Source organism: Dermacentor silvarum, chromosome 11, assembly GCF_013339745.2.
Source record: "Dermacentor silvarum isolate Dsil-2018 chromosome 11, BIME_Dsil_1.4, whole genome shotgun sequence".
NCBI classification, from domain to species: domain Eukaryota; kingdom Metazoa; phylum Arthropoda; class Arachnida; order Ixodida; family Ixodidae; genus Dermacentor; species Dermacentor silvarum.
In genome coordinates, this window is record NC_051164.1 from 96372261 (window position 1) to 96487013 (window position 114753).

General features: G+C 44.2%; 1 protein-coding gene across 1 annotated transcript; it reads left to right on the top strand.

The window, feature by feature from the left end:
* The first annotated feature begins 14278 nt into the window (after positions 1–14278).
* On the top strand, positions 14279–108320 carry LOC119432499 (neprilysin-1-like). Its single transcript, XM_049658846.1, has 21 exons — positions 14279–14296; positions 14547–14645; positions 19470–19511; positions 21003–21164; positions 23590–23670; positions 81461–81669; positions 83944–84138; positions 85552–85638; positions 85757–85887; positions 86575–86800; positions 88712–88810; positions 89712–89789; positions 91894–92006; positions 93623–93681; positions 95387–95438; positions 96316–96383; positions 100756–100886; positions 101424–101489; positions 102340–102444; positions 102548–102624; positions 108117–108320. The coding sequence occupies exons 2-21, from the start codon at positions 14555–14557 to the stop codon at positions 108214–108216; spliced, it is 2172 nt and encodes a 723-aa protein (XP_049514803.1). The 5' UTR covers positions 14279–14296; positions 14547–14554; the 3' UTR covers positions 108217–108320.
* The last annotated feature ends 6433 nt before the right edge of the window (positions 108321–114753 follow it).

Below are 114753 nucleotides of genomic sequence, written 5' to 3' on the forward strand. Positions count from 1 at the left end.
GTTGCCGCAGATATATATGCTTCATTCTTGTATTTTGCAAATGCCCATGTGTCCCATCACGCTGGTGTTAGGTCTCTGCGCTGAATATATGGAGCCTGCTGTATCATCTGCCATCGTCTATCTGCCTTTGGTAGCCACAAAAATGGTGTCCCAATATCTGTCCCATATTTCACTCCTGTGCGATTGTGATGGAAGAAATGTGACGAACGCACCCTGCGTACAACACAGACTTGTCGGCATTTTATGAGAATAACCTACGATACCATGCCATGTCGTTGAGGTGCACATACCACATGGAGATATTTTACTTCCAAAAGCTGTTGGTTTGCTCCATGCCTTGCGCCCTTTCTTTAGGACCAATTTCTTTTTATTTAGACTTCAGTACAGCTAGCTCAAACTACATCTGTGATGAGAGAAGCCATAGTAGAAAACTCTGCACTAATTGTGATCCCAGGATGCGCACCAAAATATTTGACATGAGACTGAGAACCATAGGTAATAAACGTTATTTTTTTCATGTATTTTCGTATCTTTTGGGGCAGCTACCATGTTTAAGATGAAAATTTCATTCATCGCTTTACCGACAATTGTATCGTACCCCTTAAGGGTAAAAGGTATCCACTGGAAAAACTAGTACCCTATTGGTACAAACATTTGCGCAGTAGAATAATAAATTGTGACTACAGCCGAAAAAGAAATGTCGCAGTTTCGCCCGGAAGGCGAAGCATCGATTAAGATCGCAAATTAATAGACAGCTATACAAATTAAGGATAGTACTTTCATCGGCAGTACAGACTTGCAAACATTCGCTTACTAACTAGACTAACAAGCATGGTGTATCGAGTGCACAGGTAAACATGAACATATCTCGCTTAATGACCCCGGAAACTCGCTGACAAATCACTGGAGTTAGGAGGCGCTGCGGCAGCAGCAAGCGAATTGACTTAAGTGGCGTATCTCGCTTTGACTCGGTCACTGACGCTTTGACGCGGTCAATTGTTTACAGCAACTCAAAAAACACGCAACGAGCGACACATTGTTGCAATAAAGAACCGGAAGTACTCGTACTTGTATCTAATAAAACTGCTCGCACAAGTAGGACCGACAAAAAATAATCATGGCCTTTTAAAATAAATCTTTAGAGCAGAATTAAGGAAAAATTATAATTTCAAGTCAAATATTTGGCCACAGCTTCAACAGTCCTAAACATGGCACTTTGCGCGCAAGAACAGGCGTTCAGTGAGCGAGAAAGTGTCCAATGCGGGAAAAGGGTGTGGCATCACTGAAAATAGGGTGCGATATCACGGTGTATATATAATGACACTGAGGTACAATGTCACGTTTAAAATTTATAATTTTGTGGAAACAAAGAAAATAAATAGTCACTTGCATAGAATGAAAATGCTGTTTTCACTTTGTTGTATCGGAATTTTTCATGAAAGAACCTATAGAAAATATCTATAGCATGAGTGTGGTAACTTGTTTGCAGACACCAACGATGCAAAGTACGCAAAAGCGTCAGGCTTGCCATGACTTTCAAAATCGACATGAAGAATAAGATTCCCACGTCAATTAACTCTTCTTCCCAGGCCACTTGAATAACACATGTATCTTGCAAAGCCTTGAAATGGGATTTGCTCTACAAACTTAAGCTACCTACCTCTTCACAGAAAACAAATATTTCAAATAATTAAGGCTTGCGTTGGGACTTCTTGGAATATCATACTTGTATTTATACACTTGTACTGTGTTTCACTGGCGCAACTTTAGAAATCTACTCCAGCAGAAGCTCGCTAAGCTCCATGTGCAACACAACCATGCAACTAGAATCCTTATAGGTGATGGCTCACGAAGATATTGATACGGAACAGCCGCCACAATGTGGCTGCACTGAGGAGAAGGAAGACGACGTGTTCCCGCTTGATATAGCGTAGCCATCTTGCCCTCCGTTAGCTTCCCTATAAATAAATTGTGAATAGTCTTGGGCATCAACTACGCGCAACAATGTGTTTAGTAAGCGTGCCACTCGTGATATGCACACTGACCGTCTTCCCTACAGTTGCAAAGGGAGTGCAGTAGATAAAAGATTCCAGGAGGGGACAAACCTCTTTCTGGGGTTTTACGTGCCAAAACCAGTTCTGATTATGAGGCACGCCGTAGTGGAGGGCTCCGGAATAATTTCGACCACCTGGGGTTCTTTAACGTGCACTACAACGCAAGCACACGGGCGTTTTTGCATTTCGCCTCCATCGAAATGCGGCCGCCGGGGCCGGGATTCGATCCCGCGACCTCGGGCTCAGCAGCGCAACGCCTTAGCTGACTGAGCCACCCCGGCGGGTCAACAAACCTCTTTGCTGATAGAGTTGAACAAATGGTAATGTAAAAAAGCGAACGTGCCTCAATGTGAACAAGATACATACCCCCTCCCAAGTAGCAACGCGCGGAAAGAGGCAAGCGTAATCTTGTTGACTGTTCTGGCTCCTAATGTATCAACAGTCCCCACTTATTGTGCCTACCTTTCTAGAGCCTATATTCACGTCTTTCTTTACGGTGGTTTCGCTTTCAATCACCAACACACGTACTAAACAGGACGCTGGGTGATCTTCCCGGACCCGAGATATATGCACACGCAATCTGCGCCACCTAAGGGTTAAGTAGTCGCACCCTTTTAAGGAGCCGGAGCCGAAACGTCAATTACATGTTGATTTCTCTCGAACGTTAGAGCCGCGCTGGTTTTATTTTGATCATGCATGCATGACCCTTGGCTGATAAATTGTCTTAGAACATTAGACTGCACTTTACTAAATAAATGCCCTAGACAAGGAGCTGTCCTGCGCATTATTTATCAGAAATCTGTGCACTAAAGCCATCCTCAGCATGACGTAGAGCATCAAGAGGTAGACCAAGTGTGAAGGAAATTGTATTGAAAGCGAAGGCAGCGATAATGTCAAGATACATCTCAGCACTACAATGAAGACAAGGACCGAGAAGGAGAAGGCGAGCAACCGATAACTCAATAGCGTTAGTGATATGCACGACAGTGATGACAAGTGGGACGAGAGCTAATGCGTAGATGAAGGTTCTTTCACTTAAACAATTCAACTTGGCCACGTTTTATCGTTTTGCTGTTGGCGGTGCATACAATTTTAAACTTGGTTGTGGTCCTTGCCTTCCCGTTGGTTTCTACTGAAACACGTCACCGTATTTTTGTGGAATTATGTGGTTTAACTTGACAGAACCATGATTTTGATTGTGAGGCATGCGGTAGTGGGAGGCTACGGACTAATTTTACCAAAAGGAGATCTTTAACATGCCCCCAATGCACGGGACATGGGCGTTCTGGCATTTCGCCCCCCTCGAAATGCGGCCGCCGCTGCCGGGATTTGATCCCGCGACCTCGCGCTTAGACAGCGCAGCACCACAGCCACTAAGCCACCGCGGCGGGTTGTATTTTTGTTCTTCAAGATATCGTGTTAGAAAGAAAAGTACGTAGATATATAGAATAAGGATGCGCATGAACTAGGGCCGTGACAATTGAGTTGATTCCCGGCTGTGCTGATGTCAAGCTCCGTGACAGAAACGTCCCAAGCAGTTGATTGTGGGGTTTTACGTGCCAAAACCAGTTCTGATTATGAGGCACGCCGTAGTGGAGGGCTCCGGATTAATTTTGACCACCTGGGGTTCTTTAACGTGCACTACAACGCAAGCACACGGGCGTTTTTGCATTTCGCCTCCATCGAAATGCGGCCGCCGCGGCCGGGACGTCCCAAGCAGCAAAAAACCACAAAGAATTGATGTTGAGGTGCTAACACTGATATATAAGAGCGGCGCGAAGTGCCAGCGCTGAACTAGCTCTACTGAATTAGAGTGCTGACATCTTTTATGTCCATGACATTGCTTAACTCTGCGAAGCGCAGGATCTCGTAGCTGAAGGATTCTCTTCAAGGTGAGGTTCCAATTCGTATAACATGATGCATTCAAATTTGCAGGTTTTCCCGAAATTGGTAACACATTACCATACATAATACTGCTCAATAGCCTACCGGCAGCATGCCTGTTGTCCTAAATCTCTGCAGTTTAGTCAAATGTGCACTTGCTTTTGAAGTTGTGCTACGGCAGTCAACAAACAAACAACGCCTTTGGCACCAGAGACGCAAATTAACTGTGTTGCGGCACTCATCAACAACTCCTTGATGATAGTTCGCGTAATGAGCCCGCGCCTGCTGAAGACGCAGCGCGTGAATCAATGGTTGCTGAATGTATACAAACGAACAGTTGGTAATAAAAACGTGCTCGGATATTGTTGTGCGAGTTTGTCGGTACTACACTAAAAGATTTCAAGATATCTGACATTCTGTTCATTACGTTTACATAACTATTGTTTCTCCGTGAACAACGAAGTTTCACCGATGTAGGTTTCAATGAAAATTCAGCATGACAAAGAGCCTAATTGAAACGGATTAAAAACTGACACGGATTTCATATTCTGTTTTAAAGCAGCTCTACTCACTTTTTATCGAAGTCGCTCTAGAAAATGCATTTTAATTTAAAATAGGCTAGTCAGCAAAACTTTGCCGAAAAAGTACTTTAATGCGAACACATTAAAGTACTTTTCGGCAATGTTTCGGCAAAGCAGAAGCGGCAAAGCAGGAGAGGAAGTTCGGCAAAGCAGAAGCGCAGTCATTGGCAATCTAACAAGCCCTAAGCGGTGCTTCCGGTCCTTCTTCAATGATTTGTACTGCGAAGGCAACAACAGAGCGGGCGTGCTTCACAACCCTCCGCGTACTGAACAACACCGTGGCGCGCCGTTCAAATTTGATCTTGGATCTTCACGTAGACGCCACTACTTCCCATTTTCGCAGCTACGACGCGCCAAACGCGGTTGTCTTCGGCGAGCCGCAGTGCGCTCAGCCAGCGGGCTCGTAGCGGAACTCCGCTGCGGCGGCCGCGATAGCTAGGCTACGTAGCAGACCTCAGCTTCATGCAACTGTAGTGTCTATGCGGAGCGTTTACTTTGGGCACGACAGGGCTTGAGAGCGCGCTCGCGCCCATATTCTCCCATCTGGCCGTGCTGCGTGGTGTGGAACGGCTTTGTCCTGCACCAGCTTGACCAACAGATAGCAGCTACAACCGACTTGCGCATTTTTAAGCGTTATCAAAAAGCTCAATACGAAGCGAAGTCTGCCAAGGCGTCTAACCAGGAGTGGCCAGGGGTGAGCGCGCGCTGGCAAGCGTGCTTGTAGTCTGACTTGAGTTTCACGTGGGTCTAGGCTACTTGAGTCTTCAAGACTAGTCGAAATTAACGACACCCTACGGCTACGATACCGATTACGCAAAGCGGACAAAGTTTAATTACTACATGGGCAACCATGGTCGAGCGTGAGCCGACGATAGTTGGCGTCTTCCGGAGTACGTAATTATAATCGAAATTAGAAAGCATGTTTTCGCTAACTTCAGCCTGTTTATTAAACTGCATCAATAAACATGCACAATAACCGTAGTAAGAATCACACTTATCCAAACACTCTCCTTGATTGATATGAGCTGTTGGGAAATAGCAGCCGCGTATGGGAATATGCTATATTCTTAAATAAAGTGCCCAGAAAAAAGTTAGGAGCAGGCTTCTGCTAAAAAGAGCGTTTTAGAAAAAAAAACACCGCATATCCACGAAGTGAATGATGATGAGTGGGCAAAGCACCGGGGGATCATTCGGGTAACCGTGAATCCCCCATATATATATATATATATATATATATATATATATATATATATATGCGGTACATGTGTACAGTATATACAGCGATTATATAGCCCTTGTGCACCGCAGCGCCCTTAGTGGACTCCATGCAAACCAGAGCTACGGACAACTACGAGGGCGGGACAAGGCCCGGCCCTAGTGGTGCTTCGCCCCTAAAACCTGATTTCATGCTCGGCTCCACCTGTCGCGCACGACTGAAAAATTCACAGCAACGTATGGCTATCCGCGGACTGTTTTTTCAGCAAGCACGACGGGTGGTTCAAGACCCGTTTATGCAAATTTTGACAAGCTGGCCCAATCAGTCGAGTGGTAATTGTGACGGTACCAATGTCTACCATGATTAAAAATACTAATTTGTAGCATCAGTTTCGATTAAGCCTAAGCACGGCGCCCTCAATATGGGGAGGCGATATATAACGCTGCTCTCGAGGAATTCACTATGTACAGCCCGTATCATGATACAACATTTTGGAACACAGTCACTCTATGAGTGAAAGGCTACGCATGACACACAGTTCTTGACATTGCAATTCCTTTATCATGTCGTCCTCTACGAAACCCGCACAAGATAACTTCCAATCTATACATGACCCCGAACATGAAAGCAAAAAAAAACACCCTTGGGTCTTGCTGTAAGACAGTGGTACACAGTAAACACCGCAAGACTCAGTGCCCTGCTGATTTTTTTCAAAATTTCTAGCTGTTTCGTTGGCAGTGGTTGGCCAAGGAGTCATCCCTTTTCAAATAGAGCGTTTATTCAATTCATCATTGCAGGGAAAAAGTGACTGGCATATAACGGCTGGGTTTCCTCCTTCACCTTTTCGAACGCTGAAAACAGATTTCCTAAGAGTTAGCAGCAAGTGCGTCATGACGATTGTGCACAAGCGTTTGACCTACACGACTGCTGTGCACGAAACACTTACACTGATCTCTTCAGCGCGTATTGCGGTGCCTTGACGCTTTCGCGCAGCAGAAGTCGCTTGAAGATGCACATTTTGGCTGAACTATCTATTAGGTTTGGTTAATTTTAAACCTAACGAAGTTTTACAAAAGGCTGAGGTTTATGCAACAGACGTTTTCTGGCCAACTCGCCTACTTTCCAAGAAAACCCCCCATGGTAACTGAGAGGCCATGATCTTGCGCTGCTGGGCTGAAGGTCCCTCATTCGGCCCCGGCAGCAGCCGCCACAGTTGACTGCGAACAAAATGCATGAGCCGTTGTGTAATTTAGGTTTAGGAGCGCTTACAGAGCCCCAAATGTTCAAACATTGTCTGGAGTACGGCAGTGCGACAGGCATCACAACAAGAGCGCGGTCCTGGCTCGTAATTTATTTAATTTCCTCAGGAGGTAAATGGCGGTCTACTATAAGGCTTGTTGCGACCAGGGGTACGAAGATGTCAGATCATCATTCATCGTTGAGGAATGAAGGAACGTGGGACTGGGCCTGACATCCAGGACGCATTAAAGTACACACGTTTATATTAATTTTTGTTCAAGAATGGTGCGGAAATATTGCAGATTACACGATCACATTCAAGTTCAAGCTGCCGATCTCTTTACCAAGCGTCCATCTCCTCTCGTTAACCCCTTCGTGGTACTGGTCCCGTCGCCTTCCCCCAATCCGGCGTCAGCAGATAGATGACATCAACTCCAACCAATTCGAAGGTTGGTAGCCATTTTCCTCGGAGGAGAGCCCTTTTACACCGAGGAAAATACACGTATATCACTGTGCACGAACAGGGAAAGAGGGAGGCAAAATGACCCCGTCTCCGAGGCGGACATGGTAGTTTTTTTTTTTTTTTTCGTTTCAAGTTTCAGGTTTATTTCTGCAAAGTTAACACAAAATGTGTTTTGGCTGATGTCAGGTGATTTGAAGGAATGTCCGCTTGCAAACTGCCCAAACCCTCACTGGCGGAGCCCGTCTGTTTGCCACGAATCATCGCAGATGGAGTTGGCACTGAAGAGGTCGTCGGTTCGTTCACCATTGTCGCGTCCTCTGCGCGACCGGTTCCGCGGGGTGAACGTCTGATCACAACAGGCTACACCCGCCGTGGTTGCTTAGTGGGTTTGACCTCATGCTGCTAAGCACGAGGTCACGTGATCGAACCCCGGCCGCGGCCGCCGTATTTCCATGGTGGTGAAATGCAATGACGTCCGTGCACAGTCCATTGGGTATGGTATGGTAAAACTTTATTATTGTCCCTCGCAACGCGCGTCAGCACGTAGCGGGCCGCTCCCACGTCGGCACAGAAAGGCCGAGCCTCTCTGCTGCGTCGCGATCCCGACGGACAGCCCATAGCTGTGCTTCAAGATCAGCCCAGTCCATTGGGTGCTGGTAAAAATTAAACCGGAGTCCCCCATCACGGCGTGCCTCATAATCAGATCGTGGTTTTAGCCCATAAAACCCAAGAATGTATTTTTTTCTATAGGCGGCTATTTCGCCGAAACATTTCGGGCTAAACGAGGTTTTATGAATGTGAGCGCCAGTTGACTTTCACTAAAAGATGGGAAACGAGGTGTGAGAGAAAAGCGTACCCAAAAATGGAGTGCTTTGTGCACAGCGGCGAGATATACATGTTCGTATGGCCGGGAATTCTTCCTTCATAAAAACGTTCAGAGAGTAATTTGGTTTTATTGCTATAGCAATTATATGTACACTCGAGGCGAATTTTTGCCGTCACCGTCGTTGTCGCCGTCAGGTTCCGTATAAAGCCCAAGGACTATAAAATTGTGGCCGCGCGCCGTATGCTGTATGGCGAGTGAAAGCATGCGAGAGGGAGCTGGCGACCGCGGCTTAATCTCGCGCACGCAAGGGAGGGAAGTGGGAAGGAAACGCGCCGCCTTCCAGTCTCGCGCAACGCTCCGGTCGGAGGGTATGGAGGGGAGGGGTGTTCTACTCCAAGCCCTAGCGGCCGCGCGCGCCAGCCGGAGCGGTAAGGCTCCGGGGGGAGGAGGGGAGGGGGAGGGGGAGCGTATTCCACGCCGCGCGCGCCTGCCCAGGCCGCTGTATCTTGAAAGAATCTGCGGCGGGGACAGAGTCCGCCCTCCGCTGTGTTTTCGCGGCTTAGTTCGCGTTTATGCGACCTCCAGCAAATAGGACAATTCACTCGCTGCTGCAGCCACGCTTACTTACTCCAGCGTTTTAAAATCGAGTTTCCACGGTCACAGAATGATATGTGTTCATGTTTGCTTGTGCGCGGGCGATACCATGCTTGATAATTTAGTTAGTATGCCTATGATTGCAAGTTCATACGACCGATAAACTACTTAGTTTGTATAGCTGTCCGCTAATTTGCTATCGCAATTGATGCTTCGCCTTTCGAGCGAAACTGCGACTTTTTTCTTCACGCGTAGTTAAAGATGACCAAGTTATAGCATTTTACCGCGACAGCAGATATGTGTATCGCAATAGGGTGAAGTAAAGTAAAACTACCCATCCCTGCCAACTCATGTCCTAGGAGCAATGAGCCCTTTGAATACGAACGCTCCTACCAGTGCGCAGCATTTTCTTTTTCCTTCGGTACATGGGCGTAAAAGAGACCAGACTAATAAGCAATACAAAAACGAACACACTTTTGTGTGAAGTTTACAACTTTTCTAGCTGCTGATGCCCCCTCATCCTATTATATAGTGAAGCTGTAGGCGCTAAGTAAGGACTCTGGCTTGTAGATGAACGTTTTCAAAATCACGCAATTGTCCTTACAACATTAAGGTGATTCCTTTATTACCTTATCCCACCATGTTTACAAGTTCAAGAGAAAAAGAAGGATCTTTCACATTGGCATATTCTCTATCTCTCTCTTTTGTAATAGTACTCTTTATTGCGTAGTCCTCAAGCCACCCCTACTCAGTTCGAAGAACGGCGAACTTTTGATTGATGTTTCTTGGAAGGGTGTTCGCCCATGAACTCTGTGCCTTAATGTCAAGACGCATACAATGCTTATATTGCTCTATTGCTTTTAAACCGAGAGTGAGAAGTTCAGTTTCTATTTAGGCCGAATGTAACATTGACAAGGCTCTGAAACCCGGCAGTTATCTGAAACTGCGATAGCATAGGGGGACACATCAGTACTGTGACAACAGACAACTGGCTTACTCCAGTCTGACAGACGCTTATGGAGACGTCTTAACATTGTACATTACTGAAGGTGCTACCATAAACTTCCAAGTAATTGCGAAGGACGGTCGAAAGCATCCCTTCTGCAGCAGAAGATAAACTGATGCTTCGCAGAGTAAGTTTTATGTGTTTTGTGTAACCTTACAAGCGACTCGATGTTGTTTCCACGATAGGGAGAGAATTTCAGCATTCTCAAAAGATTGCGTGCCAAAAATGAAGTTTGCTGACAACAGCTTAATGAAAGCTAATTGTTCAAGAAATGGTACAGTTTCACTAAAAGCCTTAACAAATATGGCCGTATAAAAAGCGGAGGACGAAACAACGCTGCTCGCGACTTCAGGGTAATTTCTAAGTAAGGCGACTTAGCACCTTTACCCTCAGACAGCAAACGCAACGACAGCAACGTAGTCGCGGCCATAAATTCCGACACAATGTCAAACATTAAATTAATTGTTAAGTATCTATTTACGCTAGCTCAAAACTTTAACAATATGTTCACTGTATCCTCGGGATACGTAGAGCTTTAGAATAACTATTGTTTGTCTTTTGGGCTATAGGTTCACCTAGACCAATAAGACGAGATAGACCCATGTTCCCATTCGGCTGTCGTTTTTTATACTTTCTGTCAATAGGTTCTCGTTGTAACTTTTATCCTCCTTTATGTAAGCGTTTCATTGGTCTTGTCGAAGATCCATTCACATTCTCCTTCACGTTGTTCGCGGGGGGATATAAGACAGTAGATCGGGTAGGACAGTCACCATGTGATGGCTCACATTTTTGTTGAGGTTAAAAACAGAATGGAGTTGAACCGATTATATGGCGCACAGAATAGATAACGGACGGTCTATTCGATAAACAGAGAGGGAGCCAAGGAAAGTGAATTGTAGTTGAACGCGGCCGCAGAACAGGGACTGATGACATTTCAGAATTTCTATAGATACCGCACAGTACGCGTTCGAAAGAAATGGTGGGATTTTACAGGCCAGAACTACAATATGATTATGAGCCACGCCATAGTGGAACACTTCGGATTAATTTTGACCAGGTGGGGTTCTTTAACGCACACCCAGTGCACAATACACGGGCTTTTCGTATTTCTCCCTTACACCAAAATAAGGCCGCAGCGGCCGGGGTTCGATCCCGCTCCTTCGGTCTTAGCAACGCAACGCCAAAGCGACTACGCCAGCACCACGAGTGGCCGAGTTCTGTTAAAGCACATCAGGAACAGCAGTTAATCTTGTAAAAGTCATAAGGTTTGTCCACGAAAATGTGATCGCGTGATGGTGATAATGACGATGATGATCGTCGTTATAGAATACTTAACACTTATCGCTTAAAGACGGCAATGGTATTGTGTTCTGCCTCCCCAAGACGGCTCCGCATCTTGTTTACGTGAAAAACTGTAAACAGTGTGTTATTAAATGCGAAGCATTTCTTGGAGAAGATTTGCCACTTTGAGAGTATCTATCTATGTGGCCACCTATGTCTTGGTGCTCTCATGGTCGTTTCGTTTACTTGGTATATACCAAAATTGGCATAGTATGACAACAGTGTATGACGAACATAAACGATAGGTCATGACATGAATGCCATGACATGCGTGTCATGTATAGGTCAGGAAACAGCCGCCTACATCTTGGTGCTCTCATGGTCGTTTCGTTAACTTGGTAGGCGGGGATCCCTGTACACCGCGTCGCATAACATCGATTCCCACAGGGCATGGGACCTGCCGGCTTTTAACCGAAGCCACGGCCGCTGGAGCCACGCCCCAGCGGCCGTGTGCGAAGCTTTATAGGTTCACTTGTGTCGGAGTTGGTGTACGCGTACGCGATATCATCATCAGCATTAGCTCAAGCGTCGTCGTCTTCTTCACAGCTGGCTCGTTGGCACCCCTCGGGTTGTGCTCATGCTCGTGCTCGGCACGCGCTCGTGCCACTGCTCCCACTTTCGTCGTCGTCTTCTGCCACAACTGGCATCGTGGCCTCTCATCATTCCAGCGTTCACTTCTGTCATCGTAATAGGGAGGCCGCGCATACGGGGGTATGAACCATTGCTTAAGGGCGTATGAGCCATTCATTGTCTTGCCGTGACGGACAGATTTAATTTTGACGCAATTTAATTTCGAAGGATCGCAAGTGGCAATGGCGGGCGAATGCTGCTAACCACGCCACCGAGCAAACTCAAAACATCGAACGCAAGCGACAGCAGCGACGAGCAGAGAATCGTACAACGCAACGGAAGGAAATGTTGCATGAAAGGGAAGGAAAAGTAGTAGGAATGGAAGGAAAAGTAGTAGGTCAGGTACACACATGACAAGCATTGCTTACCCCCATTTTCTCTACAAGGGTAGGGCTGGTGATTTTTATTTTTTGCTACTTCAGTTCGTATCTTTTTTTTTATTATGGAAAAAGATTGTCTCAACCTTTGTTAGTTTCCTCCTTTGTCTTCCACGTTGAGCAGGTTCAAAAATTTACCGACGATTACGATACTCCCTAAGGCAAAATTTGAGCGCAGCACTATACGTGTTTTCCTTTAGCAATATACAGGGTGTTTCAGCGAACACTTTCAAAATTTATTAAAGGTTGCCTGTGGCAGATAGCCCAATTCTAGTTAATGAGCTACTCTACTCGAAGAGGCGGATATTACTTGCAAAAAAATTAAAATGCATAATCGACTATTTAACAAAAATTCACTAAGTTGTTAACTAATTACATGATGGCTCATATTGCAATTTACAAATTGCAGCCGTGGAGTTCGCAAGGCGGATCCATTTAGAATTAATTCTCAGGATGACACCAGTTTCGAAATATTAATTGCAGAAATTTGCGGAAAAGTGCATTAGCGTTTCAGTTAATCTTGTGCATCAGTGCATAAAGCGATGTTTTGTTAAGAAACTAACTGGAACACCAATGCATTTCTCCGCAAACTTCGGAAATTAATATCTCGAAACTGGTGCCCTCTCGAGAATTTGTTCCAAGTGGATCCGCCTTGCAAACTCCACGGCTACAATTTGTGAATTGCAATATGGGCCATCAGGTAATTAGTTAGAAAACTTAATTAGTGATTTTTGTAATTATTTGATTATGCAGTTCAATTTCTTGTGGAAATAATGTCCGCCTCTTCGAGTAGACCAGCTCATGAACTAGAATTGTGCTATCTGCCACAGGCAACCTATAAGAATTTTTGGAAGTGTTCGCTGAAACAGCCTGTATTTGCTGGCGTGTACAATATGTCTCGTGCAGCACGCTGCAAAGGGAGCGAAGTGTGGCGCGACTGCCTCGCTAATCTGGAAATCACGAGAACCAACGCGGAGGTGATGGGTGGGTACGATTCACTGCAGCCACCACATACAGACCTCACTGACGACGCGCGCTACTCTGGCGCCATCTCGTAACCATCATTTCCGCACTACACTTTGCTTCTCACGCTTTCGCCATAACCTCCTCCTCCGCTTTCCTCCTCGCGTCTGTCATCACCCGCTGCGCTCCGCGTTCTTTCGCTGTGCTCGGGGCGCCGCAGGAACGGGTGCCTAAGAGCTGCCCTCTAAAACTGTGCACCCAGTGCCGTGGAGGTAGCGTGGGACTAGTGGTTTGTAGTTTAACCAGCATGGAGGGGATCAGGCACAGACGCTAGACGATCAACGTAACGAGTAACAAAGATGTTTAATTACATCGCTACGGAGCGGCAGGCTCTACAAACTTCCTGACGGAAGCTTTTGCTGCAGGCTGCTGAAGGCTAAAGTCCGTTGGCGGGGGCGTCGTTTATAGACTCTGCAACGCCCTCGCTCAGGAGAAGCAGAGAGCGAACGCTCTTTGCGCTTGCGGCCTCCGCTAGGTACACGGAAGCCAGCTCAACGGATGTTCTAGCTGTCACTGGCTCCGCAGAGGGAAAAGCACTGACGCGCACACACAAACACTGCCAGCGTCTCCCTCGCCGAGGAGCCGAAGAACGGGTATGCACGCACCAAGTTTAACCCGCTTAACCGTCCGGCTCGCTTAAGGGAGACATCGCAGTGGAGCCTACGCAGAGATCAGGGCTTCGCGCGCGCTGTGGCGAAGGAGGCGATAACGCGCGCACAACGGCTAACACCTTTTCGCCGTTGCAGTTTCCTCGGCGTTTTTCAACGGTTGCGGGTGGCACGGCGTACTTGAAACGTCTGGGCTTTCGCCGTGGCTTTGGCGGCGCGTGACGAATTGTTCACCACACAGGCCAGTCGTAATAAGCATTTAAGGATAGCCGCTGTTCAATGCTGCGTGCTTTCTCGGCGTCTTATATGCCCCTTTTAACATCCTTATTCGGGCTACTAGAGAGTTTCAACAGTGAAACGTAGAAAAGAATTCTAGTTGCGTACCGCATCCGCTGCAATCACAGTGTTTCGCGCACTTTTCATTAGAAACAGCTCTGCTTCGATCTTTCGACAGGTTTGTACAAGGCATGATAAGTAATACCACATGCGCCTATACTGCTAGATTCGTTGTTTTGAAGTTTATTTGTAAGGGAGCCACTTTCAAACTACTCAAGTGCATGTTCGTTGGCCCTATATATGATTCGTCCTCGAAACATTATTTTGCTCAAAGATAGCAACACTTTCTTTTAATATTTGTTGTGAGATTCTCAATTTTGAACGGTATGTAACATCGTATGATATTCTTTTGTTCGCATTACTTCTAGGAGAAGCTATGCAAGTCCAAAATTTTGCAGCACTGGGGTTTCTGTTAGCATGGGTATGCTTTGCTGTTTCATATCCAACGAAAAGCACAGAACAGAAAGGCAAGTTCGCAAACTTTTCCCCCGTATTTGCATGAAGTCACTAGCGACAATCCTGTAAGAATCTCATTTCACACGATATTCTGCAATAGGCTAGTTGACATTAAGAGGAAGAAATGAAGCTGGGCAGGCCATGTAATGCGTAAGATGGATAACCGGTGGACCATTAGTTACAGAATGGATACCATGAGAAGGGAAGCGCAATCGAGGATGGCAGAAAACTAGGTGGGGTGATGAAGTTAGGAAATTTATGGCGCAAGTTTGAATCAGCTAGCGCAAGACAGAGGTAATTGGAGATCACAGGATCCTTCGTCATGCAGTGGACATAAATATAGGCTGATGATGATGATGATGATGTGTGGTAAGTAATTGATGTCTATTGAAGAGAAACGCTTTCGAAGTGACAAAGGCAGAGGAAGAATGAGGATAATTTGCAAGCGTAAAATGGGTTGACCTGCGCATAACATGAATGGCTGAATATCGCCGAAAGAGGGTTTCGTTGTTCCGCGGACATTAGCTAGTTGGTGGTGATGCCGATATTTGCTGTCTGCTGTTATCCAGGCTCTTAATAGACTCAAAGAAGGAACTCAAACCTTGCAGTACGCACTCTCAGAAGCTAAATTTAGCATACCAAAGAATAGATAACACGTTAAAAATATTAATAGTCTAAATACACAGACGGGAATTCAAAGTTGTAGATGTCAAGTGTGGTTGGCGCTTGAGCATTCTAGACATAATTTTAGGATCCATGTAGTATCTGCAAGGTAACTTCGCTGTCGTTGCAGCCACACATTTGCTCCGCAGGACAAACATTGCGTCACAAATGTTTAAAAATATCCTGGGCAGTTGTTGCACTTACTTTAAAGGTCAAGCTCATTTTTATGCATTCAAGCTTGGGAGTAGTTGCGACAGCAATGTATTTCGTCCCATATTTTGCGAACGCAGATGTCGAAACTGGGGTAATCTTCAACATTCTTTCCAAGTGAACATGTTTGCCGAATTCGCTCACCAGAACTAGTAGATTGCTATATGTGCATCACACTAATTTAATTGTGTTCGCATAATATTGCTAATTAGTACAGTACGCGTTTTGATTTTTTCTGCAAATAATGTCTGCCTCTGAGAGTAGTCCAGTTCAAGGAGTAGAATTACACTACAATCCACAGCCAACTTTTTTTTAATTCTGTAAACTTTAAAAATCACTCTACACAATTGACAGACGTTGAAATTTAAACAAGGGATATTCGCCTAAACAAGAGCAAGAATATTCGTCTGCAGAAGAACTAACTGAAATACATTTTTCTTACTGAGCTCAGCTCCCTCGAGCCAAAATTTAATAAGAAGACACGGCAACCGACAACGTAACATCCGTAGAGACTTGCGGCTGTGTGCGTGAAATTCGTAGTGAATATTGTGGGGACGCTGGACTCTCTCGTGCCCACTGAGGTTGTTTTTCCCGCATGGCACCTTGGTGAAGAAACACGATCATTCAAACGCGTCACTCTTCGCGTGACTGAACACATGAATAATTAAGCGTTGGGGTCTGACAGGGGGTGAACATATTTGTTTGACCTCCTGTCGCGGTGAGTCGGACACCACAATATCTCACATGTCTGGCGTTTCTGCTGCCAGCCATGATGATCATGATGATTTATGACGGTGACAAATAGTCACCTGGTCTATATGAGTTAATAAGGTATCCTATACCTGCTTTTCATTATAGCATTTTTCTGCACATCTCCTTAATCATTTTATTATTGCTTAAATTTTCTCTAGAGAGAAAGAGAAAAAGAAGAAGGAAAGTCAGAGAGGTTAACCAGACTTCGTACAGTTTGCTACCCTACGCGTGGGGAGGGGGATGGGGGATTGAAAGAAAGAGAAAGAGATAAGCTAGGTGCAGCATATCTGCAGTCTGGCACATTAGTCTGTCGCCTTCAGGTACCGAAGAAGAGCTCGAATGGCTTTCTGGGCTGACGAGTTGCGAGGCCAGGCTCCTAAGACCTTTGCTTCCGTAAATGGCCTATTGTCCAGTCTGTTCAAGCCACACTGGAGAGTTTGGCGTTGTTTCTCGAAGCGAGAACAGTGGCACAGAAGATGATTGACGACCTTTTCACACTTGCACTTAGCGCATATGGGTGTGTCTGCCATTCCAATTCGATAGTTGTAGGCGTTAGTGAAGGCTACTCCTACCCACAGCCGACAAAGCAGTGTTGCATCACGTCGTGAAAGGCTTCTTCGTAACTTCAGTTTCAGTGATGGGTCGAGGCGGTATAATAGATGGTTAGATTTTCTGCGGAGTATGTTAGTAACTCAGCGTTATGGTATGCGCGAGATTACGAAGCTCTCTCGCAGCGTCTACTCTCGATAAAGGTATAAGAAGTGTCCGTGCACTAGCCTGCGAACGTCGGGCAGCGCTATCAGCGAGGTGACTGCCAACGATGCCGCGATGTCCCGGCAGCAACTGAAACATTATATCATGTCTTTGTTCAGAAACGCAATGGAAAACTTCGCTGAGTTGTCTCCAGATGTCTTTTGCGTATTTGAAATGCTGACCGGTTGATGCTTCCGTCCAGTATAAATACAAGTGCTTCTGGAAGGCATACGTTACCTATATACGGGTCGCACTGGGTGAATACATTCGCATGTCATTAGGATGTGCTGAGTAGCGTCTGGATTTTGCTGCAGTAGACAGATGCATCGTCTTGTTGTGAATATTTGCTCTGGTTTGTTTTACTCCTTAGGCATCCAGCTAGATTTCCTTTTTCATTTCCTTATTCGCATTCTTATAAAACTCCATGGTCTGTTCCCCTGTTTCTATTCTTTTCATCCAATTGGCTGTCTGTTTCACTTTCTGATGACTCCTGGTGTACACTTTCAATTACCCTTTAGTTGGATGCCAACTTTCTTGACCTCATCTTCACCTCATCTTGACCAATGATTGACGACCAGCGCTACCTGGTGGACTAAATCTAGAAATGCCTGAACGCGTTCAATAGCGGAGCTCTCGACTAATACCCATAACATGGGACACATTTAGAATGATGTTATGTTTCACTGTTTCATGTATTTATTGATTTTATTTTATTTTTATTATTATTTATACATACTGCAGCCTGATGGGCTATAGCAGGAGTGGGCAAAAAGTAAACACGTACACACACTGAGTAGCAAATACAAGCCGCACAGTGTAAAATTATAATGTAAAGAACATTTACAAAGTAAAACAAAAAACACTTTTGGTGTGAGCGCTTAAAGTTAACATGTCTAATTAAATAATTATGCTAGGGCTTTCGGAAATTCTGACATTTACAAAGACCGAACAGTGCCAGGAAACGAATTCCAATGAGCAAAAGTGCATGGGAAAAACTGTATTTGAATATGTCAGTGCGCGAGTAGAATGGTGCGAAGTTTAAAGCATGGTGACTGAGTAAAAGATTGGTTGGCTGTAGTTAGGAGGCTGTTACTGTAGACATAGCGGATGGCTCCTGACGCAGTAGTCACTCGCCAGACGTATTGTAGGCAGCCACTTTCGCGTTGCCTTAAATGAGTTTACGTGTGAATGGAGCCGTGAAATACATTGAAACATGCACCATGTCAAACGTCGCGAATTTTCCTCTTGCCGCGAAATGCGATGGGACCTATGGCGCTGACTTTAACCATGAGGCATAAATTTGGAGGAAGCTTAAGGTCCGCCTTTAAGTGTAGAATGCGACAGCATTCGTCAGCAGTCGACAGCAGTGCGACAGCAGTCGAGCGCCACCTGGATGGCGTTTTTGCAAGTGACATACCCGGGCGCGCCGCTGTTGGTATGGTAGAAATTCTGGTCAAGGGGTTTGCGTTTGCGTTACCTCGTAACAGAATTATGTTTTCTTGTGCCGTCAAATTACAATACGAACCTATAATGTATGTAGGTTGTGGTTAAGCCGTACTTTACAATTTTTCTGATAGATTTTACTTGAAGAAATTCAATTAGTTCAATAATGCCTCGGCGTCACGCGGAGGGCCTGCGTGGTCGGTATGGTTTGGGATTATTTTCTCAGACGCCGGCGCCGACGCCTACGCCGACACCGAATTTTCTGCGACACGGGGCCCTTAACGTTATCGCGTAAAAAAGAAGCTCATGAGTGACCCAGCCTTTAAATTTTATCACATGACCTCCAAACGAAGCTATATTCAAGTGAACATTCACCCAGACTCTCCCTCTGCCAAACGCGGAGTACTAATCCAAGAACTCGAGCTGGTCGGGAGTCGAACTATGATTGCCACTCTGCCACAAAACGTTGAATATGTTAGAGATGCGCCAAACGCGTGATTAACTTGAGTTCTTAGCGATCAATTGTCTCGGCAACAGCTTTTCGCAGGAACGATAATTCCTGCGCATCTTCTAGCCCCGATTCGATCATGTTATTGGCGCACCCCCCATGGCGGGGGGGGGGGGGGGTCACTCGAACACCCTGCATCACGTCATGCCTAATTAAACGCCTGCTTGGAGTCTGCTGCTTCACATGAAACATGCGATATTCCCCAGCGCTCGCTCGCTCTGGCCTTTCTACAATAACGTAATCTGCTCTACAAACCTTTGCTCCGAAGTTCTTATGGATTTAAACTCGGAATTCAGCACCAGCCTTTCGTAGCCTCTGCCAGTAATCGAACATTTTGTAGTGCAAATTTATCAGTAAATATATTTCTTAAGTTTCGCAGTTTACAGCATGACCATTTTTAGGACCGTCGCATAAACAATTTTCACCGCAGTCTTTCCTTTTCTGATCGACGACCTTCTCGCTACGGGAGGATGCCTTTGCAATGTTGCCTATTTTCTCTTTTTAGAAACCTACCAAGTTTGTGAGACACCTGCCTGTGTCCAGCGAGGTAATGTATTTTTCGCTATCATGGCATATTTTTGTGCTCAGTTAAGATCACGCAGACTATCTCAAGTACGTCACTTAAATCAATAGATTATTATCACGCATTCGCCACCAAGTCTCTCCGATTATCCACTGCTATTACGATTCATAATACAGGGTGCGGTAAAGTGCCCGAACTCCTGAGAAATCAGTTGTTTAAAAGTCAAATGACCAAAACCAAAGTATTTCCTGAACGTTCCGTCCGAAAAATTGTAACAGAGAAGCTGCACAAATACATGCCAGAATTCTCATAGGCTCATAGAGCACATAAAAGAGACTAGGGTCATAAGATGCAAGAAAATACTCGGCCGTTTTGGCAGCATGGCATGCCATCGCGGCATTACTTTGCCAGACGAGGCAATGTTCACTATCAAGCAATTTTTTAAACCGCTAAATAAGGCGTTGACAGAAAGCCTCAAGCAAAGCCAATCTTAGTGGAAGGATTGCATCAAGACCTTCTCCCCGTCAATCAGTGATGAATTTGGGGGCAATCTCTTCTGATGGAACGATGCCGCTGGGAAACAGCGAAAATTATCTGGCAGAAGTCCTCCAGAAGGCGTCGTGCCTTGGGCCGAATCACACTTCCCAAACCGTCAGTGGAAATGGAGTGATCAGCAGGATTCCTAACATGCACACATTCTGAGGCTTAAATGAATAATGAGAAGTTTTTCGTGCACCTAATTGTGTGCCAGAAAACTTCTCCGATTTCATCTCCGCTACAAGATGGCCTCCAATTATCCCGCTTGACTATTCGGTCTGCTGCGTTAAAAATCACATTCTGCTCTACTTCTCTCCGCAATTAGGCTGTTCTTCAGCAGGCGTTAGAAAAAGCGAGTGAAAATGGAGTGAATTAGACGTAGACTAGACTCGTGCAGCCATCAATGCATTTCCGAAGCGAGTCAGGGCCTGCATTCACGCAAACTGTGATCTTTACGTAAAACTGATCATGTGGCTATGCATCACAACTATATTTATAGGCTTTCATTTGAGTGCGAAAACGTTTGCCACACTCTGTAAAACACATGCGACATCAGTGGATTATCCATATTGTGATAAATCATGAAGTGACTCAATAGAAACTATGCAGCTACTAAGGTTAATGGACTAAAAAGTCCACGTGATCCTTATTCAGTAACTGTTGCGTATATGAGTTACATTTCAGTGAAATTCAGACTATTAGCGGTGCAGGGCTAAGGCAGTAATTCGGTAAATTATATAAGTTACTGCTTCGCATTCCCCATTGATACTATTAGCAATGGTTTTATATAAATGCATAATCCAAGTAAACATGACAATTGTACTCTAACCTGGTCAACAGCGCACATTTCGGCTAATACTCATATTTTACGTAAGTAACTTGTGCAAATTCTAAACCACCGTAATCTGCATTAGATAATGAAACGACAAATGTCGAGGTCCTTCACACATGACGCGCACTTGTTATCCTTCGACGCAGCCCGGCTTATCAATGAGTCCCTGAATAAGTCCGTTGACCCATGCACTGACTTCTACTCATACGCCTGCGGTGGATGGATGTCAAAACACGAGATACCAAAGAGCAAGCCAATGACAGGCAACCTCATCCTCCTCAACGACGAACTCAAGGAGACACTGCGAGGTACGACATCTAGTGATATATTTCCTGGAAAGCTAGAGTAGGTGTACACAGTGCTCCCATTTTTCGACGATGTAACTTTTACGCTATGAGGAACGCACACACATTATTGAAAACAGAAAGAGGACACATTGGATACAAGGCTTTCAAAACAATCGAGCTAAGTGTGTCCCGTCCCGTTTTTCCAACTTAAAATGTACGCCCTCTATGCCATGTTGCCAGATGTTCGCACTTCGTGCAGGTCTGCAATCACCAGCAACTGCTGGACGTACGCACGATCAAAGCAGCCAGCACTTATAACAGGTAGCACCTAAACAAGACCAACCGTAATCTTTTCCTTGTGCTCACTTGTGCTCGTGATCTTCGTGAAGCAGGACAGTTCAAAACATGGTGGGGCTACTAAACGATTAGTCTGTTAATACGCAAGAAAACACGGAACAATGGATGCCCTTTAGAATTACACTAGTGCATCACTAATTCATAATTCTAGATAACATTCTAGATTCTAGACAACATTCTAGATAACCGGCCATTCAACAGTGTTGACGTAACAAAAACTGCAAAAATAGATTACATCACTCTATGTCTTTGTATTTACCCTAATTTAGTTACCTACTCCACAATGCTTTCCACAAAACAAACAACGAGCACCCAAAGATGTACTCGAGACAAACCTGCAGGATTCGTCATTCTCTTGTTAGCGCGCGTGGGAGTTTCATTTTCGCCGCTGTAAAAATTGTTTGCCTTATGTAAGCAAGCTCTTCATTTGTATGTGCATGGAGGTGCGTGTCAATAACACTTATACACTTTGTAAAAGCCGTTGTTATAAATTCTATAGACAGTTCATGATGGCACTGCACAAAATTATGGAACTGCCTGTTAAGGGTTGAGGGAGCCAATGATTTTCGCGCCCCGATGAATAACAAATATAACTAATATGTTTGCTTTTCGACCACGGGACCAAAGATCACTCTGCGTGCTCGAAACAAAGCCAAAGACAGTATTTTCAGTAAGGACATTTTTTTCTGTCATAGAAATAATTCAAGCACTTTTAAATGGGGATGGGTGACGGCGAGTTTCTTGTTGCAGACGACTGATGGTGGGTCAGATCGATAAACATGGATACAAAGTGGTCCGGCAGTGCTGTAACAAGGCACACACAAAGAATTTACTTCTTTCTCATATCTTTATACCACTCTGCAGTGCTACTTCAAGTGCATTATCAAGTGCGAACTATAGCCTGTTGAAAGCAGGCAACTTTTCTTCCATGGGATTGTAATGAAAATTTTCAAAGCGAGATTCGCCAACAGCAGAACAACATAACGAATAGCAGTGAACGAGGATCAAATTTCTATGTTCGCCAAAATCTCTGCTGGAACACAGATGAAGTATTTCCATTAATATTTGCACAGCGCATAACCAAGTGCTTATTTGGTCAGTGCATGAAGTTATTTGAACGCATAGAGTGGAATGAACAAATCTGTGGCATCGTCGTCTGTGAAGATTTGTAGGCGAACCCTTCAACTGGTCATTATCAGGTCTGTAGCTGTCTGTAGCTTCGCCTACCTCCCGTTCCAGGCAAATGCCAAAGAAACACAACCAACGTTTAAAAGATTTACGCGGGTTATAAAGAGATCGTAGTCAGGGGCTGCAGATTAGACATCCTCAAGTCCTTTATCGTGCACAAAAGCCCTTATGTATTCCGCCATCAATGAATTGTGGCCTCTACCGTAAAATAATCCTTTGGAGCCACAGAACACCAAATCATTATGCCAGCATGAGGGGCGAACGGAATTTGAAAAGAATTGCACTGAATAGTCATTGAAAACAAGAATGCTCGGGGCGGTCGCTCTATTTGTAGACGTACCCTTCATTCATTCATTACCAGCTCGCACACAAAGGCGCCGTATGTGGCTTCGGCTACCTTCCATGAAAGACGAATACCGAAACACACAACGAACGTCTCAAAGTGGAACACGCGTTATGAGAGAGAGCCTAGTCTGAGATTGCAGAATAAACTAGGCTTCCTCAGCTCTTTGATCATGCCATCAAGAACGCTACACAACCCTTTATGCATTCCACCATTAGCGCGATGTGGCCACCGCGGTCATGAAAGTATCCCGCGGGCCTGTCTGAGCCACAGAGCGCCATATATATAATACTATTTGTGAAGGGGTCTTGAAACAGAAATGGTACGGAATATTGATTGAAACCAAGAAAGTTCGCATCAAATAATGCAAGTTCCCGCCTATCGTGCTCTACAGTGAATTATTTTAAAATGCCATCAGATATCAGAAACCCTTTGGCGGCTCCAGCAGTGAAGTGAACGGGATCAGCTTTCTATATGCGTTGACCAGATTCCGTGTGTGACACTTGGCTGCTATTCAAAATTCAAGTAATGGTGACTTTTACTTTCGTTTTCTCTTAGACCTTTTAGGAAACGTGACCCTCGTTGGCGAGAAACAGAATGTAACGGACAAAGCTGCTCTCGTCTACAATGCTTGCGTGGGTGAGTGAACGCTTCGGAGTGTTAGTGATAAACGTACGTAATATTTGATCAATTTCGTACGTAACTTTTGCTGGAACTGCTCACGCAATCACACCGAGCGTGCGCAGAGGAAACAAAATCATTTCGTAGCATCTCCTCTTCCAAAGCTTTAATTGAACTATTTAAGCGCTCTTTTGCAGCAATTGTGTAATACTTTGTTCTGATGCAAGTAACACGTCGTCTCATGGACTACGGAAAAAGCTGAACGTAGTTACCTGTAGCGCAAAAAATTAGAACAAGCTAATGAACAGAGACAGGTGCAAGCGCTACATGGTCAGCCTTAATCAGTTCAATATTTTATTCTTTCTTTGCTGAATGGAGGGAACAATAGTAAGCATACAGAAGACAGCAGTATGAGCCTAAATTCATATCGAAAGGTACGACGTGAAAAAGCTGATTTCAGCCTAGTGACGATAATCATACGAGGGCAAGAGCACGCTGCGCACAATGTTGGCAACCATACGATACAGCAAATATGTGATACACTGCGAGAAGCTGCACATTTTTTGCGACCGATAAGTTCGTAGAAATGTGCAGATCAAACGCACATATGTTCGAACCTATGGGAAGCGAAGTTTTTATAAAGTGCTCAATGAAATGCTATAAATTATTCCGATTCCATTCCTGCGTTCTTAGCATAAATAAAACTGGCGCGCGCATGTGGGCACCTTGGATGCGCAATGTGGGAAGTCTTATATCGGCTTGTATTCCTTCATTTCTTATTTTAAATGTGCCGGGCCGCTTCTTGGTAGGTCGCCCGTCGGAAACTTGCACCTTATAATCATCATCAACGCGCGACGTTCCTTTTAGAAAGCATGTTGGTAATGACACAATATGTACCGCCCTCTTCTTGATCAATCCCCCATTAGGGGTATGTGCCATTATATGAAAAACAACTTCAGCATCATCAGCACGCGCTTCGTGGCTGATCCCAAATCGTGAGTATCTGCCATAAAAATGAACAGAAATAACATTGGCATTGCCTAGGCGAATTCTTCGATACTGCAGGTTTTCTAATTACAGCTGTCCAGCTTATGAGACGACCTAAACTTCCTTCCATTTTCCTGTATTCCAGCTGTTCCGCATCTCGGAGATCGACACGACGTCATCCTTGCCATTATGAACGCTTCGGGACTTGCTCAGTGGCCGAAAACGCGCGAGGACAAATGCAAGAAAGGCAATGCTCCAAGCACCAAGGACGTCCTTATTCAGACGGGAATTACGACTATTCTTTCGCCTCATGTCTCAAGAGATTATAAGAATCTTAACGCCTACATCATTCAGGTAAAGCTAGGAACAGAAAACTAAATGTCAGTTTTGCCAAAAAGGCAAAGCATTGATAGTGGTAGCAATGTGTCAGAAATTTATAGTACGTAATCCTAATAGTTTTACAAGCTCTGCAAATTACATAAAAACATTCGCTTACTAACTAAAGAAACTTCATGTCACGCGCGCACGAACACATCTCCCACTATGACCACGAGGACTCGCTGTCACAACACCGGCGTGGTGGGCGCCGGAAGCGAGTAGCGCACGCGCTTGTCCCAAAGCGAACGGTTCGTGCGGCGGCTCGTTTTGCCATTTAAAGTTTGCCGGGTCTCCAAAACATCCCGCGAAGTGCAACACTATGCGTGTGAGAAGACAGCGCACATACTAAAATTGTTAAACAGAAGAAATAGTCTCTGAGTTACAAGCGTGAACCTAAGTTAGTTAATTCTAGAAAAGTAAGGAGAGCGCGATGAGCCGGATCGCGTCGAGACGCACAACCACTGGGGTACAAACATACGTCCAGTGTCGTACACCGCAGGCCAAAGAGATAATAGTCCCTCACTAGCGACATGCGCTGCGCACTGAAAGAGGGACACTCCAATATCAGGTGCTGAACTGTCTCCCAGCAACCGCAAGATGTACACGATGGACTGGCCACACGTCCTTGTCTGTATAAACGTTTACAAACGTTCACACAGCTAAACCTTAGCTTGAGTATAGTCACGCTCTAGCACGACGAGGAAAGCCTCGATCGCATACATGGGGCGCGAACGTTCCATTTGCGACACGCTGGTCTGGATTCTGCTCGAGTAGATGGCGACGAATCAGCAGACAAGGCTCATAAAGCTTGCACAACATTTCAGACCAGGCACAGTCATTATAGGCGCAAGTCGAAGCCAGCCAATCAGCCTCTTCATTTTCGGCGATCCCTATGTGTGAAGGTATCCAATGGGCCCCACGTGATGAAATTTTGTTTGCAGAGTCAGTAGGTGGCTGTGGGTACAGTACCCAGAGCAGCCACCCACACAGCGTTCATTGGAAGTAGTGTTGAAGGGGGTACAGAGGCTTCTTTTATAACTAGCGTAGAAGCTTCAATGGCCTTGCAAAACAGCGCCCCGGAAGAAGTTGCAGGAGACGATGGAATAACAGTCTATTTATTCCAAATGGAGGAGATATTATGCATGAAAAGCTTGCGGCCTTATACGCAATGCCACACGACTTCAAGTGTACCAAGAACTGCAAGAATTCCAACAATATCCTAATTCCATAATAAGGGAGACGTTAAAGAATTGGAGAGTTTTAGGACCATTAGCTTGCTTTCCGCATTGTATAAAATATTCACAAAGATGTTTTCCAATAAAATAAAACAACATTTGACTTCATTCAACAAACTGGCTGGCTTCAGAAAAAGATATTCTAGAATTAATCATAACCATGTCATTATAGAGGTAATTGGGAAATCTGTGGTGTACAGTCAGCCTCTGTAAATGGCTTTCATAGATTATGAAAAGGTGTTTGATTCTGTACAAATACCAGCAGTAATGGAGGTATTGCGAAATCAAGGAGTACACGAGGCGTACGTGAATATCTTGGGAAATATCCTCAAAGATTCAACAGCTGCCTTGGTTCTCCACAAGAACAGTAGAAAATTATCATGAAAGGGGTCAGGCAAGGAGATATACTCTCTCCAATGCTATTCATTGCATGCTTAGGAGAAGTATTCACGCTATTACATTGGGAAGGCTTTGGATTGAGAATCGATGGCTAAAATTTCATCGACCTTCGGTTTGCATGTGGCATTGTCCTGTTCTGCAACACCGATGAATTGCAACAAATTGTCCAGGAATTTAACCGAGAAGGTTTAGGTGTAGGGTTGAAGATTATTATGCAAAAGAACGCCCAATAACCTGACAACGGAACAAGAACACTGATGCCCAGTCAGCCTGTAGGGTCTGTGCCGGAGTACGTTTATCTAGGTCGATGAGTAACACGAGAACTAGGCGAAAGCAGGAGCCAACGTTTCGACAAATGCACTTATCTTATATAATATGTCGCCTTTAAAAAGACACGTCTACTTGTCAAAACAATGGCGCCTGCTTTCACCTTGTTCTCGTGGTGCTCATCGTCTTGAATTTCCATCACCCGCCATCTCCGTGTTTTCCCTTCATCTAGGTAAGTTAGCCACAGGAGACCCTGATGATGAGAAGGAAATTTACAGAAAAAAATTAAAATCCTAGGTAAGCTAGCCATTTCTTATGAGTTGTGAATGCGAAAGCATTAATGTACAATTTAACGCCGCGGAGCGGTCCTTTATGTTTTGCGCTGCGAGTTGTGTTTTCGAGTTCTGACCCGAGGTATGTTATCGACTTTTGCGATTGAATTGGTGCAAGTTATCTTTTTTTTCAGTTTCTACGTTCGCACCCAACTACGTGATCGAGTGCTTGAAGCTCATAGAATTGCAACATAGGGACAGCGCACACGCACACGTTCTGCTATAGCTGAATGCGGCACCTGATGAACAACTCGGCCCACACATAGAAACCTTGAAAGAGCAGAGCGCGCGTACAGAACACCTGCTGCCTCGTTAGCGATCCAGGTGTTGCGTGAGCGGAGAGGGCATCAACGCGACGTGCCTCTGCCTAAATTCGCTCGTTCTGCTTCGTTCTTCCGCTCCCTTCATCTGCGGTGCACTGCCGTGGACGACCACGTTTGTCTACTGCCGAAGTTGCGGGCGCTGACGACGCGGATGATTCCGACTCCATAGCGGTAGGTCCTCCCCGAGCCAGCAAGCAGCAACAGCCCGCGGTGACAATGACAAATGCCACCGACGTCCTGCGCGATGAGAGACCGAGGAAGCAGCAGCGGCCATCAAGAGCGCAGGCGTGCGCAGCAGCTGAGCCCAGGAGGGGGGGGGGGGGGGTGAGAGAGAGGCATGTTGCGGCGATGTCTTCTCCCCTCACGGGACACCTAGCGCGGTAGCGCTACGGCAGGTTTTCCGTTTCGCGTGCTCTGCTCCGTCCAGGCGCGCTCGTGACGTGGCGTCGCAGCCAATGGGAATATAGGCTCCGTTTCACTGCTACAGACGCCAGACTTTCGCTCAGTGGACCATTTGATCCTTTCGAATAAAAAAATGGGTTAAAATGCACACTGCCGACATTACCAAATCCTGACTGGTAGCTTACCGCTGTCATAGAAAAGTGTACAATGGTTGCATTCTACCGGTGCTAACATATGGGGCAGAAAATTTAAGGACCGCGCCAATTGCGATGGAACGAAAAATGTTACACGCAACACAAAGAGACAGGAAGAGAACGGTGTGGATCAGAGACCAAACGGGGATATCCGACATTCTAATTGACAATAAGGGAAAGATATTGGTGCTTCTGGGCAGGCCGTGTAATGCGTAGGATGGACCATTATAGTTTCACAATGGGGGCCAAGGGAAGGGAAGTGCGGTCGAGGACGGCAGATCATTAGGTGGGTTGATAAAATTAGGAAATTTGCAGGCGTAAATTGAAATCAGCTAGCGCAAGGCATTGCCACTTGGAGGTCACTGAGAGATCTTCGTCCTGCAGTGAGCATAAAAATAGGCTGATGGTGATGCGATGTGATGCGATGCACTTGTCAAAATCTCAAAGTACTTGCTCACACGAGCGAAGGAAAGGTAAGGTTGTGATTCCCTGGGAGCTAGGCACCTGACTTGAACATCATCGGTGGAGCATCGGGCGAATGCATTCGGAAACCTCGGTGAAAATCCCGCCATCGGACGCGTATTTGTTTGTTGGACTATTCACGTTTGCCGGCCGGACATCGGACATTAGAAGAAAACCACGGGGAATGATCCTCAAAATATTTCTTGTTATATTAAAGCCTTCTTTTAGGCTGTTGTGTAATGAAATATTTAGCAAGCGTTCTGAACTTCAACTGTACAAACTAGTTGTACATTTTCGGTCTAATGTTCTTACTTTCGCTTCTAAAATAATTTATCTATGCTAAACAATAAATATTGGACCCATGAGGGCATTTCGGAATCCCTGCACTGGCGCACCGATGACCTGGGTTCACCTTTTTCTTTACAGCTTCGTAAGTTGGAATTCTCGACGGTACGTAAAAACCAACTCCTATATCAAACCACCAAGTACAGCAAGCCAATTATCACTGCCTACAAGAGGGTTATTAAAGTGGCGATGAAGATCATGAAGCCCAACCTGTGTGACGACGAGCTCGAGGAACTTTCCGACGATCTTCTAGCATTTGAAGCAAAGCTGGCCAATGTGAGAATACCTTCTTGAATGCATTAACCTGCAAGGCATTTCTGAAAGGAACCGTATAGCTGGAAGTGCGGGCGCAGTTTACGTTACAACTTTCTGGTTGGATTGCATATGAAAAAAAAAACTCTTTTTTGCGGAGACCTTACACATTGACGTGAACGATGATGTCTGCATCTGCAAGCCATTGGCAATGCTGCAAAGCCCAGAAGGAATTGCAGCACTGACAGTCTTTTATACCGATATTACCAGGAAAACTTGCTGGTTGAAACGCATTGCGGAGACCTTACACATTGACGTGAACGATGATGTCTGCATCTGCAAGCCATTGGCAATGCTGCAAAGCCCAGAAGGAATTGCAGCACTGACAGTCTTTTATACCGATATTACCAGGAAAACTTGCTGGTTGAAACGCATCAGCCACCATGAAAACCAAACCTTTCTACGATTTGGTAGCTGCTTCGTCTCAGAAACACAATGCGCCGCCTTTGAAGCAAACGTTTTACTTTTAAATTTATTATATTTTCAGTAACCTGAACTGCTCTACGCTAATAGTCAAAGTATTTTGCCACGTACCTTGAGGCTTATAATGAATGGTGTTTCATTAAATATGTGTAGCTAATTGTATTCCACATGAGTCCTAGACACACACAGATGATCGTTCACCAATTGACAATCTTTTCCCGTGAATACTAAGAAAACGAATGACTGGCAGCGGTTATACGCTGTGGGTCATTATACAATGTACCTCTATGATTTTCCGCCAATATTAGATTTGACACGGTAAATATGAGAATCCAAAAAATAACATATCAAGCCAAAAGGGCGAAGCCTAAATAAATGCGCATAGTGCACATTAAGGCGGTGCTGCCTTACTCGTTTTACCGGCACTGAACGTAAGCACAACCAACTTTGCTACGTAAATCGACACAAGGGCGGACCGTTTACAGTGTATTCCAACTGAGACTACACGGAAAGGGCAGCCATACAAGCAAGGACAGAATTTAGAAACCGCCCAAACAAGGGCTAGGCATTCCCTTTCCGTAATAGAGTAATTGCGTTCAGATTTGGAAACAAAAACAAAAATGCGATGCGAACGGAGCCCGATAACGCTATCGCGTTCCACTGGTAAAGGCGAAGTTTAAGCGTCCTGTAATTTTTGATTTACTAAGGTTAAAGCGAAACTATGGTTACTGTTTGTAATTTGCAGTCATATAGGTAATTTCCTGCTGGATTTTGATTTTACTGTTAAAAACGTAGTGCTTTCTTTGTAGTATCTTATTTGTATCTATGTACGCTTGCTCGTAGTCACATGAAAGTAAAGCATGAACTGTTCGACGGTACTTATTAATTCTATGCAATAAATATACTTTTACTTTTTGTAGATGACAGTGCCTCTGGAAAAGAGGCGAGACATGTTGAACGCTTATTACAGAACCACCATTGAAGAATTGGAAAAAAAGTTTCTCTCACGTAAGCATGACACACGAATACTGCGCCCTCTGAAAGCTTTTAAGGTTAGTAATTTGAAACCGAGCTTACGCTACTATTTGCACTCTTTTCCAGATACCTATTCACGATTTACTTCAGAAGCAGTTTTCTCAAGTAAACATTACATTACCTCGCAACGAGACTGTGGAACTCTTCGCACTGGAGTACTACAAGAAACTTAATGAATTTCTGCGATGTGCTGACCCGTGAGTCAAGAAGCAACCTAAGTACCTAGAGCACTGCACGGGCCCGTTTTTACATTGGGCGGCCCACCCGAGCCCGATGAAAACATTTATGAGGAGACCCGGGCCCGGCCCGGGCCCGGAAATAATCTACGTTACCCGCCCGGCCTGGCCCGCCACCCCTTTACCTTAAGCCTGAGCCCGGCCCGAGCCCGACTCGAAACCGGCCCGAACCCGGCCCGAGACCGAAAAATACATGTTTTTCAAAGTTGAGAAGCCCGAGAATAACTCGCAGAAAGCCCGAGCCCGGCCCGGGCCCGCGTCAAAATACCCGAGCCCGGCCCGGGCCCGGGTCAAAAAGCACACGCCGTGCCCGAGCCCGGCCCGAGCCCGTGAAAAAACTCCTCTACCCGGCCCGGCCCGGCCCACGGGCCGGGCCGGGCCCGGGCTTTCGGGTAAGCCCGAGCCCGTGCAGTGCTCTATAAGTACCACACCGAATAATCTAAAGGCCGTGCATCCACATTGTCAGCTACCACAAATCTTCAAAATGTTAAAGAAATAGTTGTAAAGGTTTATCGGTATGTAAACAAGTGACAGTAAGACCATCGCGCCGAATAACAAACTTTCTGAAAGAGAAGTGCTTAACAGGCAGCAGTGCAGACATTCCTGTTACAGTAAAAAAAAAGTCTCCTGTGCTTTTCAGTCCAGAAAAAGTTAACTTTATCTTGAACCTCTTCTCGCCGGTGGTCGTGCTCGCGGCATGCAAGAATCAGAGCATGCCGCGAATTCACTACCGCGATCTTCAACCGAGTAATGACAATTAAAAGTCAACATTACCACGTATATATATGAATGAGGTGATCGATCGAGCTCACGGCGTATTTGTTGATAAACTTGAAAATGTGGTGCAGTAGAATGCCGCCACTACGGCATAACGAAAACGGCCATTTTACGACTTCTTTTGCAGTGACACCTTGTTCAACTACGCTGGTTTGCGTCGCATTCTGAACTGGGCTGCGACCGGGTCGCAAGAATTCCGCAATGCATCATTCGAGCTTCGCAAAGTCAAATCGGGAGTACGTGAACAAAAGCCGAGGTGGCAATTCTGTGTCACAGAGGTGAATGATGACATGGCCGAAAGTGTGAGCTACCTGTACGTGCAGCACAAGTTTAGCCACGAGGCCAAGAAAGAGGTAACGTCTGTTTCGCTGTCCCAGAAAAGTAATACTAGCACTAGCAGTAAAACATTTCAATTGAAAGAAGTATACTACAGTTTAAAATGTAGTTTAGAAGTCATAGCCTACAATTTCACAAATACATACTCTACCTACATTATATTCATGGCCCAAAGGAAACATGTACAAAATTGTGCATGAAATTTATTCTAGGAAGGGAACGCTTTCTTGCTGCTAGGACTTCCAGTATGTTGTGCGACCACGTGACAAGACCTATAGCATTAGTGTGCATGTCAATATGTCATTCGAATATTTCGAAGGTACGAGTTTCCTTACAGCTTTCTGCTCTGGGACCTCCTTCTATATAATTTATGTAATAAACTTACTAACTCAATAAAACGTGCTTCTCATTCCGACTTCTATAAGGTACATCGAGATTGAGACGTGCAATGTGATACTCAAATGTTATGTTTGACATTATCAAATCTCCTACAAGATTTAAACATACTTTTCATTTGCAAGACGGATACTGGTAAGTGTCTAGATGTATGAATAGCCCTATTCACTGCAGCTGAAAGCGAAGTTGCACATTTACTGTGTTAGGAGCCAATACTTTTACCAGTATTGCACGAAAGAATAACGGCAGCACATTTGCACATATTTTTTTCGTAATGAAAGTACAGCTGCACCATTGCAGTGCTGAAAAGCGTTTTCTTTACTTCTGTGTTAATGACAACGCCACTTTTCTCAAATTTCGCGCAGGCTATGATTTACAAAAACTTGATAGACATAAGCATATGTAGCACAACAGTCCATCCAGGGAGCAATGGATTGGAATAATAAGCAAGCCGATGCTGACGGATTTTCGCATAACTCTGTTAACCCTACGATAGCCTCTCCAAAAACGTGACTAAGAAATTAAATGTATCCACGTTGTAACAGGACTGTAAGAACAAAATTGCATTTTTGTAGGACTACTACAGCTCGCAGACACATGGGCAAATCCTATAGTGTAATTAGGAGAATTGAAATGCTCATTTCGGCTTTTATATTAGTACCCTTTAAACAGCGCAGAAAAAAATGAGTACGCTGCATCAAGGACGGAGCCACAGTAGGGCATGCGAAACGTCTCTTGCGTGCTACTCAGAGTGTATGGATAATGGAGTGCAGAAATAACTATAAAAATACGGAAGTTACATTTATTCAGGCAATTAAGCTGACAAGCTTCAGCTATGATACAGCTAGCGATGGTCCTGAGGTCCAATCTTTCAATCGTTCTCACTCCCTATTCGTTGTGGGCCCGCGTGATCAAACGTCATCATCATCATCATCATCAGCCTATATTTATGTCCACTGCTGGACCAAGGCCTCTCCCTGCGATCTCCAATTACCCCTGTCAAACCTGCTGGGCGCGAATTGGGATCCCTCTGTCTGGCTGCACGAGCCCCTTCACACATTTTCAGGGCCCTACGGCCCAACACGGGAGTGCCGTAGACGCGTTTCTGCAACAACTTGCACAGGTGTAAGCCTTATAACTCCTAATGAGCACAGGTCTGAGAAATGTCTCTGCTATGGCAAAGTGAGCTCTCTCATTGAGCTCCGATTGCGTCATGCGTGGGACGACAATGACGCCATCTGTGCGTGCGACGCATGCATATTAGAATGACGGCTTCTTTTTTTAACACGTCGGTACAAAAGTGGGTCATGAATTTGCAAAGGTGGAATCGATATTAGCATTACATGTTTTCGTTACATTTCGTTAGGTACGTGTAAGGTTACATACGGTTTTAGCAAGCGTCCTCTTATGCTGACCAATATGAAAGACGCTTTACGTCAAAAGTTGGTGAGGTCAACAACATTGCATGGAAGACAGCCACTGTGACAGTGTTGAACTAAACTGCATATTATTTTAACTAACCACGTGGTTCACTTCGGTTACAATAGATGACGCTCTATAACATACAATAAGGTGGGAAGAATTGGTTTAGTTAAAGGAGAATATGCTAACATAAAGCATTAGCAATTTGGAAACACCATAACTGCACGTAGTTCCACTTTTCACTTTTCCACAACTCCACTTTTCATTCAATTTGTCAAACCAACATTGTTCCAGGTTGAGGACCTTGCAAGAAGAATCATGGCTGCCTTCAGTGAATCTCTACAGACCCTTCAATGGGTGGACAAAATAACAAAAGCTGCAGCAGAGATGAAGGTGCGTAGTTTGTTTTATCACTGTTGACAAAACTTCAGATAGCATTGATCTTTTTGCTCTAATTTTGCGTCTTTCTGACGTGTGCTATCGTCGTAGTTATTCCAGTTTTAATTCATAGTTTTATGCTTGTGCTAGTGCTTTTTGTTAGCATTTACAAGTTTGTGGCACCGAATAGAACCTCAATATATCAAATTAGCCGATTTACCACAATGATCGTTTGCACACAGATAAACTCCTCCGTAATATCACCCCCCAACAACTACCTTCAACCCCAATAAAAGCGCATGCTGACGACGACATGCTTCCGATGCCTCTCTTTCTGTTTGGTTTGCACGTGACATGCATATTCATTCGTATGACCTATGTCCAAGGAACATCAATGGATCTTTGTCCGACAAATTAGGCATCCCCTTACTTCACATACTTTTTTATTGTCCAAGTGATCTACATATGGTTCCAAGAACCTAAATTAATGCCATCTCTGAGTATCAAACGTTCAAGGTGTTGCCCTCAGCATAAACAAACAAACGTCACTTCCTCCTGAACAAGCACGAGTGATGTATACAAGATTGAGACAAGGTTCGTGAGCCATTGACTAAATACAGAAGTACGAAGCGACAAGATGATTGCGAAAGATTTCACCATGCACCAGTTCTTTCGGGAGGTTCTATTCTCAGAACACAAATATGCTTTGCTTTCAATATTTTTCAGCTGAAGAAAATGGGAATGAGGATTGGATATCCTGACTGGCTATTCAATACAACATACATTGAGGGACTTTACAAATTTGTGAGTACACAGTCATCAAGCAAAGGTAACTACTTGTTTTCAGCAAGAAATAAATGGACCCAACTTATAACATGATTTACTTCTGTACAATAGCTCCACGAAATGGAGCTGTCGAAAAGCTCCATTTCCACACACTCATATTGAGATCACGAAATAAATTAGAGCTGTGAATCAGGAATTACATTAGGTGCATAGTTACGCGTCATTATTCATATGGTGATAGATGATGTGAGGTTTTCTGAATAACATTTCTAGAAAATATGAGTGCCCGGACATTCGATTTATAGCATTCATCAGGCGACACACAGCCGAAAGCCTTTTCAATAACTTTCTTTTTCTTAAAAACGCTGACGCGGCATAAGCATTTATATAAGCACTAGCAATTTGCTCTAAGTGAAACAAGATTTCCAGACACTTTATAATTCACAAAAATCACTTGAGCAAAGAACATAACAATTGTAGCACGTGCTTCCTGAAAACTTATCAAAACTGAAGGTTCTGAGGGGTTCAGAGTTCTTTACTAGTAACGATCACAAGAAATTTTATCACAGCTTTAAAATATTCCTACCGCACTACTTCTGCTGCACCAATCGGATGCCATATGCGAGCACTTTCGTTAATGTCTTCAGCTCGATCTACTTCGAATGGCTTCTACGGCAACAGCAACCCGGTAGCAGCAAGTTAGAACTCAATTATACTTCGTAAAAAAAACAGGCAACTCGCCTGTCCCTGAAATCACCCAAAACTGTTAACTAATGCAGGTACCAAATCTGCCCCTCAATGCCTCCTACGGGGAGATGATGTACGCGATATCTCTAAACAACTGGAAACAGGAAATGCTGAAGCTCCGACGACCATACGACAATGATGCCGAGTAAGTTGTGAGCATTACTTTGTGCATTTTCATGTCTACTGAAAGAACGCCTTGAATGCCCTTCTAGAAGAAAGCGCTCTTGTTTGAACTATAACGAGAATTTATCAACAAATCATTAAATATTAACAAACACGGAAAACGTAGGATCTAGTCTTCCGTCACGTTAACGCTACAAATCCAAATGTTTACTGTCGACATATGCGAGGCAGATGACGGTAATCTACCATAATATCTTATGCGAAGCTGTAACCTTAATCCAAGCTTGTAAGTTTTAAGAGGGAACCCAAGCCACCACACATTGTCAAGTTGCACCCGGCAACTGAGAGTAGAAGCAAGTCTTTTTTGCGATGACAAGGTAATGCCAGACAAGTGAAGACACTGCAACAGGCTATTGCCAGAATTTCATATCGTATTTAGTCACTTCCTCAGTAAAAACTGAAGCAAACAACGCTACGAATACTGAGGGCTACGACAAAGATGCCTCGAGAGTGACTCGGTCAACTCAGTACTCTTGCAAAAGCACAATAATTTGACCTATGAAGACAGGTTAGCCATGACAATTACGAATTATCCTGTCAGCAGTTAGTTTTCGTTACTGCCCGCACGGGTCCATGACTAACGTGTTTGCAGTGTCTTCCCTTGCGCAAATGCACTTAAGGTTTTTGCCCTCCTGTTTCCGCCACTGTGGACCCTTCTGTTCATTATAGCAGTTTGTGTTCATTCCTACTTGTATCTGCATTTGCATACTTGCCTTACAGTGGCATGCTCAATGGCCATGGCACAATACGGAAAGCAACGCGCACTGCAGTAAAGCGTCGAATGTATATTGCACAAAAAATGTGAACGTTATCTTCATCAGGTACAATGTTCGTACTGTCGGCCAGTCTTGAACAAGTGCCTTCATAAAAGAAGATGAATATGTTTGCCAAAGCTACTGGTAATGGAAATGTGTCCAGGTTGCTTCATTAAATCCAAAGTTTATTGGCACATTGTCTATCGGTCGTGAAGCACGTCAATGTTCGCCTTTCCATTTCGTTTAGATGGTCAAAAGGGGCTGCAGTTCTCAATGCTTTCTATACTCCGAGTGCGAACGATATTGGTAAGTATTCAGCACTGATCTCTACCACAGAAAAAGAACACAATTTTTATTTCACTTCAGCGTTGATATTATAGATGAAATGGCAGCCACGCGGAAGTAACTACTGAAGCAGTCTTTCAGCACGACAGACACCTGTAAATGCTGAAGGCAAAGGTCCGGCTCTTACTTTTATTAGTATTTTATTGGCACGAGATCAGAGAACTCTGATCTGGTGCAACCCAATAAAATGTGTGTTTCAACGGCACAGCTCTGACACTTACTCTGGCTTCTGCTTCTTGGTGCCTTACTAATACAGTATGCAATTACTGCGGCCAGGAATATGGAACATCCATAACACCAAAAAATCACAACTGCGTGTGATTTTATTTGCAGAAGATCAGTTGTAATCCATCTCCTGAAGCAGATTGAATAGTCAAAAACTTCAGTCCAACGAAAATACATCAATTATTCTCAGCCTTTGCGGGAAACCTACCGACGATTTTTAGATTCCTGATCAGTGTCAACGCCATGAAATGGATGAAGGGTCAAGCGTCATCAAATAAACATGGGAAATGGTCATTGAAAATCAAGGAGTCTGGCCAATGAGCAATGAGAGTTTCGAATGAACTGTCACTTCCTACTACGCGACACGGTAAACTTGCGTAGTACGCATCTCTTTAGCGACCCAACGCTCGAGAAGGCTAGCGCAGTGTTAGAAAAAGCACTGTAACAAACAAGTGCACTTTCACATTCACTACAATACAAGAGCACGCATGAATCTGGTGCGGACTTTCGCTTGAAATTTTAACACGTCTGTAAACAGATTTTTCAGGAATTAGTATCTTCAAAAACAAACGCCGTACTTGAGAGATATTTTACCATTGTAGTCCAAGAATGGCTGTAAATATTTCACCTCCACAATTTTTTTCAGCTGTGAACGAGAACTTATTTGCGACTTAAGACACTAATCCTAGCGAAAGAATGTAGCACGTTTTATATGTATATTTCGGCGCCTGTGAGATACGCTGCAATGTCGCCAATGCGAACAGTGCTACTACATAATTAAAATCATGCTATAAATTCCATTGAACAAAAATGCACAAAAGCTGCCCTAAGTTGTAACTAATTTACATTGCTGACAAACGTGTTCCTCTGAGAAAGAGTAAAACTGACCAGTGGTTCTTCGATAAACCCGATTTTCTTCTTCACCTATGAATTTTACATAAAATTGAAGACTGGAATAAACTTAGCACTGCCAGTGTTTCGGTACACCTGTAAGTTGTTCGTGCGTCTGAATTACGAAAACATTCAATTATTGTTTTCTTTTTCCTATTTTTTCTCTTTTTTTTGCTTTGAGAGCCTGTGGCCTCTATACTTTTTCCGACGGATGCAGTACGTGCAGCCACGGTAATTTCCTTGTGACGTGGATATACAACTGCTTCCTACTTGCGGTACAGTGCTCAGGTGTGTTAGAAGGAGCGCCCGAACGCTTGGCCGCCGACACCTGCAGCACCTGTACACTGTGCATCGTGTTCACTCGTCGATAGCGCGGGTAGGTATCAGGAGAAGGTGCTGCGGGTGCCAATGGTCACGTGCTCGCGTGTACGTGATAACACACCTGACTACTGTACTATTACAAAGCTGCTCTGCGCAAGCCCGTAAGATGTAAGAAAGCTCTGAAAGCTCTGACTGTGACATGAAGCTAGAGAGGGAACTTGTATAGGATTTTTCTTTGCAGCTTAATGCTAGTCAGGTGGGTGATAATGTTTCCTATTGACTGTACTACAGAATACAATATGCTCTATTCCTTTCAAACATAAAACAGTTTCACTATGAAGCATTCAAGTTCATGCATTATCATTCACCATTTCTACAGTGTTCCCTTCGGGAATTCTTCAAGGGGTCTTCTACGAACATGGGCTTCCACGGTGAGTCGCTGAATGCAGAGAATTCCGAGAATGCTGACACACTGAGTAGGCGGTCTTAACTACTTTAGACTTTAGTAGCCTAGGTTGCTTTTGGCTAATTTGTATATTGGAAATAGGTTCAAGACCAGAGGACATCATACGAAGGAGTGAGGATCAATTAGTGGCAAGAAAATATATGACTTACAAGAAGCGCCTTGTACGGAAGCTATAGAGCTGGTAGTGTAGTTATTATAGAGGACGGTAAGGGGAGATTGCTCCATTTACCGATGAATTTTGGACAAAATTGTTATTTTGCCGGTTATTTCCACAATGTGCAACACCACATATACATCTCCAGTCTGAATGAGATAAAATGTGCATAAGGCGAGAACAAAGATCGCTTCAGAACGTTTGATCGTAATGATAAATTTTGTCAAGAGAGATAGACGAGAACATTTACGGTGTTAAAATAAATCGAGTAAGGTCAACTTTTTTTTATAAAACGCTGGCCTGATTGGAATAGTTCAAAAGTATTTCTGGATTGACGCGATGTTTTCTCGTTGCCCTCTTCGAGAGACGCCAACAGTGAGGTATTATTCAGACATCCAGCAGTAATATATCCAAAACAATGTCGCAGTAGAGCCCCTACAAACTCAAAGCAACATCTCAATGCTGGTTTCTCAAATAAATTTAACTCCTTTTATTGTTAATACAAAATGGCCGCTTTGCGCTAGTTATGCGATAGGCCTGCCTAAAAATTATTGGTAGTAGCTCAAATCCGCGTAAAGTCTAAGTATAGCTAATGCAGAGGGCCTGATTCAGCTTGCAGAATGGTGATAAGTTTCATATGAGAACATTGCTTTTACATCCATTCATTTTCTTTTTCGAAAGTATCAGAATTACAGCAATTTCCTTAACGCATGACGCGGTTGCTTGCTCGTATCAGCAGACGACAATATGCCGGCGCCTTGTCACTTTACCTCTAAAAGCGCCTTGCTCAGTTCCTTGTGATGTTCAACGAATCTCATGAAGCCAACTTGTGTCACTCGGTATGTGCCTCTCTTCGATTACAAAAAAAGATAAATTTATCTGGTGCTGGGCGGAATTCTGCACTAATGAATTCTTGGGTTTTACGTGCCAAACCAACGGTTTTATAATGAGGCGTGCCGTAGCGGAGGACTCCGGATTAATTTTCACCACCAGGGGATCTTTAACGTGGTCCCGATGCACAAGGGCACAAGTGAACCCACTTCATATATATTCAGATAATCTTCTCTTAATTCAGACCAGGTCATTCAGAACTCAGAATCATGAAAATAAAAGGAAGGGCATGACAAGAATCCGTCTGCAGTGCACGTCTCATAGATCACATGTTTCAGCTGTGGCAATGTAGTGCGTCACTACATTGCTTCAATGCTAATCGCATTAACGTCACCAGTCATCTTGAGAAAGTTTCAGCAGTCATATTTCTGATAACTTAAAACGGATTAGCAAGAACCGTGTCCGTTACTAGTTTCCATGCCGATGTTGTACTTAACGTTTAACAAACAATATCAAAACATTTCTCACAAATTTAAACCCATCCTATAGACAGCTGTATCTTTGTCGACAGTTCCATGAACTTTGGAGCCATTGGCATGGTGGTGGGCCACGAAATGACCCATGGATTCGACGTCACAGGTAGGCCTGAGAAAGCCGATGCACGGAACAACACGGTCTAGGGTACTGAATATTTGAAATTGGTTCGGCGGAAGCCCGTAAGGTGGCGGAAGGTTCTTGAAATAGAAAATTTGTCATCCACCCTACTGTAGCACTGATTTGCAAAGGAAACCCAGTACTGTTTCACATAAAGAAAGGTGCTGAGTTGAAGCAATATTCATCCTCGTCTGTAGGATCGAATCCGGGACCGACGCGCTTTCGAAGGAGTCGCTATGCCATCTAAGCTAACTGCGAGGTCCAGCAGATCGGAAGAGCTAGGCCAAATTACTTGACAACCTGAAGTAGACGGACAGTGAATATACCAAATCAGTTCGGAGGAATCCCGACAGGTGGAGGAATATGTCTGATGTGATCCTTTGGAGCAGAAACATTTTTATGAACTGCGAAGCTTTCGTTCCGAAAAAAAATATATTGGGTTGCCTTTGCAGCGGCGTTCTACAGTAGGGTAGGTCGCCAACTTTTTCTCAAGAAGTGAAAGTGCACACACACGAATGCCTGTGAAAATGTTCAAACTCAAGCTTTTACTTTTCCGAGACTCTGCATATGCCATAAGTGAAACGAGGGCATGTGTAGAGGTTGGGCATTACGAACATTTGAGCAGGAAATGTGAGAGGCTGTGTTCTTCTACTTAAGACAGTTCACTCCCCCCCCCCCCCTGCCACATGATGTTCAATATGATTATCACGAGCTTTACACATGACCCATAAATGGGCCGAAGAGTGGCCAGCTTGGAGGAAATGCAGTGATGATTCTGGAGGCAAGGAACTTCGCTTTGCGATGGGAGTTCCTCGGCAGCTTCATAACAGAAGGTTACAATTAAGCACTCTCTCGCACTCCGCTTTTTGATATCTCAGGCCTTGTTCAGGCAGATATTAGGGCTGGGCGAGTCCCCCACAGTCACGGCGCTTCTCCAGCGACTAACAATAACTCGCTCCCATTTCCTTGCGGCGCTGAACAACTTGCAATCTTTAGGATTGGAATAGCCTAAACGGAGTAGTCTCAACCCGCCATGGTGTATTTCTAACATTACCTGCAGGTTCAATGTGACCCGGCTACCAGCGAAGCGCACCATTCCAACTGCCGAAGTTAAGTTCCTTGCGTTGGACCACTTGAGCACAGCGCATCAAAGTCAGCTACAAGCGTACACAGACCGGTCGGTGTGTTCACAAACAGATAGCTGCGCAACGGCATTCAACAAACCGTCCCTTGATGTAACTTAGTCTGGCCGCCTGGATCGCGTAGTTTTGTGTACAACAGTACAAAGTGCCGCAAATAATTACGGCGGCCTTGCGAAAACTACGGGCCTATTCGGCACGAGATATCGTGGTGCTGACGGACTCATATTCTGCATTACAACGATTACATCTTGCCCTACCTCGAGAGAAGTTTACAAGACACTCTCTAGCACTGATCAAAGATCTAATGAGCAAGGAATTTAACGTAAAATTTCAATGGATTCCATCCAACGTGGAAATTGAAGGAAACGATAAAACTGACACTCTTGCATGCTTAGCGCTTACATACGTCAAGCATTTTTTCACAACACTAAGGATGCAATCCGTAATCACTTTAGGGCGATCCACAAGACTCAACACCAAACCTGTGTGATTCATTGACTTACTCGCGAGGAAGCGACGCTGTTTTGCTGCATCAGAAACGACGCCGCGTGCACCCAGGGGCCAGGCTTCGTCATTCAAGACTGGACATTCAAGACAGGAAACGCGATGGTCGACAGCCTACAAAATAGTGGTCTTTCGCACAGGACCTTTGAATACGTCCTTTTCCACTGAGGCCCCACGGCAATCAGGAAGAGATTGTCGTCCTGTAAGACACGGGAATCAGAAAGAGTGCTGATTGCCTTCCTGTGAGACATGGGGCTCATCGACACCTGGTGACACACCCCAGATCTCAACTCATCGGAGGCTCGGGCGGCTATGTATGGCAGGCTAATCCCGCCTGCTGAAACACCACCACCACCACTCCAAAAACCATGGTTTAGGATTTTAAGCCACGTGCTCTTTTCTACAGAACAAATGGATGTCAATTGGATGGGATGTTCGGGTGAAACTAACACTTTGCTTGAATGGCCACACAAGCAGCATGCGAGAATAGACGTTCGGAAGCTACATATTTGCTGGAATCGACATGAACTTCATCGTTATGTCAAATATGGGCTCTAAACCGGCGCGCATGCTATTTCACGTCTTTATTGGACTGAGAGTGACACGAAGATCAAACACGGGGTCGCTGTAGTATGCCTTGAATCGCGAGGGCATTTCAAGCCTCGGGCTTTGGACGGCGTGGTCGCGTGAGCGGTGTGGGTGAAGACAGGGGAATCATTCGGGTCAGCATCACTCGGGACTCGAAAAACAGTCGATGGTCGCTCTACCACAGCCGCTCAGTCACTGCTCGTGCTCCACGATTCTAGTACAATTTTAAAATTTTCGTGCAACTCCTGTTAAACTCTCGAAAACGATTAATCGAACATGTCTAATCTATTAAGTATATTGAATGAAAGGTGGACATAAATGAAGGTTAATCGTTTTGTGCGATACCTTTATTCAAATAATCGATGAATCGTTCATTGATATCACCAACCCTACAACGTCTGTAAGATTTTTAAATACGGTTTTGCACTAACAGGTAGATAGTTGTCGGTTGTGCCCTTGACGTATTATATTTGTTTTGCATGATTTGTCCAAGTCATGCGGCGTAAACCCTTTTTTTTTAAAGTTACTGACAAAACAATGTTCGACCCCATTAACCACTCTCACTAATTCAAAATGTTCAATTCGCATGTTGTGCCTACTCTAAGAACTGTGGTCATATCTGGCATGTTCGCTGTACCAAGGCGCAGTCGCCGTCACCTTTTAAAGTTTAACTGAAACTAAAATATCTTGCGTACCTTTCTTAAAACAAATTTGCACCATAGACTACACAATAAGGAACAACACGGATGCCGTTATGTGGTCCACAAGCTTATTTATATATACGAAAGTTACGGGTTGTAACATCGAAGAGGATCACTACTTTGGGAAATTGGTAGGGACACAATGACATGTAATAAAAACTTATAAAATTCTTATCTTTCTCGGGTATTATAATGCGTATTTCAAGGATGCTTTATCTTGATCGTCAATAGGACGTCAGTTCAATGCAGAAGGTGCCTTAAAACAATGGTGGACCATGAACACTACCATTGCATTTATGAAGAGGGCCATATGTTTCCTGAAGCAATATGGAAGTATCACCGACAAAGAAGCGAACATGACGGTGAGGCTGCTCAGGTTGTCTTTATTCACGAGAAATTGATGGTATCCAGTAGTAAAATAATATTTATGAACAATAGTGTCAAATATTGCTGCGTTCTGCACCCTGCGGGAACTTATTCAGGTTGAGACAATGCGCAACTGAGTGGAGGTTGAACTACCTCACTAGAAATCGTGCTCACGCAGGTTGTTCAAGTATACAGCAAAGTTAACAAAACATATGGACCCACATGTTTATGTATATGAGGTCATCATAGGATTAAGACGTCCCACCAGCCATATATGTTTTGTGTAGAAAGTGATTCTATGTTAGTCTTTTCCCGTTTGCCATACGAACGAGAAACACCACATTTTCTAAGCTTCGTTTTTGGCACGCCTTAACTGAAGATGCATTGTGAAATGTCGTAGTTATTAGTTCTTCAGTAATGCCAAAGCTTTCCATCATTCCAATAACATAACTTCTATTTAGCTTCTGTGCTCTAGCACCGTGTGTGTTAGTGTCCTTGTGGCTTCTTTCAGTTTTCTCACAACACTAAGCACCCAAACAAAACAATAAATATAGAAAACTTGACTTTCTCTAACCCACTTCAGCTAAATGCCAAACAAACTCTGGGCGAAAACATTGCTGACAACGGTGGACTCCGTTTGGCTTTCGAGGTAAGTTGCACCAATTGCAGACGATTCGCTGGCTGGAAATGTAATCACAGGAACGAAAATCACCGGAAACTAACTGCATCGTTAAAGGAATGGTGCACCCAGGGTTAGATTTTCTAAAGATGATGTGCATTGCAAATTTTCTAATGGGAACCATTTTCTTGACCTCAGTATATCGTAAAACGTAAGCACAAGCAAGAACCTGACATTCAACGTTATATTTTATTGCATCATTCTTATATTTTCACGTGGTAGTAACAGTCAAGAACACAGCTAGCATAACTGTAAATGGCGACAATAACCTATTATTGGGCGCACCTATGCCTAGAAAGACAGGCTACACTCAAAGCAAACGATAGTGGTGAACACAGTCAGCGATCATCGAAAATCTGATCCGAATAGTGCCGTGGCTTTTATGCATGTGTCATGGTAGTTTCCAGAGTAATCGCTGGTGCCGGCCGTATCCTTCCAGAAAGTACTACACAATTCGCGTCGCACATACGATCAGATTACGCAAGCTTCGATGACAACCGACAACGGGCAGAACCATCGATAACATTCCAGTAAGTTCAAATCATGCAGGCGCGTCCTGCGCTGAGCGATAACTTTGAGTTAGTGGGGGAAATGCAGTGCCCGAGAAAAGGATAAACAAGAACACGTGCCAATATGCTCTTCAGTTTATTGTTCTTTTAATTAACTGCTTAGTTGTCCCAATCAAGTGGTAAAGATGTCTTGAGTGTCTATAGATATGTGTAGCACTTCATGTATGATCCTTTCATCGCCAATCTTCCCCCAAAAGCATCATAAATCACATTCGCCTCCGTGACACCGCTGCTTCGACGAATCGCAATGCCTTTCCTCCCGATTTGGTGTTTTAATTTCAGCGTAGCTCATGGACTGTGCAGTGCATAAACGTAAATATTTTGTGAGATCGTAGTGACGTTGTGATGCCTAAATCCTAACAAAGGGTCACATTACATGTAGTACAGCATGAAAATAAACACAATAGTATACATTACAATTATTTTTACAGCATTTATTAACCTGTTAGCTCATATTCACCTCATGTGAATTCAAACATGTGTGTCGAAAGTGGTTCTTTTGAAACCATCCTTGCGAGATAATTCGTTGGCGGTTCTACCAACAGTGGCGGTAAAACAAACAGTAGAACCGAAAGAGCACAGGTCAGCTTTCTCTCAAATTCATTCGTAATTCTTCACGCGTTAGCTATCTCTGTAAAAAATGTAGAAAAGACAAAATACTACGACAAAGAAAGCAAATAATGACTTCTTTTCGATGGCTGAATCTTTAAAAGGCCAACTGCACTGAAATTTCATTCTGGTTAAATTGGTTATACATTAATAGTAACACTGAAGCAATGTTGGCAAACCCCGCAGGGCCCCTAACTGTATAATGTTCATGTAGGAAGCCTCCAAACTGCACCTCAACAGACAACACGTGACTCTGGTGGCTAACCGCTGTGACGTAAGTCGCAGCACATCACCACAGGTTTCCATGGGTGCTGCGTAATCTAGGAGGTCATGCCCAGGAGCCGCACGTTCCAGTCATGTATCACTTCCGGCGAGCGGTATCATACTTTCGGTATCAAAAACAGCGGTTTTCGCGAATGTTTTGTGACGCTTCTACTCTCATTTCAATTCTAAAATTAGGCACAGATGCTCCTTTATATATACACTATCTTTAACTAGGCTCATTACGCGGTTCAAAATGTCTGCAGTTGGCCTATAACCAGTATTTATAGTTTCGCGGCCACTAGAAAGCGGCTAGTACTTAAGCAGATGTGAACATTCATTCATCTTGCCTTCTGCATACAGTCTAATTATCAATAATGATTTGAGACTTTTCCGAACAGTCTCTTTCATACACCTTTTCTCAAAGGCACCTAGACAAATTTCCTCTTGCTTTCCAGGCATATAAAAAATTTCTGGAAGAGAACGGAAACGTAGACATTCGGTTAAAGGGTCTTGAAGATGTCAACGGGAAGCAGCTGTTCTTCATCGCAACCGGAATGGTTTGTCCCACTCAAGCGACGTATTTATTTTTAATGAGCAACCTTAATCCCTGAATCCTCCCTTCAAAGCGAGCCTGCATGAAATCCTTGATCATGTTTTTTTTTTTCACAGATGTGGTGCAGCTTGAGCCGACCCGCGCAGCTTAAACATCAGATTCAGTATGACTCGCACTGCCCAGGTCCATACAGGTAACTCAACTCGCGTTGCGTCATTTTTACAAAAACCGTGTAGCAGGACTGGAAGAAAGTGCGAAGGAGGAACTGTCTTCTTACTGAACACACTATGTTTACACTAAATTGTATTGTTCGCTATAGGTGAGAGTGTCTCCTGCTGTAACATTTGCAATACGGTAATTGGGGGCAGAATTTTCTCCTCAGAGTTCGTAAACTTGCATGGCAAGTGTCTTATTAATGTTTTTTTTTAAATACGGCAAATCGGCATAGTTGTGGCTTCAACCTCCGCTGCCGGAGAGACGTTAACGTCGTTCCGACAATGGCAGAGCCTCGCCGCTTTGACGCGAAATGCGCCACGTGCTACAAGACTGACCGTTGTTCCTCATTTGTAGTCCTGTTTTCACCACGCCAGTGTGTGTTGAGATAAAACAATGCCGAATGTTTCCTGCAGCTGCATGCTGATAAAACAAATAAGGTAAAAGAGCTTCGAAAGAACCTGAAGGCCTTATATATTATCAGTTCTGCCATTTTATCTTTATGAAATAATAGCAGAATCACACCTGTAAAGTGTTGTTAGTTGGGAAACGGAAGAAAGTATTTATTTTGAAGGTACAGTCAAAAGTGAATTCAAATACGTAACTGAAGCTGTAGAAAATTGAGGAGGCTGAGGAGTCTTAGGAAGGCGGCAGTCCAGCTATTGCTCCTAAATTTTAAGTGAAGAAATTGGGACTTCCTTAACAACAGAAGCGCCAGCGTATGTAAGCCGTACATATTACTCCAAGACGTAAGCGACTTAGTGTCGACAGCATACTTAAATATATAGTTATGCATATATTATGTTTACTAAACAACCTTCAAAGCACGCCACGTGGGACCTAAAGAACAAGGGCGCAAGTTTAGACACGTACACAGATGAAGTGTAGTCGCCACAAATCCTGATGCTTGTAGTCTTTATAATTATTTTGTGTATGGCTTACTTCTCGCCCCCCTTCGTACGCGTATCACGTGTTTCACTAACCAACCCAACGAAACGTTGTTCCAAGCAGGGCCCATTGAATTGGGCATCGTGGAGGCATTCACCATTTACGAAACGCTACTGCATACCCTCTACTTGTACCCTCTGTCGCTATGAAAGCGAACTACACACCACCGTAATTCTAGCACCAGTTCAAAACGTGGAAGTCAGGACATAACTCACTGCTACTTGTTGAGTTATCATGTTTAAATATCCCGCCCATTAAATTTTCCTCTTTACAACCACGTACAAGAAAGGTTACCGGCTTTGAACCAGTGTCCGAAGATCTTTTTTTTTTTTCATATTGGCGGAGAGTCAGACAGACATACAAAGAACTTTATTTGTGGTCCTGAGGAACCGCTTTAGGGTAGAGTATACACTCGATTTCAAACATTCAACGCGCAGTAAGCGACCAGCGTTGTTAGAATGTGGTCATTGATCTGCTTGTAGGGCCCCATGACGCGCTCTAAGAATGTCGAGTCAAACGTGGGATACCAGCCCGGTCTTCCGCGCCGTCAACAAAAACAACTCCGGGGCTGCTTCAAATCATACCTTACTGCGTGGTAATTCAATCCCGTCTTTTTCTTTTTCTTTAGAGTCAACGTGCCAATGTCAAACATGGCAGCCTTCTCCGACACTTTCAACTGCCCAGTGAACTCGTCGATGAACCGGCAAAACCGGTGCAAGTTGTGGTGAAGAATTGCCGCAAATGAAGAGCAAGCAAGGCTTGCGAGTTTTGAGATTTCGTAGCTTTTACAACGAGTTGCAGCACATGTACTAACCAACACCTTGCTAAAATAAACAACGCTCAACCCTATACGTTCAGAGAGGCTTTCTTAGCTGTAATCAGAATTGTTCACGCAATAAGGCGGGACCACGCTATTCATTTCTATGCTTTTGATCCTTACTGCAACTTGTGCTATTTTATACAGTTCTTGCTTTCCACTGTGTCCTATGTAGTAGGACACATAAAATCTTTTAAACGCATTTTGTCTGTCACTAAGCGTCTTGCCAGGCTTGAATAAAGTATGAATATCTTTTTACTGTTACCACGTCTCCTTAAAGAAACAATTGTTTATTAGAAGCTGTACCAAAACGTAGTGTTTTCCGGTCAGTCCCGCGCAACAGAATGTGCTGGATCCAGAAAGTGAACTATGGCGCGCAACGGCAAAGAGGAAGCTGCTCCCTGCTTTGGAGTTACGTGATACGCCGCTTGTACTGGCGAGGGTCCTGCTCCCGCGCGACGAGCAGGTGACAACTAGGCAGTGCCTCTTTCCGAACAGTTTAACGACGTCGGTCGCAGAACGGTTTGGTTTAATTCTTTTCTAACTATGAACTTCTTTAACGGCATACATAGACATCAACTGTTAACCTTGTTATATTATTGTTACAAATGCAAGACAATGGTACAGTGCCCAACTTCACTTCAGAAGTTAACAGTTGGGCTTATTATTTCTACTTCACTCACCTCGTTTGCCACGGGCGAGTGAATAGCGGAATCATCTTGTGGCGACGGTGTCGACGATATTTAGCATTTATTGTTGCAAGTGCCCAAACTTTCCTAAGAGTGCCATGAACGTTGCGTCACGAGAACGGTTTTTAACATGCATTGCTACGGAAAATGCAAATTGACTGTGCGGAGGCCTAAAGTTAGTGACGGTATAAGAGCCGACAATAGATGCAGCTATATAATTATAAACGTAAGCGATGTGTATGTTTAATAAGAGGCATGCGATGGCGAAAAGATGTGTTTTGCATAGCACTTTGAACCGGCAATAAGCTTTGTGGACAAGAGCCTATAAGCCCCTGCTTCGTGCGTGTGAAAACCGCAGCTCAAGTCTGCAACTGGAGATGATGCTATGAATTCAAGCCTTCGAAGGCACTATGTGCAGCATGCCTGCATCACTGAATAAAGACATGACTGTTATTTAAAAGTACACTGTTGCCCAGAAAAATGTGCTGGATGAAAGGGCACCTGATGTTCTTCAATGTTTTGTACATAAATGAAGCTTCTTTAACAACCTGGAGGGCAATGTCCCTCTCCAATTTAAGCATGTTGGTGGTTCACTGACCACCGAAATGCACGAATGTGTTAGGCACTTTGATTTATTTTATCGCGATAGCGTTAAGGGTCCCGTGTCGCAGTAAATCCGGCGTCGGCGTTGGTTTCGGTGCCAGCGTCGGCGTAAGCATCGGCGTCTAGCGGAAGTAATCATGCCGAGCCACATCATCCCGAACCACCCCGACCAGGCTTCGCGTGGCGCAAGGCGTTATGAAAAAAAAAAACTTGAATTTCTCAAAGTCAAATCCGTCAGAAAAATCGTAAAGTACAACTTAACCACAACGTACAGATGTGATAGAGTCGGATTATAATTCGAATATACGAGAAAAAAGCCTGATAAGCAGCCAGGGATCTTTAAATGCTATCGCGTTTCACTCTTAATGGCGAAGCTTAAGCGTCCTCTAATTCTGATGGTGTTTCGCTGTACTTTGCTTCTAGGCAACATTGAGGGGAATGTTGAAAACCCAGCCTCTTGAAATTTTACGCCGGATCCAAAAGATGTGACGTTCGGCGCCAACGAGCAGAATATGTTTTGTTGTCAGGGATGGCGCCGCCATCTAGGAGAGGTGAAGCAAACTACTGCATCGTGACACTAACGAGCGCCGATAGGAAGCGCTACGGTAATCGCATGCAGCAACGTGGTATATCCTGGTGTTGGAGCTTTTAGCACGTGATTTGTCTTTCGCGTCGGATTATTCTGTGGAACCTCGTCGCCGACGAAGTGCAGCTTCAACATGCATCAGAAGTACTTACACGCCGCCTACTGCTTCGCTTGCGTTGGCAACAACTAAGAAAACTGCTGCGCTAAGCGGCGCAGAAAGACAAGGGTGTCGACGGGCGAATCTCACTTTAGTCCGGCGAGATACACGCCAGCGTGAAGCAGAACGCCTTCGCGCGTTCGCGACGCACGCTGCGAAATCTGCCACTCGCATTCCTAAGGCTGAGCACGTCGCAGCTCAACTGTCTGCCTCAGACACTGCGGAGTCGGACCAAAATGCTGGTACCTAACAATAGATTAAGGAACGGAAATCCTTGGGTTTCTGCGCATAAATGACGAATGCCGCTTTCTGATCCAAAACCTCGTTTCTTTCTATGTCTTGGTAACTGGGCAACCGCATCAGTATGATGTTCTCGTTAGAGGCATAAGCAGTGCATAAATACTTGTATAGCTTGTTCAGTGAGGTTCTGTGCTTTTTGTGTGCTTGCATTCCTTTCAGTTTGCGTCTGGTGTCGGTTTATATTTCATCTGTGCAAATATTTGTGCCAATAATACATTTAGCGTTGGAAACATTTAAGGGTACTCCCCCCGTAATGGTGTTCGTTTGCACATTGACAGCACATAAGCAAAGGGGTGTCTAATAGCTTCAAAAGGCACTCTTGCTTGTGACTGGTAAGGTGTCAGTGAACATCTCAGAGCACACGTACTTCTATTTACGTTCTCCTGTTATAGTCCGGCTAGCCATGATAGAATTGGTGTTATGAAGGCCATGCAAGTACATTCAACGTAGTGTTGTACAGCCGACAAAACGGGTGCAAATTGATTGCTGCAGTACCTGCATCTAACACGGCCGTACGCATTTACTTGACGCTTCCTGCCAAACTTTTTTGCGCATGCGCCTCGCGGCAAGTCCAAGAAATAAAATGAAAATCCAACACAGTGATCTCTCATCGTTAAGCTCCAACGGTGCATATAGCTTCCAACTGTTGTCAGTCAACGCTTGCTCTACAGTGTGAAGCGCCGTCCTTCGCCGTTACACGCGATAAAGTCATCGTAGTTTTTATCTTCGTGACACCGTGTTGGAACAAACGTGCGGAGAAAAACAAAACAAGCGTGCAAAGTACTTGACAATGAAAAATAATGGTGACTTTCGCAGCACAGAGATCAAGCTCAGTGATAGCGACATTATAAGTAGCGGAAGACAACAAAGAAAGTGTTAAGATGTTTTAACACTGACGTCTAAGAGCGGTGCGATGTGTTCGACATCCCTCGAAGGCGCATACATTAGACTTAAAGCACGGATCCTGGCCCGCACTCAATCTGACTGCTGGATTTTCCTAAAGCTAGGACAGGGCTGCTTCACTTCTCTAACCACAGAATCTCACTACTGCAGGGTTATATTTTCAGTGTCATGTTTATATGGCTTTCCAAAAAGGGTAACAGACCCTGTTACACATCCTGCTGACTCAAGAGCATATAATCGTGCCTAGCGACGCACTTGACGATCCTACCGATATCAGCAGTGCTGCGGCAGTGTTCAAGGAACCACTCAGCTCGCGCGTGCTTTTCGTAAAACATCAGTAGGTGTCATACCTGTCGAAAAAGACGAAGTAGATTACGATGTGATGAAGTAATCATAACTGATGGCAAACGTCGTCTTCAAAGCCATCTAGGGCAAACAGGACGAGAATGTCAATGAATGCAAGTGATAAAAATCCTGTAAACAAATGAATAATTATTACCGTAAGGGTGGTGATCACGGCATTAAAAAATCTGCTGCTTTACTTTGCGTAGCTCCTTCATTTCATTGCGGAGCATGCTGCGAACCTGGGTGCAATAAGGTTGATGGCAGTTGCTCGTCCTGGCAGGCAAAGTTTCCAAACAGGATTAAAGATTAGCTACTTATTTCGCCAAGTGTCTCTTGATTTAATGTTCAATAAAGCTTTTTTTCTTGAACGTGCTTATATATGCTTGAACATGCTCTTTCTTGTGAGCGCGGCGATGCGTGACCTTTATAACGAAGTGGCCTGTATTCGCGACTCCAGCAATTCATGCGACACCTAGCGGCGAGCGCAGGAAACCTCGTACGGAGTTCGGAGCGTCGGAGCAGACTTCGTACTGCGATCCGTAGCCTTCGTACTGCGATCGGGTGCGCTTCTAGAAAGATGGAGCCACCCTCTACGAAAGTCCGCACAGGAGTGGAATTTTGCGGCGTTTTGCAGCCGGGAAGAGTCGCGTGGATTGCGGAGCTTCGCAAAGCAAAGCTGCGACGATGGCAATAGTGTTATATCTCAACACCCTGCGCGAGAAAGTTTTAATTTTTTTCCAGGCTAGGAGCGGTTTGTAGTCTGTGTGAAGAGGACGGGATCCTGTTGCTTGTACTACGTTTGTAGTAAAGCGCTGCAGCGAACTTTAGGAAGTTTGCGTTGAGGTTGTTACTGCCATCGTGATACCGTTCAGCGTATGCGTGCTGCGACATGCAGTTTCATGTGATAGCAGGCGTGGTAATACTGTTCATGGTGCGAATGTCACCGTCGTACTCAATCTTTCCTTGATTAAAGCTGTTATATCGGATACATGCGGCGCACAACGTGGAACTACCGCGTATGGTACATCAGCGAAAATCAGTGTTTCAGGTGCTCCCGACTAACGTCGGTTAATCGTTCCATGTAAGCACAAGATGGCTGCACCAGCGTGCAAAATAACTATGGAGTGGCATATCGGTACGCCTTCCTTGTGGCCTGGACACGCCACCCATTATTTAGTGCAAATTAGTAGGCGCTCATTTGAAAATGCATACTTATCAAACAATTGCATCTCATAAGTGTTTGAAGGAAAGTGGCAGTTCAGAGGGGAACACAGCTTTGGCCACTTAAAATGCAGGATACGTCAAGTATCCTGCATTTTAGTTGATTTAATTGAAAAGTTGTTAATTCAAGCAGTAGGTGAGTTTGCAATAATTTACAAAGAAACATTTTTAACACGAAAGTGTTTTATGCCGGGGTCCACCAAGACTTCACTGACGTATTTCCGTCACGGAAATACGTCACACGAACATACACGAACATAATACAAAGAAAGAAACCAGAAGAAAAAGTTCCACAAACATGCAAAATTTGGAAATCGAACCCACGACCTCTCGGTCCGCGACGATAGATCGCCGAGCGTTTAACCCATTGCGCCACAAACGCATTTGCAGAGAGCTACACAGACGCGCCTTATATATCTAACACTCCTCCGTGTACCCGCGCTCTTGCTCGGGGCGGTGCCGCCGCCTACGAGCAGAAAAGAGAAGTACTGCATTATGACACTAACGCGCACCGACAGTGAACGCTTCGGTGGTCTCAGCACTACGACGCCTCGATGCCAGCATTCGAAGGGACGCTGGCATCGAGAAGCACTACCAACGCGTTCTCGCAGAAGCACTACTAGGTGGCGTTCACCGTACTCAGCACAGCGGAGCGTGGCCTCCGAAATTAGCTCTGAAAATGTTTCTGAAGTTGATCGCGGAGGCTGCAATTACGACGCGCTGTACGCGCTGATTTGACTCGGTGACGATTCAGTTACGTGCTTTGTCTTGCGCGTTGTATTAGTGTGTCAGTTACGTGCTTCGTCTTTCGCGTTGTGCTAGCGTGTGCAGCGTAGTGCAGCTTCCATATGCACGACGGTTGCTCATGGTCATCGACGTTGGTAGTCGTGATGGAGGAGACGTGCCACCAGGCGTCAGCGTGGGTGCATCAACGCCTAAGGGCGCTTTAGCCACAAAACACCAATAGACATTATATATCAATGTGCAATAAACATTACACTACTTCTGTGAAGACACGTTTCACTTTCGTGTTCTATACCGATTCCTATATAAGAGGGATCAACCACATTTTTTTTTTCTTTCATTTGTTTACACAGCAGCCATAAGCGATATGTTCGAAGACAGCGGGGAGTAGTCAGTCATGGTCAGGCCACGCACCACAAGTCATACCTGCACATGTTGTGCAAATGTGTTTTTAATGTGGTAAGCAGATCCTTCGGTTTCTTATTTATCGTTTCTGTTCTCTATGAGGGAAACAATGCGCCAACTACTGCGTCTTCTTCTTTCTTGGGTTTTACGTGCCAAAACCAGTTCTGATTATGAGGCACGCCGTAGTGAGGGGCTCCGGGTTAATTTTGAACACCTGGGGTTCTTTAACGTGCACAACAACGCAAGCACACGGGCGTTTTTGCATTTCGCCTCCATCGAAATGCGGCCGCCGCGGCCGGGATTCGATCCCGCGACCTCGTGCTCAGCAGCGCAAGCCTTAGCTGACTGAGCCACCCCGGCGGGTGGGCAACTACTGCAATAACCACGGCTAAGCGTAGCAGCAGTCACGTTGCACAAATCTGGAATGTAAAATTTATAACAGGAACGCAAAAGCAGCGGGAAATTGTCGCCACAGATTTGTAGTGCATGCTTAAGATAAAGTGCAGAGCTTGATTTTAGGTTCGCTTGCTCTGTGGACCGAAAAGAGCGTGAGCGTTTTGCAGAACAAAATATGTTGAGGCAACAACAATGAAAAAAGCGCGCGCCGGCTGGGCATTTACGCGCATGCACAGCGGTAACAGCTGATCGAGCAATTCAGCGCGCTGCTGTGGGCCACGTTAAACGTGCCAAACTAAGTAGGTAGTAAATTTTCGAAAATCCTGGTGAGGCCAGCGTGACGTATCCGACTTCGCTGGCCGCTGTCTCGCATGCTCAAAACACCGGACTATCTATCAGAGCCTTAAAAGTGAATGAAAGCAGAAGAAACGTGCTTGTATTTTTCCTATGTTTCATCAGTGCACGAGTACTTCGGTTCCGCGACCAATGGGTTCAAGAATACATCGGTGATTTTCATCAGAATATCGTGCGGGTCGGTTGGCACACCACAGGTTTGCGGACACCGTGCGAACACTTCAGCCCCATTACCCTCTAGGCCTCTCTCAAATCCGCCAAAATGATATGCTCGGCGTCAGCTACCGGCTTTCCTTCCACAAAACAGTGCAAACCGGCATCACACTGCACGAAAATCATCAAACACAGCGGTTGCGGCGACGCGGGGACCTGGGTGCAACTGTTTTCACAACAAATACGTGCAGGGGCGGGCCTCGCCTCGATGACGTATCATCATTTTCTTTTTTTCCCTCTCTCTTTGGCGGCGCAGTCGGTGTGTGGCGCCTCAGTTCGGATCAGCTCATTCCACGTGAGCGAGAAGTTGGCGTGCATATCATTTTCGCGGCGTGCGTTGTTTTGTTTCGCTTCTGAAAGCGTGGAATGCAACGATGAGCGAGCCTCCTGACCGACAGAAGGTGATCGAAAAGTACTTCCAAGGGTTACATCATCATGAAGACGGCTACTCCCATGGCTACCTGAAGTCAGACGATGAGCTTAAGCTTTTCGTGAGGTCCTTGGCTGCCGTCAACGAGAGGTACGCTGTGCGGACATCAAGAAACCTGAAGAATCTGTCTAAATGTAAGGGTGTATCGACTGTTTCGTAATGTTTCGCTCTGCACGTAGATTTATCATTGAAAAACGCAGTTGTAATTTTAACCAGGGACTCAACCCGGCAGAACGACTTGTTTTCAGTTGTGGTTAGTGCGCAAAACTAGATAATTGATTTATCTTGATTCGCCTTCTTGAAGATCGGGTTATCATCGTTGTGGTTACCGGTTCAGAGTCCCTCTGGCACCGATTTATTTCGGTTTGAGAGGAGTATTGTTCTGGTTACCGCGACATGACCAGATCCTCAGAAATTTTGATTTTTCGCCGGTCTTCTTCGCAACCCGCCGACAAGCACTGCGAATTCATCTCGGAGGCTACGTCCATCGAACGAGCACTGCAACAACGTTGCCGACCCTACGATCGCCCAAACGTCTCAAGCAACGTTTCTGCTCTGGGTACCGGCAAAGAGTATTCGCTTCGTGAGCTCATCCGGGAGCTTGTTCGTGAAGAGGTCAGCAACCTCCTTGTGACTCCACAGGAGTCAGTCGGGGCTTCTGTAGCAGTTGTGCGGCAAGAAATCCGGCAGGCATTCTCGTTACCCGAATTCCTACCGGACCAACGGTCTGTGAGCTACGCAACGGCTGTTCGACGTTCTCCTCCAGCAGCAGCCTACAACTCATCACCAATGGCTTGTCCTTTCAACGAGCCACCATCACCGTCGTACAACGCGCAGCCACTGACCGCGCAACCTAGTGTAACCATGGAATCGTCGGCCTATTTCCCTCCGCAGGCAACTGCAGCTTGGCCGCAGAAGACGCCTACAAGTGGACCATTTCTTCGCAGGACGGACATGTGGCGCACCGTCGATCGCCGTCCTTTGTGCTTTCATTGTGGAGAAGCCGGCCACACTTACCGTTTTTTCCCGTATCGCGACCCCGGATACCAGGGCTTTCCGCCCGCCTTCCCTCGAGTTCGATTCGAAAACAGGCGCTACAATGACGACATTACTCCACAAGGACATACATTCACTTGTCCAACCCACTCTCCTTCACCTGCACCGAGCTCTTCGCCGAAGGTCGCAGTTACGCCGATGTAGTTAGGGGCGGCAGGTCCCCTAGCCCTCGTCGGGGAAACTAACAGGAGCGACCTTTGGGGGGGACGTTGCCGACAGTTGAAATGCTACAACACCCCCAACACTATGTGTGCAATCGGACAATATGCCTCTGCCGACCCGAAGGGAAGTCGTAAGTGCCGACCTCGCTGTTTTCTTAGACGAACACCCAGTAACCGCGTTGGTAAATACTGGGGCCGATTTCTCGATAATCAGCCAGAAACTAGCCGACAGTCTTAATTAAGTCAAAACATCATGAACTGGTCTCCACATAAGAACGGCGGGAGGTCAATTGATAACCCCAACAGACAAATGCACGGCCAGAATTGATATCGGTAGCTCGACGTTTGTTGCCATTTTCGTTATCTTGCTGGAGTGCTGCAGAGACGCGATATTGGGAATGGATTTCCTGCATGAATACGGCGCTATTCTAAACATTCCGGACTGGTCGGTCAGGTTTTGGATGAACGCAGATTCGTTCGTACACTGTGACGATCAGCGACGTGAGCATTTACGTATCTTCGATCACGAAGTAACCATCCCTCCGCACTCAAGCGCTTTTGTGCCTGTAACATGCGACTCACTAAGGTGTTCCAACATGATCGCCGAACAAATTCCTGCTCTGTTGTTTAGTCATGGCGTATCAGTTGCAAGAGGCGTAGTTGACATAACTCGCGGACTAACGGACGTCCTACTGACCAACTTTCGCCCTGAACGCCCGCATCTTACAAGAGGTATGGCAGTCGCGTACTTGGATGAGCTCAATGAGGTTACCGACTGCATGATTGTTGAAAAGACGATTCCGCCGGCCTACCGACCGTGCCTCTATCCATTGATGTCGGCCCAAGTTTGCTACCTAAACAGAAAGAAAGACTCCTCGAGCTGACTGATGAGTTTCGGAACTTTTTCTCTTCAACGACCAAAGTTGGCCAAACACCGCCGACCAAACACCAAATTATTACAGACAAAACGGCCATACGCATACGACAAAACCCGTACCGGGTGGCAGCGCGAGAACGTGAAGCCATAGAAAACCAGATGCAGAAAATGCTTCAAGATGACGTTATTCAGCCGTCAAAGAGTCCTTGGGCATCGCCGGTAGTGTTAGTCAAAAAGGATGGCAGCTTGCGCTTCTGCGTTGACTACCGCAAACTCAACCAGGTCACTAAGAAGGACGTTTACCCGCAACCCCGCATAGACGATTCTCTCGATAGATTACGACATGCACGTTTTTTATCCTCAATGGATCTAAGAAGCGGCTATTGGCAAATAGAAGTAGACGAAAGAGACCGCGAGAAAACAGCATTCGTGACACCATTTGTAACTTGGCAGCGACAGCCTTCGTGACTTGGCAGCGGCAGCAGGAAAGCTACGCAACCGTCTAAACTTGTTTTCCACGTTGTGCAGGGATCGCTCTTGGCTTACACTGCCGGAAGGAACGTGTCGTCGCTATCACGGATTCCCAAAGACCGGCTGCCAGCTGAGATCAGCATAACGCAGCCACGCAGCAACTTCCACCAGGGATTACTGCTTAAATTCTGGACTGCCGATCAGCGAGACTTCACTTGGCAGCGGCAGCTGCAAAGCTACACAACCGTCTAAAAGTTGTTCTCGACGTTATGCAGGTTTGAACCTTGTTTCCATTACCATATTGCCTGATTTGGCTCATTGTGCTTTACTGCTGCTGCTGCCGAGTCTTTTTTTTTTTAGCCTTTTCTGCAGCTTTTTTAAACCATGCCGAGTGAAATTGATTGAGAGATGAGCTACGAAAAGAATTCAAAAAGGAGATCGCAGCTGTCCGCAGCGCTCTTGAGAGAGACATAAGGAAAAGAAACAAAGGATGCGACTAAAACTGTAGAGTATTGCAGCCAGCAATTCGATGACATTTCAACTGAAATTACTGCGTTAAAGGAAGAGAACAAAGCCCTGCGAAATGAGAATGTTGCTTTGCGTACCGACCGAGATGCATTAAAGAAAGCCGTTTCGGAGCTGGAACAACGCTTGGCGGACCTTGAGCAATATTCTAGAAATAGAAATATTGAGATCAAGGGGCTTCCTGTGGTCCACAGGGAAGTCTTACCGACAGTACTGCTAAAAATGAGTGATGTTTTGGAAGAGCCAATAACTAAGGATGACACTGACAAGTGCCACCGTGTAAGAAGAAGGAATTCTTGCCCAAATGTGGTCGTGCAAAACGAGATGCTGTCTCGCAAAAAACAAGAAAAATTAAGATGACTGCGCGCACTCTTGACTACAACGAAAACAACGCTGTTTATGTAAACGAGAATTTGTGCCCATACCTTAAGAGACTGATGGGGAAGATAATCGCGCAAAAAATAAATGGCAAGGCGTGGAGGTTTTTCTGGACTAAGGATGGGCAAATTCTCGCCAGGAAAGACGTGAGCACGCGGGTCGTCAGGATTGCTTGTGACAGTGACTTAGACAAAATTGACTGAACTGTTTATTCTGAGCAGACGCAAAAAGGAAATTAGTTTTCGAAATGGCTCCACAATTTCTTACAACTACTGATGTTAACTCTCTCTACTCTGGTAATCAAAATCTTTCGTCATTTTTACATCTCGATGCTCGATCGCTCTGCAACAAAGAAGACGAGGTGATGACCTTCCTTTACACTTTAAATTTTCATTGCGATATTTTGATGATAGCTGAAACCGGGTACCGGGATATTTCTGTACATCTGAACATCCCGCGTTACAATACATACGCACAGAACAGGCAAAACAGAAGAAGAGGTGGTATTCTGATAGCTGCAAAGAGTATTCAAAATGCTACTTAATGCCAGTTTTCACAAATGCACGACGACTACGAAATCTTGTCTTTAAAGTGCGGTAACTATGTATTCTCTGTCCTGTATCGTCCTCCAAGCGGTAATTTTACATCCTTTTCCAGTTTTTTTATGCCTTTTTATCCTACATTACAGAAAACAAGCTCTTGATAGTCTTGGGTGGTGATATAAACATCGACTTTTTGTCATCGTCACCTGAACAACATGAAATGCAAAGATTGTTGGAATGCAATAGTTTTTGTCACTTGATACGAGAGCCTACGCGACCGCTCACATCTACATCCCTTGCTGCCTTTATTACCAACGTATGCGAACAAAATTGTATGCCAGGAGTCAAATGCGCGCAAGTCAGTGATCATCTACCTATTTTTCTTTTTGTTAAGCAGTCAGGTAGAAGGCATCAACAAACTTCTCCTCTAAAGAAATACCAATCAATAAATGAGGCGACACTTAGTATATTTTGTGCCAGACTTGCCAATACGAACTGAAATTTCATACATGAAATCACTGATGCAGGGAACTGCTTATGATAATTTCATTACCACTATTAGAGCGATATATGATTATTGTTTTACCTACAATTTTTTAAAAGCCCAGAAAGGTACATAAACCATGGATAAATAAAGAATGTTTGGAACTCATACAGAGAAAAGACCATCCTTATAAGTGTTTCCTTCAAAGCAGAAATTTAGACGATCTTGCCCTATGTAAGGTGTATCGCAGTAAGGTTACGTCACATCTGAGACGAGTGAAGAACGACTACGCGCATGAGCTGTTTAACAACGATGTCCTAAAAAGAAGCGATTTAACACTGAAACGACTAAATTATATTTTCAATCCCGATAAAGACAGCGCTAACATGGAAATTGATATTAATGATGAAAGGCTTTCTGGCAGAAGGCTTGCCAATTGTTTCAATTATTATTTTGTGTCCTTGGTGCATAGCACATATGATCCTGCTTGTCTCAACTACCGAAACCCACAAAACCCTCAAAGTGCATTTTTATTCCCTACAAATTCCAATGAAATCCAAAGCATTTTTCTGGGCGTTCGAAACAGCAGATCACGAGATCTATCTGATTTTCAGATTCTCCCTTTTAAGCGTGCTATTAACATTCTCAGCGCTATCTTAGCTCACATATTTCATTGTTGTTTCACAAATCGTATATTTCCCAAGAGTATGCAAAATGCTAAAGTGACTAATTTATAAAGGTGGAGATAGAAATAACCGCCCCATATCTATACTTCCAATATTTTCAAAGTATCTAGAAAAAATAATACATGTACGAATGTCACATTTTTGCGAAAAGCATCACTTGATAACACTCAGCCAGCGTGGTTTTCGAAAATTCCATTCTACTGAAACGGTGCTTTTAACTCAGAAGGAACTTATTCTAAATTGTTTTGAACAAGACGAATGAGCATTGGGTATATATGTGGACTTTTCTAAAGCATTTGATAGGATTAGCCACTATACATTACTCGCCAAACTTCGTGTATATGGTTTCCGAGGTTTGTTCCTTAACCTCATAAGATCCCATTTAACATGCCGTCATCAACAGGTAGTAGTCAATGATCAATATTCGGATAATAAAGCTATTCCCGCAGGTGTTCCTCAGGGCAGCGTATTAGGCCCACTGCTATTTACCACTAATGTTAACAATGTCATTAATATATAAGGTTAAGATGACTGTGCGCAGTCTTGGCTACAACGAAAACAACGCTGTTTATGTAAACGAGAATTTGTGCCTACTTTCGTTATATATGCAGACGATAAGAGCCTATTTTTTAGAGGATCATGCTTGTCGGACATTTGAAACCAGGCTGATGATTTTTACGCTTGTTACACCAATGGTCCCTGAGTAATTCGCTCCCTATCAATAATAATAAAACAGAAGCTGTGTTGTTTAGACCCCGGAACAAGGTTATTGAACCTCATGCTACTGTTCTTAAAATAGGACCTGACATTATAGAAACTGTACCTCGTGTAAAGAGCTTAGGTGTTCTCTTTGAGGAACACCTAGAGTGGAATGATCATGTTGATTCTGTTGCAATAAAACTTTCAAGAACGGTCCGGATTCTTTCAAAATTCAGATATTTATTTCCTCAGTGTATCAAAGAACTATTGTATTACTCATTGTTTTACTCTGTCATTAACTATTTTTTCCAACACTAACAAACTATATCAAATCCAAAAACGGGCTGTAGGCAACATTACCAGTGCTGTGTTTGATTGCCCCTCCAAACCTATTTTTGAAGCACTTAATACCCATAACAGAATTGTACAATAATATGCTGCTTAAAAGATATAAATTTAGCATTAAGCAAAATGCTTTTCTTGTTAAGCTACCCTATTTAAAACATAAACGTACACATACAATTCCCGAGCGGTTGGTGATTGGTTTATACCAAAAACACGTACGAATTATGGTCGAAAATTGATTTCTTATCGACTACCCTCTGCTAAATTCATGCAATGCCCTATAGAAGAGTGATTTTTGTTTACTTTCGCGTTTAAATCCACCTTAAAGAGCAAGTTCTAAGATTATTTTCTTTCTTCTTTTTTTAGTTCTTTGTTGTTGCTGTATAAATGGCCACTTTATAGTTATTATCTATGCTCCTATAAACCAAGTTTTTTGTAGGGGGTGTAGACCCTCGTCAAGCCTGTAAAAGGCTTTTTTGTCCACGTCCCCATCATCATCCTAATGGTGTAAATAAAGTGTTTGTCTGTCTGTCTGTCAGATGGTCTCTATGAATTGAGGGTACTTCCCTTCGGCTTATGCCCTGCGCCGGCAACATTTCAGCGGTTAATGAACACCGTTCTGTCAGGACTCAAGTGGAAAACGTGCTTAATATATCTGGACGACGTGATTGTATTCTCTGCGCCATTTGACGAGCACTTGAGGTGACTACGTGCTGTTTTTCCTGCCATAATTACCGCTGGTCTCACGCTTAAGCTGGAAAAAATGCCATTTTGGCTTCGAAGAGCTTCTTCTTCTAGGCCATGTTGTTAGTAATGAGGGAGTACGGCCTGATCCGGAAACTAGAGAAGCCGTTGAACATTTTCCTGTGCCATCCGAAAGGCAGCCAGACGATTTTTAGGCTGATGCGCATATTACCGGAGTTTTATTCAGAACTTTTCACGAATTGCATCGCCGTTGACACGCCTCACCAGAGAAGACGGAGCATTCGTATGGGATGAAGATCAGCAAAAAGCATTCGACGAGCTACGGCAACGCCTTCAAATCCACCGGTCCTGGGACACTTCGATGAAGACACCCCGACAGCGGTTCACACCGATGCCAGCAATATCGGCTTAGGAGCTGTACTTGTACAGTGGCGAGACGGCACTGAAAAAAGTAATAGCTTATGCAAGTAGAAGCCTTTCCCGCACAGAGGAAAATTATTCAACCACAGTAAAAGAGTGCCTTGCGGTGGTTTGGGTGGTGATCACATTTCGCCCATATTTGTACGGCCGCTCGTTTGATGTTGTCAGTGTCTACCACAAGACATAGTGGAATATTACAGAAATGGGAGACAGAGCTTCCCCGAACCAGACCTCAAGTTAACGAGGGAGCAGCAGACAACACATAGGCAGACCCACACAGAGTCGTTTCCCCACCCCCGATTACTATACCGCATGTACTCGAGCCAGTACGGGCAAGAATTCCCCGTGTGTCACGAGCCAGGTACACTCCAACACATGATAGCAGAATGGAAATTTAGCCAACACCCACCACTCCTCACCAATCCTAACCCCAACATGATCCCCCTACCCATCCAAACCCTTAGAGAGCGATGGAAGATCTTGCTGTGCAGCCCCACCCTGGAAGACCAGCTTTGGCTCGTAACCACGGGCCAGGCGGCGAGAACAGCATATGGATTCCCGTGAATTGGGAACCACTTCCATCCGGCGCATGCGCTGAAAGGCTCACAGAATAAAGTTTTTCATTCATTCATTCATTCATTCATTCATTCATTCATTCATTCATTCATTCACTTTGTTGGCTGACGAACTTAAAAGACCCATCAGGACGGTTGATGCGCTGGAGCCTTAAACTTCAAGAATTCGACATGGCTATTCTGTACAAGTCGGGAAAGCGGCATTCGGACGCCGACTGCCTTTCTCGCGCCCCATTCGAACCTGCAAGTGCAGACGATTACGACGCTACAGCGTTTGTTGCAGTTGTCAACACGACTACGCTCTCACAGCAGCAACGCGAAGACCCAGAATTGGAGCCCATTATGAGCTTCCTAGAGGGTCACACTTCTACTCTGCCAAAACGTTTTGGAAAAGGACTTTCATCATTTTGCTTACGCAACGACGTGCTCTATAAAATGAACTTTTCTCCGAACGAAAGCCCTTACTTGCTCGTCGTCCCAACATCTCTCAGGAATGAAATATTGCAGGCATGCCATGATGAAGCAACATCCGCCCATTTGGGCTTCACACGAACGCTCTGCAGAGTGAGACAAAGGTATTACTGGCCAAGATTGACGGCGGCCGTTCAACAGTATACGTCCGGACATGCCTTGATTGCCAGCGGCGGAAAGCGCCAGCCGTTAAACCTGCAGGCTTCCTCCATCCTATCGAAGTACCAAGAACTCCATTTGCACAAGTCGGAATGGATCTGCTAGGCCCATTTCCAACTTCTGCTACGGGACACCGATGGATTACTCGTAGCCACGGGCTATCTCACGCGCTACGTCGAAACTAAAGCTCTACCGCGGGGAACAGCCAGTGAAGCAGCTCGATTTTTTATAAAGAATGTCGTGCTGAGACATGGTGCCCCCACATTAATAATAACTGACAGAGTAACTTCATTCACAGCCGAGCTATTGGGCACAGTTTTAAGACTTAGTGGCACATCTCGTCGGCAAGCAACGGCGTACACATCCGCAAACGAATAGACTAACGGAGCGCCTCAATAAGACACTTGCGGATATGCTTTACATGTATGTTGATGTGGAGCATAAAAACTGGTGCGAGATATTGCCGTATGTCACCTTTGCATATAATACAGCTCAGCAAGAGACAACGAGGGCGACACCGTTCCGCCTTCTCCACGGTCGGGACGTCACAACCATGCTCGACGCAATGTTACCGCATGAACATAGATGCTATGGCGTCGAAACTGATGCTGACTACATTACTCAGCATGCTGAAGAAGCCCGACAACTTGCACGCGTACGTATTTGTCGGCAGCAGGAGTACGATGCAGGGCGCTATATATCCTTCACCACCGAAAAGTCTCCCACGAGCCTGGAGAGAGAGTTTGGGTCTGGACTCCTGTTCGCCGTCGTGGCCTTTCAGAAAAACTATTGAGGCGGTACTTCAGTCCGTATAAAGTCATCCGACGTCTCTCTAACGTTAACTATGAAGTCGTCTCCGATAGACACATTCCTCAAGGCGTCGACGGCATACACCGGAGATTGTGAACGTCGTCCGGATGAAGCCTTATTTGTCCGAATGAAAAACTGCAGCATACGCGAGAACAGAACCTGGCGTCGTCACGATAAAGCATCGGGACGATGCTCTTTTTGGAAGGGAGGCTGTCACGACTAAAGAAGACAACGAAGTGCTGAACACGAGCGCAAGCATGTCTCTCTCCGAAGAAGATAAAGTCGGCGCGGCCAATTCTTTTTGGGCCTTGAATATAGAGCTTGGGTTTGTTGTACCGTCGTCCTGTGTGCTGTTCGTCGCGTCCTGCGACAATATATATACATGACGAGACACTTTATTGGCGCGGCTGTGCACAACCTTCGGGATCGGCCCTCGCAAGAGCACGGACAACGTGCACGGACGGACAAGCCTCGACCCTAAGGTGCTTCGCCCCTGAACCTTTATTCAGCCTTTTACATGTCAGGTTCCGAATTTGGTCATGGTTACACGCATGCACTCCTACACATGCGCTTCATAGCAAAAAAAAAAAAAGAAAGCTCGTCTGACTCTTCCAGGATTCTGACCAATTCTGACGGCATTATTTAATATATATATATATATATATATATATATATATATATATATATATATATATACACCCCAATATTCTCAGAGTGAACATGCAATATGCTCTCTCATACGCGCTGTGTTTCGTGCACCGGCAACCGAACATAGTATTTCAGCGCTGCGGTCTCAAATAACAAAGGACTATTGCTCTTTCTAACGCTTCTTTAGTGTTTCGAGCATTCTTGACAAGACATATTGCTAGCGTACCGCCAACAAACACTACAATCTCCAGAATAAAGGGCACAAACGCCATGCGATACATAAACGGAGGAGCAAGTAAAAAATGGTAATTTCTCGCGATCTTGCTTCAACCTGCTCTTTTTCTCACCCTTACTGATGATGTCAAACTGTTCTCGCAGCCTGAGACTGAAGTTTTCACCTGAAATCTGAAATAAGGACCGCAAACTTGAATTTTATCAGTTCATGCACAGCGCAACAGTGGATGACATCCCGCGGCGATGATTGTCGAGAGTGTTCTCGCCGAGCTGACAGTGACAGCAGCGCCACATCGTGAGTGGAAAGGGACAGAAACCACTTTCTCATGCATAGCTCGGGGGCAGCTTGCACACTCAATCACATCTCAAAACGGTGCGTAACACAGCCGGAATCCTTTTCCGGAACTTGGAGTGGCTCGAGAGATGTTAAGCTCGAAGTTCGGATGTTAAGACAATGTGCACTTACGTACGCAAGAATCTTTATCGTAACAAAATTTTGATTTCACTTATTATAACGTCCTATCGTTCTTACCTTGCAAGATAAACGAGATTTGTACTTGAATATGCTGATGTAGTTTGGGACGTGCATTGTAAAACAACTGCGTTTCACTTATAGTACCTACAACTGAATACATCTGTTAGTGAAATCCGAAGTAATTGAGACCTTCGAACACTCAAATAATGCCGTAAATTGTATCGATTAAAAATGATCTACAACATTGTGAACAATCAGACAAAACTGACATTCGTTACATACATACAGTTAGACAAATCAACACGCACGAGAGATATGCGCGAAAAGGCTATTCTAATTATTGCCACAGTCACGAACTTCGGCGTGCCACCTTTCGTTTTCTACGAACTGTCGCGGAGTGGAATTTAATGCCTCAGGAAGCAACAATTTTATCTAGCGTTGAATAATTTCTAGCGGCACACCGTGACCATGTGTGATCTATCAGAATAAGACAAATACATCGATTTTGCTTGAATCATATCCGTGGCGCACACTATGAGGCCTTGCTACTGTTGTTTTTCGTGTTCGTTTTTTTCAGCACACTTGCTGTTCTCCAATTCATGCAGCTGTTACCATTTCATCGGTGTTATATACAGTTATCGGTGAATCTTTGCTCTTCCTTACGAGCACGTGTTTTAAGATTGTTATTTGAAAGTGATCTTCGACTATGTGCTCGAAATCCCTTTACTCTTTTCTTTATACTTCTTGCTTTGTCTTCTGCTGTCTTCTAGTTTTGCTCTGTTGTTCTGAAATGTACGGACCTGTACCTAATGTAACGCTGCTACTTCATTGTTAACCGCTCGTGCCCTGCCTGCCTAAAGGCAGCTGGTAGTATTGTACAAATAATTAAAAATAAATAAAAATGAAGTAATTTTCCTGTAAAAAACATTCAGCAGAAGCACACAGGGTTGAGAGCACATGAACCCGTTTAATGCGAAGAGATCTCTTGATTGATTCTTCATAGAGGTGCCTTTGTTCATGAACTATATTTATTATTGTTTTCAAAGGGCAGTGGCAACACTACTTTCATTTAGGTGACTTCAACCATGAAAATTATCCGAGAGACGACGTTACGTAAAATAATGGTAACATATGTGAGCACCCTTATCAGTATAGCGGCAACCAGCAACCGGATCATTCCTATCTTATAGAGGCGTGTGGCGACGGCTTATCGGTGTACTCGTACATCACCAAAGAATAGTACTCTCAACTTCCATCCATCTGCAAACTACGGCCAAGCGCATCAATTGTGCAGAAGAAACTAAACTGACGCTTCACACAGTGAGTGCTTTTTTGTTACTCTATAAGCGGCATGATTTTGGTGCCAAGATTTGTATTTTCGTTACTTGCGTCGGAATATTGGCTGGCAACAGTATTTGGGCAATAATTGTATATTTCGAGGGGCACAGCTTCCTAGCAGCCATAGAAAGATTGCCGTGTGTGAAACAGAACGAAAATCCGTATTTTATCACTTCAGGACAAGCAAATTCAAAGAAGCCTACCTTTTCCGTAAGGTGTAACAGAACAGAAAAGAACGGCCTTACTGTCGGAGAGCGAACGCCACCGATTAGCTTCACGATTTGGTTGGGCACAAAAATTTTGACACATGGAATTTAAGCATGAAAGCAGCAGATCAAGAAAATATGACTTTGCCAATGCATTCGGTGTATTGAAGTGAAAGCTTGAACATTAGATGAACTATCCGTGTTCTCTTATGCCACAGGCTCATCATTGACCCTTACAACACATCGTTTCCTTTCCCGTTAGGTTTTCTAGATATTTGTCCATTGTTTGTCACTTTAAATTTATCACCCTTTCTATAAGCCTTTCCTTCGTTCTTTTGCCATCTGGCCACTTGTTTTCGCCTCATTTTAAACTTGTTCAGGGATACAAAAACAGCAGGTTGCATTTGAGAAAACACTTGCTCAGACTATTCTATATTAACAGGAGGAATGGTAGTGGACCAAGTTATGTAGTGCGCCGAACCACGAACGAATAAGCTTTTCGGGGAGCACAGTGGGCTTCAAAAAATTCAAGTAAACTGTAATTTGGCAGCGAATTATATATATAACGTACAATCAATTTTTCTATAATTTTCTATGTAGGGTGCAGCATGGCTGCTATTAACTAAGTGCACAAAGAGATCCTAACGTTGCTGAAGACAAAGTTAGCCTGAAACACCGCCGATTATTTCATGGTAATTATCACTATATCATTCTTACTGCTATTTGATAAAATAATGGAGGTGTCCTGTAGTGTCATGTCTCCCCATGCTGGCCTCGCATTTCGTTTGCTCCCATGTGATAACTTATATTTGCAATACTTCCCTTCTTTTCTGATTACATGACCAATTATCAGCGTTTATCGTTAGGGAAGAACGTTTTTGTAAGAACGATTCCTCCTGAACTTGCATTTTTTTTTGTCCTCCGCTTTCAACATCCCATGAGCACCGTTGCTCCAAAGTCGATGTTTCTTCGGCGTCCCATGAGAATGTTGAGACTACTCCCGAGTTTTTACAGCGGGAAACCGAAAGCTTTTGATTTCTGCAGAGAATTTGTTTAAACCCCAGCGTTTCGTGCACTTGGCCATTGATCCATGCCCTGCTTCGACCGTCGGACAATCTACACCGGGCCATGATAAATTCTATGACACTTCTTACCTCATTGCTCTTTGCTAGTTTCTTTTTGAGCTTTTCCGTCCGTAATCCTGCGTTTGTATTACGAAAATGTAATACTTATAAAAATTTTGCGAGCCACTTCCGCACCACTTTACTACATGCTGCTACGGCTAGGATCGGCCCATAACATATATAATATTTTGAGTAAAAAAGCTCCGCTTGCATGTTTTACTCTGTGGGGTATACGATTATTGACGTGACGTCAACACGCATTGCATGATATTTTTTTTCTCATTACTTCTAGAAGAAGCTATGCAACTCCAAAATCTCGCAACACTGGGATTGCTGTTGGGAGGGGCGTTCTATGTTCTTTCAGATCCAGCGAAAGTCCCTCAACAAAAAGGCAAGTTGAAAAACGTTTCCGCCCTATTCCCGCGACTACACTAGCGGCAATCCCTGCCATCCGCTCAAGCTTATTTGTCCTACACTTTACGTCATGTAATGCGTAGAAAGCAACGGATACCAAGGGAGCGGAAACGCATTCGTAGAGAGAGAAGATTCAATGAGGCAGATAATATGCAGAGTTATAAAATTTGATGGAGCAAAACAGGACTGGATAAAGCGTAACAAGGAGATCTGTAGATGACTGAACAAAGCTTTCATCGTGCTGATGGCTTAGAAAGGATGATGCTGATGTTTGGCATCAACTGTGCATCAGGTACGTCTTCACTTATTGAGTCAACGAAGAATATCTGATCTTGTCGTATGCAGTACCATCAGCAAGAGTTGCAATACCATAGTACGCATAATAATGCAAGTTGTTGTAATGCAAGCAACGTAGCTGTGATTTGCAAATGACATGACATATCTCCTCCTCAGGATAGATAGCACGGTACATTTGTTTTGAACAATTGGAAACTTATGAAATATATACATATTGAAATGAAAACCAATATTCGCCAAAACAAACAAGGGCAAGAACATTCGATCCCCTCAGGGATACGTGCCCACCACATATATGCCTGCCCTTACTAAACAAATAATTATGAATTTTTTATGCTCAAGGGAAGGTCTCGTAATGCGTTGAATGTGAAATATTGGACTTCGCCAATGGACAGTTATGTGTGAAAGGATATTATGTAGAGCAGAGGTCCAGCGTTGTGTTGAATATTAGAGCAGAGCATTCCGCAATGAGAATGTTTCTTGACTGTAGTCAGCCTCCTTGCACCAAACTTTCAAAGGATACAGTAAAAAATACGTAACCTCTGTCTAGTCATGCTGCGGTGTTTGTCAATTGCGAAACGTAAGACTTCTAGAGTTTCTCCTGCCAATCACTGCTTGCCAACCAGTGCTCTCTCGCGTACTAAATCCATAAATGGCCGGAAAAAGTTAATCAGCAGAGCCTTAGATTGAAGCTCCCACCAGTTGAAATATAATAAAATACAAATTTACTTTCGTATTCACTTCTTACAAAAGTTCAGCGACAGTGAAAGCACGCGGACACAGAAGAAAGGCCTTTGAATCGCCTCGATTGGGCATGTTGCTAACTGTGAACATGTCTGAGACGGAACAAGCACAGATATTGAAATGTACTTGAACTTTCGAATATCACAAAGAGAATAGGTGCCTTTTAAGTGTACAATAAGTGCAGAAAATTTCTTACAACAGAGCAATACAAGGAAAATGTTTTGTTTTGACCTTTGCATCCAGTAAAAAAAATTCATTACTAAATTATTTATTCTTATTGCTACGGTCGACCTAGGCTACTTACGCACCGATCTCACGTATCCACGTACCGCCAGCACATTCTTTTGCATAGACGTAAACACGTTGCTACGTTGGCGGTTACCGGAGAGGCAATGGACTTCATGAGCGACGTCGTGTCGAATATCACACGACTTTGCCTCTTCCGGTGAAAAGCCAGCACTCACGCCATCGCTATATTCTGGCCATAAAAAAACACTCGATTTGTTCACCCCACCACACCTAAATACATTACAGGCCTGCACATTTATGAAGTGTCGTACCAGAGTCCTCCCTGTCCTTTCGTCGTTCTTCTCTAAATTTTCCTATTCCTTTAAAGCCCTGCAAGCTCGTGAAATGTGAAGTGAACATTCACTAAAACTGAACCTCTTCAAACAAAACCACGAATTGCATGGACCACGCGATCTCTGCACCGCCCATCCCCGACTTTGCTTTTCCAGCAAAATACGGAATGCTTTAGGATGCCACAATCACGTGATTAACTCAAGGCTGGAAAGAGTACAGGATCAGTATTATCATTTCGCAGGAAGAGGATCCCAGCGCTTCGTCTGGCCGCGACTCAATGGCGCGCGTCCCTTAGGGGTCACATGACCACGCTGCATCACATGTTAAATTGAAGCGTGCTGGGAGTTTGCCTTTCCGCACTGAGTTTGGGCCATACACCAGCACTTGCTCAGACCTTTGGTCAATAACCACTGAGTTTGGGCCATACACCAGCACTTGCTCTGACCTTTGGTCAAAAACGTCACCGGCACAGTCCAAGCTTCACTCCGAAGTTTTTGACAAATTGAATTTCATTCATAATTGGTAGTAGCAATTTGAAGCCTGCCATACGAGTTAAATATTTTCAAATGAAATTACAAGTAAAATATATAACCTTTCAGAGTTTACAAAGATGCTTCACTTTCTTTTATGACCGAAGCAAGAACGAATCTCAACACACTCTCTTTTCTGGTTCACGTATTTTTCACGTTTTCTCCCTTTAGAAACCTACAAAGTTTGTGAAACACCTGCGTGTGTCCAGCGAGGTAATGTATCTTCCGCTATTATCACATGCATGTCTTCTCAGCTAGAATTATCAGGCTTACCTGGACTAAACCACTTAATATGATAAGTGATTTTGACGCCTTCGCCATCTGGGTGTCATTTACCTGAATATCCCCTGCTTTCACGCGATTTACTATAATGCTTGCGACATCTGAACACTAATATCTTGCTAGAAAGCCTGCAAGTGCGAGATCTGTCCTAAAGTTCGTGCAGTACGTTTTAAAAGCTCCTTTCACAAACTTTCCGATACATCAATGGGGTAACACTCAAAATGCTCATTAGACACAAATACAAGTTCGTCTTCCATTGCTGGAAGCACCCTTCGAATTCATCTTGTGTTTAGCACTTCAGCATAAATTCAGCACTTCAGCCGAAATATTGCCCCCGATGAACCAGTTTGCAAATGGGGAACAAAAAAAATGGCAGGCGGTTAAATCCGGTGAGCAGGAAGTGTGGCCTAGTACAATGTTGCCATTGCTCGCCAAAAACACGCTATCAATGCAAAGTGCGCAGGGGCAATGTTGTGGTGCAGAATCCAGCACACCTCCTTTGTCAAATTTGGTCGCACATGGCGCAGGCGATATCTCAGACGCTTCAGCACCTCCAAGTGAAAATTGGATGAACAGTTTCACCTTAATGCACAAGTTCGTGGTGCTCAATTTTATGGAAGCCACGATAAGAGTGATTGATTTTTGCTTTGCTCATGCAATTATTAGGCTTTGACTCATCTTTTATGTAACGCTCATTGCTCGTAACTTAAGGCTCAATGTAGTTTTCGTAATTAGAAGTTTTTTTTCTTTGGTGACAACTCTTTGCAATAATTCAAGGCTTTCGTAGGACGTTTTCTAAACAATTCAATATTCTTTCGTCGCAACTTTTGCTCAGGAGTCAGCAGTTATGGCTCTATCATAACGAAAGCATGTTTCATACCCAAATTTGCGCTCACAAATCGGGTGAACAGACGGCTTTTCCAAACCAAGTGCTTCTGCTTCTAATAGTCGTTCCGTGGTCACAAACAGATGAGAATGCGTACTATTGATATCTTCAGCTTCGCCCAAGGTGAAGAGGCGTCCTGATTTGTCATCGTCCTTGAGTTCATCGCGGGTTTTTCGAAAACGTTGGACTCACTCGAACACAGTGCTTTCCCTATAGGCCAGCCTGTACATAGGCTTCTTGCATGGTTTGATGGATTCTTGCAGCAGTCCTTACCCTATTTCGCAAGAACTTTGATATTGGTCTTGTGCTCCATCTCTTTCTCGATTTGCATTTCGACAAATACAAAAAAGTGGTTGCACAAAAACTGCAAACGTAATATTATGCCTTTTCATACAGCAGTACCACCCATAGAAACGATCAATCAGGTCCTTTCAAGTGTAGAGGGCCAGCGTGGTTAAGCTACACCCTCTCCCACTTTTTTTTCTGACTCACTCCACGAACTTTTAGGACAGACCTCATCTTAACGTTCACATATTACAGAACTACAGGCCGTCGTTAGTACTAAGGCCGCATCGTTTACATGTATTGCTTGTATTTTAGTTTTCTCAGACTACCAACAGCTAGATGGTAAAACAATTATTGGCAAACCTTTATTTACCGCACTAACCCCAGTTGCCAGCATTTTTTTAAAGATTGCGTTAACCCTGTAATGTCCAATGTATCATACATGCTACGCTGAGTGTGATGCCGCAACATACAGAGTGAACCACGAAAAACGTAATGCAGTGCCCATAGTCGCACTTTTTGTATGCTGGAGTGAAGTATCACCTGTGGATAGTTATACAAAGAAATTTCAATCTAAATATACAGTACAGACGTGACCAGCCTTGTCTATAGCGCGCTGTCGGGGCCCTGCGGAGCAAGGTAGCGCCGTCTAACGTTAGCCGCTGGGTTCGAGTAATGTGTCCACTGCGCACGCGCGGAAAAAAGAGCCGCATGCCTTCTTATCGCTTCCTTGGCCAGTTCCTAGCTTCGTTCGCTTGTTCGCTTCCCGAACAAGTGTGCTCGCTTCCCGCCGCCATGGCGACGCCACGCTGCATGCCTATGTGGCTTTATTATGACGTTGCCGCAGCGGCCACCTCAGCGCCGTGCTGCCGTTTTTACTACAGTCCCTATATAAGAAATGTACCGCCATCTACTCTTTCCTCCATCGTCTCTTCTCCTAAGGCGCCTGTTCTTTTTTTTACTTTTTTGCATGCGAAAGCAATTCGATGGTGGCGCACCTAGAAAGTCCACGTTCGAAGCTTTAGGCCGGGCCCGCTCCGGGCTCGGGTTTTTTGACGCGGGTCCGGGCCGGGCTCGAACTTTCTGGGGGTGTGCATGTAACGTGCAGTGAGTTATCTTCGCGCGTTTCGACTCTAAAAAACATGTCTTTTTTGGTCTAGGGCCGGGTTCGGGCCAGTTTCGAGCCGGTTTCGAGCCGGGCTCGGGCCGGGCTCGGGCCTAAAATAAAGGGGTGGTGGGCCGGGCGGGGCGGGTAACGTAGATTATTTCCGGACCCGGGCCGGGCCCTGGTCTCGCCATAAAACTTTTGGTCGGGCTCGGTCGGGCAGCCCAACGTAAAAACGGCCCCGGGCTGAAAAAATTGGCCCGTACAGTGCTCTAACTTGTACGAAGTCACCGTAGTTAGAAGGGAACCACGAGGATTTGCATCGATACTTGTTAGTGTTCAGTTTCATTTGCCAAGTGTCGCACCAATGAAAAATGTTACTGAGATCAGATTGCAATATGTCGCTCTCAGATAAGTTCGTAATTTTTCAGTAAAGTACCCAGTCGTCAGCAAATAATCTTGTATTAGAGAGAACTGAAGTGGGATGATCGTTGATGCAAATGAGGAAAAGAAGGGGCCGAGCGTGGAACCCTGAGGAACACCTGACGCCACTGGACAATAATAGGAATTATGTTCATTAGGTATAACATATTGTGTGGACTTCTGTAAAAAACACTATCCATTTAATACCATTGGCATCAATACGAAGGCTGTGAAGTTTTTGGATGAGTAGTTTAAGGGACAGTGTCAAAGGCTTTGGGAAACTCTAAAAAATGCAATTTACATCTCATGAGTACTCTAAAGCTGCAAACAAATCATTAATAAATCCTATCAGTTGTGTTTCACAAGAATGGTGTTTTCAGAAACGAAGCTGAAAAGAAGAAAAAAAGCTGGTTAGTCTCTAGAAAGGTAACTGGATGGCAATAAATTACGTGCTCAATAAGTTTACAAGGTATCGATGTTATGATGCGAGTCTGTAGTTTAGGGGCGAAAAGACGTCACCCGACTTGTGCACTGGAATTACCTTGCCCGCCTTTCAATGGCCCGGTAGCATGTTCATCTGTAATGACTGAGTGAAAATAGAGGACAGTATAGCAGAAGATTATGTTTGAGTGCTTTTAAGAAATTTGTAGTTATTACCATCAACACCAGCGGATGAGGACACTATTGCTTGACGGATAAGATTCCGTAACCCGACCCAGTCAGCAGTAATACGTTCTATTTGATCAAAAACCGGAGGAATAAAAAAAGTAGTAGAAAAATTGGGCGGTGGACAACAAGCACAAAAAAATGGTATTTTTGTGATTGAGGCGAATACAAGTACACATCAGCTGAAGGAGTGATTGCACGGCGATTTCTTAACAATCTATATCGCGAGATACTGCTATCAAAACGCCGCCACCAGAATGATCACAACGGTTGTGCCTAAAAACTTTATAATCATTTGCGCAAGTAAAAAGCTCGCAGCTGGTAATCTTGGCAGATATCCACGTTTCGGAAAAACGACATCAGCGTAGGAAGTGTCAATCAGCGTGCAAAGGGCGTCGCGTTTTTCATGATACTTCTTACATTTGTCAAAAGAAAAGTCACGGCGACGTTTCGCCTCGGCGGCCGCAGGTTCCTAGGCAGAGCTAGACGCTTGGCCTGAAGTAAAAGAGGCACCAGGTCCATCATTTCCAGTCAGAGTATTCTGTGTTTAAATATCGCAAATCCTGTCCGGGAATGAACAACACACATAACATTGCTTGTTTAGGTAGAGCTTATTGTATTTTACAGCAAATTTCTGTCCGCTTTTCTTATTGAAATCAGTTACTTTACTGCGCGAAAGCCTAGTAGCTTTACAGAAGTCCTCAAGCACAGTAATTCGGGTCCCCTTGAATTTAGATTTCTTAGAAAATACTGAAGCTTTAAGCTTGAAAGAAGAAAATTGCACGATTAGCGGGCGGTTTTGTTTGGAAGATAAGCGCACAAACGATGTGCGCGTGCGATAACTTCTAGGGGAAGTTGCAGTGCAAAATTTTCCTCAAGAACTTTACGCAGTATTTTCTCCGTTGGCGCCTACGTTTCATTTGGACTGTCAGAAATACCGTTGAAAACCAATTTACTTCTACGTGACTGATCGCCATAGTTGTCTAAACGTGACTGGAAGGTGGCATTATCTTCTTTGATGGCGTTTGAAACGACACGGTGTATGTCGGCATGGTCACGAAATTCCTCTATTTTGCTTACTTTATCCTCTACGGGTGACAGTCTAGCACTGAGATCGGAAAAACCGTCTTCTAGAATCTTCTGGTTAGCTTTGACAAACAATGACAAACATTTTGGCTAGTGCGGGTAGAATTACATAAACTACCTAAGGAACACCTTCTGTTGATTGACAGATGCGTACCAAACCTCTGCAACATATATTAGCGTTATTTTATCATATAATCACAAATGATGAGAATTTTATGCATGGTCGTTGCTTTTATTCTTTCATAACCACTGGCACAGCCCGGCTTATCAATGAGTCTCTCAATGTGTCCGTTGACCCATGCACCGATTTCTACTCATACGCCTGCGGCGGGTGGATGTCAAAACACACGATACCGGAGAGCAAGCCAGCCACGGGAAGTTCCACCCTCCTTGACGATGAACTCAAAGAGACACTTCGAGGTATGATATGACACTTCTAGGTATGAGGTACAAAGGGGGCGGAGGATCCCTCAAGCCGTCATTTGAACGGCTTTTCCCTCCGCCTCCTGTTACACTGTACTGTGACGAAGCAAATAAAGCAAAGCAATAAAGCAATATCTAGTTATTATACCATATTTACAACAAAGCTTATTTACGTGTACACAATGTTCCCACACAGCGACCAATCCACATGTTCCAGAGAACAAGACACGTTGAAAACATTGCTTTCAAAAAAATAATAGCACTACACGTGTCCACATCCCTCCTCCTATTCCACTTAAAATGCATGGTTTCTATGTACCCACGCGGGACGTCATTGAGCAAGTGCGATTATAGCAGGTGTTCAACTTACGCATGACCACAAAGGCTAGCATATATCAGTGGTAGCAGCGAAGCAAAACAACTCGCGAGTTCTTCTTTGTACCATTGTTCTGTCTGCATCTAGATGGCGTTTCGGAATACGCTGGTTGCGTAGCAAAGTAGGTCATTAGACAAAAAGTAAGAACACGTAGAAGAAAGTCGCCTTTCGAAGTGAAACATCACTATAACTTTCACTATCACTATACATAACTATCAGTAAGTTTCTCTAAACTTTCACTCTCACTAAGCATTACTACAACTTTTGCACAACATTCCCTTTCCTTCCATATGGAGGAACGCATGACATAAACAACAAAAGATCTCGAAAGCATTGAAGCTCTCCTTGGTGTGACGCAAAAATCTGCGGTAAAACGATTGTAGTTACGTTTTGCGGAACATGTTATGCTACGTGGCAAATTCAAGTGCGTAGCTCAAGTAAGTACGGGTAGTTGCCGAATACTTCTGTCTCCTGTGGGCGACGCTAGATTGTACTTACCCTCACAAATAGGCCGACGGTACCATGCATCGTGGCTGTGGTGTTCTGCGGTACAAGAACATAATCATAGTTGACGTTATAGATGACGCTGCAGGGTTGAGCGGAGAAATAGACACATGCGCGCAAAAACTGACATCGTGAGAGAACGGCTCCTTAAATGAAAATCAGCACTAGTGACGGGTATTAAACGCTGCGCTTAGTTCTTCTGTCATACTATTTGCCTCAGTGCCACAGGCGTCGTGTTTGAAAACACGGGCACAGCGGTCAGCGAGAATCATCTGCGACTGCCGTGCCGACAGCAAAACTAGCTTCAAAACATCGCTATTTTTTGCGATGGACAATTGATTTTCGACACGCACTGACATGTGCGCCAGACGAGGAAGTTTGAGCGCCCGTATGAGCAACGGAATGTAGCGATCGGTCGATAGATTAGGACACGCAGGTACACGCATGGTATAGTGAAGAATAATATGCTCATTCTAGTGTAAATGGACAAAAACGTCTCGAACGATTCACGCCAATCAAATAACAGGCTAACAGGTTGATCGCGCTGTGCGCCGCCCGCGTCCACATAATTTCTTTAACTTGAGGCTCACTCCTCGGTAGGCTAAAGGGTGCGTCATATTTTGAACTATCTGCGTGAAAACCATTTCGAATTCTTTGAGTTACTTTTCTTATGTGGGACGTGTAATGCGAATAAATCACTACTTGCAAACGCTAATCTTTCACTTCTAGTTAGCGTGATGTATTTCATGCAGTTGAATGAATGAGTGAAACTGTTGCTTTAGCGAACTATTCTTCTAAATGTGCCGAAAAACTCATTGTTTTCGATCCTGTGCATGTATTTCTTGGTAGCAAAATCACACACCATACACCCTCTTCCAAACGAATCTCGGCAGCTACATTGCTTACCTGCCATTTCTATAGAGTTCTCCCGCATAAGGAGTCACAGGGAGCCTGAGCTTCCATATTTTATGAAAATAATAAATGGTGAATTTATAGGTGAATCTTTACAAATCGCGTTAAATGGTCCACATTTCAAGGAAACTGAGATCATTTCCAAGTATTGATTGACATCGAAAGTACTGCGTGCAGCCGCTGCATCCTATGTTTACTTCCAAAACCCTAATGCACGTACCCTTATATATTTTAACATTTGTGAGTTTTCAAAGTTTCTCAATTAACAAAGGCCATTTAAAAGCTTCAGCATTGCACTGAACGCGACCAGGGTCATTCATGCTTTGACCGCCGGGGATTAGTGACACTGGCTGCTTCTCAAAAAGAGTTACAGGAACAGTAATTTCTGTTCTTTGTTCTATAGATATTTTAGGAAATATGACCCTTGTTTGTGAGAACCAGAACGTAACGGATAAGGCTGCCGTTGTCTACAATGCTTGCGTGGGTGAGTAAACGTTTTATGCATTAGACACACGTACATTTCTCATTTTCCCTGAATCATTTCGTTCGTAACTTTGCTCGAACTGCTGACGCATTCATAACGTGTGCAGTCAACTCAGAGTGATAGAGTGGGTAGCGAATATATTACATCGCTTTTTTCGTATATGCATGACTCCACACGCTACGATAGTTACCGTCAAAAGTTTGTTATACCGCTATCGAAGAAATTTCATTAGGAATGGAGACCGAATTGTTTTTGTTAACGTGAAAGAATAGCCATGTAGTGTTGCTCTAAAGTAAAATATATGAACTACCTAAGCTTCACTACGAAGCTTCATGATACTTAAGCTGCACTCCGAAATGTCACCGACTTCCCAAGTATCCTCTCAGACCTACATCACCTTATCGGCCCGTGTACCAGTCCTGCCCCTGTACAGTAGACCGATCGGTCTGCATCTGCCCAACTGAACGCAGATGCCGCCTGTCATCTAGTGGAAGTCCAAAACCTGCTCCCGCTTCTTCTCTACCCAAGCGACAACCTTCTCCTTCGGAAAGAATCACTCCGGCGACCACGCGTGCCCTTGACCACGTGTGCAACCTTCCCGGCGGCTTAACTCGCTGAGAGGGGATTCCGCTAAGGAGAATCGGCTTAAGCGCCCCCTTGATTTAGGCGATCCGGGATACTTGAAGGACATTTTCACAGCCTGTCCTACTGGTCTATCCCTTCTGTACGGCCCCAGCTACAGAGACAACGCTTGGGGACCTGTCCGGATCGCCTAAGAACCGGTCGGGGCCTTCACCAGGTGCCCACGCTCCCCCTGCGCGGCCAGCCATGGTTGCAGAGCAGACCTTAGGCGCTGGACGCGGGGTCCGCTGAAATCTCTGCTCCTAGAATTAATCCAAGAAAGAGGCCTATATGTTCTTATTTCGTTTATGTTGTAGGGTATACTGGCACCAAACAAAAAAAAAAAAGCCGGAGAAAGTAGGACCAGACGAGCGCTAAGTCGCCAGGTTTGAGCAACTCACCAAGTTTTCTGTTTTGCTGGATGCACGAAAAGACAGTGAGACTACACAAGACAGTGCTGACCTGAGTTGAATATTATATTAAAAAAGTCGATGTTCACCCGAAAGGCGAAGCATCACTTCCGATGGCAAATTTGCTAGTAGAGAGATATACGCAGTAAGGATAGTAGCTTTATCAGCTGCATAAACTTGGACCCATTCGCTTACTAACTGAATTAACAAATATGGTGTCAGCGCGCACACGCAAACATGAATAGATCACACTCGATGACCGCAGACAACTACTATAAAACGCTGGCGTGAGCAAGCGCGGCCGCAGCAGCGACAGAAGGTTCGTGCGGTCTATCGCTTCAACGGAATTTGAGCGGCGAAAGCACAACGCATACGAAGGTATGAGCCGTGTGGACATCGCTTTCAAGATGCAGTGCGTGCGACAGGCCTCAGCCACGCAAAGTACAAGTACGCAGTTGCTGGCACAGTAGAACCCGCGCCCCCTCCCTCCCGCGTTGCCTTCCAACTTTCCTCCTTTCGCGTGCGAGACTGAGTCGCCAGTTCCCCTTGCGCCCGGTCGCAAGATTCGCATTTGGCGCCGCAGCTAAACGTCGCCTCCCCTCCCTCCCTCCCTCCCTCCCTCCCATCCCACCACGGCCTTTCGCACGACGGAAGGCTTTGTGTTTGCTCTATGTGAAAGCGCGCGTCCTTCGCGCGCTTTCACTCGCACATACAGCATACGGCGCGCGGCGACGGTTTTATCGCCCTTCAACGTTATACGGAACCTCACGGCGACGGCGACGATGACGCCAGAAATGAGCTTGGAGTGTCCATTTAATTGCTATCGCAATAAAATATGACTTTATATTAAATGTAATGGCAATAATCGCGTATGACAAGACCACCTTACCCCCAATGTTTTCACATCTACGCTACGACTCAGTGCACGAGGCAATGCGAATCTTACCACTCGGAATAGTGTTCAAAATAATACGGGGATTTATTGTCATATTGCTCGGAACTGCAACTTAGTTTAAGCAATCTTAAGGTGTTTAAGCAACTTTAAGCAATTTAGTATCCACCCTCCTTCAAGTTTCTATTTTCCGTATTCTAGCTGTTCCAGATCTCAAAGATAGACGTGACGTCGTCCTTGCTATAATGAATGCTTCTGGTCTCGCTGAGTGGCCGAGAACGCGCCAGGACAAATGTAAGAGAAGCAAAGCTCTCAACTCAACGGACGTCCTCATCCAGACAAGAATTTCTACGGTCCTTTCACCTAGTGTCTCACGGGATTTCCAGAATCTTAGTGCTTACACCATTCAGGTAAGGTAGAAGCAGCAAGAAAGGAAATAACGTTTACCTAACACATACAAAAAACTACGGAAGAAAGCAAGAACGGTCGACGTGATAAATTGAATACGCGTGACAAGAAGGGAGAAAAGTAATAAGTGTGGCGACCTGCCTAATGTTATGCATAAAGGGCACTGAACATTGGAGAAGAACACGAACAGTGACAAAAGCACTTTTTTTTCTTCTGCACCGGCGGTACTGTCACTATTCTTCACGTTTTGCTCTGTGATTCATTACGCTTGAACAAACAGGACAGAGAAGCCTCAACTGTCACCATCCCGCCGACTAGCATGTGCTTTCAAAGTACGTGGCGTTCCGATACTGGCGCCCAAGGTCGCGGGTTCTACTGGTCGCCAACCTAAATGATTCAAATACTGAGGTTTTTACATGCCAAAACAATAATCTGACAAGGTGCACCTTAGTGTGTAACTCCGGATTAATTTTGACCTCCAGGACTTCGTTAACGTGCAGAAAGTCACGTGCACCTAAACCTAAGTACAGGAGCGTTTTTGCATTTGGCGTCCACGGAAATGTGGCCGCCCCGGCTGTGAATCAAACCTGTGACCCCGAGGTTCGCAGTGGAGTAACCCCTGAGCTACCGCGGTAGGTTACTATTGGTCGCAACAGCCACACTGAGATGGGGTCTGAAAGCCGGAACGCGTGTCTAATTAGATCCAGTAAGAGGTAAAACCACTGTAAGTAAGAAAGCTGAAAGCCAGATTATTATCGATCATTAACAAATATGAATTCATGCAGGTCCCACACAACGTGAAAGTCGCTATATAGGTAAAGCGTCCTTCCACGCACGCTCCCGTTAGCCTTCTCCTTCAACGTTCTAGAAGTTCGGATAAGCGTTTCGATTGCCTCGAAGTGCTAGCTGCCACGAGGAAGAAGTCGCAATGTTCCGCTTTCAGGAGCGTTTGCGCATCCGTAGGAGTCAATGAGCGCTTGAAACGTCTCATTATGCTGGCTGCTACAAGCGAGAAAGTGTCGTAAAGGTGAGAAGCTTGCGTTAGAAGCATCGCACCTGCCGCCTAAGGCTTACAGCAGTGCACTTTTGTGCCTCGGTACATCGGTTCTAATCCCACCATCGGACACGTACTTTTTGAAAGCGAGGCTTTTTTTCCCTCCTCAGACTTTTGTAATGCTGCTGCTGGCTGATTATGGTGGCTGCTGCGGATGCTGCTGGCGGCGAGCATGACTAATGCGCTGGGTGATATTGATAGTAATGTCATCACGCCATTGCCATCATACGACTCATTTTTGCGGGCTTCTTGCTTCAGTCTTGAAAAATTGGCGAGCACCGGACATAGTGCAAACTTCGGATATAGTGCATATTGAGGTAGCCCGTGGTCGCAAGTGATGGCCTTAAGCGTGGACGTGAGCTCCGACACAAACACGCCATCGTTATTATGCTGTCGTCGAAATTCTATCGTAATTTATCCAGATAGGGTCATCAATTATTTGTTGCAATTCATCCTCAGCGTTTCTAAACAGGACATTATCATCTATAAACAGTAGGTTGATGACATATTACCTGTTGACTCCCAGGCCTAATCTTTCCGAGTGCTTCATTTTTTCTAAGCATGAAGTCAATAGCTTTGGAGAGATTGTGTCTCCTTTGTTGACCGGGCCTGACTTTTTTTGTAGAATTTAGGTAGGTGTCGAGTGGTTATAGATATTTACTAAGTTATTCATGAATGCTCCTCTGTACTGTAAATGCGCAACTTCTCTATGGCTGCTGGTGTCTCTGCTGAATCAAATGCATTTTCGTACTCCATGAAAGCCATATAAAGAGGTCGAATGTACTCCGAAGATTTTTCAACAACGTGATTGGTGGCATGAAGGCGATCTCTTGTAGAATACCTTTTCAGTGGATCACACCCATGTCATCTATCAGATAATTGGGAAATCTGTGGAGCACAACTTCCCTCCTTATATGGCTTTCCCAGATTACTAAAAGGCATTTCATTGAGTAGAAATACCAGCACAAGGTACAAGTAAAGCTTAAGGGGGATTTTTCCCTGTTTCAATATATTGTGTGATATTTTGCGGCGTAGTAATTGCTTCCCATTAAATCTTTTGTTAACTGTTCATAAACGTACCTGGCAATATTTAGCTCACTTGCTTGTATCTATAGCTGCAGGACTGATTTCGCTCGACAAAACTTCAAAACGTGAGCCTCGTAGGATCCATTGTGTACCCGTGTAATGCACGCAGACGATCTGCATTCACTTTTCGTTTCAGCTTGATCAGCTTCAATTCCCGATGGTGGGTAGAAACCAGCTCATCAATCAAACCACAAACTACAGCAAGCCAATCATTGCTGCTTACAAGAATGTCATTCAAGTTGCAATGAAGTTCATGAAACCCGACCTTGGTGACAGCGAGCTCAACGAACTTTCCGACAGGCTTCTTGCTTTTGAAAGAAAGTTGGCAAATGTGAGATGGCATTCTACGATCTAATGTATCACGAGATGTCCCCGTGCTAAACAATGCGTCCGCAAGCGCACATCTAGAGCCTATATCAACATTGACCCAATATAGCATTTATTATACGACTTATTTTTGCATATGTTGTTGAACGACCCTTGTTTGAAAGAATGGTTAGCCAACTACTAGCGATCACTAAAGTAAAGCATTCCTCCAACTACTACAAGCATTGTGGGATGTGTAGGAGCGCAACTTCTCCGCTCAGTCGTACCGCGAAAAACAAGCCATATATTAGAAACATTACACCAATGCGTGCAGTGATGCCTGCGTCTGCGACCCATCAGCGATGCTGTTCGGAAAAGAAGGTTACTGATCACAGCCTTTCCAACCTAGATAGATTACTAAAAAAAATATCCCACTGGTATGAGCTGTGGTTGAAAACTTCACAGAGCTATGATCTGATAGCAAACTTCTAATCTTTACCTGCTTTTCGGGTCTTCATTTTTGTGTTTGTCTCGCATTGTCTAACATGTCACATATGCAAAGTGTTTGAATGCTCACCTCTAATTTATCGCGTCGAGTAATTTGAATCAAAGGAGTGAATAAGTATATGGGTGTCGTTGAATGTAGGCAACATTATCGCAGTTCCACTCAATAAGGCAAATCAGTGAAACAGCAATCCGAAAAAAGCAGGAAGCTTAATGAAAAAATTGTCATTCGCTCACCGTCGCAGAAAGTTACAAAGGGTTTCTCAGAAAGCTTCCCAGTTGGCGGAAAATTTACCCTGGTTGAGAAAGCTAATATGGGACCACCGGCTTCTCGAAACGGTCGTTATGCTATATGAGCTATCGGATGATTGGTTGGTCACAGATCGAGTGTTAAGTCATCGACAACATTTGTCATGATATTTTTCAAGCAAGAAATTGTTCAACCGTTTTCTAACATACTAAAACTACGCAATGGGTGAAACTACAAAACTTTAATTCATTTGGCCCAACGAACTAGCACTCCAATTTTAATTTTGAAAAGCTAAAAGTAAGAAGCTGCAAGAACATTTAAAGTCGAAAGGTCAAATTCTGATTAAATGCGTGTATAGTGGGCTTCATTCCCATGCAGCCCCAAGAGCACGCCGGCGCCGCACGTAGCCACAATCCAAAAGATATCCTACTAATATTATCCTGAAACTATGCTTACGGACAGTTTGTAGTATGCCATCATGTAATTAATTCTGTTTCTTAAGTTCAGACATGTAAAAATGTCATTTTGCGATGTACATTTCCTACTAAGGAAGTTGCCCTCCGCTCTATTTTGAGTGCCTTGCTTGTGACTAAAGAACTTCGCCTCTGAGAGTACGAGCCAAATGCGGACTATTTGCAGGTTCACACGACATTTAGGATTCAACACAGCCTTTTCTTATTCCAGATGACAGCACCCCCTGAAGAGAGGAGAGACACGATGAAGATTTATCACAGAACCACCATTGATGAACTGGAGAGAAAGTTTTCTTACGTAAGCAACCTTTCAAGGCTTTGCCATGAGATAGCATAAAAAGGGCAGTGCTCTCCAAATGCGTTTATGACAGAAGATTTCGTTCCTCAAACTTACGGCAGCAATTTTCCTCTTTCAGGTACCTATTCGCGCTTTACTTCAGAATGAGTTCTGTCGAGTAAACATTACGTTAGCTCACAACGAGACTGTTGAACTGTTCGCTCTGGAGTACTACAAAAAACTAAACGAATTTCTAAGATGTGCCGACACGTAAGTGAACAAACAACTTGCGTACTGTATCTAGAATGATTGCTATACCAAATTTTCAAGAAGTTAAAGAATACATGTTGCATTTTGCAAGTGTGTAACATTTTGCTCTTCCCCCCATATTCTAAGAAGCACTATGAGCAGAGAACCACAGAACAAGTTCTCACACAGACGAGAGCTTGAGACTGCCACAAGCACGTTAAATACCATGATAAATAATACTTTCTCTTACTTCAAGAATGTCCGGTCACAGAGAACAACATTTCGTCGAAAGTCTCGCGTCTTATCAACATAATTTCTGACCTCCTTGAAAGAGAGCGCCCCAAGATACTCAGCTCTCTCTGCAAATGAGTAGTACGTAGTTACATCTATTTATTACGAACGCACTATGTTGTAAACGGTGGAGGGAGTAAGGTGCATGTTCTTATCAGAAGAGAGCTGTGCAGATTAGTGTTGACCAGCATAATAAAGTACAGGAACGTTACGCATTCCTATCCCGAAAACAAAAAATAAGCTGTGGAAGTAGTTCCCGGACCACAATTTCATGTAAATAATGCGTGTAAGAAAGCATTTCAAATGAACAGATAAAAGTCGGAAAGTTTGAAAATTTTATTCACCTAACGAGTCTGTACGGTCTAGTGGTATATCTCCTGCATAAAAAAACGCATCACCATGGAACTTTCTTTCCAGTGACACGTTGTACAACTACGCTGGCCTGCGTCGCATTCTCAAGTGGGCTGCGACTGGATCCCAAGCATTCCGAAATGCTTCTTTAGAGCTTCGTAAAGCGAAAGCTGGAGTGCGCGTTGAAAAGCCGAGGTGGCAACTGTGCGTCGACTCGGTTAACGCAGCGATGGCCGAGAGTGTAGGCTACATCTACGTGCAACGCAAATTTAGCCATGAGGCTAAGGAAGAGGTAAGCTAAAATCCGCATGAGGAAAGCAGCGATCTCATCATAACAGCGCTACCACAGCCACATTTTTGTTCAGAGAGCCACAGAAGTATGTACATGTTGATTGAACATAATCGAAGCATTCCACAAACATGCCACGCCAACAACACATCCATGGCATACGGACAGCATGCACATCGTTCAGCATGACACTTTCTAATAGCAAGAAATTGTATTTTCTTGCCGAGATATTCCAAATGTTTGTTTCGGGCTCCTATCGCACATTTTTAAAAGATAACATAAGTATGTATGTGAACGTGTCGCTGGGTAATGCTAAACGTGCGAATATGGTCTCGTTATATAGCAAGAGTCAAATGCAATTTAGGGAGATTTCAACATGACAGATTGTAGACGACAATTTTGTACAAGATTTAATGACAAATAGATTGACGTAACGCGGATAACACTTTACCTGGCTCTTCGAAAACATGGCTAACACGCTTAACTTGAGTGTTATTTTTAACAAAGCTAACAACAGCGTTCAAAATTCGCCAAAACTACCAGTACTAGAAGAAATAGCCTAAAAGTTCTCTAGTGTCATCAGCAGACGAAGTGTTTATTTCCTGTTTTCAAAAGAAGTACTCTTTCATTTTGCGTAAGACGTTCCCAATAAGTTCGGTAACAAGCTTTCACATTTAAACAAACTGAAAATTCATAGCAGCACTACATTTCTGGTGTGTATTCAACACTGAAAAGCCGCTGGAACTTTGAGTTACTGTAAAAAAAGCTTTCTTTGCCAAACCATTCCGAACTTTCCTGACCATGCCTGCTGCTGGGCAGGTACTGCTGCTGCCTTGATGAATGGCTCACACGCAGTGCCACACTATATTTACTACCCTCATAAGTGTCCAGGCTGGTGCCCTTCTTTCTTATGGCATTCCTCAGCGATAAAACATATCAGCATCCTTCTTCCAACGACTGTACATCATCAAGAGCAGACTTTAATTAATAAAGCAACCTTTCCCTCCCTACTAACTTAACTATAAGGCCACATTAGCACGCATTTTTCGTAACGTTCCAGCGCGAACAGGGAATTAGCCAAGAAGCAGGAGGTAGACTAAAAATAAATAATAAATACAAGGCAATATAAGAGTTGTCACATTGCATAATACCGTGTGCACGATAACACATGAGCTCACGTGCCAGTTTGCTTTACGCCAAAGGTGCAGAATTTTATGAACCATTCACGAAACCTTCAGCTTAACATGGATTCCAAAGTGTGTGTACATCTACATCATGCCCTTATCAACCATCGAGTTCAAGTGCCACCCGCCGTGGTTGCTCAGTGGCTATGGTGTTCTGGCTGCTGAGCACGAGGTCGCGGGATCGAATCCCGGCCACGGCGGCCGCATTTCGATGGGGTCAAAATGCGAAAACACCCGTGTACTTAGACTTAGGTGCACGTTAAAGAGCCCCAGGTGGTCCAAATTTCCGGAGTCCCCCACTACGGCGTGCCTCATAATCAGATCATGGTTTTCGCACGTAAAACCCCATAATCTCTCGAGTTCAAGTGCCAAAGTATCCACAACCGAGCTATGAACGTGCACGCTTACTGACCAATATTGAAGATTTGCAAGGCTCTTCGAAAACGAGGTAAACGCATTGAATGTATCTTTGTTTTGTTACATACAGGTATCTAAAAAACGAGAACGGCAACTTTCCGATTTTGTACAATCAACATGGCCAAAATCAACTTAAGTCAGCGGCAGATGACGTTCAGCTGCCGTTTGCTACAATTCTACGAAATTAGATGGAACTCCGACGCACCGCAGTAACGGCCGAATTCGGATAATTAGAAGATGGCATTGAAATATACACAAGGAGCCACTTCTAATGAATTCATACCAATGAACATTTACATAATTATCGTTCCAGGCAGAAGACCTTGCCAGAAGGATCATGGCGACATTCAATGAATCTCTCCAAACGCTTAAGTGGATGGATAACAAGACTAGAGCTGCAGCAGAGAAAAAGGTGCGTCGTTCCCTCAATACTTCGAAAACATTGTAGAACACAGAACTCTCACCACACGTTTCCGTTTTCTGACATATAAGTTTTAGCCTTTTTTCCGCATATGCCTTCCGGCGTTTTATTCTGTGTTCTCATTGGTAGCCTTGCGTACTGAATGAAGCCAGAATACGTAATTATTAGTATTTCGAAATAATTCTTCATTGAACTCACAAAAAATTCATTATTGTCAGTTCACCACACAGAACTTACTTCTGCGTAATACAAGTGCACAATTATGGCTACGTAAGTAATTTCAATTCCTTCCTTCCCCGACAGTTGCAGCATGGTATTCACGCTAATATTTGTGGCCCACACACAAATATATCATCACATCTTACTACAAATTTGGTGTGATCTCCATTTCAGTAGTATGTATTCTATTGCTGATCTGCAAACATTCTATGGTACTAACCATCGGTACCAACTAAGCAAGCAAGATGTGACGCGAACATATTGTCACAGAAAGCTTCATTGTGAACAAGCAACAGGAATGTAAACTAAATATTAGCCCATATGTTTGTAGACGAATAACTACTGCTGTGAAATCGAAAGTTGGGCGAGTTGGTACGGTAACATAATTTGGTTGCAGCGCGAAACTACGAAAACTGAGAACCGTGTGTCTTGTACACAGGGCTGTTTTCAAAGTGACCGTATTGCCATTTGTAATGAAGCGAACATCCCTGCTTTGTTTGCCATAGCAGTTTACAGTGCTCATCCTCTGTGTCTCGTCTACGTCTTCGTCCTTTCGCAGCTGCAATAAAACTGCTGCTGACGTGGAAGATGCAGAATTGGTGAAGTAACACAAGTGCATAAAACAGTTTTTATGCAAACTGCTTTTTCTAAGTTCCCCTTCCTCATTTTGCAGTTGAGTAAAATGGGAACCAAGATTGGATATCCTGACTGGCTATTCAACACGACCTACATTGAGGAACGTTACAAATTTGTGAGTGCGCAGTCATTACACACGTACATGTGCTTCTCTCCCCCAACGCTTCAGTCACGTTGAATGTTTTCAGAGCAGACAGCTACGTATTGCAGTATTCGGGCGCGTAAGTGTGCGAATGTGCAAAAAGCTTCTCTGTGTTTGAGCTTTCTAATCGCGTTTCCAATTGAACATTGCTAGTTCTTTCAAATTGCGTATCGCAAATATATCTGCGTCTACCGGGTACTGCTTAGCTATATTTTGATTCTGTAAACATATGTGCAGGGATCAGAGCCCTATGTAAATTGCCAAGAAAGAAACCTGCGCAACTTTGTAGTGGTTACTATGTTCCGATCCAATCTACAAATGGCTGCAGGGGCACTAGTTCCAGATGAAGTGGCCAAATTTGAGCATGGCGAACCTACCTTCCACACATTTTAAGACTTTAGTATGTAACACCTAAAATACTGAACTTGTGAAACTTTACGATATCATGTGTCTTTCTATAGGTGGTCTGTTTGCATTAGAGCTACATATTAGCTGAGGTTGTAAATGCATGTGTGACGTAGCGATTTGTTGCTCCATTACATATGTTACATTACATTACATATGTTACATTACATATATGTTGGTTTGCTGACGCATTGAATGCCTGCAGCGCAGATCAATGCAGAGGTGGCATAGGGTAAAGGTTCTTTTTCTTGATGTAAGGTCGTTTGGGCCCCAGACAAGCTACTTGTAGCTTTTAGCCCAAAATCACCCTTCACTGTTTTTACAGAAAAACAAAAAAACATAACTTGATTTGATTTCGATGTTGTGATTTTGAAAATGAGATTGCCTGATGACGAGGTTATGTTATCACTGTCGATGCAACGGAAAGCATCTCTGGACATAGCGAAAGTGAAAGGGCGAAAAATGAAGCAGCCTCCAAAAAACAATATAGCCGTAGTACATGCCGATGATTCATGATCGAAACTGCCACCATTTTCCTTCCTCTCTCTTTATCGCTGACAGCACCGACAAGAATCATCATTTAATTTTCCCGCGTGAAACAGATGACATGTGTTCTCCGTCCTCACGGTATTTGTGGCCCAAGTATAGGGCGCGCAGTTGCAACACAGCGAGAGCACATGTATTCTGGTCCCAGAACTGTACCTTCAATGTCATCGAAAAAACAGATTTGGTGATAATATCATTCAATGACATGCTGCGAAGTCCCCGCCCCTTGTAGGATGGTTGCTCTTGAGCGAAGGGTGCTACTAAGCTTCAGCCAGAATCTATTTGACACGACTATTAAATACGCAGTAGACACACCGGCTTGTGCAAGCGCAGTGTTCAGATGCAGGGCGTTTGGAACGCGTAGGTTTTACATTAGGGTGCCTGATTCATGTACAGCAGGCAATTAAGGGCATGTTTCAGTTTATGCAGATGCTAACTTCAGTTCAGATGAAAGTAACAGATGCAGTAACTAGGTCACCAGAAATGACCTATCTTTAACTACTATTAAGCTCATTGTGTCTAACGTTCCAACATAGCACAGCTGAGCATAATGTGTTAGTCTTAGCTGCTGTTCGAGCGGCTTCCCCGAAGTCGCGTTCTGACGTTACCATATGGGAATAACGACGTAAACGAGGACTAACAGGGAATACTGAGACTCGTTGCGTAAGACCTTGATGCTTACTTGTTAAGAAAGGCTTGGTCATGCGAGTCAGTCTTAATGAGGTCATAGGTAGCCGAATATCTTGACACCTAGTTCGTTTCTTAAAAATTTTTGAAGGATACGATGAAGCGTAAATTTTTAGTACACATTGCGACCCGTTTCTAAGTACGAAATAGTTTGTTAGCCCTTTCAATTTGGTTTCGCATTATCAGGCACAAGAATTCTAGCGACTAACGTGCACCGGATAGCCCCAATAGCGTTAGGGTAATATTTGAGCAATGAAAGCAATTGAGCAAAAATTTGAGCAATTGGCGAGCACATTGGCTACTTAGCACAAGCATGTGCTACTTGACGTGGCTTTAAAGCCGCTGCAGACCGATTGCAGTACCTTAAAATATGCAGCTTTTTAAAAAGCGGATATTTCGGAAGCCCATGCAAGCGCTCAACGACGAATGACTACTGCAGGTACCAAATCTTCCCCTCAAGGCACCCTACGGGGAGATGATGCACTCAATAGCAAAAAACAACTGGAAGCGGGAAATGCTGAAACTGCGCCGACCATACGACAAGGATGCTGAGTGAGCTATGAACATAATTTTGCCCCCCCCCCCTCCCCCTCTCCGCCACCATGCAGAAATCCAGAAAGCAAATGTGTTGATTGTATTTAATCTATTGACGAACCTCTCTTGCTTGCACACATGAATGTTTTCGGTATTGAGTAAGTAAAGAAAAGAACCTAAACCTGATAAGCTGCATATATCCTACGTCATTGGTGTTCAATTCCAGGTTAGTTTAGTAAAGCGAAATCAACTCAAAATTTACGAGACGAATACTAGCTATATCGTGAGATGAAATGCAGGGCAGTTCGCAAAAGAAGCGCGCACATTTAAGCTGAGACGATAACTGCACCATCCACTTACTAAAATAAGACTACGGAAAAGTAACACTCAGGCTAAAGAGGGCAAAGACAAAGTTGTTTCGTGCAGTGGTGGCCGTCATATATGTGTCCTCTTAAAAACTAAAACTTTGCACTATATGGATTTTGAATGAAAGCCATGATAAAGGAACATGGTTGCGTACATGCGCAATAGTTCAGCGAGATGTCAAGGTCATCCCAGATGCACTGAGGCAAGGCTAACATTTTTATGCACATGTTGCATTGACGATTACAGAAAAGGCAGTGTGCGTATACGAATTAGTTTTTCTGTCTCACAAGCACTCAGGCAAAGCTAATATTCTTAAACACGCACCGTAGTGAGGATGACAGAAGAAGGAATGTGAGTTTACGAATCAAATAGTCGTTTCGGGTGGAAGTGCGGTATTCATAAATGTGACATTGAATTTCTTCAAAAATTCAAACATGGCGGTAAATGCGGAACAAAAATAATGCTGATGAATTCATCGATGGATTCATTAGTTCCTTAATTGACTCGTGCATTCAATCACTCATTCATTGATCATGCATTGAACTGTGGATTTTGAATCTAGCTGCCTGCCGTAGAGTTGAAATGATGCAGACGGTGTATATCGCTTTTATATGTGCTTGAAGTGCCAATTCACTCATGAATCCACCGAACACACTCCGGTTATCAATAAATCGCTCCGTAAATTGATAACCAATCCGGTTATCGATTTAAGGAGCGTGCAGTTTCATAAATCTGCATATCTTGTATGAAAAAATTAACCAGGCATTTATCAGCAGTGCTTTCCACGCCTCATTTTCTACTTTTGGAAGCAATAAAATATTCTGTGTCTGACTTCATTGTCGAGGTGTACATTCGAAATTTGCACGGTTGGAAAATTTTATTCGACAGCCTCTTCTGAAGAAGGAAGAATGAAGAGAAATCTTTTTTTTCACGGCATCCTGCGAGCACATTACTTTTTGGTAATGCAAACTAGGCAATGTGTTCCACTACGTACGCTACAACAGGACACTCAAAAATCACTCCTAGTAAAATATCGACAGTAATGTACAAAGCATAAAGGCGTCGTATGAACTTCACACCAATATATTGAAGGTTTTCTTATCAGGCACAATGCTCCCGGTATTGGTCAGGTTGTGCAGTACGGTGTTCGTTAAAAGAGGAGAAATGTGTTTGCCAGAATCATCAGTTATGAATCGACCCATGTTGCTTTATTCGGTGCGCCCATCTGTCGAGACGGACGCGGATATCGCTTTTCTCAATTTGTTTAGGTGGCTAGTCGGTGCAGCGGTTGTCAATGCTTTCTACAATCCGAACAGCAATGAAATGGGTGAGTGTTTATGATCATCGTTGAATACGAACAAAGCGTACATTTGTAATTCTCCTTGGTTGCTGCCATGATACTAAGCTATAGACATATAGAGAGAAACTGCAGGGGAAATGCAGGGAGGTTAACCGGAAGAAATTCTGGTTTGCTTCAATGCACGGGGGAAGGTGAAAGGGAAATGAAGCTATTTCTTCTTGAACCAAATGCTAGAAATGTTTACCGCTCTACAGACACAGTATATAACCACTGCGGTCACTAAAAGCGCCCGTAGCACCAAAACATAGCGTTGCTGTATTGGAATGAAATTATCAATCGATAAATGGAATATAAAGTCTATAAAACATTGAATAGTGGAAAAGTTCGCATGCAGCCAAAGCTGATAGACTACCTTCAGCACGCGAGGGAATCTGCAGATGGGAACAATCGAAACTAGAATAATCGTCAATGTGTCAAGAGCTGCATGATGACTATTTCATTTCCTCTTAGTACCAACACCACCTCAAGAAAACAACGTCATGCGCCATCAAACTATAATGGCCAACAAATTATAGAAACATTGAATTATCGTAAATCAGCATCGGGGAAGTTGAGCTCAACTGGCAGTTCCTACCACACGAGACGGTTAACTTCGCATACGACACCTCTTTCTCCAGCTGCGTGCACACCTCTTTATCCACACTATGCTAAAGAAGCTTTTCACAGCCTTCTAAACAAATCAATGTCAACAATCGGCGCATGCTTTCATCCACTACGATCACGCACCACGCATAAATCCAAGTACTTTTCGTGGAAATTCAACATCTGTTGACCTAACTTCTTCAAGAAGTCATCATTTCCAATCAATAAACGCCATGAACGAGTAGTATATGTATAATAAATATAATGTGATATGTATAACGGTAGTGGTAATGTAAATATTTCATCCTCACAATGTTTGTTTTTTTATTTCATACAATGAACGTCTTGGTGAAAAAAAGTGATTCGCTGTATTTAGTATATTGCTACGTGGAAGTGTTCGTGAAGAACCAGTAACATTGTCAAAAGTACGAGTTGAGAAGCTCTTTATTGAGGTAAACATTTGTCGAGAGAGACAGGCACATCATATCCGAAATGAGATTTTGAGAAGAGGAGAAGGTCGTCTTATCCAATTACATTGGTCAAATGCGCCCGCTATTTACACCGTGCATCCCAGAGTAATTACGCTCGTGATCGCGTGCATTCGAAAACGCGAAATATCATTCGCGAGGCGCAAACGACTTGATCAGGATTGACCTTTTGCTATCGAATTCGCGACAACGTACAATACATTTCGAGCACTGTAGCAACGTCCTGCGCCGAGTGAATCTTTGAAAACACAGGCAATAGGTGGAAACAAACACCAACATGAACTGCAATCTTTCATCGTCTATGACAAGCTTCGTTTCCGCCGATGTGTATGTTGTTCATTATTTGTTTACAATTATGATAATCCCAATTAAGAAATGAAATTAATCTATCATCAGTGGTGACAAAATCGTAGTCTTTACATGAGCCCAATGGAAGCGCCGATAAATTTGCTATGGAAAGAATCTATGTTACGTCAATTGTGCTTCTCTTGTGAGGCAGTTATTCAAGTTCGTATTTACATATAATACTGAATGCCAAGTTATTAAGTTAAACTTCTACGTCATTTTTTTTAAATCTGACAAGTCATCATTCTTCTGTGTAGTGTTCCCTTCAGGAATTCTTCAAGGGGTCTTCTATGAACATGGACTTCCAAGGTGAGTCACTGAATAATAAAGGTGCTTGCCCTGAACACGCGTTTTAACTACCTTGAATCTCGTCAGCCTAATTTATATCCAGAGTGTACGAGCTAATCTTTATCGAAACACGCAAAATTTTTTATTGCTATGTTCCAGTGGCCCAAGCAATCAGTAATATTACATGCTTCCTATAGTAGCATATCCAGGACTACATACCGCTCGAAAGTCTGCATTCTGAAAGCCACTTCCTTGCCTGAATGTGATCCACAAAACCTAAATCAATAGGATACTTAGTAAATAACTTATCACCCCTTCAGAGCTCCTGACATATCCATAGATCAGAATTGTGGTGTCTTTCTTGACTAAGAAAACACACACAAAACTTTTGTGCTTAAATTTTTCGAAAATATTCGCAAACCGACAGCTTGAGAACGTAATTAAAAGCTCTGTTTCCAAGAATCAGTAAGACTTAGTTGCTACTTTTAAATGCGAGAAATTTCATTCGATTCAAATCACATTTCACCAAATGAAAGCCCCCCCCCCCCCCCCCCCATGTCTGCGTTCTTCATGCATTTCAGTATAAAAGACCTGAGGTGGATCCTTCTTAACATTTCCTCAACTTCGTTTACCGTATGCGCTTTTCCGTTGCTAGTAGTACGATTTTTCTAAATAATTTCTGAAGACCGCTGCCACTGGATGCACCAAAACCCGGCTTCTCATCTCTTGTCGACATGTAGCTTATTACACCTCTATTCCCTAGCTTCATTGTTGAGGGGCGAAAAATATAAAGTCCATACGCCCCTTTTCTAGAAACTTTAAAATTCAAGTCGCAAGAATTCGTCCTAGTAGCTTTTACCTCACGTTGACGAAACAAATTTCACATCTTCAACGACAGATCCATCAACTTTGGAGCCATTGGCATGGTCGTCGGCCACGAGATGACGCATGGCTTCGACGATCAAGGTGAATATTTGAGAAAGGCGCTAGTGCTGTACAACACTGTCTCGGGTATTGAAAGAACACTGAACCTTTGAACATATTCCAATAGAAGGTTTTACTTCCCCGGCAATCTGCTCGTACGCAAAGGGAAAATAGCACATATTCTCATAATTAGGCATGAAATATGAAAAGGTGCTATACTCCTACTTTAAGCAGAGTATGAGCATCGAGCAAGATGATGATCGTGGTGCTTGTACATCTCGCTTACCCAGAGCAAGAGATGTGCCAAATATTGGGTGGCGTCAAAAAACGCCATCAAGAAATAAATACAAAAGGAATCGAATATGTTGAAAATATATATTGGGAGTAAATGAATAGCGCATAGTTGAACAATTTGACCATATCAATTGAAAATTCAATTTAAAAGAGAGAAAGAAGTTATACTGCATAAATCAGGCCGGAAAGAAGAAGAAGCAGCCTCAGGTTTATCACCTTTGTTTTTCGGTTGCTTAGCTTTCCCCCTTTCACCTATTAGTTCATCTGCTCACTCCACGGATATTTACTTCGTATCTGCCCTTAAAATATCTATTTCACATGTTTAGTCAGTGATATCTTAAAATGTGTGGTGACAAGTATAGTTGAGGGAATTTTCTAAACTCAAGGTCCCAAGTTCGTATTGTCGTCCAGGCCACTACCATTTCTTGCTTGGAGTGGCACCTGACATAAAGAGAAAAAGGGCCGCCGAGAGTCAGGGTGGCTACATTAGTCTAGGTACAACTAATTTTGAGGCAACAACTAACCTATGGGTCCATTTGTACTTTTAGCCATCACCGCCCTCCTGAATCTGGTAACTAAGTCTTGGCCCTCAGTCCCCAGCAGCTGGAAAGCACCAGACAAAGGCTGTGGTTAGTCCTGCTGATCAGCAGAGGGTGATAATATTGTGATCCGGATAGGCTCCCACTGGAAACTGAACCTGGTAGTGTTCCACACGCAAACTGTTTTGAGTGAAGCTCGCTTAGCTGGGTTCATCGTTGCTTTGCGCTGAGTTAAATTAAAGATCAGGAGAAGGCAGGATGACGTGCAAGAGCCCTTGGAGTAATTATGTGCCACTACCATCTAGGCTCTAGATCTACAATCATCAGGCATTGCTTGGGATATCACTTATCTTTTGACCTAGGACAGCTCTTCAGGTATAAACAGTGCAGACTAATGAGCACGTCCTCTGCTAAAGACGCTTTCCGAAAAGGAGAGAATACGGGGGTGAGATTTCTAGTTTTTAGAGATTTAGTGGGCAACACTGATGCATCGGGTGCACGGTAAAAAAAAACGAGGTGGTCAAAATTAACCCCGACTCATCCACTACGGCGTGCCTCAATCAGATCGTGGCTTTGACACATAAAACCCCGGTAATGAAATACAGCGGTAATGAAAGCATGGCAGTCATCGTAATAAATCTAAGTGGGATATATATATATTAAAGGTATTACAAACCTGTTCTCCAACATCCAAACATGATGATGAAGTATAGCAGTTCTATGAGCAGGTTAAAAGTTTAAAATGAAATTGCAGGGTTTTACGTGCCAAAACCACGATCTGATTATGAGACACGCCGCAGTGGGGCAGTCCGGCTTAACTTTGACCCGCTGGGGCTCTTTATCATGCACCCGATGCACGGTACACGGGTGTTCTTGCATTTCACTCCGATTGAAATACGGCCTCCGCGGCCAGGATTCGATCCCGCGATCTCGTGCTTAGCAGTGCAACGCAATAGCTGGTAAGCCAACACGGCGGGTAGCAGGTTGAATCAACAATGACAAAGGCTCGGATCACGCCGTTGGCATATGCGGCATCGACTCAAGAACTATAGAACATATGTTGGTAGAGTATGGCGTGAAAAACAATGCCGATAAGAAATACCTCCTTCAGGAAGCGCAGTGGCCATAAGGGGACTTGCAAAAACCCAAATGGATAAACGACGAACCGAATTGATTACATGGTATCCGCAGACCCCACCGTTATGGAACAAGAAGGATTAGGTAGGGTAATGGTCAGGCTACAGAAGTTCAAAACTGCTCTCAGTTTTAACAGAAAGACAATTATACAGGAAGAAACAGTCAACCTCGTGGCAGTTAAGGGAAGAACCTATGAATTCAGGCTAGCACACGTGAACAAACATGCCGCTTTGGAATATATAGATAACTGTACGACAGAAATAACAAATAAAAATTTAAGGAAGATAAGTTCGGAGTATGTGATCAAAGTTCGAGGTAAAGCAACAAGAAATCACAGAGGCAAGCCATTCCATTAACAAAAGAAGTAATGAAGAAAAGACATTTCGAAAATATTTAACTTCAGAGATCCTATAAAATTACCAGAAGCGTCCGAACTCATCAAGAAAATTAGTCGCCTTCAGTATTTAACATGGGGAAGATTAAGGAAGTAAAAAAATGTCACAGTTTCGCCGTAAGGGCGAAGCAATGAATGCGATAGCAACACAGCAATGTCATACGAAGTAAGGTGAGCTGCTTTGGTAGCAATATGAATTGTAGTAAACATGCGCTGATTAAGTAAGCAGGTGTGCTGCGGCATAAGTAGACCGACATGAAGAAAGACTCGATGACCACGAGAAGGCGCGTGTGAAACGGTGGTGTTGATGAGAAGCGCTTCCCGTGGGCAGCGTGTGCGAAGGGACACACCTGTAGTGCTGCACTGCCGATCCGGGCAGCATTGCATGTGTAGCGTTCGTTGGAAAATGTGGCCCGACTATTACTAACTGAATGAACAAGCGTGGTGTGAGCGCGCACAAATAAACTTGAATAGATCACACTGAATGACTGGAGACAACAACTGTCAAAACGCTGGCAGCGAGCGCATACGCCACCGCGGGCAAAGGTACGTGCGGTCTATCGCTTCAACGGAAACTGAGCGGCGAATGCACGGCGCATAAAGGTCAGAGCCGTGTGGAGATAAGAGACGGTGCAGGAGAGCGAGCGACGAGAGCGGTTGTTGGCAGAGTAGAAGTGCGCTCCCCCCCCCCCCCCCCGCGCTCCCTCCGGCGCTGGTTTCCCGCTTCCTTGCTTGCGCGTGGGGGATTGAGTGCGTTCGCTCTCCGTGATAGCGCGCGTCCCCGCACGCTTCCGCTCGGGCATACGGCGCGCGGCGCAGATTTTATCTATAGGGAACCTCACGGCGACGGCGACGGCAGAAATCCGGTTGAAGTGTCCATATAATTGCTATCGCAATAAAAATGAAGGCAGCATAAAATTACTACGGAAACTTGGCACTGCAAGGGACATGATGCAAGCAGTCAAAGATGCAGTCAGCAATTTCGAAGATCTAACAAAGGCAACAGGAGAGTTGTACACTGAACTGTACAATACTCCTCAGCCCAATCCTTACGGGACGTACACTTAAGATTTTTTGTGAACAAACAATATGGCAACTTTTGTAATAAACCTTTCGTGCTCTCTTCTGTTTTGTAATACCTTGCTTTTCTGTGATTTCACCATCATAATGTGCGCTGTTATTCTCTAAATTTAAGAAAATAAATGTTAGATGGTTTGAAATCGGTATGACTGCAGCATTAATGCAATGTGTAATAGTCATATTTGAGGATGCGATTGCAACAAATCATGCACGTACTGATAAAACACGCTATGTAGAACATACGAGATGTTACCACGCCTTGCAAGACATCTGGCACCAAAACAGGCGACACAACCAAGTTGCCGCTCTGTGAGTTTTTCTACTGAAGCACTGAGGAGCATCAGTCGCTCTGATTGCATCTGTATTTATTCAGAAAACCTGAACTATGATTGAAAGAAATGTTCTGTACGAAAAATACGGGTGGTGGTAGGAGCGCATTACAAGATATGTCCAGGGGAAACGTAACCCAGCAGAAACAGTCCATTTGATGATAAAAGGTGGGCGGGATATTGTCCTACAAGATGCCTTCACTGTCTCTTTGCATTGCTAACTATGTTTACTTGCACCAAGGACTCGGATAATGCAAATACCATAGTAGCAGAGACGTTAAGGCATTAATTCATTATAGGCCTATGAGCTTGTTGTCAGTATTGTAACAAATATTCACTAAGGTAATTTCTAAAATAAACAGAGCTACACTTCAATCCAATCAATCGAAAGAGCAGGTTGACTTTAAAAAGGAATATCAAGTCATGGCTTACGTGCACATGATCTATGGAATAATGGAGAAATTTTCGGAGCAGAACCAACCTCCGTATATTAATTTCACGAATCACGAAAAGGCATTGTATTCAATAACAATACCAAAAATCATAGATCTTTTACCTAGTGAAGGTTTTGAGGGGGGGGATACAATTAAAGTTTGCGATTATTTTCATTTTCCTCGTTGACATATCTCTTTCACAAATAGGAAGTCAGTTCAATGCAGAAGGTGCTCTCAAGCAATGGTGGACCAACGAAACTCGCACTGAGTTCACGAAGAGGACCAAATGCTTTGTGGATGAATACGGAAATATTACCGACAAGAAAGCGAACATGACGGTGAGTATTTTTCAAATAGATTTTATTTGTTATAGGAAGTGTCGGTGACAAGTAAAATATGAAGAACAGTGGGAAATATTGCATTCTGCGCCTGACGTTTGTTCAGCAGGTTCAGTAAATCCGAGACTCCACAGTGGTCGAACAAAGTGACCCGAAATTTCGCTCGGGCCCTAGGTTCGAAGCATACAACAAAATTAAGAAAGCATAATGGCTCTAGGTATATATTTTGTGCGGGTATTGTAGGGTTACAAATCCACTCCTCAAAACACTGTTTTCTTCATAGCGCGATTTAACATTTTCTCCTGCGCCTTTCTTGTGACAAACGTAAAATATCACCTTTTCTCACATTATTTCTACATTCCCCTCTCTTAAGCAAACATGTTGTGCTAATGTATTCAGTTTCAAAGTTCGTCAGTAATGCCTGATTAAGTGGCCATTGTTTTCGCGTCGTCACAATAGAACAAGTTGTAGTTAGCACCACACTTCAAAGCACCATTCAATAAAAGAATGCTGATCAATTTGTTTGATTTATTGCAGCTTAATGGAAAGAACACTGTGGGCGAGAACATTGCCGACAACGGCGGGCTGCGTATGGCTTTCGAGGCAAGTTTCATTCATTCTTGAAGTCTTTGTGGCGTTCAATGCATTACAGCAAATTAAAGTCATCTTAAATAAGATAACGCCGAAATAGAATGATTTCACACAATTTCTGATATTTTTATGCATTGCATGCATTAGGAACTTCTTTCAGGAGAACAGCTCTGATTACCTCAGGCTACATGTAACTCAATAAGAAAGGCGGCACATTTTTCTAGTGCAGTTGTTTTGCGGAGGTCATTATGTGTTTTCTCACTAGCACTGTTCGCAGACTGGATGCAGCCTTTGTTTTAACCATTTACACTAACTGTGGACAACATGTTTTGACCTTTTATATCTCAAAGCAGGCCCTGTGTTGTATGCCCCTTTCAAAGCGCACGAGCTGATCAATTTTGCGCTCAAGTTCATATACAGCGTCAATAAAACAGACGAGAGCCCAGAAAGACCACTTACTGTTTTCGTTCCTAACAAGATGAGGGTGGGGTGAGTTTTGGGTAAGTTTGTGAGAGCTAATACCGTTCCTGATATTTCTTGACTTTTGTGAGCGACAGCTCTCTGAAACTTGCGCACCCCACAAACTTCGCAGACAAAAGATTCAGAAACTCCCCTAGGATTCTACACTAATAGATAAAGCGGAGGCCCCTACGACAAAGAAAGAAAAGGATAATTTCTTTTGCACAGTTCACACGATGAACCCACTTTTAAAAGCGATCGCTGCATTCACTTTTCATTAACTGTCTTGATTACGTTTCCGGTATGCAATCTTATATCTCGATAATCCTTTGATACTTGTCTAAACAGCACTTTTAATATATCTGCTCAAAGTCATTCATTAGAATTCACCCCTGCTTTGCAGGCGTATAACCAACTTCTGAAAAAGGAGTACAAAAACGTAGACACTCGTTTGAAGGGTCTGGAAAACGTCTCGGGGAAGCAGCTGTTCTTCATATCCAACGGAATGGTATGTCTCGTTCTAGCGATATATTTAATGGCCGATGCTATCAACTGGAACTTATTTGTATGTGCGAACGCCTAAAACTCGTGGTCATGCTTCATTTTCACAGGTATGGTGCAGCTTGACCCGCCCCGAGTACCTTAAGCAGCAGATTCAGTATGACCCGCACAGTCCCGGTCCATACAGGTAACTAACAACGCTCATGTTACGTCATTTTACAAAAAACGTCGAAGGATACAGGAGAAAGACATTGCGACGGGGGGAATTTCATCTCGCGAAGTAAATGCAGTTTTACTACCCAGCATTTGGGTTCCACGTTTATTTATTGTATGTATATTTTCTCGCAATTAGCAATAGTGTCTCAAGCTATCGGTCATTTTCAGTATTTTTTAGATGCGACGCAGCTTATGGCGGGGGCTTTGTCCGTCCCTCCTTCCGTCCCGCGGCGTCCAACACCCCCACAGAGCATGCGCGTCCCCTCCCCCTCTCTCTCCACTCCGACGCTCCCCCCTTTCTCTCCTCTAGGAATCCTCTACTCTACGGAGCGGCGCTCGCGTCCCACACCCCCACAGCACATGCGCGTCTCCTCCGCCTCTCTCTCCTCTCCTACGCAGTACAATAGATACAATAGATACAAACGAGCAGTACAATAGATAATCTCCTCGCATTCGTAATACATTTGAACTTACCGATATACGCGCAACAGCTAGTGAAATTGTAAGTCTAGTTAGTGCTATGCCAGCGAAATTTTCAGTCGGTTGTGACAACATACCTTTTTTGGTGCTCAATCATTGCATCGATGCCCTTTGTGTACCTTTAGAAAAATATTTCACTTATTTCACACATCTACGTATCCGGTCTTTCTTAAGTTGTCAAAAACAATCTCGATTCAGAAGACTGGTAATAAAGACTACCCAGATATCTACCGTCCTATCTCAATTATAAATAGTTTTACTCTTAAATGCGAAGCATTTCTTGGCGAATATTTGCCACTTTGACAGTATCTATCTAGCCGCCTACGTTTTTGTAGCTCTCAGGGCCGTTTTGTTAACCTGGTATTTACGAAAATCGGCATATTATAACAAGAATGTATGACGAATATAAATCATAGGTCTTCACATGAATAGCATGACACCTGTGTCATGTTGGTCTTGAAACAGCTGCATACGTCTTGGTGCTCTCATGGTCGTTTTATTAACTTGTTAGGTACCAAAATTGGCATAGTATGACAACAGAGTATGGCGAACACAAATGATAGGTCTTGACTTGCGTTTCATGTAGGTCATGAAACAGCTGCATAAAATGTCAGTGACCCACCGAAAAAAACATTAACACTCAAAAACCACTGAAATGTGTTCGGACGTGGGTACTAAGTGAAGGAAACACTAAAGGATTGTGGTAGAGGCCATAGTAATGACCGTGACTTAGCGAAAATGAGAATGACTCAGCAAAAAAGATTAACACTCAAAAATCAATGGAATGGGTTCGGATGTCGTACAAAGTGAACGAAAAGGCTAAAGGTTGATAGTAAAAGTCATAGTCATGAGCATGACTAAGGCTTTCGCCTTAAGGTCTCTTAGCATAGCTAAAGGGACTCCTGAGGACTCATGACATGAATGTCAGGACATGCGTGTGATGTAGGTCATGAAACAGCCGCGTACATCCTTGTGCTCTCACGGTCGTTTTGTTAACTTGGTATGCTCCCCGCACACTGCTTTGCATAACATCAATTTTCACAGGGCGTGGGATGTGCCAGCGTTTTCATGTTTCGAATACATTATGAAAACGAATTATGTCTTTCTTGGAACCTCAAAGTATTCTTACACCCAGACAACATGGGTTTAGAAAGGGTACGTCAACTGCACCAGCCATGTTGTCCTTATCTAACTTATTAACTTCCACAAATAACAATAGCACAGTTGAAGTATATTGCGTGACATAAAAAAGCCTTTGAACTCTTTAAACGTTATCTAGAAAACCGTAAAGATACAGTGCAATTAGCTGATACCCGGTCTAAGTTTCTTGAAACAACTATAGGTATACTCCAAGGCTCAGTTATTGGACCAATATTTTTCTCACTATACATTAATAACGACCTTCTTTGTATGGTAAGAAGCTTCCAATATTTATGTGTGCTGACGATGCAGCTCTCATGTGCACCTGAGACTCTCCGGAACATACCTATATTTGTGAAAATTCAGAGCTTGATGATATCCACAAGTGGTGTTCGTCAAACTAACTAACGTTAAGTACACAGAAAACCAAGTACATTGTTTTTTAATTCACCGCGAAAAATTCTGGAAGAACACTTAAGTACATTTACACTAAATAATTCAGCGTTAGAATGAGTAAATTGTATAAAATATCTAGGCGTTGTACTTCATCAATCTTATAACTGGGAACCTCATATCGACGAAGCCTGCAAGAAACTTATGAACGCTTGTTTTCTCTTGCACAAATGCCGAGACATATTTGACATACCAACATGAATAATTTATTTTAGTGTATTTCATAGCTACTTGAAATAATGTTTAGTTACCTGGGGTGACACGTACCGCACATATCTAGAACCAGCTATAATACTCCAGAAATGAGCAATACGCTTTATGACAAATTCAGACTATACTGCACATACGCTGCCACTCTACCGAAGCATAAGTATCATGCCGTTCACCAGTCTAATCAAATATAAAACTACACTAATGGTCCATTCTAGCATTAGCACCTACTATGCAGTGCGTTAGTTCTTCGCATTTTTTGTTGTTGTTGTCGTCATGAAAGTTGTAACAAAGTAAAAGGCAACTTCCTTGCTCAGCAAACAAAAAATGTTTACGGTAAAAAAAATTACAGCTAATTTAGTCGCCGCATGCAATAACCTCCCACTAGAACTAAAACATAGTAAGAATTTCTCTTGAGCATAAAAATGACAATAATTAAGTCATATATAGCCACCTAATATATTAACTGCTAAAAACCAGAAAAAAATTGTTTTCAAGACGGGTAAGTAATTTGAATTGACTACCATATATAATAATGTTGTATGTTATTGCATTTGTGTATAAAGCCTCTTACAAAAAATGTGTACATACCTGAATGTATTGCTCGTACAATTGTAACAATATGTGTGCAAATGTTATGAAACTTGCCTGTATAATTGCAGGAAACGTTTGAAATAGTATTGCAGTGTAATAATAGTGCTATAATTAGTTCCTAAAGTATTATAATGTTTGTATTCTTATTGTTTTGTTGTTTGACATGCTTTTCTTTCATAATTATACTTGAATGAATCCCAACTAGCCCCAGGCTAGACATTCAGATGCGTTCCTACAATTCAATTTTCGTAAACTGTTTTATGTCAATAAATTCAAATTCAATTCAATTTATGAAGGTACGTTGAAGACTTTCTGCGCACACTTTCGGCGTCAAGCACAACTGGCCGACTTTCAGAAATATTTGAAAATGTAGAAAAAAAATTCGGCACCCCTGTGAAATGCGATGGTTCGCCTTTTACAAATGGATTGAGCGTGCATTAGAAGACTGGGTTGCACTCATACTTTTTTCCAGGAAGCTACCACCAATGATCGTGTTGTCATGGCCGGGAAGATCCGAAATGACACGAACTGCGTCAGTGACGCCTATTTAGGTTTGAGATATGTTCCCAATTTCTTCAAGCTAAATGCGCTTTTTTTGGCACCCTGCTGGTCGCAGGGCAGAGCTTCGAACAGAAAGCAATAATCTTCTCAGGACCATGTTGCCGAACTGCGTACTACCCACGGCAGTAAAAATTACTCACAGCGACCAATCGACAAGCAGGCAAGAAAACTCCGACTAAAATAACTCCGATTTCACTATCAGTTGTTCTATCAGGCAGCTGTCTTCGAGGTCAAGAACAGACTTCCGGTCTTTGGCCGTTTTTTCGCCAGGTCAAGTTCATCGCCCCAGTAACTTCTATCAGTATTGAGTCCGGAATTGAGCTGCCATTGCTGCTTACACTTGAGTAGCGCACACGCTGAGTTACCAGAGAGGCATTTGAACAGGAGTGGCAAATTCTGTTTCGTCTTTACCAGCATTAAGAATGCCACCCAGGCATAAAATGAATCGCGTGAGTAAACTCGTAATCCCACTGGAGCTGCGACTTTCCAGCCTAATGTATGCGGATGACATTGTTTTACTATAGCTAGTTGTCGGAGAGACACACAGCTTGTGGTATAAATCGGCATCTGGAAAAGAGAGCGACGCTCTAGGATGAAAGTATAGCATTAAACATTTGGTCTTCATATTGCCTGCTCACTCATTAGATTACATGACAACGAGAGGCCAAGAGTGACGGAACATAAGTGCCGATAGCAGCATGCATCAAAGCGGGAAATAGTTGCGTAAGCATTAGGCAATCAATGCCAAATGCCAAAAAAAGAAACGCTGCAATAATAAAACTTGGAGCGTCATTGCAGTTCAGAAGATTTGAAGTACTAGGAGGTGTACGGAAAGGTTTAGTGTAGTCGGGCATACGTTTGCGAACTGGGACAATATTGAAAATCTGAAGTAAAGTGAGGCCCGAGGGCTGTTTAATGGCACGCACTGGCAGCGCATAGAAGAACTAGAAATAAAGCAGCATTTGTAGATGCGGGTTGCGCGTCATTCGAAGTGAGGAGAGCTCAGATGAAAGTTTGCTTCGAAAGACGACTGCGGAACCTTAATTAATATCGATCGGCTGTAAAGTTATTTAAAGCAGTGCCCTATACTGGTAAAGGAGGTCACATGAGGGTGTCTAAGGATGCGTAATTATGTGTGGAATTTTGTTATTAACTCCACTCGGACACAGCACATTGAAATGGTGCGGCGACCATTTAGCATTTTCTGCGAGAAGGTCGCAGTACACATCAAGCGATAAACGTGGAAGGAGTAGGCTTGACCTAGGCGTTGCGTGTTGGGGCCACTACGAAAAACACATGAAACTGCTCTGGAAACTCGTCAAATACGGCTGAAGGACTGTTAGCACACATGAATAGATACGACGCAATAAAGTGCATTTTCAGCAGTAAATAACGCAGCTTAGAGCATTAAATATGGTAACATTTAATTGCACCGTATGTTTTTAAAAATGAGCTGGCTGTCATTTGCGAACAAAAAAGCGATGATCATTCGGCATATCCTCATTTCCATAAGTCAGATTGCTGGATACCATCTTTTATAATGACTACCTATGGCTGACATTGATTGATGTTAATTTTTAGCTAATTGCTTCTGCGATTAACTTTCCTCGCCTTACTTTATGTATAGACCTCCAAAACACCGATAATAATATTTGCAGATGATGGGTGCTGCTTTGCCCTCCCAACATTAGTGACTAACAACCAGTCGACTAGATTTTCTTTGTTAATTGTGAATAAAACTATTTGCTATAAATTTACAGGGTGTGCTGCCAATATTTATAACGCTTATGTTGCATTTGGGTCCTTGATGCCTCTAGAAATGTCTCGGTATTGAACAGTACATTGACTTTACTGATTGGCCGACATCTGTTGCCACTGTACTTTATACAGGTAAAAGAAACCTAGCCAAGTGAATTGTTTTTGTTCTTGCCCCCTTCGTCAGAACGTGTTGTTGGACAAACATTTATAATTATTATCACTCTAACTATATAGGCTAACCCATTACTTTCTTTTGCTCTACTTTAGAATCAACGTGCCCATGTCAAACATGAAAGCATTCTCCGAGACCTTCAACTGCCCAGCGAACTCAACCATGAACCGTACAAACCGGTGCAGTTTGTGGTGAAGCTTTCTCACAAGGGATTGGAAAGCAAGGCTCCATCCATTACCAGCGTGACGGAAGATATGCACTAACCTACAGGTTGTTACAATAAACAACAGTGAACTCAATACTTTTTAGGAATGCCAAACTTATATAAATGAGGTGTTCACACAACAAGAACAGTAACAAGCAGTGTTCGTCAAACAATGTTTTAAGAGGAAATGAAGCAAGATAACATTTGGCTGAAAGTATTTATTAGAAGTACAAAACACCCAAAGCGGTTATATTACGAAGCGTAAAGCTTCGCTGACTAAGAAAATGACTTGCAAGGGATAAATTATTCACCCCGTATCTGACCAGCAACCTGTTTCTGCATGTTTTTATTGGCATTTTCTACGGACCAAGTCACCAAAGCTCACTTTCCACGCTATTATTCATAGCGGCACTGTTTCCACAAGTCAGACAGCTTCTCTGCGCGAACCTAGCAGGCTATAGCACCCCACGTATCATGAACTTTAACATTGAAAGCGAAACTTAGGATTCATGCATCAATGGACTAATCTTTCACGGACGATTTCAATAGCGGAAGTGTAGCGAAGAAGTGTTTTGCCAAAATAGAAAACTAAAGGTTCGAGTTTATAACATAGTAGTTTGTCTAGGTTGTCTAAATATATCCCTTTAGTTTCAGCGAAAAGCTCTATATGAAACAATGGCTCAAGCTCACGCCCTTAACGTCTTCGGTGTGTGTATGTTGTCTCGAGCTGCAATCGTGTGGTTGGTACTTGGACGATGACGACGACGACGACGGTGTGGCTATCCGGTGAAGCACACGCTAGCCTGGCCTAGAGCACTGCACGGGCCGATTTTTTCAGCCCGGGCCCGGCCCGAGCCCGATTTTACGTCGGGCTACCCGCCCGAGCCCGACCAAAAGTTTTATGACGAGACCCGGGCCCGGCCCGGGCCCGGAAATTATATACGTTACCCGCCCGGCCCACCCGCCACCCCTTTACCTTAGGCCCGAGCCCGGCCCGAGCCCGGCCCGAGCGCGGCCGGAACCAGGCTCGAACCAGGCTCGAACCATGCTCGAACCAGGCTCGAACCATGCTCGAACCAGGCTCGAACCATGCTCGAACCATGCTCGAACCATGCTCGAACCAGGCTCGAACCAGGCTCGAACCCGGCCCGAGACCGAAAAAGACCACCGAGTGGCATTAAAAAATAAAACAAAGAAGAGAATGAAAGGAATTTATTCTTAAGGCATAAATACATGTCATATGCAATTATGAACACTATGTGAGGGGTCTGAACGCAAATACCAGCGCGCGAAGTAGTACAAATGACCCTGCCTAGCAGTATCGCCAGCACTTTCCAACGGCGCGACTTTGATGCGGCCCAATCTACTTCTATCACCACGCCGCCACAGTATTTTTCCACGTCGGGCGCCTCACTGCAAAGCATGCGCCGCCCCAGCCGCTCGTCCCACTCAACCCTATTCTAGTACACTATAGCAGAAGCGCAGCCACGACCACTGATCTCCACGCCCCGACGGGTCCTGAGCGCAGCGCATGGATGGAGTAAATGGAGAAAGCTTCTCGTTCCCCCACGGTGCAGCGTAATGCGCTGCTGCTAGGCGGCCGGACGAGAACATGCGTGCAATCATAGATGGACGCAGTGCCATATTTCAGCCACGTGACGAGTTATCTTATATTACCAGTAATCATTTTACCAATTCGCCTTTGAAGAATTTGTCCGGTAACGTTTTCTGTAGCAGGATGACATTTGGCTTATCTTTGATGCTGATCGCTCGATGCTTTGATGCTGCAGCGAACGTATCCCCTGCGGTTCAGTTCGGTACCTTATAACCGTCGAAAGCGACGACGACCGTTCCTGTCTCCTTGATCCTCTTTGCTGCCAGACCCAACGGCCAGCGAACATGAACTCTTCCCTGATACTGAGTTCACTGAGGGAGCCTTGGGACGTCGTCTTCGCTCGAGGTGATTTGGAGATCAAGAAGGGTCTCTCAGATCTGCTGAGCGTATGGCAACGGCCACTTCAGTCCTAGACTAGGAACCCACCCTTCCCACTCCCTTGTCTTTCCTATTTAGTAAATAAACTTAACAGCGGAGCTGTTTAAGCTGGGCGAAATATGCCTGCTGAATCCAAAAATGGGGCCGATCTAGGCGGTAGTGAGAAAGGATCCAGACGCAATGGCACACACCCCTGGTATTTAGTGAAGCTGAACCTGGCTAAGTCTACCTAAGCATTGTTGGGACTACTTAAGCTTAGTGAGTGATCGATAGACCATTGATAGTCAATCAATAGCTAATCGATCAATAATGAATAAATCCCGGAAAATGTTGGGGATGACTTGGTAGTGCTTAGCCTAGCCCAAATACGTGGCCAATACCTTGCGATAGTCAATCGGTATCCAATCAATAGCTAATCGATCATCGACAAATAATCAATTAATTCCGGTAAATGCTGGTGATGACTTGGTAGTGCTTAGCCTAGCCCAAAAGCCAGGACTGGCTAGGTGCCCATCAGCTCCGCTGTCTCCTTAGCATCGCGCCTCTAGTGCAAGCTACGCAATTTTTTTTTCAATAAAAAATTGCCGTCGCCTTTAGCCATGGCAGCGCAACGCCGAAGTCACCACCCCACCATGGCGAGTGATCTGTGCGATCGGACGCGTGATTTGGGCAATTCGCCATTTTTGACCGATAGCTCGTCTACTCCTGGTACAAACCGAGAAATTACCTGGTTCCGTCAATCTGACCTTCAAACTCAGCCAAGGTCAAATTGGGACTTAGCCTGCCACTACAGGCGGCTCCTGCGTACGCCACGTGGGTGTCCATATCTCGAAAGCGATCTGCGATATGTACAAAGTGCGCCGAGTGTTGGTAGCTTCGTATGCGCTGTGCTTTCGACGCTTAGTTCGCGTTGAAGTGAGACGCAGCATGAAATGTCAATTCGCTCGCTGCTGCTGCGGCGCCGAGCAGCGCCTGTGTGTTGTCTTGTGGTGAAATTGTAGGTGCGGTAGTTGCTGACGGCGCCGAGCAACGTCTGTGTCCTTTCCCAAAGCTAGCAAAACCGTGCTATTGCTCGAGGAAGTTCGTTTAACCACGTTCAAATAGGGCAGTTTTTTTACGAGCTTAGTACCGGAGCTTTTCTGGCAAACGTTATATGTTCTTAAGTTTCTTTTCGCCGTAGCGGCCCTACTAAATGCCAGCAGCTCTCAGAACGGTGCCGTAAACAATACTTGTCGCTACCTTGACATTATAGTAGGTGATGACTTGTCTGCTGGTCAACGTCTTTCGCCTCTCGAGGGCTGACAAAGAGGCAGGTTGTCCCTCGAATTTCATATCAAAAGCTTTCCCTGGTACAACCAGACAGACAGTGAACGGCTGCATGTTTTCGAAATCTCCCATCCAGTGGCGTCATGTGCCTCACGCTACCTTTCTGAATATGTTTCGACATGAACTGCACGGTGAAAGAAACGCTCGACCTGACCTTCTCATGCCAAGCTTTCTCATCTTTAACCGAAGGGTTATTCTGTGCCAAGCGTCTCCGGTGGGGATCTCCATCATCGCAGATTTCTATATAAATTCTGGCGATTCAATCAGTCGACCGGTTGCAGTGGATGCATTTCGGTGGGGGCCGAATGCCAAACATTCGTGTACTTAGATTTACGTGGACGTTAATTAACCCAAGATGATCAAAGGTATTCTGGAATTCCCGTCTACAGTGTACTATAGAATTGGTGTATCGCGGCTGCGGCTTTCCTCGTATTCACATCATGTGTTTACCATATAATGCTCATAATTGTTTTTTTAAGAAACACGTAGTCGGAACTACTCTTACTTTGTGATCAGAACACGCCAAACATCGAAAAACTGAAGGTCAGCTAGCAATCGGTGGTCAATAATCAAAAAAAATTGTCGCAGTTTCACCAGAAAGGCGAATCATCAATTGCGATAGTAAATTATACTCGCGGACAACTTTCTGTGGCAATAAAGGGAAACCTACGGGCGCGTGGATTCTGCACATGTGTTACCGCGCCAAGTAGTCCGGCAGCGTTTTACAGTGCTTTTGGTTGCTCGGAACGGACGCTGAATCGACGCAGCTTTCACGTGCGACGGTTTCGCGTTTGCCCAGACGCGGAAGGGAAAAGCCGCAAAATAAGTAAACTTTGACGCTCAGTAGTGTGTTCTGTCTCATTTAACTGTTGCTAATAAGCTGTTTATGTTTTCTCTTCTCCCGCCTAAACCAACGTAGTTTAAAACGAGGGACTCTTTTCCGAAGCGCTCTCGCTTGTGCGCGCTTTGCCTCCGCAGCTTTCCCTTCATTGCCACAGAAAGTTGTCCGCGAGTATTATAGAGAGCTATACAGAGTAAGGATAGTACTTTTATCAGCTGTATAAACGTTGTCAGCTGTATCAACTGTAGTCGACGCCGTCGGCGTTTTGCCCGCGTTCGCACCGAACGCGGGCGGCGTTTTTATATAAATAAGCATTTGCTGCCGCATCTAAACGTCGCCTCCCCTCCCTCCCTCCCGTCCCCCCACAGCCTTTCGCGTGACGGAAAATGTCGCATTTGCTCTGTATATATGGCAAGGAGGAAAGAGACGATTAATTCTGCAGCCCTTCACGGAGCGCGGCGCAGAACGCGCGTTTGCTCTCCGACGTGCGTTCGCTCCTCGTGAAAACGCGCGTCCCTCGCGCCCTTTCACTCGCACATACAGCCTCCGGAGCGCGGCGACAATTTTATGGCCGTTTACGTCATACGGAACCTCACGGCGACGGCTACGCCGGCGGCAGAAATCCGCTTTGGATTGTCCATATAATTGCTATCGCAATAAAAATTTTCAGAGCTGCACCGCAGTATCCGCGATAAAATTCGTTCGCCACTGAGAAAATACTTTTTCAGCGCCAAACTTCTTTTAAAGTTCTTCGCAGGCAGAAACCGTCCACATGGATTCGAAAAAGAGTTCTTCCTCGTTAATGGGGGCCTGTGTAACAGCAGTCACGGAAGTTTCCTTAGAAAGATTCGTAGGGAGTTCTTCGCCAACCTTACAAGAACATTTGTACTTAGAAAACCTACATCACTGCTTCCGAAAAGCGGAAGCACTGGTAGAAACGTGATATCTTAAATGGATAGTAAACTTAGCGAAGCTTTTCTAATAACTGCGTAAGGCAGACGGAATAAGGAATCAAACCGGAAGACACACTCGGCCAACGCGCTCGCGACTCGCTCCCCCTCTTTTTTTGTTTGTTAATTTCTCCCCCTCTGTAATCGATATGATTGAGTACTCTGCACAATCTTCTTAGGCTTACGGTCCGCAGTCCTTTACAGAAGAAAGAATGAACGTTTTTCTTCAATCAATATAGCAAGAGCATACTACCACCTTTGAGCTACAATAATTAGCGAAGTTTCGCAGAAGCTTAATACGTGTAGTATTTGCAAAATACTTTAAAGAAAGGTCACTACCTGACGCACCTTAAACTCCTGGCACCATTCGCGAGAATTTCTCTGAAGCGAGGCTGACAGTATTCATTCCGCTACGGTATAGTCTGAGGTAAAACATCCGAGGGTGAAGTTCGCAAAAAAGCGAAAATATTCTGAAGACATACTCCTTAGCTTCCATATGGGCAGCATCAGTGTGCTGCTCAGGATACACCTGTCGGATTCTAGTATGACCTACAAACCTTAAAGTGCTTTTGCGATGATAATGCATGCTCTGAAAGCTGCACTAAAGTTCCTCTGAAGTGAGGCTGCACTAATGTTCCTCTGAAGCGAGGCTGCACTAATGTTCCTCTGAAGCGAGGCTGCACTAATGTTCCTCTGAAGCGAGGCTGACAGTATTCATCGCACGCGTAGTGGAGGGCTCCGGATTAATTTCGACCACCTGGGGTTCTTTAACGTGCACTACAACGCAAGCACACGGGCGTTTTTGCATTTCGCCTCCATCGAAATGCGGCCGCCGGGGCCGGGATTCGATCCCGCGACCTCGTGCTCAGCAGCGCAACGCCTTAGCTGACTGAGCCACCCCGGCGGGTGAATACGAAACCATTGCTGCTTCTGCTGCTATGCGATCAGCTGTCGGAAATGCAACTGGGTGTTCGCTAATGCACTTACTTGCCCAATTCGTCCTGCAAAGAGTGTAACGATAAAGGGAAGACGTGTGCGGTAGTTCGCTGCAAAATAGTGATTCGCATATTTGGAATGCAATCAACCTGTGTCGCCGGTGCTACATAAGCACTGTCTGTGTTGCCGCCCTTCGCGATGCAGGGCTTTCCTCAAGGATAAAAAAAGATAATTCATCCGCCTGACCTCCAGAGAAAACGCTTCAACTCCGGAACGTCGGCACTTAAGAGTGAGTACCGCTCGTTACAAAAGGAAGTAGTGCCACTTACCGGCATAGTAAGTTTTTCGCACGTATCTACACACATCCACCCCTACTCGCACGGAAACCTACGCACAACCTATCGCCAACGTATCAATAATAAGTGAATAGGCGCTCACTTGAATCAATGTGCCGAAGCATGAGTGATGGTGGCTACACCGA

What these genes read in the sequence shown, in the direction of transcription:
- LOC119432499 (XM_049658846.1), top strand. Translation starts at nt 14,555, where the DNA reads ATGCAAGTCCAAAATTTTGCAGCACTGGGGTTTCTGTTAGCATGGGTA. An exon ending in CCATACGACAAGGATGCTGA is followed by an intron (nt 92,007 to 93,622) that starts GTGAGCTATGAA and finishes CAATTTGTTTAG; the next exon opens with GTGGCTAGTCGGTGCAGCGG. An exon ending in TCTTCATATCCAACGGAATG is followed by an intron (nt 102,445 to 102,547) that starts GTATGTCTCGTT and finishes TCATTTTCACAG; the next exon opens with GTATGGTGCAGCTTGACCCG.